The sequence below is a fragment of the Halichoeres trimaculatus genome, unplaced genomic scaffold, assembly GCF_033239565.1.
Source record: "Halichoeres trimaculatus isolate MK-OKI-2021-1 unplaced genomic scaffold, fHalTri1.1 fHalTri1_scaffold_19, whole genome shotgun sequence".
Classification (NCBI taxonomy): Eukaryota; Metazoa; Chordata; class Actinopteri; order Labriformes; family Labridae; genus Halichoeres; species Halichoeres trimaculatus.
This window is the reverse complement of record NW_027437197.1, coordinates 24,618,622-24,762,800: the sequence shown is the minus strand read 5'-3', so window position 1 is coordinate 24,762,800 and position 144,179 is coordinate 24,618,622. Positions and strand designations below refer to the sequence as shown.

The 144,179-nt window shown below is 40.1% G+C and overlaps 4 protein-coding genes across 5 annotated transcripts; 1 reads left to right on the top strand and 3 right to left on the bottom strand.

The window, feature by feature from the left end:
• Nucleotides 1-31,116: 31,116 nt before the first annotated feature.
• cunh3orf38 (chromosome unknown C3orf38 homolog) lies at nucleotides 31,117-34,811 on the bottom strand. The gene is made up of 4 exons (XM_074694922.1): nucleotides 34,570-34,811; nucleotides 34,133-34,308; nucleotides 33,774-33,979; nucleotides 31,117-32,372 (listed from the first exon to the last, which is right to left on the bottom strand). Exons 1-4 carry the CDS (start codon nucleotides 34,694-34,696, stop codon nucleotides 32,009-32,011), a joined length of 873 nt encoding a protein of 290 aa, XP_074551023.1. The 5' UTR covers nucleotides 34,697-34,811; the 3' UTR covers nucleotides 31,117-32,008.
• A 759-nt stretch (nucleotides 34,812-35,570) lies between these two features.
• On the top strand, nucleotides 35,571-49,018 carry LOC141808001 (uncharacterized). 2 transcript variants are annotated; one of them, XM_074694271.1, is made up of 11 exons: nucleotides 35,571-35,782; nucleotides 37,687-37,926; nucleotides 38,049-38,166; nucleotides 40,888-41,040; nucleotides 41,132-41,326; nucleotides 43,416-43,489; nucleotides 43,688-43,885; nucleotides 43,988-44,125; nucleotides 44,215-44,304; nucleotides 44,400-44,543; nucleotides 46,700-49,018. In XM_074694271.1, the coding sequence occupies exons 2-11, from the start codon at nucleotides 37,687-37,689 to the stop codon at nucleotides 46,826-46,828; spliced, it is 1,479 nt and encodes a 492-aa protein (XP_074550372.1). In that variant the 5' UTR covers nucleotides 35,571-35,782; the 3' UTR covers nucleotides 46,829-49,018. The 2 variants fall into 2 exon arrangements, with proteins under 2 accessions (XP_074550372.1, XP_074550373.1); XM_074694272.1 differs by lacking the exons at nucleotides 40,888-41,040; nucleotides 41,132-41,326 and having other exon boundaries at nucleotides 35,572-35,782.
• On the bottom strand, nucleotides 48,983-64,339 carry LOC141808000 (zinc finger protein 654-like). The gene is made up of 12 exons (XM_074694270.1): nucleotides 64,140-64,339; nucleotides 63,246-63,391; nucleotides 62,378-62,459; nucleotides 62,009-62,144; nucleotides 61,578-61,780; nucleotides 61,256-61,392; nucleotides 59,112-59,253; nucleotides 58,141-58,425; nucleotides 56,923-58,059; nucleotides 53,926-54,668; nucleotides 52,757-53,796; nucleotides 48,983-52,671 (listed from the first exon to the last, which is right to left on the bottom strand). Exons 1-12 carry the CDS (start codon nucleotides 64,317-64,319, stop codon nucleotides 52,667-52,669), a joined length of 4,236 nt encoding a protein of 1,411 aa, XP_074550371.1. The 5' UTR covers nucleotides 64,320-64,339; the 3' UTR covers nucleotides 48,983-52,666.
• A 2,148-nt stretch (nucleotides 64,340-66,487) lies between these two features.
• htr1fa (5-hydroxytryptamine (serotonin) receptor 1Fa) lies at nucleotides 66,488-120,823 on the bottom strand. Its single transcript, XM_074694869.1, has 3 exons — nucleotides 120,692-120,823; nucleotides 69,447-69,562; nucleotides 66,488-69,028 (listed from the first exon to the last, which is right to left on the bottom strand). The coding sequence occupies exon 3, from the start codon at nucleotides 69,025-69,027 to the stop codon at nucleotides 67,831-67,833; it is 1,197 nt and encodes a 398-aa protein (XP_074550970.1). The 5' UTR covers nucleotide 69,028; nucleotides 69,447-69,562; nucleotides 120,692-120,823; the 3' UTR covers nucleotides 66,488-67,830.
• Between the last annotated feature and the right edge of the window lie 23,356 nt (nucleotides 120,824-144,179).

Here is a 144,179-nt window from a genome sequence, read left to right as displayed (position 1 = left end):
CACAGACACACCAAGCCAAAAAAAAAGCTGTTTTCACAGCAGAAGTTAACCTATTTACAGCCTGGTTCAAAAAACGTCTCCTGTCTGAATCACAAGCTTTACTGTCAGCACACACTGTATGAAGGGGGAATTTTTTTCTTACTCAGCAGTTAAGAGGATATTAAGATCGCAGCTCAGGGTCACATGACCAACAGGCGCCCTATAGTTGTACACAAACCAGTTGCCACTATCAAAATGGCCACTATAGCCGATGTGCTTCATTTTCCGTTTCAGAAATAGACGGGTGACATCAGGAAGACTACGTCCATGTTTTATACAGTCTATGTATAGTACCTGTTTTATGCCAGGCCACATAACTGATAACATAAGTGGAAAAGAAGAAGATGATGATGGAATTGTAAAAGACTTTGAGCCTGAAGAGACATGATTGTTTATAGTTTTTATACAAATTTACAATGGTATGGTGGAAAAAACAAAAGTGAAACCATAAATGTATTTCAGACAATAAAGATATGGGACATATTGAGACCACTTCAAAAAGAGGATGTGAAAGGAAGCCATGGGACCCAAAATCAGATGAGGAGAGTTACCAGACAAGGCCACAATTGATGAGGTGAGATGAGATTAGATGAGATGAGATGACACAATTCAAAATAACAATAATCCATCCACGAAAAAGTGCAGGGGCCAAGTTTGAAATGAATTGGAGGGACAATAGGATGAGAAGAAATGAGATGAGACAGATGCTCGAGGACTTGTTAAGTGCAAGTGTATAACTGACAAGGCACTGAAAGCCACAAGAAACAACACAAGAAGGGACAAACAGGGCCATAAGATAAATCCATCCCCACACTAAATCAGACAAGACGAGAAAAGACAACTTGAGATCTGTCACGGTGAGATAAAATAGGAGCAGATGAAACAGCAGCAGGACGTCTCTCCTGCAAGTTCACTCCTGCTTTAATGAGATGACTCCTGACAAACCAATGAGACAAAATGAGAAAAGATGAAACAAGATTAAGCTAGGTGAGATAAAAAGAGACAGATGACTCTGCATAAGGAAGTCGCTGCCGTGAGACTGGGTCTTAGCAGTTCTTGAATAACTGCGTGGAGTCTCTAAGAAGCCCTCAGATCGTTATCTGCAAACCGCGTCCTGTCCCCCTAATCACAGCAGATGTGATAACTGAATTATCCGTCTCCTCTGATCTTTCCATCTGATAAAGAAAAAAAAAAAAACACTTCCTTCTCTCCGGGGCACAATTCAACTCCAGTGAACTGCCACTACTTCCCAGGCACACATCTGCAGCCCAGCTCTGATCATATCTCTACGGTTCAGCAGGAGCAAAAGGAGAGATCACACAGAGTCAATTGCCTGTCATGATACATTGGTTAAGCGCCAGCCTTGAAGACCGATGCTTGTAATGTATGTCATGGCTCATAAACAAACGCACATTAGAATCTGAGCTTCACAGTGGGTGATGGTCAAAAGAGATTCAAGCAAAAGAAGAGTGAGAAAGTCATAAACGTTTTTTTTTTTTTTTTTATGTGAATGCCATCATTAGTGGAAGATTTATTCTTCAACAAATAAAAAAAAAAACAGTAGAGGTTTAATAAGAAAGTGCTGAAGTTAGAAGTAGAAGTTTTAATAACTCAGTTATATACTTACACTATAAAACACAACAAGTTGACATAAAAAGAAAACTCACTACTTCAAAAAAAATAAGTTTCATACAACTTAATTATAAAGAGTATGCAAAACTTTCCTTACATGTTTTTTTAAAGTTAATGCACTTAGGTCAATTTTTTGTAATAACATGATTTTCTTGTTTAGTCTGCACTAATTGATTTAATTTTTTGGTGTGACTGCATTTGGGAACAGTCTTAGTGGAGCACAGACAGTCTGTCCGTGCCATGTGGAGCACAGACGGCCTGTGCCTCCCTTCACATCATCCCAATGTACAACGCGGTCTCATATCTACTGCGTTTCCTTCTCACTCACTGTTACCAAATTCTGTTACAACAAAAATGACTTTGTCAAAACACTTTACTGAAAATGTTACAGAGAATTTTTGCCTGCAAATGTTTCAAATGATGGGAATGAAACACCAAGTAGATCTAGAAGCTTATTTGCGTGTGTGTGAACTGATTGAGTGAAATGTCTGTCTAATACAGTTCAATATGTGCATTATCAGTTTCAATCTCAGTACACCAAAGTGCAATACTCTTGTTAAGCACAGCTCATTTAAGTGCAGTATCTGTTTTTATATATCTAATATCCTGTTCTGGAGCTGTTCACTGAGTGCAGAATTCTGTTTAAAGACGACATATCATGCTGATCCGTGACATATAAAATGATAAAGTTGAGAACAAGACCTTACACCCCCTCAATTTTCAAAAAATGAGATATTGTGTTTTTTCTGATATCCTAGAACGAGATTTGATGGCTCTGAAAATAGGTCATTGACATTTGGCCGCGAGATTTCGACCTACGTGATGACACGAGGATCCTTTCTTTTTATTGGAGTAATCTGATAAAGCAGCTCCTCCTCTGTGATGTCAGTTAGTCACACAACCGCCACCGGGGGATACACCCACCAAGAGCCAAGTATAAATAAAGCTCCCTACCAGCTCCGGCTAACTTGACTGAGTGCTAACATAGTGAGGAACTGACGGTAGAGGCGATCTTTAGACTACACTTTCAGCATGATGGATAAAACAGACAGAGAAAAGTGAAGGAGCAGGATGGAGCCCTGTTATAGAAATAGTTTATTGGTGAAGCCTGCCTATATTTCTACGTATAAACTATACATGTTACAGTACCGGTTTGACTCACCACACTGAAGCGTCCTGAGATGATCTGTGTGGAGGTGGACTTTCTTCCTCCTGAGCTGCAGAACCGTCCGGGTCTGACTCAGGGTCCAATACAAAAGGACGTATCCTACACTCTGCCATTTTATTAGTGCTATCAAGCCTTATGGTGAAGTTTTGGCAAACAGCAAACTCGCTCGGTCTGCCCCATCCAATATGGCGATTTTGTAAATACTGCCATGCTGCAAAACTCCCCCTGGCTCTACCCCCTCCGCCCCTCTGATAGAACTGACCAATCAGAGCACAAAGGGCTGTGACGTTGCGAGGTTACTGGAGGTCATTCTGGAAACGGAGCGTTTCAACAAGATCTTCAGAATGGCCTAAAATGAGGATATTGAGAACGCTATTGTGGGGCAATGAAGGAACTAAATGACTTGTACTGAGGGCAGAAATGCTTTACAGGCATCCTAGTCTGGCATAGTGAAAAGGAGAAACAAGCATGATATGTCCTCTTTAAGGTTTCCAGTCCCAAAACCCCCCAAAAACCTAACCCAATATGTGAGTCAAGAGTGTTCTGAATCTTTGTTAGTGAAGTATATTTTAAGTCAGTGATGTACTGTTTTGATTGTGTTGTGATGTTGAAACAATGTCGTTATAAAGCACAGTTCTAGTGTTTGAAGTGAAGCACTTTCACATTCACCTATTTTTACACTGAAGGCAGAGGCTGCTACAGTATGGGACAATCAGTTGATAGATAAATAAGACAATGAAAAATAAATAAATAAAAATTCTGTGTCACTGTGCATCCAAACACTCTAATTCTTCATGTTCCATGTACGATATGGCTGCAGGTTAAATTAGGTTGCCTATTTGTTTTGTTTTTTTACACAAAAATGCTGTGAGGTTCTGAGACACACTCCTTTGTGGCACCCCTCAGTCAGTTTAGGGGAAAGACTTTTCTTACAGCGACAAAAAGACCCACAGAGCCTTTAAGAATGAAGTACTGCAAACATCCCAAACTGTCCTTTACTGCACCATAAAGGGTTTTTCACTACTCTTTATCATTATCATTCTGTGATAAAGAGTGTCCCTCTTTGTCTGACCGTAACCCCATAAAATGAAGACCTCAGGTCCTCAAGTTTGCATACTCACTAAAACTGCCACGTTGGGTATGAGAGGGAAATTGATTTTTGCCACATAGCTCTCCACCTCTCATCCTCTTCCAAAGTGTGATGCAAAATGATAACAGATAGCCCGTTAATGAAGCATGAATGATTAAAGAGCACCGCAGGGAGAGGTTGTCAAACACTGCAGACAGTAAACCTTTTTTATTCGTGTCATCCTCTGTTCACTTTAAACTGCCAGGAGGAGATACAAAGAGAGAACGGAGAAAAGAAGGAGGGAAGCGTTACGCCACAGGGTGAACTTCAAGGAGACTAAACAAATGTGAAAAAAGTAAGATAAACAATGAATAAGGGCCAGGATAAAAGAAGGTGGTTTATCTCCTCATCAAAGGACTCTAATGTAGGAGGATGGAGGTAAAATTAAAGCTTTAATAAATACTCAGGCATATTTAAGTGCCCGGCAAGTGACCTGCGCTAATATGAATTCAGAATGGCATGAAGAACCAAACCATTAAAATCTTCTCATCTCAATACGGGCCATTAGACCCCCCACATTAAACCCCTACACACACTCACACTATTAACCCCACAGCACACACATATAGTGACTCAGCTTTGCAGATCTGCAACTTCCTTTTCATTTCACATCCCTCCCTGCGACCATCCATCTCTCCCTCCTTCCTTTGATTAGGGAGCCTCAGTAAACACAGACAGGATTTACATCAGTGGAGGCAAGCTGTTCTCATCACTTCGCTGTGCCAAAACTTTTTCTATCAGCAGAGCTTTTGAGGCGCCCAACATGGAGGAGGATTACATCAGCTCTTAGGGTGCAGTTTGTCTGTCAGCGAGACCACGGTTGTGTCTCCCAGCTTGTAAATAATCCCTAAGTGCTCCAGATTTGACCTCAGGTTTATTTGCTGAAAGTAAATCTTGTTACTGTGCTCATGAAAAGAAAAACGCTCTAATGAAATTGTGAAAACTTTCATTGCTTGATAATTTAGTCAGCAAATTAAACGTTTGGAAAATAACGATAACATAAAACATGATATATGTGATAGAACAGTAGCGTGTTCCTCATGTTGTAGATCATGGTTCATAGAGCAGCACTGTGTGTGATTAAACAGCCTTTCCACGTCCAAACCATCTTCCTGTTAAACATGGAGATTTCTTCCAAAGGCAAAAGCTCTTTTGTGGAAAAATCTTTATTTTTTATTTCATTTGTTGATTTTTTTTAAGCATTTGTTGCTTATTTTTCCTTTATCTGTTTATCATCAATACTTTACACTGTTACATGTTGTACAAGCAATCTCATATAACGTGACATGAGTTGGGGTAAACTCTGATAGAGTTACTATGAAGTTATTGCATGAGTTCCCAAACTTTTAAGCCTCCAGCCCCCCAAAAAAGTTGGGTTGAGAATGGCTAACTCCTGTCATGGGAATGTGCTAGAAATCTAATGCATGCAACATAAAATGAACAAAGATAAAATCTCTGAGTAACCTAAGTAGATTGATTGAAAAATAACCTTTGTGCAATTATTGCAAGTATTACATTTTAGGAAATTTTCTGTAAAATGTGTATGGAACTTTAGCTTGGGAATGTTGGAAACTTTCTAGATTTTGTGTGCCACCTTTTGGCCTGCGGTCTCACGCACACTGTGGAGACGTGACTTTTAACAAAGTGTGTGTTTGTTTGGAATTAAATGGAGATCAGATCGGAAAAAAATGTCTTTGTTGTAGACAACTTTTTACCAATGTGATAAGGTAAAATATTTATCAGTACGGTTATGTAGCGCTGTTGTTTGAAAGGTGACAACCAGCAACCAGCACTAGCGCTACTAGCAGCCCGGTGCTCTAAGACATGTCTGTAATGTGTAACGTTAGTGAATCCTGGTTATGTCCTGCCAGTCATCTACCAATCAGAGCTAACGTAACCTCACTCTTCATTTTATTGATAGACTCTCAAGTTTGAACAGACCACTGCTGAATAGTTTAGCCCCTCTGTTAGCCTTTAGCTCGTGCTCTATCTCTCTCCTGTTTATCTTTCTTCTGCTCTTCTGTCCTTTTTCTGTCTGACAGTTAGACTGCAGAGAAAAACACAAATCTCTTTTTTCACTACTTAACTTCATCAGCCAAATGTCTTTCCTTTGGAAAATTTCCTACTTTGAAAATTCCCTAAATTTTGCGGTGCTATTTGCTAACTAATACTGTTGTTATGCTGACTCAGACACTTCTCTGTCTTTGTGGTAAGAAAGAAATGGAAAACAGATTAAACATTGTCTGTGTTTGTGACCTACATTGTTGTTTATATGTCTAAAATATTGGATGAAATATATGTGTTAAAATGTTTTTGATTTTGGAAGAAAGTTTTTGGCCCCCTATCAGTGTTGTGATCCCCCCTCCAGGGGCCACATTGGGACTAGGCCGCTCTGTTTGCTTTCCCTCTGTGTGGTTCATGCAAAGGTTTGTGACACTATCATCAACTATAGCAGCAACCACCTTAGTCGTATCTGGATGGAGCATGCATCACTGAACAGCGCAGACAGTCCAGGAGAGAAGCTTATGTCCAATGCTTGTTCTTTATACAGATTTCCACAGATTGATCCAGGTGTTGAGAAAGGATGAATTCTTCGTTGCAGACTGCAGCTCAGTCATCAACTTTGTAGAGCTAACAGAGAGTGCACATTATGGGAATGTTATCAGCAAAATATAAGAACTATGTTTCTTTTTTGAAGACTTTAGAATCAAAGAAAGATCGCAGAGCTTTGGTTTTATCAAGGGAGAATATTAAAGGAATTTAAGAAGGCAAGGCTTCACAGACTGTGGAACTATTCTTTGACAGCAGTAGCTACGTTTGTGTCACTGGTAGCGCTCATGTTTGAAAATAGCGCCAAAAGCACAATAACTTGCTACTTGTTAAAATGCTGAACGGTGCCTTCATCCAATCAAGTACTCCCTCTCATCCAATGAGCAATGACTCATGTCGCCTAACAGCACCTTCCTCTTCCAGTAACTTAATGTTTTTGTGTTTAGTTTTTTGTGGTTGTGTTTTTTAATTTGCAGTTGTGTGTAGTTATTTGCGGTTGTGGTTTGCACTTCAGGGCCACCGTACTCCAGGCAAGCACACCTGGCAGACCCAAAGATCCACACACAAACAGAGCAGTCACACTTACACAGACCCAAAACACACACTCAAACACAACTTTACTCAACAGTTACAAAATTATACATCTTTGATTCACTTTCAGTACTAACTGTAGTCTTTGCCGCGCCGTTGCAGCCCTACATAGTGAGACATTATTGTAAACACTATAAACTTGGCAAGCTGAAGTTTATTAGTCTTTACTACATTCACAGTCAGGCATTTACCAGTAAACCATAGCTCTCTGGCCTACAGCCTTCTCCTACATTTTACAATACATCTTAATGGTCTGTTTACCATCACCTGAAGTTTGAATTCTCAAAGTTTCTCAGGGGTCAGTTCTTTAACAACTCTAAAGCTCACATTATCGATGTAAACATGGTTGTTGTTGTTGTTGTTGGGGTTTTTATGTAGAAACTCATGTTTGAAGACAAACCTGAGTCCCTGGTGGGGTCTTTGTGCCAGACTTTTTGCTTTTTTGAAATATGCAGCAAATTGGCTTAAGTTTCACTTGGCAGCATCAGGATGGAGACCACAATAAAAGCACGGTTAAACAACTTCAAACCCAGTATTAAATCAACAGCCCTCTGTGGTACACTTCAATTTTCTTTATACTTTTTTAGCAATTCATCTGTGTTACTGAACTAAGTGCCTTGAACACAGATGTGCCCCATTAATGTACAAGGTTTAAACAGACTGTCACATAATGGGGGTCTCCTAATATAAATACTGTAAGTGAACTACTGGTGCTATAAAAAGAATGATCAGAATGTGTTCTTAGCAGAGCAGATGGTTGCAATTGTGCCAGAGCTAACTAGCGCCGAGCGATTATGTGTGATGATATGTTGAAAGCCTATCATTAGAGCTTTAATTAAAGCAGTAGCCAGAGCGGGTGACACTGTCTGCCACAGATTCCTTGTACCCATGGGCTGGGTTTGGGGGGGTGCTCTCTTTCTGTCAGAGCCACGTGGTGCATGTGTGTGCCACATGATTTTTTTTTTTCCTTTCGTGTTAGTCGCTCGGTGTACACAGACTCAGCAGCGTGCACACACAGATGGCAGTGTCTAAGGCTGGGGCAACCAGTGTCGCCTTGTGTGGTCGGGTGTCTAGACTAAGTGGATGCCCCATGGCATTCATAAAGGGGATGACTTGGGAGAGGGCGATGGCATGTCATACAAATTAAAGCAGCCTTTCTCTGTTGTTTGGACAGAGGAGCCTGTCATATTCCTGGGTTGTCCAGGGCTGCAGTAACATGTCGAAAGCAGAGACGTTCACGTCCATGTGGAGCATCTGTGCCCCATTCTCTGCTGAGCTCTTTCCTCTTGATAGACAGTTCCAATACAAATATGTCATACATTCTGATCTGTTTGTTTGATGCACAATAAAAATGAAAAAGAGGTAAGAAATCTGAGCCCTGTCTACAGCATGGTGTTTTGGAAATCACATTAATTTACAGAAAATAAATGAGAACAGTCTTAAAACCAAAATCAAGTTAGAGAATCAGAAGCTAAAGCTGCTCTTGCACATTTGTCTCACCAACATCCACTACCGTAGATTTTAAAGTATGAGAGCACTCTAATGTACTATGTTTAAAATCAGATTATCATTGGAAATGCTGTTTGAGTTGATCACATTAGTATTTGATAAGTAGTCTTTGGTATGACCTTTGAACAAGTGCATTTCAGACCTACACTCAAAGAAGCAGCATGGTTGTTTGTTCAATCAGCATCAGTAAAATATGTAGCTTCTACTATATCATTTCATGTTTAGTGGTTAAACATGGTTAAACATATTTTTTAAGTATGATGTGCAAAACTGTTAAAACTGCAAAATTGCTGGGCTTATGCAGGAATCCCATCTGCAACACCTCTCCAGAGCAGGAGGTGGCAGTAATGTGCAATGGGCCCTGTTCATCAGAGCCAGAGGATAACCTGGATAATATATAATAGGCATCACCTTGGGGGGGGCTTATTGAAACCATGAGTGAGGAGGGAAGCACTGCATATGAGACCCTACTGTGCATTGAGATTGTACTTGATAGGCACCAACCAACTGTCTGTGCTTGATGGACTAGGACCTGATGTCTGTGCTTGACAGGCACAGACTGGTGGTCTATGCTCCATGAGCCCATGTGGCTCAATGATTCTCAATAATTTTTACGGTTTCTTTTATGTCATTTAAACAAACTGTAAAATAATTTGAAAAAAAGTGTTGATGGGTTATGCTATGTTGGCACATTTTAAAATGAAATGGTTCAAAGACTACACGGCCTACATGCATTGGTGCACAGACAGCCTACAATTCAACAATTCTGCAACCTAGGGGCCATTTACACGACAACGGTTTTAGGGTAAAAGTTTTGTCGTGTTTCAGCCTTGCGTTTACACGGAAATAGCGTTTCAGCCGACCTAAAAGACAAACTTTTGAAAATGGCCTCCAGAGTGGGATTTTTCTGTGATGCTCCCGACACCATTGCCGTGTAAACAGTAAGCTGGCATTTTCAGTAGAAACGATGACGTCACACTCTGCTTCAGGCTTCATGCATACGACAGGACAACAGTACCATTGTTACAATTGTCGCGAACTACTGTGTTGTGCTTGTGCTGCTCAATCTGCTGGTTATCTTTCAACAAAATGTGCATCTGTTGCTCCACTCTTGAACTCAGTATTCACCAATACACCAGATGATGGACTCAACTCCACTTCGGTGGAGGTCTCTCAAAAGCAGCTTCTGGCCAAGACAGTTATAGCACCACCTACAGGCCGACATGCCTCCTACAGTGTTTTCAGTCTGTGATCGTTTCTGTATAAATGCTGATTTTTTTCACTGCTTTTTAGCATTTTCAGATGAAACGATGTTGTGTAAACCGGGCCTTATTTAGCAGATGCTTTTATCCAATGTCTTACCTTCAGGAATATATTGAAACAACCTTTATAGATTGAGTTGGACCCAAACATTACATATATGTACAAATAATGCCAATACTTTATATTCACAACTTATTTACAATTGGTTGGTTCAAGAAATTTGGTTAAGCTTATTCATATTGTATTGGGGAAGCCTGGCTTTTCTTGGCCTCAGTGAAAAACTGCCACTGGTTGCCACAAAGAAACAAATAAACCACGAGTGGTCTCGATGGGAGCAGGGGTGAAAGTTGTGACATTTGCCTCGCTTGAGTGAAGGAGAGTTGAATGAGGGTTATCAATAAAATGATCTTTAAATCAAAGGTTTTTTTTTAAAGGCATTAGCTGGGTAATAACCAGGATAATGTATGGTTAGTGGGTGGTTATGGGAAATAGAATTCCCATAACCACCCACTGCTAGCCATAAGCTGTCCTTTTGTTATGTGAGAACGCTTTTGATATCTTCAGAGACAGCAAAAGAGAATCTAAAAGCTACTTCTTAATAACAATTGTTCTGGAAAACAGAGCCAGTTAGTAAAAGTTTCACCGCAGTAACATTGTGTTTACTCAGCCCACCCCTAAAAAAAGCCAAGTATCTTAGAATAATTGCTTTGGAGAAAGTGCATCACTTAGTTCTGACCTTCTCTGTGTCTCCATCACTTTCTCTACAACGCGCCGTCTCTTAAAGAGCACTTTGGAAGCACCAGGCATCTGGCAGCACCCTTATTAAAAAAATATACTGTTAAATTGAATGTCATCAATACCACTAAACTGCAGGCGCTGTATAAAATGTCAATCAGCGTCCCGGAGAGGCTGGCCATCGACTGCTGCTGCTGCTGCTGCTGCTGGGAATGAGCTGATTTGAATGCTCCTCTTTGTTGGTGTCTGGAGAGTTATAGACGGTAGAAGGACAGTTGACTGTTTATCAGACAGACTGAGGCAAAAACACTTCAAATAATGCTTCTTCTCCTCTCCAAACAGACGCTCACTCATAAGAGCCATTTTTCATCAAGGAGATGAAAAGAGTTTTGTTACTTTGCAGATGGTTGAGGAGAGGAGCTGTTGTTTTTTGTTTTCACAGCTCCCTTTTTCACGACATGCCTGTTTCCATATTCTTACACAGCTGAGGAATGTGGTCCTTAAAGTTCAGTTACAGAAAATGATTACATGAACTTAACCTGATCCTTTATTGAAACAAAGTTTGACTGATGGGTGTCATGTCAGACAGCTTGGGTGATTTTAGCTCAATGGAGCAAGCTATCCAAACACTTCTGCTGCTTGAATTAATGCTGAACTGCAGAGTAACCACCCAGAGAAAATGAAGATGGATGACCCAGCTATGAAAAACATTCTGTGGTCAAAGGTTACACATCACCATCACATACAGTCTCCTGCATTTCCAGCGCATAACCCTGTCTGCTGAACTCTGTGCAAACACAATCCTCTACAAGGGTGTAGATGTGAGGAATTTGGCCGGTAGTACATCAACGTGTGGAACAATTCAAAGTCAGACATGTCAGGTACAATGCCCATGTGAGGTGTACTTAATCAGAAATGCATGGACAATGTGGACTAGATCTGACCCCAGTGCAGTTAGGGTAACTGTTTGACTCTATGGTGTTTGTTAGTTTGGATGTAGCAGAAGCTTATTTTTACCTTCCCTGAGATTTCTAGTTTAATCAAAATATTGTTCTCTTCTGCAGCAAATGCAAGAGTTATTCATTGACAACAGCAAATATTTTTAGTCTGCCATTGAACACTTAAGCAAACCTTTGTCTTTTTAGATTTCGTTGGAGCACCTCTTGCTTTGATTACAGCATGCATTCGCTGTGGCAATGTTTGGATAAGCTTCTGCAATGTCACAAGATTTATTTCCATCTGGTGTTGCACTAATTTTTCACCAAGATCTTCAGTGATGATGGTAGAGTATTACCTCTGAACAAAGTCTTCTCCAGCACATCCCAAAGATTCTCAATGGGTTAAGGCCTAGACTCTGTGATGGCCAATCCATGTGTGAAAATGATGTCTCATGCTCCCTGAACCACTCCTTCACAATCTGAGCCTGATGAATCCTGGCATTGTCATCTTGGAATATGGCTGTGCCATCAGGGAATAAGAAATCCATTGATGGAATAACCTGGTCATTCAGTATATTCAGGTAGTCAGCTGACCTCATTCTTTGAGCACAGACTGTTGCTGAACCTAGACCTGACCAACTGCAGCAACCCCAGATCATAGCCCTGCCTCCACAGGCTTGGACAATAGGCACAAGGCATGATGGGTGCTCACTTCATCTGCCTCTCTTCTTACCCTGATGGCCCATCACTCTGGTACAGGGTCAATCTGGACTCATCAGACCACATGACCTTCTTCCATTGCTCCAGAGCATAGACTGTATAAAATATGGACGGAGCATCCGCAACGTCACCTGTCTGTTCCTGAAACCGTGAAATGAAGCCACATTCGCTATGACGCCAGCTGTGAGTTTTTCTTCAAGCAGCTACAGGTCACCTGGCGGCCACGTGACCTGAGCTGTGCCTCTGATTGGAAAATCAAACAATCCTAATAGCTTCTAAACTGCAGAGATAGAAAAAAAATCACTCATCGTACAGTGTGTGCCGATAGTGAAAACAGCATTCTAGACCCAAGCTGTATATTGAACCAGGCTGTAAATATGATTTTAATGCCATGAAACTCTGTTTTTATGGCTGGGTGTGTACGTGACTTCCGGTCTTTCTGCAGCCAGCCTCAAGTGGATTCTTGTCAAACAGCGACTTTTAGCACTTACAAATAGGCTTCAGTTTTACTTACCGGGTGTTGCTTCTTGCTCCAGAGTCCAGTCTCTATGCTCCCTAGCAAACTGAAGCCCTTTTTTTCTGGTTAGCCTCACTGATTAGTGGTTTTCTTAAGGCTATGTAGCTGTTCTTACTTTGAGTATTGAACATAGCCCTGAGTTCTGCTGTTGTTTTTCTTCCATTGATTTCATCAAACATTTTAGTAATCCCAGATCACCATCATTCAGGATTTTTTTCCAGCCACATTTCTTCCTGGAAGATGATGGGTCCCCACTTTCCTTCCAGTTTTTCCAGTTCTGAACCCAATTTTAGTAGTTTCTGTGATCTCCTTAGATGCTTTCTTGGCTTGATGCATGCCAATGATTTGACCCTTCTTAAACAGACAAACGTCTTTTCCACAACCATGGGATGTGTCCTTCCACATGGTTGCATTAAGAAATGGAAGCAACTTATCCAATAGGAGACTCGTAACTATTTGCTTCGTTAAATCCGAGTGGAGACTTTTTTTGGCCAGGCAGTTTAATAATATCACTGAGTCTCTAAGCATAGAACTCAAAAGTATGTGTGACATCAAACTTAAAGAGGGGGTATTGTAATCTCACATATACATTTTAAACATGGTTATAAAGTAATGATGCAGGATGTTTATACTAAACCTGCAGATTTTTCAAACTGTTATATATTCATCTGTTTTAGAAAACTACACTGAATCTGTCTGTAATCTGCTTAAAACTGTCAACTCTAAAAACAGCTGTGTGAGATTTCCGCAAGACTTGCTGAAATGATGAAGTCATTGCTGGAGGATCTCCAAATTTGTTAATGACACATTGGAGGGGTGGGTGGGCGTCAAACACCAAGATCTGCCCATATTCCTGCCCCTGAGAGGCCTCCAGAGGGCTGGCCAATCAGAGGGAAGGGTGTGTGTGGATCAGGGAGCCTTAAAGAGACAGCAGCTAATACAAAATTATTTTGCTATTTGTTGTGTTTTTTAATATCTACACTCATTAATTATTTTTATTAACTATTTGTTTTTATTGATAGTGTTGAACAGCACTTTGGTCAACTGGGGTTGTTTGAAAATGTGCTATATAATTAAACTTTGACTTGACTTGACAAAATGTTTCAGACAGAGGCTGAAATAAAGGATTGAAAAAATACTTATAAGTACAAATTAAATTTATTTGTAAAGGGCAGTATTTACTCATTAAAAAAGCACAATACCCCCTCTTTAATATGATGCAATGCTTAAGTATGAAACCTGTGATATAACACCCTGCTGCCTATTTGAGAATTCGTCCAGACTTTTTATGATAAGCACAGTTAAATTTTCTTGCTCCACCAACAGCCTGAGGAGAGATTTTGAGACAACACAGCTGTCCATGAAGAAAGTAGAGAAGGAAGTTAAACACAGTATATAAGTCCATTACAGGCATCTCTGTCTTCTGAAATAATATCTCAGTCACTTTGTCCCCTGATAGCTAAACATTACATTACAGTTCCAGGAAGGTCAAGTTGACATGTGCAGACTTATTCCTCCCTGTCTCTTGACACACAAAATTCATTAACAGCCATGGCTGGGAAGTTGTAATTTCCTGTTATTTATTAGGAAAGTGCATGCTGGGAGGGATTCTGTTGTGACAAAACTGTCGTCGCCCTGGATCCTGTCTTCCCTTATCTACTTCCTTTTCCTCCCCGGTCTCTTCTTCTGTGACCTTCGCTAAAAGCACAACAGACAGTTAGCATCTCCAGCCTGATGATATGAAGCCCAGAACTGTTCCACTGAGAATGGTTCTGTTTTTCAAATGGGCACATTATTGCTGCGGTTCCCTGGCTTTTAGCAAAGTCCATCATATTTACAGTCCACTTTGTGGTCTCAAGGAATAAATATTGGCCAGTCTTATGAGAAGCTATGATGTGCGCTGTTATTGCAAATGGATGAAGGTTGCTGTTCAGGATAGATGGAGACATTGGTGTAAAGATAGTGTAGTCAGAACAGTGTTCAATATGGGGCGCTGATTGTAAAGTTGCACACACTGCAAATAACGTTTCTCCACATTTAGCTCAAAAACATCACTTAATGCAGATTTAGAGAAATATTTTTAAAACATGTCTTTTATATATTATATATAAATGTTGAATGTTTTGTCCAAATGTTGAATGTTTAACATAAATAGCAAATATGAATGTCCTAATTCGAAATATTTAGCAATGCTTAAAAATATTTAGTTTTCACACTAGATATTTAGTTACGACTAAATATCTAAGATTTCTATCAAGCAAAGATCTTGAAACATTTACTCAAAATTTCTAAATATTTAATCTAGGTATTTTGTTTGTTTGCTGTTTTGTTTTGTTTTGTTTTGTTTTGTTTTATTTTTGTTAGTGGAGGTTTATCCTTTATGTCTTCCTTTTGTTTTAAATATTTATGTTTTTATTACGTTTTAGTGTGTCTTCATACTGGTCCTTGCTATTGTTTGTATATTCAACAAAAATGAAAATAAAATATTTTTTATTTTCTATTTGTTAAAAAATATTATATTTATATATATATATATATATATATATATATATATATATATATATATATATATATATATATATAAATATACTTTTTTTATTTTTTATTTTTGTGCAATATACAAACAATATCAATATATCAACAGTTCATCAGTATAAAGACATACTAAACATGATATAGACATACATTTATAACACAAAAGAAAGGCGTGACGGATAAACCTCCATAAAAATAAGTAAACAAAATAAAATAAAATTAAATTAAATTAAAAAAAAACAGAAATCTTGACAAAAGATATAGAAATCTTGAGCAAATATTTCCTAAGATTTCCTAAGATTTAAAAATCTCAGCTAAGTATTCAGAATGTAGACTAAATGTTTAGAAACAGCTAAATATTTAGAAGCAGGACATTTATTTTTAATATGTTTATATAAAAATTTAGATTCAGATAAAACATTCAACATTAATATATATAGTTTTTGACAGATATATTTCACAAATATTTTTTCTAAATCTGCATAAAAAGTTGTGTTTTAGAGCTGAATGCAGAAAAATGTTATTTGGAGAATGTGCAACTTCACAGTGGGGGACCCCATAGTTAAAAGAACACTGGTGACTGAAAGTCAGACTTTCTTAAGAGCTTTTCAGAAATGTTTTCTTTTTTATGGTAAGAAGAACCTCTGTGAAGTATTTCTCCATACTGGAGCCTCAAGTTTCTCCCTGTAGCCCCCTACACATAGCATAAAACTAAATAATTCATGTGCTTCATTTATCCTGGAGGTGTATCATCTCATAAAACAGTTGGTTTCTTCTCCACGTCAGCTCAATTTGTATTGTCAGCACAGGTTGGAGCATAGAAATGCTGATGTCTGCTCATACAGCTCCACCCGTCTGAGTGACCCCCACCTCACTCAAAACAAACGCTCCCTCATGGGTCTGTTCATCGTCACAAATACCTCTCCATCACAGAAATGGGAGGAATATCATGAGCAGCTTGAGTTACGGTCTTCGCCATGTATACAGAGAAGGTTTATGTGCTACGACGGACACTCAGTGGAAAGAAATAATAATAAAATGGAGACTGTTTTTGCTGACACATCTGCTGTGGGTTGCTGCGCTGCCAACTGGCAGCTATGACGATGATGACATATTGACAGAGGCTCCACCGAGATGCTCCGGGCTCCCTGGCTTTGCTGGGCTCGGGGCAGGAGATTCAGCTTGGGGTTTCGTCCTGGGAAATCTAGACGGGGTTGATGATGCCTGCGGGCCTCTCGGATGAGGATGGATGAGGACATTTGGCTGTCAGCAGTGAGGAGGCCTATCTGGCTCTGTCAGAAGTCCACGAGGGAGGGAGGGGGAGAGAAAACACCAGGGGGCTGGGCCTGGTCTCAATAGGCAAATGTAGCCTTTCTCTCAGGCATCCTTCCCCGTCTCCATCTTTCACAGGCTGGAATTTATGGTATTTTTGTCTCTGAGTTGTTTTATAATGCCAAGGTTCTCTTTTCTTGAAAGAGATGTATCTTTCAGCAATCATCGATTGCTGCTTTAGTGCAGAATGTGCTTGCCTTTCTGCCCTGAACTCAAGTGTCTTTAACAAATCATGCTATTTTTTCAGTAGAGGTGCAAGTAAAAGTGCCAAGGGAGCCACTTTAGATGATTGGGAAGAACCCATCAGAGCCCTGTATGAGACCATCATTGATTTCACTGTCTTTCTCTGCCTGTCTGTGTTGTTCAGGGCCTTCAGGCAGCTGTCTGGTATCCCACTACAAAACATACTATGGGGGGTGAGCGATCCACAGGCCAGTCCACAGGGTGCTTTATCAATCAATATGACCTTCTACTGGAGTCTTCCCTTCTTCTTTACTTCTTCCCTCCAGCATCTTCAGCCGCCTGGTAAGTAGTTTAAGCTTTTCTTACCTACAGAGCTGAGGTGATCTGTGCTCATTATATGACTGTTCTTTAAAAAAGATACCAGCAGGTTAACATCCATGAAGTTGAGGCTCATCAGAGATAACAAAAAGGTATCAAAGATAAAATGGAGTCTCCTATAGGGAAACATAAGATCAGTAAGAGTATTTACCACAGATTAAACTAAGTCGTGCCTCTCAGAATGGAAGGGTTGTCCTCAAAAGATGCCCAACCTCTGGTTTCCCAACCTTAATTATCTCATATTTATTTATAAGAGGGTTTAAAGGGACACATATGTTAACTTATCATCTTTTTACATCATAGTTCTGTGGATAAATAAATATAAAAAAGAATAAAGAAAGTAAATTCCAAAACATTAATAACACTTCCCTCACCTCCACCTCGCATACGAACAATCTATTCATTTATTTAATTATTTTCTTTTTTTTATTCTATTTATTTATTTATTTTTAATTATTACTATGATACAACCTTTTTTTAGAATAAATATTGATTGTTGTTTAATAATGTTTCGATATGGTTGTTACTCAACAACCTTTTTTTAAAGAGTATATGTTCAATAATATTATTTTATATATAGGGGTATGTTGTATGTATGTAATTATATACACAATGATGGAATTCATTTTACTTTTTGTTTCCTTTACTCCTTATTCATGTGTATATGTATCAACACAAGCGTATGTGTATGTATAAATTTATATTTCTGTGCGTACGTGTGGATGTATCTTGATGTGTATACATGTGAGTATATCATAATGATAAACTAAGTCAACTTTATTATTATTATTATTATTATTATTATTATTATTATTATTATTATTATTGTATTTGTTCTTAAAATTGATTTTTTTTTTTTTTTTTTATCTATGTTAGCATTTATAACCATTCATTGGTCAAGAGCTGCTTTGGGATCCTATCAAGTCATTATTAAGGTAGGGACAAGGGGAGGTAAGGAAAAAAAAAAGGGGTTGCTAGTAATAACATGTTTGATGATGTTATGTAATACATATTTAGCTATAATAAATAATTGTATGCATAAATAGTTAACTTGCAACACTGGAAAAAAAAAAGAAGAAGTGTGACTTGTCTGGAGCATTCAGCGCAGACAGGATTAGAGTACTTATGACTTGCTGGCATTATTCTGAATTGTTGAGTCATTCCTCTGTGAACCATTAAAACAAGTGTTAGAGCATTTCAGGAAGAGGGTGAAACAAGAAGTAGATTTAATAAATTACAACGACAGTCTTGGGAATTTGAGTCAGGAATGTTTTCATTTTCTCCGACTGAGGACCGCCTCACTAATTGGGTTAGGTGGGCTTGGCGAGGAAGTTGTCAAGCTTCAGAGGTTTTTATTTGTGCCTGGCTGTCAAATCACAGCCCAGAGCCATGACCCTGAGGTCGACGCCCCCGTGAGGCCTTTTAAGGTACAGCTGTCCAATGAGTCAGTCCAGAAGCCCCGCGTTTCCTTCCACTGAAAATCCAGGTTCTGAGGTGATAGGGTGACAGAAGGCGAAAGGCCACACAGCTTGGTAATATGGGAGGGTTTTACTGGCCCTCAGGTCGACTTAGTGGCTGCTGAAGAGAGTTAGCAGCCATACATGGGACTTCTTTATATACTTAAAAAGTAAAAAAGCTGATGATATAAACGGGTACTGATGTAATCTGAACATGAAAGTACAACAAAATAGGCACAAAGAATTATCCTGGATCTAATACTTGTGTTTGTTTTACAAAAACTTTAACCAGCTGGTATTTCCTGGTTTGTTCGGCACATATTTCCTAATGTTTGTTCATAAAGAAAAATATTTTAATCTGGTCCTCTCGTATATTTTGCTGCTGTTGCCTACATTAGCTGTGTCCAGAATTTACTGAACTATGTTTCCTATAATTCAATAAACCCCCTCTGGAGGGGTACTTGAACACAACTTGTCCCCTTTTTTTTCTCACCTTTGTTGGCCACACGTACACACAACTAACTTTTCACCAATGCGTCAGTTGATAGGTCAATTAGTTAACCGCTTGATGCCTGTTGTCGCAAATTTGCGACATACCCTGTATGGTCTTGATGCAGCTCTGATGACCTTTGTATCCCACAAATGCCTTTTGATTCATATTTTACACATATCAAGGAATGTATCAAATGAAATATGTGCCAATATATAGCTCAAAGGGTGAACTCCATATATATCTATATATATATTTCATATAACTTATGCATAACTATTGTTTGTGCTGTATTTAAATTTCCACCCCCACTCAGTTTAGCGTCTGCAAGAATGCAGAAACACAGAAAAAAAAAAAAAAAAATTCTGTATGGTTGTCAGTGAATTCAGACAGTAAGGGGTTAAATAAATAGGTTGTGAACTTGCAACATAAACACACACACACACAAAAAAAAAATCAAAATTAACTTGAATAAATTAATAGTCATCTGTGCAACACGAGACCCTTATTACAGCACTAAAAAAAAGCTTACAAAGTCACTCACTGACAGTGTTCAAGTCCTGATGATGAATCAAAACGAAAATGAAACTTAAGGATTAACAGCCCATTAAGACCACCCACAACATGCACAGCACGTGATCGGGGAATCTTAATTAATCAAACATCAAAGTAAAATCACAGTAACACAAAGTGCATTATTTACAGTGATCTGGCCTGACAGATTATAAAAGTTATACACGCTGATTATGCTGAATCTGTGTTTGCTTATTAGCTTGGAAATGCATTGAGTCAAAGGTAATAATCTGCCTCGACGTTGATTTTTCCGAGTAATTTTGAGTCTGCAGCACTACAGTCATTACAAAGGCCACCCTGCCGGCCCAGATGTTGGTGCTTTACCAGATGTGGTCCACCTGCTGGGAGGAGGACACTGAGTCATGGCCAGCAGGTCAGGCTACTTTCTTCTTGTCCCCTGTCCTGCAGAGAGAGCAGCTGAAGAAGAAAGCAGACGCAGATCACAGCTGCTGATGACAGACAAATGGGCGGCAAGTGATGAAACCGAGGGAGGGCTCGCATCACTGCGAATGATCACAGGAAGCTGGAAACATGAAACTAGTGATAAACAACATGTGTATTTTCTCATGTTTCTCACACCCATGTTGGAGTCTTTTATTTAACTTGTTTTTTACCCACTGAACCACAGTTGCTGCATCATGTGGGGGTGTGAAATCTATAAAATAATCTTGCGTTTAGTGCACATAATGCAATATAAGTATGCATTTATGCATGTACATGCAAGTATGTGGGAATGAGAGCATGTCTGTGTTAAAGTGTGCGCCTACGCCTGTCTAAATGTAGCTACGGTGGTGGTGGCTTCCTGGGGAATTGAAATTAATGAGTGTAATCAGAAGCAAACAGCGAGCCAGGCAAGGGCAATTAATACAAGCAAGGCGAGCAGAGCTGCTGGTTTGCGCGGCCAGGCATGGCTGGAGCCGAAGAGATGGAGGATTAAGATGCAACCACAGACAAACTCCACAGCTTTTTCCACACGCAGCAGATGTCCACAGGGGGAAGGCGCTGGGAGCCTGGCACCGACACGCATCCGCCAAACGGCCACTCGGTCAGCCCGGCCCAATAAGAGCTGACAACCTCCTGGCAGCATCCTGATAACACCATCCTCTCTGTTTAGTTGGAGAGCCAAGGGAAGGCCCTCACCGGGGCCCCTGCACTGCATACGAAAGGGACTGAGAGCAGAGCTGCACAGTGGAGCCTCTATGTGTGAAAGAGGGGGAGAGACAGAGGGACATAAAGAGATAAAGAGACGAGAAGAGGGGAGAGCATTGTGTGAAACTCAAGTACATCTCAATGTGAGGGACATTTTTCTAACCCTTGTTCCCTCTCCATGTTTTTGTGATTCAAACAGCCTTGGATGCAGTCAGTCCTTCAGTCATCCATATTTGCCTCAGTATAAATAAACACATTGAACCCGGCTCCCTTCACGAGCCTCTCTGCTTGTTGTTTTCTGTAATTGATGCTAAACGAGAGCGACACCGCCCAGGATCTTTTCACTCAGCCCCTTTGCTTTGTTGCCTTGAATGTCGTTTGTTCCCCCGGCGGTCTTGTATTTCCACTGTTTATGTGAGATAATGATGCATGTGTAAGGATACACCGCCAGGCCAACAGAGAGGCTGATATGAACTGTGACTGCTGCCTCGTCGGTCCAAACTAATTTGTGTCGAAACGGAACAATGATGTCAGCTCAGACAATGGGCGATGCACCGAGGAGAGATGCTGCAGCGCTAATCTGCATTCCATACAGAAAAGAAATGTTGGAACTCACCGCTAAGGGCCAGGAGGTCATGGAAGATATTGAAAAAGAGAACATGTTGTCAAACCAGATTTTAGAGACTCCACAATGTTGTTATACCCTTTAATGTAACATTTGGTTGAATCTGAGGTAGACTTTTACAGAGAGTTTCTGCTACTTTTCAGTTAGACCTTTAAGACGTGTGTGACGTTAGAGCCCCTGAGAGAGACAGACAGCTGTCTTCTGATGTAGCCCCCAGTTAAGGTGGGTACACACCACAGGATAATCAGGCTGTTTTTTTGTCCAAATCTCCCCCTTGTGATCAAAGGCCTGATTGTCTGGTGTTTGCAAATGACATTGCAAGTGATTGTCCTGTGGTGTGGGATGTGTTCAGAGTGATTTTGTCCAGTCAGAGCCACTTGGAAGGCCTTCAGCTGAAAGATCATAGATGATGAACTAGGGATGCAAATTTACAGTAATTCCTGTATTAAAATTTTCTAAATATCTAATAAACGAATATTCCACAGATTATTTTTTTTTCAACTCCTGACAAAAATAGGGTCTGTTGGACAAATACCCCCTAGATCGTAATGAAAGACTCACCTTCCACAAAGCTTAATGGGAACACACCTCCAGTTATTAGCAAGCTGATCTTCTTTACTCTGGTTTTATCACACCAACATGCTAACAGGGCTAGCAATTGTGGAAATGCAAGATTGCCTATCTCAGCTGTTTTCTCTTGTGCTTGTAGTTAAGCATCAAACTAGTTATTCTATCACATGTACTGCACTGCACATTGACGTAATCATTTTTGTCAAAGTTCTTCCAGACGTCACTTTTCTTGACTGGCATGTCTCAGGTGTTGCAGACAGTTCAGTATTTGTTATGCTTTTGCTTTTGTTGAAAAACCTTGTTTCTAGAGACTTGCCATAGCTGCCGCAAAACAATTCTCTTTGCTGAAATCTGGTGTGCTAAAGCCATGGCCGGAGAAGTCATAAGTTCATATCCATCCACATCGAATCATTTTCCTACCTAGTATGTCACATATGTAACGCTGTGTGTGTTCAAGTTATGTTGCCAAAAGCAGCCTCTGCACAGGCATACAATGTGTAATGTTGTGTGTACCGGAGCAAAGCCATTTAAGACAATAGCTGACTCAGCTGACAGATTGAAGAAGAAGTACGAAATCTATCTGTAATACTTCTGACAACTTTACTCACCTCCACCTCAGACTGTAATGCATACAGCCCATATCACTGTTGTCTCCACAACTTTTTCCATCATCGTTTTTCTTTTTTTGTGTTTTTTTTTTGCAAAATTTAAGAGGCCGAAAACAAACCATCATTGCTTCCTCTGGTTCGTCTGTTGTGGATTTTTTTTACACCGGAGTCACGTTTTACTACCCGAGATTTGGAATAATGAAGAAGCTGATCCTCTGCAGTAGAATTGGTTAGTGTGTGGTTTGCTACCAAGTGCAGACCACACACTATAAGATCAGAAGACAGGGATCTTGTGCGATCTGTCTTTTATTATCATCAAGTGTGTTCTCTCTAAATGTGTTAAGATTTGAAGAATCCCGTAATGCCTGTCAGCCTTCAGCAATAAAGACACTCACAATTTCTGTTTTCCCATTGTTAAGGCAATTTGAGATGCACCAACAGAGTCGGTGTAAAAAAAAATAAAATAAAATAATAAAAAATAAAAAAACAACTCATGAGTCTCGGCCCCTAGTTATGTAAAGTTATTATATACAGGTGTATCTCAATTAATAATAATAATATTGTAGAAAAGTCAATCATTTCTGTGGTTCAATTCAGAAAAGTCATGTTTTTCTGTACATTCAAAGTGAAAAACTTCAATCACTTATTTATTTGACTTGTGAGGATAATGGCTTACAGCTGGTGAAACCCAAATTCAGCATCTCCTAAAACTAAAATAGTGTGTCAAAGTTGAATTTTGGAAACTTATGATGTCACACCAACTAGCTCATTACCTGCTAACATCTTTCCTAAGCTTTCAGATTGACCCTCCATAAGTAGACTAAGCCACTTAAGGTTATTGCTAAAGAGGCTGGCTTTACAAGGAGTGCTACATCCAAGCAGATTATCAGAAAGTTAAGTTGAAGGGAAAGTTTGGTAGTAAGAGATGCAGAAGCAGCAGGGATAACTGTGGCCTTGAGAGGATTGTCAGGCGAAAACCCGTTCAAGAATCTGGGGAACTTCTTAATGAGTCGACTGAGGACGAATCAAGGAATTTGGCTACAGTGTTGCATTCCTCATGTCAAGCCAACCAGAGACCAGGCTAAGGAGAAAAATTGATTTGATGCTGCTGGTCCACTGCGTATTCTGAAGTCCAGAGTGAATGCAGCTGCCTAACCAGGGAACTTTATAGCAGGTTTAGAGCTTTATGGAAATGCTGATTTCATTTTTCCAGCAAGACTTGGCACCTGCCGACACTGCCAAAAAGCACCAAAATTGGGTTAAATGACCTGATAGGTTGACTGGCCGGCAAACTCGCCAAACGTGAACCACATGGAAAATCAATGGGGTATTGTCAAAAGGAAAATGGGAAACACCAGATTTTACTTTTCTGAGACACTGAATTTGGGGTTTTCATTAACTGAAAGCCATGACCACCACAAATGAAGGAAATATGGAAATGTTCTATTTGATGCTGAATCTATATAAAACACACTAAAATAAATCATCAATAACGTACTAAATTTTGAGACCCACCTTTTCTCCATCTTAGTAATTTTATTTTCTTAATAGACATAAAATAAAAGAAATTCAACCCCTGCACAGTGTGTAGAAATTAAGAAATTAGCCATATAGACTGAACTCTGTTTGAACCAGGCTTTAAGCATAATGGGACCTAATGGGGATAACTTAACTTTTGCTGCAAGCCAAAAATGGGAAACTGTAAAATCCCAGTTTTGTGTACTTCCCAATAAACTTCATTTAGGCTGCAATGGATACTCTTCATGAGAAGAAACCACAACAGACCCTTTACCAAAATCAGCTCCCTTGGTTTAAATCTTTAAGTAACGGTTTGGTGTGGCTGAAATGGCTCATGCTCGTATTATTTTTTAAGACTACATTAAGATTTATGGATAACTAGCTGGAGTAGAACAGCCTGGCATCGACATGCATCCACCAAACGGCCACAGAACGGTTTAAATCTTAATAATAACCCTGAAAAGTCCACAGCTGTGTGTCATACCTCTGTAACCCAAACAAAAAAAGTCAAAAACATAAACCCCCCTTCAGCCAGAGTACAAGTTTTGGGAAATGGGGATTGTGGCTTCAACACAGATGCCAAACACAGTTGACCTCATTCCATACACCTAGTTATGTGGCTGTTTCCGTGCCGTTTTAGTGTGTACTAGTTTATGAAACACTGCCGGGTTGGAGGGCAAGTCCAACAAAACAACACCATCAAACTCTGATTGAATTCTTCTCAAACATGTTTCGTCAGCAGGAGGAGTATCATTGCCTATTGATTGATTCTCTTCCTGTTCGTAAATTCTGTCCTTTATCGTGCACTGAGTGCAGCCTGTGCAGAGTATTGTGTTAAAGCTTTCTCTGACACCTTCACTGCTACCAATAAATTACTGACACTTCAATAACTTGTGAAATACGTGCTCTTGTGCCTGTGAAAGGCAACAGTTTAACATGTCTCTCTTTTAGAACCCCATTACTTTAATGGAGGACAATTCAAACTTGAAAAATTTACAGTTTTCCTTGTGGCTGTGGTTGTGATAGAAATTGCCTGGTAACATCAGCTTGCTCGGATTGCTCTTAGCAATTGATGAGTTTCCTCACGTAATAGTGTTAAAAGGATTTTTCCCCTCTCTTTTCTTGGCTGGGGATCAAAGGCTTCCTGCTTCTGTCTGGTGTGGCTTGTCTGCCCTCTTCTGGCCTCATGCTGTCATGAGGTCGAGTAAAATTGACTTGTCACTGTCAGGAAGAGAAGAAATGTTACATAAGAAAGGATTTCTATAGAGAAATCAAGGTATAAAAAAGGACAGAAGAGTTTCATACAATTCTATTACAAATCAGGGATTTTATGACAGTAAAGCTGACATTTCAGGTTAAGAAATGGGAGTTAACTGTAACAATAAAACCTGCATGTCTAAGGGTAATAACTATGGACTATAGCCACAATCACAATTCCATTTATTCTTCATTTTTCATAAAACGCTGAGAACCACTTTAAGGGCTCTCTGAAGTCCCAGAGAAAGCGCTGGGTGTCCCCAGGCACCACTTAAAGAATTACAGCTGAAGGCAGTTTTTAAAAATACACTTAGGCATTAATGGATCTGTAAAACCTTCATAATGCCAGAGCGTGAAAAATGGCCGTAGCATGAAGCATTTCATGATGTAATCTTTGATAACTGATGTGGCTGTTCCTACAACCAGTTCTAACATGCCGTCAGCTCAAATCAAAACATCAAATATCGTCATTCTTTTGAAATAATGGCACAAGTCATTTTTCAAGTTTTTGGGAAAACACAACAAAAAATTTACTAAATACAGAGCATATGATTTTTAATTAATCATTTCAATCAAAAAAAGCCTTCATAGTGGCTGACTGTTGACATGCAGAGAACATTGTGTGTCAATCATGTAACATTAAAGAATAAAGTCGCTTAGGCCAATTTTTCTGACATTCTAGTGTGACTTAGGCAACTTTAAACCTGGCTTAAACTGTCCTTAAACAAATGTCAGATAAATCAAATTGGTCAGGAGCAGAGCCGGCCTTAACCAATTTGGTGCCCTGGGCAAGATTTCATCTGGTGCCCCTTGTATTCCAGCACCAATAACAATTTTTACATATTTAAATTAAACTATACAGCGCTACATTTTAGTGACTTTATTTTTATAAAAGAAAAACCTGAAAATAAACACTTTATTTAAAATTAAATAAATTCTATATATATATAAATGGAACTGAAATACAAAGATCTAAAAATACAAGTCGAAGATTTGAAAAATATGTATATCACAGGAACCTATAACAAAGCCAAAAAAAAGAGAAAAGAAATCAAGTTAGTCACATATGTCAGTCCAGTTAGTAGTAGTGAATACTTATTGATAATAAAGCAAACGTTTAAAAAGCTTAATTCCAGAGGTTCCTATGTATGTTTTCTCTTCATCAGAGCAGAAGAGCAAGTTTGCTTCAAACTGTTTATAACCCTATTTGTATTTGAAATCAGCCGAATGTTAGCCTACTAAGTCCACAATGATGTTAATAAGAAGCATGACTCTAACAATATCTGCCTCACAAAAGAAAAACTGTAATTTTATATCTGGTTATTTTATCTACACATATAAAAATGTTTGTTTACCTGATTAAAAAGTAGTGAAAATCAGTGACGTAAACTTTATTATAAGTTAGGACTTGCAGTCAAACGTATACCAACCGATAACAAGCTAGCATGACTGCGAGTATAAAACTTCTAAGTAACATTAGGCATATACCTCTATCTTTTTGACTTTTCTATTCATCCTCTCTTCTTATCTTTCACCCCTTAAGCTGCATAAACTGTCTTTCCACCTTTTCCATAAATGAGCAGGTGAGGAGGAGCAATGTTGATGATGTTATCATGCACCCTTCAGGGTCAAGCAGAGTGCAGGAAAATAGGGCCTTTTTTAGGTTATTGTCATGTTTTGCATGATTCTTTTGTAACTCTACTGAATTTAAGTCTGGGAATTCTTTTATACAAAAAATATAACCTTAACTCATTGCCTGCGCACTTAGCATTTCCCTATAGGCTACTGCCTATGCCACGGGTCGGAACTGATCAGGAGACTGTTCCTGTCCTCACTTCTCAAGGTCTTCTTTGCTGGGTTTTTATTGAACTTAACCTATTTCCAACATCCAGTTTAGACACGTTTTTGAAACCTGACCATTACCTGTCCTTTAATTCCATAAAACAAACTCAAAACGTAAATAACTCCAACCTAAACTGATCAAATGTTGGGTCAATCATACGCTGAGTAAGCATACTCATACATCCCCTACCAAAAAGCAAAAACTTTTTTTTTTTTTTTTAATTTTAAAACTAAGGGGTATTATTGCCTTGTGCTCATTCATGTTTGCCAGGAATAGGTAACTAGCTAGAAGTAGCTAAATTTGTCTTTAAACTAAAACTTGTGAAATTTAGACTAAATGACTACACAGCATTATACCCTGGCCTTTATGATAGTGACCCTAATCACTCACCAGTGAAAACTGACTCAAGAATCATGTTTACAGCTTCTTCTGCACTTAAGTTTCTGTTTCGTCTTGAAGCAGCCGCCATCATGAAAGCTCGTTATATTGCCAAAGTCACACATTTTATCCTAAATAATCCAAAATGTTGACTAAGGCTAGAAATAAAATGGCCTAAGTCAGCCTCTTGACTTAAACCATTGTCCTGTAGGGCATAAAGACCATGATCCTTTTAGCTAAAGATTTAGATTTTTTGACTTTATCAGAGCTGGTTGTTCAAATCAAGAGATGATTCAAGCCAAAAACTCATTTTTATAATAATAATAATAATAATAATACTAATAATGACGTAGGCCATTATTTTAATAGGGTAACAAAATATGTGAAGAAATACAGACAGCTAAAGCAGCAGTCCATGGTTTGCCACCCATAGGTAATTTCAAAGAGCTGTGGAGCTAAGTTTTAGCATGTTTCTTTATGAGAACACACTTCCCTCTTAGAGGAGGGAAAGGAAAAGGGAGGGAAAAAAACTCACCAGAGTCAAAACCATCACCAGACGCCACTGCAACGGTATTTTTGAGCGTGTGCGTCAGAGCTGCAACCGTGGCCAAACCGCTTATTAAAACGCAGAGAAGCCAAGTGCCATAAAGACAGCAGGCGAGCAGCTTGTTATTATTCTTTCTGAGAGGTGAACAGCCCGAGATCAATGGCTGCAGTGGTTTCCTCCTCACCACAACTATGGCCCAGTAAAGCACAAAGGGCCACGCGGCTCCGACCCGTACAGGCCCAGATATTAACTATTCCAGGAGCCTTTGAAAACAGCTGCCAAGAATAATTTCCCACATGTAGCATTTGCCACCAAAGCCACAGAGTCACACTGGCAGAGTCTGTGCAGCGGCAGACCCTGAATGTCCCGAGGAGGATGACGCAGTAGAATCAGTGGAAAACCAGATTTGCTCAAGAAATAACGAGTCAATTTAGAGCATGTGAAACAGACTGTGGGTTAATTTTTGACTCTATCTAATGAGGGCATCATGACATCAGGAACGCTGCACTGATCAGATCATACGTGACTAAAAAAAAGAATTAATGAGGGAGAAAAAGTTAGTCAGAGGATAAATCCTGCTGGCCTATTTTCAAAACTGGCCAAGACCATGACGACCCTCCTTCGTTGTCTGTGTTCCAGATAAAGAGGTCAGATTATTTCCTGCCTTCTGACCCTTAATGTCTTGTGGAGCAAAGATTTGATCCATCATATTACGAATGCTCTGATGATTTCTGTAAACAATAGGTCAGGAATATTTGCAGGCTTCAGCAGACTGGACTCTAACATCTGCATGCCACGTGTGATTTTGGCCAATGAAATTATAAAAATTACAAATATGGTTGAGGTTTCATCCAGACTGCTGCTGGTGAATGGATCTTTTTATATCAGTCTGACCACCCAAGAGAATCAGTGTGCCGTGATGTGGGGGGCTCTCAGTGTGTAAATGACAACTAGACTCAACACAGCCAAAACAGATTGGAAACAAAAAATCGTACAAATGATTCAGCTCGTCAGTGTAAGAAATACCAGTAATTTAGGGGTTTGATGCTGTGATCTCACTCATTTTGAGCTAGCAGAGCTGCCAGGCAGACATTTGCAAATGCTTGCTCTCTACTGACTGAGGATTTGAAATTAAAACAAAAATGCAACAAATCCGCACCCAGGCTTTAGACTGTGACATTAAAATCCAGAATTATATCACTCCTTAGAATAAAATCCTTCAGTTAACACAAATCAACATGTCTGAAGAAGCTTAAACTTGTTGGCCTGAAAATCAAATTTATCAAAGAAATGACAACAAAAACTTACAATGCAGTACCACCTCTTTACATACTGACCAGTGTGTGAGACATGAAACTAAACTAAACAAATAAGAGACGGAAGGCAGGAAGTTTGATTATTTTTGTCATGAGTTCTCTATTAGTTGGTTGTTATTAGAGATATTGAACCTAAATATAATGTTTTGTTTTGTTTTTTTTTTCACAAAAAAGAGTGTAATGTTGTGATATCACCAAAAGATGATGTGGACAGCGTCCCTAAATGTGGCTAATAGGTCAAAGTGTTTTTTTAAAAAGTGGAGTATCATGGGTCTGAGAGGCAGAAATACAATGTCCACATATGTGGATGCTGGGTCTGAAGGGGTTAATGTTGTTGAAGGGTGAACAATATCGTTGCAGCGACTTTTAATCAGGGACACATTATTGTACATAAAAACAAAACAAAACCAAAAATTGGCACTTCTTCTTACACTAGATGGCAGCACCTGCAGCCAAACAACTTGAAACAAATTCACGCACCCATTAAGGTTTTCCCTTTTTTCTAACTTTTTGCTTGTGTTGTTGGTCCCTTTGAAGAAAAGCATCTACTAAAAGAAATGTAAAACTGCTGTACAATCCGAAAATACAGTGGCCGGTGGGTGTCAGATGATTTACAAAAGCTACAACACTAATGTAAAAGCGAAAACACAAATGCCAATACCACAACACAAAGGAAGTACAGCCGCAACAGAAGTTAAAAGAAGTTAGTTATCCTTAATGTTTTTTTGTTTTTTTTAACTTCAGCTATGATACATAAAGCTTCGTAGGGGTCTGCCCTTGTACTATCCTTCATGTATTTATTTACTGGTAATAGACCATCTTATATTTAGCTTTATGAATAAGTCGTGTCATAAACATTGACTGTATATAGAGTGGACAGCGTGGCTCTGCCATTTGTCATTGTACAGTTTTGAAGACAAAATTCCCCCGTCACAGGCGCAGACATTGCAGCAGTTGCAGCCAGAGTCTGCGCAGTAGAGACGATGAGGGATTCTGGGAGAATCTGAGAGGAGCTGGGTGACAAAAATAATTATTATTTTTTCTTATTTTTTCATTTCTGTTGTTGCTTTTGCAACTCAGCCGACACCTACCAGCCACCGTACTAAAACCCCTGGATGCAGTTTTTCATTCCATTCTTATATTTATTCCTGGTGATCATTACACCACCAGTTGCTGTATCCTGTCTCAAAATGTTTGATGGATCCTTGTTACTGTGAGGTGTGATAAGCACATGCATTTGCTTATTTTCATAGCACCCACAATGGTATGATACTTTTTTTATTTTTTCTCCGTTGGTCTTGTCCACTCAAGAACATCACAGTGGGTCTAATAATCAAGGCGTCAAGAGTTCCTTTTAAATTTTAAAGTGAATACATTATGTGTTTATCAGTTTATTTTGCATTAACAATTATCTTATATGATTAATATAATTGTGAATGAGGGCTGTACTTTCAGTTATATACTTTTTAATCAAAAATCCAAATCAAGACCTTTATTATTCAGCTCATGTGGATGCATGATGTAAATATTGAGACAAACTCCTTGGAATAGAAAACTCAGGTGATCCTTTCCTTTAATCATATTTTGCATTTTCATCTTTATTGAACAGGAGCGCTGCTTAAAGACAAGAAATATGAGGAGCAGAAAGTGATGGAAGACATGCAGCAAGTGCTTTATGCTGGGAGTTAACCAGCAGCAACTTTAATAAAAGCTACAGCCTCTATGTATATAGTGTGAGGTTAACATATTGTCATAGTGTCTGTAAAGAGTTGTCATTTTTAGGGATAGATGTGTACCATGTGTCAAAGCCATTTAAAGCAGGTAAACATTTAGCGCCAGCACCCAATGAATAAACCAAACCATAAACTACTGCTAGAGTTCCAAACATAATGTGAGATATTTTGATATAAATTAGCTGGAAACAACCATAAAAGAGGTCTGCATCATTGGCAAATGTGCGTCAGGTCCAGAACATTTCAATCAAACCACAACCAGCTTGTCTTATTTAATAATTCACAGAAACATATTAAAAATACCCTTTAACAATCTCAGCTCCTCTTACAAGCCACATAAAAATCTCTATATCTGATATAATACATATTTACAATGGTAAATCCATGTCTGTGTTTATATGTTTTTGTCTTATCAAGGCACAGGACACAGAAACTTACTTACTTACTTGTAAACAAAGTACAGAATCTCAATTGAAAAAAAAATCCATAAAAAAGGAGCAGAGCATGTCATCTCCCCAAAAGAAGAAAACAAGGAGTGACTTCAGTCACATTGGGGATCTACCCTCTGGGTAGCATCAAGTGCAACAGTTTCTCCCATCCTCTTAAAACTGAAATGCTAAAAGGAATACTGAGTAACACATATTTTCCTTTCAGATCCCTAAAACCCAAGCCTGCAAACAATATGTCAGGGTAAGTGATTTAAAATAAAAGGTACAGGATCACTATCAACTGCATAGAAGCTGCAGGTCAGTTGAGTTATATGTCAATGCCGGTGCTGCTATCTCTGTCCCTTCCAGCGCATCCTGCACTTTGATCTTCATGTGCATAACCTTGATCTTCCAGTTGTTATCCTGTAGTGGGGGGCGGATCAGTCCAAATACTTGCTCAAAGATACCCAGACAGGTTGAACTTCTGTGGATGGTTCCAGCGACTGCCACCCTCACCAAACCGTGTGGGGAAGCCAGCACCTTGAGGCCACGAGGCTCCAGGTTGGGGCAGAGGAGGAGCTGCTCTTCTTTGGTCAAGGCCTGAAGACGCAGACTGACCATTTCAGCCCCGAGGAACTCTTCCATCTGTTCACTGCTACCTCTGAGACAAGGACAGAGAAAGAGCTCTGACATCACAGGTGATACTTGGATTTTCTTCATTGAAATCAAATCCAACAAACTAAACCTCATCAAAGTCTCTCATGAGTGTACATCTTTGGCATCCAAATACAATTAATTTAGCGTATCTATTCTATCTATTCTAGCTATTCTAGCGTATCTATTCTAGCGTATCTCTTTTTTTCCGTTGCTAGGCGCTACCCAAGTAGCTGCCTGTTGCAGCAGCTCTCTCGTCTTTGTCCGTTTCTTGTAATTTCTTCGTCTCTTTTTCGTAATCTTTGTATTTGGAGTGGATCATCACTTTGTATGGTTCATTGTCGGTCACGGACACCAAACTTTTTGTGGCTTCGGCGATATTTTTTACTACTTTTCTCCTGTGTTTGTCTGGAGATCCTACATGTAACCATGGCTGCATTGTTTACATGCGAAATTAGCTGTTAGCAGCCTGTAGCATGTCAATGCTAACTAGTGTAGGGCTTGATGATTTCCCTCGAGCTGAAGAGGAGGAGGTGAGGACGACGTGCTGGTTCTCGGATGTGAGCTGGGAGGTGACGACGTGGACCTGTCCTTCCATCCATCGTTGTTGGGAACGTGGGATCTCGCTCCGGGGGATGGATGAGCTAGCTGTGCTAACCCAGCGGCATCGTGCTGTTCACGGACGTGGCTGACAGAGCTGACATCGGACGCCGCGACACATCGGGGGAGCTTCGCCTGCTGTGAGCAGACAGGATCCAGGAGACAGAGACTGAACAGACTGCTGGGGAGGCTCAGTCCTGGACCCTGTGGAGGTGGAGACTGGCTGGGCTGGAGAGTGGTGGACGAGTGGTGGACGGGATGTCGTCATCTAATTTCTTATGGACATTTTTGCACTTTCTATTCTCTTTCTTACTTTTGTTTTCTTAAATGCTGCGGTGACTCCTGAATTTCCCCTCGGGGATAAATAAAGTATTTTCTATTTCTATTTCTATTCTTCAATATATCACCTTATAACACTGTGTTCATTTCCAGCATGGAAAATCTCATACTCTTCCACTCCCTCACAGTCACAATGATGTATTTAGGTACCTAAACATGGTACCTTTTAATTTTTGTGAACGGTACCTGGTACTTTTGACAGAATTAATTCAGTATTTTGGTATTTTCTTTTTTAATCTGTCATAAAGAAGCTTAAATTAATATATCAGAATGAAATTCAAAATGAAAAGTAACACTCACAAAGGCATACATAGGGATCTTGATCCTTGACATTTACTCAACAATCACTGGAGACATATGATGCTACAAAAATGTCCCAAAGCAGTCTTTTTAAGATTTTCAGTTATGGGAAATAGTTGATCCAGCTCAGACAACAGCTGAATTCCCCAAATGTAAGTGGCATTTTTACCTGACAAGTAGATTAAGCTTCACATCTGGCCAGAAGTGCTGTGGTCCCCATTCTTGAGGCTGCTGTCCCAGCGAGGGGTTCTGACTGTTCAGAAGCTTATAGAACCACTGGCAGAAGTGCTGTCCAAGCACCTGGGGGTCAAAGTCTTCTTTAGCCTTGAGCTCCGTTATGTCAGACGCTGTGGGTGGACTCCTTCCAACCATTTCCTTCAAAAACATGTATTCATTAGTTATCTCCAATCATTGCTACCATGGGGCTAGCCATGTTGAGACATATTTAGCTGCCACTCAAGACCATTTGTTCTAACCTGACCTTGTAAAAACTTATGATGGAATTATTACTCAACACAAACATCCTACCTTCCCAGGGGACCAGAGCTCCAGCGCCCTTTTCACCAGCTGGTGTTTCTCGCTGTTGGGAGGCATCGACACACCTTCTTTGGCCAGGTACTTAAAAATGAGTTCGCGATAAACCTTTTTCCTTTTCAGAAACTCCTCGGCGTTTTGTGTGAAGGACAGAACAGTTTTAATAGCCTCTGTAAGAAAAGAAGAGAATCTGAACATCTTTTAACCGAGCAGAGTACACTTAAATGCACCTTTGAGATACTGACAGCTTGTTATGGTGCGGCAAGAAGAAACTAGCTAGTTTGCTGTTCAGCAACAAATTGATGATTCACAAAATAGCTGAATGTTTTTATGCTGAGTTGATTGTCTCAGTCATCAAAGTCAATTCAATGCTAGTTATTATAACCTCAGTTTTTTATGATATGTAGCAAACGCAGAGTCTGGAGGCATACCTGTTTCATCTTCCACGACTATCATTTTACCCGTGACGGTGTCACAAAGTGACAGTAAATCGCCTTTTGACATTAAATTCAGTATTTTCGTACATCCCGCTTGCTCTGTTTCTGACAGCCCCGGCATTTCTGTTTAAAAATAAAAACAAACTTTGAGGCTCTTCCTGCTTTGGTCGGGTCCTTCAGTCAAATAGTCCGGAGTGAAACACATGGCACTCAGCGTTCTACAACGTTTCTTCCGGCAAGGATGTGTTGCCTTCAGTGCTATGGGAATTAAATGTGTTATTCAGAAGAGGCCAGTCTTGTCGGATGTATCATATTGTTTTCCCCCTGCCTCACTTGTTATGTCTACCAAATGCATAATTTGATGATTTTAAAGGTTTTTTTTTTTTTTTTTTTTTTTTTTTGTTTTTTTTATTCACCTTCCCTCACCATTTTCACGATAGTGCCATTTGTTGTAGTGGTAGTAGAAAGCAAAGTTATCCTGTTTCGTTATGTTTTTTTTTTTTTTAACCAGATGATATTGATGTGTGCCATCATTGGGACAAGCCATCAACTGGATCTTGCACTTAATAGTTAGTTTTATATATTACATTGGATGTGCCAAATCGTTTCTTTCTACCTTACTAGTTGTTGTTGGTTCAAATATCTTTCTTAATTTAAGCATGTATTAAAAAAAACTAAGCAATCTCTCAAATAATAAGCAAACACTGTTGTTGTTGTTGTTGTTGTTGTTGTTGTTATTATTATTATTATTATTATTATTATTATTATCCTTAGTATTATTAGTATTATTAGTATTATTATTATCAAATTTTAAATTTTCTTGATAGTGTCAAGCTAATCTTGTCTACAGAAACAACTCAAGGTGATTCTTTTCTTTGTCAGATAACATCCTTTACAGAAAGCGGGATGTATAAAACACAAGCAATAATCTTCTGACTATAATTTTCCAAACTGCTGAAGATTTTTTCGTTAACGAGGATCACCTGAAGGCATCGTGGTACAGGATAGCGAAAGCAGCTATTATGGGCTAGCCTGCGCAGGAGAGCAGGGATGGTGTACTGTGAGCGCACCTGGGTTATTTCCCTGAAAGACAACCGACTGGTCAGCAGGCGCTGCACATAGCAAATGTCTTAACTAATTTACTTTAATGAAGAGGACAGCGGGGGTTGACTGAGCGAGCTAAAATTGTGCTGTAAATCGCTGCAAGGTAACGCACTCTTATTATTTGCTAATATGTCAACATTAGCAAGTTAACGCTACCCCTTAGTTTAGCCGTGACCGTGTAATGTTACAGCGCACACTATACTCCATACCACCCTAAATTTGAGCTTCATCTTAATCATTGTCGCTTTTTGTGTAACGCTACATTATTTATAGATATAACTCCATCAAAAATGGCAACTAAAATTGCATTTTTATGTTATTTCACCCCCACAAAATGGTTAAATGTGATCTATTTAATGATTTGTTGACAACCCCAGCACCCTGAGAGTTTGCTGTGCAAAATGCTGATAAATTGATTTTTAAAAAATGATGTTTGGAATTTTTCAAAAGCTTATATATAACAGAAAAAGGTACTGAAACAGAACACCAAGTGGAAAAACTGGGAAAATGGTATTATCATCTTATCTTTATTTTATTTTATTTTTTCAGCACGTTTAAAACAGTTTGTACGGGAGCATATTCGTATACCATTGTGTTGCATCACCTCTTCTTTTAACAACCCTGTAAAAGTTTGGGAACAGAAGTTGAAGTTGAATTTTGGTTTCAGCTGCTCAATAGTTTGGGATTTCCTTGTCTTCACCTTTTTGTTGTTGTTGTTTTATGGAGCAGGTAAGGGTAGTTTGACACCTAAACTCTTATAAAAATTCATAGTGCAAAATCAAATCAAAGTATGCAAAAATGAAGTTAAAACACCTTTTTGCTGCATAGAAAAAATGAAAAAGTCAGTATCCAGATCACAAATGCGGTTCAGCCTTTTGATTTTTCAGCTCACAGATAAGTTTTTCACTTGACATCAGATTAATTCTAATCGAGTTGAGCCCAGAGTTAACATTAATGTTGCTGCATCATACGTGTCTCCCTCTCTAGATGATGAGATTTTAATCCTGTGCAGTGATTTCTACTACAGAGTCATGTCTGTTTTTAATATTTTGCCACCAAAGGGTCTTAAGATCACAGTCAGCCACTACTGGTTTCAGGCCTTGTCCCTTTTGTGTAGATTTCTCCAGATTCTCGTATGTTTAATTTTTCTTCATCTGGTCTCTCACTTAGTGATTTCATTTACACTGCTGAGCGACTCTGGTCCTGTTGCTAATGAACCGCATCAACTGGGGATGAATCTTCGTGTGTTTTGTTGGCATTACAAAACTCATCAGTATTTCGCTGTTCTCAGCCCAACTGTTTAGAAACATGTTGCTATCATTAAAAAAATAGTTTCATACCAATAAACTTATCTTAGCTGAAGAAAACAAAGATTCAATACTCAGTCAATCACACTGGCATTGCAGGCACTTCTTACAAACTACAGCCAGCTAACACAATGTTGTAAAGTTTATTTCTTGTTTTGGAAATATGCCATTGTCCTATTTACTGACATCTTCAGTGAAAGAACTTTGGACCTTGACCTGTTTTTCAAATAAAACTTGACCCGAGGTGTGGTAAGACCCTGAACTAATATTAGTTTATGCCTTACCCAAAGTTTTATCAGATTAAATGAAGGAATGATTAATATTCACAGACATTTCAAACGATGAAATACAGACCACAGTTAGCCTGCTTTCAACACAAGGAAATGTTAAGAAATGAGCCAGAAGGAAGTTGAGCCATTATCCATTTCTCAAGAACATTTCCTTAACTCCTCTAATCACATTTAAAGGACTGTGAGATTACTGGCTTTAATCCCTCCACTGGCTATAAGAACAAGGCTGCAGTCCCCCCACTTTGAATGCAGAGTGTGGGTTTTGGAGCCATATTTTCAACATGCTTTGTTCAACTCTGTCTAAATACAACACCCATTGTGCAATCACCACCTGCTTTGTAGCCTGTCGCATAAAAAGTAGATGAAGTATGAGCAGTTTAAGACCTTTTTTTTTTTGCTTCTTCCTGCAGATGGGAGAGTTTGAGAAAAACGCTCTCGGCCGGGTCACTGTGTACTCCATCCAGGGCTGTCCGCACTGTGTGCAAGCAAAGGCCACTCTGGGACGTTTGGGAGTTCCAGTGTGTGATGTTGACGTGGGGAAACATCCGGAGCTGAGATCCAGGGTGAAGGAGCTGACAGGACGCAGCTCAGTGCCTCAGATCTTCTTCAACAACATCCATATCGGGGGCAACGATGACCTTCAAAGATTGGTGAGGAACAGACACAACTGACAACTGAGGATGCTCCTCATTGTTTCACTGTGGAGAAATCCAAACATGCACTGATTTGTTTCACAAACTTGTGTTGAAGCTTGTGTTTCCTTTCCTGACAGGCTCCTGAGGAGCTTCAGAGGTTAGTTAATCTCGTGAAGGAAGAGCCTCTTCCAGCAGATGCTCCCCCACTACCAGGGGAGGTTCAACAAGAGGGCACGGCTGGAGAGAATGATGGAGGTGAGGGATTACTCAATCTGAGTGAAAGAATGAAGTTTTACCTTCTCTTTATTTTTCTGATCCTTTTTCCACCTCATCATCACAGATGAAGGCAGTGAAAGATTTATTGCTTAGGTGGTGTTAATCTCTCGGCTCTAACAGTCCGTCATTTATCCACAGTCTCTGCTGTTTAAGCTGTTAATGCACGGTGCTTTTAGTCATTTGTTTGCTCTGCTCAGATATTGATTTATTTCATCCAAAAAAAGGAAGCACTCTAATGGAAAAGCCTCTCTACTGGCTCTAATGAACTATAGCTTACGTCTGGTTCTGGCTTATGTGGGCATTGTGGTATTTTTGGGTAACAGCAGATGTGTGTGGGTGTGTGTGTGTGTGTGTGTGTGCTCTTGTCCAGTCACTTGTGCCAGCACAGATAGATGATACAGGAAACTTGATGCTCCACATGAGCCCTGCGGCCCGACCTGCCTCCCAGTTCCCCATTAAACCTGATTAGAGCCCTACAGTGTAAACAAAGTTCATACAACAGGGAGCTTACACGGCCTTTTGTGGAGCGATAATCTAATTCACTGTAGTTAGAAAAAAAAAAGAGAAAAGGTTAGCGGTTGACTTGCAGAACAGGATTGAGGATTGGAAGTGAACCATGAGAAACATACGAGCAGTGTTTGTACACACAGTCGTGCTGCACCAGGTTGGAATCAGGGGCAAGAAGCTACAAAGCTGCAAAGTCATTTTTTTCCCTGTCCAGCTTGTCCTTTGTGTGATTTTAATTCAGTTTTGATTTAACCTTACCACACGTATCATTAAACATGGACGTCTTCTGTCATATTTTTTCTAACTCACAGGGCTGATGTTTAAGGGGCTGTGAGGAGTTTCTAAGTGATCTTGAAAAAGTCTCCCTTCTAGATATATGCCTGATCCTAATCCACACTTTAAAATGAGATTATCCGCACCAATATTACAGGTTATTTCAAAATGCTACTTTTTAGCTTCCTGATTGTGTTGAGCAGGACCAGATTGATTTACGGCATGTCCAAGTCTCTATGACAGCACCACGCCGGCTGATGAAGTTTAGCAGTGAGAAGAGATAAAACACAGAGATCTGTGTTTTTCTCTGCCGAAAACGATTTCTGTGATTAATTTTGTAGTGGTGGTGGACACTGGAGCCTAACTGTCCGACAGAAAAGGGACAGAAGAGCAGAAGAAAGATAAACAGGAGAGAGATAGAGCACGAGCTAAAGGCTAACAGACGAGCCAAAGGTTAAAACATGAGCCAAAGGCTAAAAAGGCTAAACTGTTTGCGCTAATGTTGACTCCAACCCACAGTCAGCAGTTATTCTGCAGTGGTCTGTTCAAACTTGAGAGTCTATCAGTAAAATGAAGAGTGAGGTTACATTAGCTCTGATTGGTAGATGACTGGCAGGACATAACCAGGATTCACTAATGTTACACATTACAGACATGTCTTAGAGCACCGGGCTGCCAGCTGCGCTACATATAGACAGATATTAAACTACATACAAACTGACAGTGTTTACTTGTTGTCACGTTGACCTACAGATACGTCAGAGTAACGTGCCGACGATAGTGCTACATCTAGCTGGCTGCTACGTTTGCTTGATGGCACATTTCAAACAGTATCACTATGGAACTGTACTGATAAGTATCATGCCTTGGCGTGTTGTATCCAAAAATAAGATGTCTTGAACAAAGAATTTTTTTCCATCTGATCTCCATTTAACTCCAAAACAAACACTCAAAGTCATCACGACAGTGTGGGTGAGACTCCGGGCCAGAAGGTGGCGAGGCAGCCCAATAAAAACAGATCCTCCTGATGGTATCTTTAAGTTAGACCACAGACCATAGACCAAACATGGATGTAGTCTCCCGTCTGTTCCTGATACTGTGAAATGAAGACACGGCTACGTTGGTTATGACGCGAGCTTTGACTTTCCCTTCTAGCAGCTACAGGGCGCCCATCAGTCATGTAAGCTGAGCTGTGTCACTGATTGGACAATCAAATTAAATACTTAACACTTATTTCATTGTATGGCCCCATTACATCCTAGTTCCAAATATTGTATTATGTAAAGAGCAATGATAATACCAAAGTTCCCCCTGGGATTAATAAAGTATTCCTGATTCCTTGTCCTAAGAACTTCTAAACCACTGAGTTAGAAAAAAATTCACTCACCGTACAGCGTGTGCTGACGGTGAAGTCAGCGTACTTCCACATAGGCTTCATTTTTCTCAACCAGACATTGCCCTTTTGTTTAGACACATAATCCACTAACTATAATCAACAAAGCTGTGTTTGCTAAAATGAAGAAAAATTAAGCAGACAAGACAAAAACTGTGAGAGATAATGAGCAAATCATGCCTCATTGTGTCACTTTCACATCATTAGTGCTTGATGGATCTGACTACAGTGACTCCTGTTTGTTCCCTCAAAAAGTGATTTGTCACCCTGATTGAATATTGTTTAAACCCTAATAATTAAGATAAGATAAAATTAGATAACGTTTTTAACACAGTTATTTTACTCTCTGTTGAAGTATGATGTCAGGAAACATGCAGTAACTTTCATTCATTTATCTAAGGGAAGAATCACAGAGGAAGTGGTTCAACCAGTTCTCTTTTTTGCACATGTGCTGAAAAGCAAAGAAGCACTTTTTCTTGGTGTTTTTGTATGTGTGTTTTTGGTTTAGCATTTTCCTACTCTCCCAGACTTTCAGTGTGAAAGAGATGAGTTTGCGGACCTGGTAGAGGACCTCAAACATGGCAGTGTGATTGGCAATCATAGGAGAGGACTGACATTGTACAAAAAGAGCTTCTCAGGTGATCAACTGGTTGACTGGCTGCAGAAAGAGAAGGGCATGGGTAAGTAAGGCTGCACACCTGCAGGAAAACAGGCTTTCAATGTCTCAAATCCAGATCTTTCATCGTCTGACTTTGGCCCTGTGTGTGCTAGCCAAAGCTGAGGCCGTTAAAACTGGCCAAGCACTGTTGCAGAAGAAGTACATGGTGAGTGTTCGTGGCTGTGGGCAGCAGGATGGCGGTTTTGGAGAAGGGAAGGACGCCATGGATACACTTTACAGGCTGCTGGAGGATGACCCTCATTCAGCTCTCAACACAGGACAGACAGCAGCTTGCAGTCCCATCGAGGGTAGGTCAGGAGGATCCAGACACAGGATGTCTCAGGTTCACCAGCGCTGGTGTCCTTCAGAGCTCTGGTTCTGCTTACCTCTTCTTGCTGTTGGCTGGGTGTCTGATGCTTTGGGGTTTGCTTGGGTTGGTGTGTTATGGCGGTGAGCTTTTGGGGCTTGCAAAAAAGAGACTAAGGTTTTTTGATACATCTTGAAATGGCAGTACAGAAAAAAAAAACAAAAACAAACTAACAGCTTTTAAATCAATTTTAAGATCCCCTGACTTATTGAACAAAAAAAAAGCAAAAGCCATGTTTCCACCAAGCAGTCCGGTTAAGGTCAGTACAGTTTGGTATGGGCTGGCTCAGTTTAACCTGATTCCGTTAGCATTTTCATAGCCAACGTGCCCCCTCATGGTAGGTACTAGGCAACTAGGCTACTAAATCCAATGAAGAAGGAAAACCTGACACAGTAAACAAATAGCAAAAATGGAAGACGTCCTGCAATTTGTCTTCTCTGTGATTGGCATGTGGCACTTTGTTACAAAGCACAATCAAGCTTTGTCTCTGAGAATTCTGCGAGCCCTGAGGATTAATACAGCAGCCACTATCGCACAGTAAGTGACGATTCGTCAATGTTTTCTGAAAACTCCGGCCAAAGTGGAAAACTTGTTTCATGGTTTTGCGAAGACGCCGGAAAAACAGAGTTTTTGGTTCTGGAATGTCACAGCTGAATGATGCGAGCTCATTGTGATTGGCTGGCAAGGGTTTTAGGTCTGAAAGACAGCGCCTATTATGGGTTTGAAAAGCCTCGAGCTGAACTCATCGGTGGATTTGCCCGCTGCATGTGGACAAAAGTATTTCTAAAAATGAATGAGGGGGATATTCGTTTTTGAAAATTACTGGCTAAGTGTGTACAAGTGTGTACAGCACATCTTGGTTATTTGGGGATCTGTCCAGGGATTAGTCAGTGGGAAGTCGTACCGAGTAGGGATGGGTACCGAATTGGGTACTTAGGTACCGACCAAATTCTATCTGTAGTGCCAAGTAGCAATTCACATAAAATCAAATGGTACCATGATTAAGTATCTAAACACATTCTTATGACTGTGAGGGAGTGGATGAGTAGGTGATTATATATTGATAAATATATCAGTATATGTCAAATTGATAAACTTTGAGATGTTATTATTACACCATTTATTATCTATTACCAAATAAACAAACAAAAGTACCGAAAATTAGTACAGTTGGTTACCAATACTGACTGCCAGGTACCAGGCATTGGTACTGTATCATGTCAAACATGAAAGGTAACCATCCCTAGTACCAAGATGAACCGAACTGAACCGCTTGGTGGAAACAGGGCTAGAGACATGTTCGTGCTCAATTTAGGATTACATATGCTGTAAAATCAAAGATATAACACGAGAAAACAACCAGTACATTAAGATATATAACATGTCTTAGTATAAGAATTTAAATCTTTGTTAGTATCAAATAATTTATATTGTGCAAAAGCTTTACAGGATTTACAGCTCAAATAAAAAAACAACAACCTTTTTTTTTCAATGTTTTGTTAAAGTAATGTTTGGAGCAGTGTACAGACAGATTTAGGGATTTCTACAACAAATACATGAAGAAGTGCTTTGCAAATGAGTACACACTGAGCATGAACATCAAGCATTCTTAGTTTCTATCCATTTTTTTAAAATATAGGAGTGCAAAAGAAATCCCTCTCTAACAGTTTAACCAGCACATAGATTGATCTGCTTGGTTTGTGCAGTCTCTGTACTTGGCAGAGGCTTTTTCCTGATATTTTTAAAACATGTTTGCTGTTCTCATAGCAGCTTCCAGTGATACTCTGGGGTTTAGAGCCGGCTTGTTGTTTACATTTCAGAACCTAGTGATAAAACCAGCTTTGTGTTCATTTTACATTACAGCAAAAACATAGAAACTATCGTTCATAACATCCAAATGAGGTTGTCTTTGGCTTGGCTGACATTAATGCTTGGTTGTTTTTCTCCTCCTCACCAGAAATGTGGTTCAGTGTATGAAGCATTAAGAATTTATGTGTCTCTCTCTGTTTCTCTGTCTCTTTCTCTCTCAGCCTCTGAGCTCTCTTTGCTTTTACGGGAAATGATTCTGAAATTGTTCTCCGAGCATCTTTCTGCTGACGGCAAGGTAATGTTCCATTAACTCTGGGCTGTATACCCAGAGTATAGGCCTGTTATGTCTGGTTGCTTATGTCTGGATGCTTTGGATAATGGTTCATGTACTCCAGGATTATTTTGTGTGCTTTAGTTTTGAGGCTGTCTCTAGCTGTGATTCTGTGATTTTCATTTATTTGTTTTGTTTTTCTGTTGCTCTTTCTTCGATCAGTCAGTGGACTACAAAGGCATGTCATTGAGCCCGGCCTTTGAGCGTTACTGTGAGCTCGCCATTCAGCTGCAGAGAGTTGAGCTGCTTTCACTCAACCGAGAGGAGAAGCTGGCGTTCTTCATCAACATCTACAATGCCTTGGTCATCCATGGGTACCTACGCTTAGGGGCTCCCTCTAACATGTGGCAAAGATACAGAGTAGGTTACTTCCAAACAGTATTTATGTCACAGTGAAATGTAAGAGCAAACCTATTACAAAAGCACAGGATATAGAAATTATTTATTCTTCTTCTTCTGCAGTTTTTTAATTATGTGAGCTACCTCATTGGAGGAGAGGTGTACACGTTACAGGATATTGAGAACGGAGTCCTGAGAGGGAACAGAAAAGGTGTCGCACAGCTTCTGAAGCCTTTCTCCAAAACGGACCCAAGACTACAAGTAACCTCAAACTCCTCTCAGCTGGTCTCTTCACTGATTGTGTTTGATATGAAGCAGTGTTTAACCTTATATCCCATGTGGTCAACTAGGTGGCCCTTCCTGATGCTGAACCTCTCATCCACTTTGCCTTGAACTGTGGTGCAAAGGGCTGCCCACCAATCAAAACATACACTCCACAGGCAAGAGATAGAAAACACTTCTTGTTTACTGAACAATATGTATCTTTATTTTAGATTTGATCCATTTCCCTTTTTCTTCTACTCCATCCCATCAGGACATCGACAGCCAGCTCCGAACAGCTGCTGAAGCCTTCCTCGAGAACGACGACGCCTGCATGGTGGATTCTGGGAAAAAAGAAGTGCGACTCAGCCAGATTTTCAAGTGGTACAAAGCTGACTTTGGAGGCACCGACGAAAAGGTTTGTCAGACTTGGAACCATGTACTCTACTTACTGTGCATTTATAGTAACCAGTGCTGGGGTAGTTACTCCAAAAATAACACTAAGTTAAAAGTTAGTATTTACTTCTGTAAACTGCAATAAAATTACTAGTTACTGCATTTGACAAGTAACTTCACTACTAGTTAATTTACTTTCCTGTTTTTTAATGCCCAAATTTACCAAGTAGGTACAAGAAAAAACATCTGTCTTTAGCTTTCCCACAAGGTGTATTATCGTACAAATGTAAACAAAGTGGCAGATAACACTCAGCCATTCACTTGAAGGAGCAGTAACCCTGTTTGCACATAGAAATATGCCTTTAACATCCACCAACAGCAGAATAAAAGAGGTGATGAATGGTGGATGAACCAAATGTGGACCAACTAATGGTAACAAACCAGCTTGCTATAGGTTTCATGGCAAAAATTGAAGTGGTTTAAGAAAAATACATTTGAATTTATCTAATAAAAAAGTTATGGAAATGCTATTCAATGAACAGAAAGTGCACTTTATTGCTTTGAGTTAATAATTTTTCTTTATTCTTAAAAATAGCATTTGTACCACTAGCAATAGTGTTCAGTCAAACACTCGTGTGGGATGTATGCAGGCGCTACTGTGTGGCAAAAATGGCTTAAGTAACATAGGAAAGTGTGTCCCTAAAGTCTTGTAAAGTAGTGAAGTTACTATTACTTTTAGTACATTGCCGTTGTCCATAATGGTAATATCCTTACTGTAATCCATTGCTTTAACTTGTTACCCCCAACACTGATAGTGACAAACATAAGGACACTACATTGTATAGTGCTTCACACAGAGGGGACTCAGACACTACAAAAACTTAAATCAAAGCAAGTGTTTATTACTTTTTTTTAAGTTAAAAAATATATAAATTTTACTTGATATGAGCCTAACCTCACCTAACAAGCTCAGGAAATTTCTTATTTCAAGATTTTTCAAAAAAAAAAAAAAATACTCGAAAATCTGCCAGTGGGGCTAGAAAAAAATGCTGAATTTAATGAGAAATTTCCGAATACAGAAAATAGACCAGAAAATATTTCTCACTTTAGTGGGAGATTATTTTTTCACTCTTTGGAAGCTGTTCATGTGTCATTTTTACTTTTAAAGTTCCCATATTCCGCTCCTTTTTGCAGTTTAATATGGATCATTGATGTCTTCATGGAATGGTAGCAACATGTTTTGGTCCAAAAAGCCAATAAATCAAGCACAGCAGCATTGTTTCCAGGCTCTCATAGCCCCTCTGTTCAGAACGCCCTGATTTAGTGGGCGTGGCCTTCATATGTAAATGAGCCACCGCTAATACCGCCCTGCTCTTCTTGTCACTGAGAGCGGCACCATGAGCTCCGAGTGCACAATGTTTAGAAAACAGTGAAGCTTGTTTACCTTAACACTACAGGCTAAAACAACAGGCTAACCACAGCTACAGTTAGCATCCTGAAGCTAACACAGAGACAGGGGGGACACTGAGTAAAAGCTCTTCCATCTGCTCCACAGCACACAGCATTTAAAATACTCACATCCCAGGGTCCCAGGTTTGTTGGTGGATGGTTGGTAATGTGCCTGGATTCAGGACCAGTCTATTCGCCCTCTGTTGTACTGTCCAAAGTTGGAAAAGCAGTCGGCCGTGAAGTGACTAGAACACACATGCACAGTTTTACTGAGTGTAGCTGGCACGTTTCCTTTCCACTTAGTCTTGTCTTCTTCCGAGATGGGAAGCTTGTGCAGCCAAAAACAGCCATACTCCTCTCCATCTCTCTAGCAGCGGGGAGAGGAGTGGACCGGGAGGGGGTACAGGGGTATCTGCTCCCACAAATTTCACTAAAAGACTTGATAAAGTGATTTTTGCATAATATGGGACCTTTAAATATCTAAAAACAATTCATTCTTCTGGACTTGTCAGATGAATACGGCTCGTATTTAGACCAATAAATTATTTTTCTGCTAAAATAAAACAAACACTGGATTGTATATATATATATATATATATATTTTTTGCAGTGTTGTACTCTCAAATCAAGTACTTCTCTTAGTACACAGAGCATGTATTTTAACAGGATAGTGTTGTCTTAAATCAAATGCTGCCATGTGTCTCATCTGCCCCCTCATCCCTCCCAAAGCTCCTGAAGTGGGTGCTGGAGCACATGGGTGACTCTCCAAAGAAGACCAGCTTGCAGGGCGTCCTTTCTGCTGGGAAGACTAAAGTCAGCTTCCTCCCTTACGACTGGAGCACCAACAGCTCCCACTGAGCGCGTACACACTGATGGACGTATGCTCTGTCTTCTTTGCATCTCTCCGCAGCTTGGAGGTCGGTGATGACATGTTGCACAATGCTCTGGTCCTAAACAATGCAAATATTTTATGCAAAAAAATGAATAATAATTGTAAACTAAGAGGTGAGGGGGTGTTTGCACTGTACCACAAAATCTCTTGTAGGAATATCATAGCTTTAAGGTTAAATTGTAAGATCTTTCACTCTTTGTTTGTATGTTGTGCTCCATTTAAGTTCTGAAGATTCACAGAGAAACTAAACCAGGAACAGAAGTTATAGGAGATGTTTTCTGCTCAGAGAAAGCTAACGCTAAGAGGTTTTAGCATAGTGATGTAACAATATGGCTTTCAGGTCCTCCAGTTCTAGCTTAATAACATCATGTCAGAAACTCAGGCGACAGAAATGCTCAAAATCTTCATGTTTTTACTCAACACTTGTTGGGTTTTACGAGCATTCATTGGAAGTAGATGGAGGTAACGCTCTACCGTGATAAGCCATATCAAACTATTTCCAATTCTGAATCAATCTCAAGCTACTTCATTATTTTGGTGCCATTTTTCACAGTCAGATGGCAACAAGTGGCTTTTTTCTTGAGGATGAAGGACTGATGTAAATCCAGAAAAAGAAACTGTCAGCGATTATAAGTTAGATAGTTGCTGGTAAAATTTTTCGTGAGAAATTTAACTTTTTCTATTCACTTCGACCCGAGTAATGCAATGTGGTTTTTTACCAATGGGTGTTGCTGCATCATTTATCTTTAATGTGACCGGCCGAGGTTGGGACTGGAATTGTTGTACGGAGGTTGTGTCTGGTTGTTGGCAGCATCCCTTTAGCAGCATTTTCTCTGAATAATAAAAAAAAGTGTTGCAACTGCATGTTTTGTAACCTAAAAAGATACTTAGTACAGTCCTTTCTTCATAGTTTTCATCTTGGTCTTCCATTTCAAACCAGAAAAGTGCAACTTATCTTTTTTATTTGAATATGTAGTTTAAAAGAGGTTGTTGGTATATTATGAATAATGAAAATATTTCTTAAATGTCATGTTTGGAAAAATATTCACATCTGGACTACATCACAAAATCATGTGATTAGCAAGATGTTTGTACCTTGAGAAGAGTAGAAGAGATCTTGAATATAATTTTCTCTATAATGATGTAAACACATTTTAATGTAGCAGTTTAGTTACTATCATTATTTTTATTATTATAATTATTTCATTAAAGCCTACGTAGAGTGCCCCCTCTGAAAGAAAACTACTTCAGTGCTTCACTGAGCCTTACGTGTTCAAGCCTTTTCTTTTAACATATCTATTTTATATTAATGTGTGACGGCTAAATATGAGCTAAATAAAGTTTATGGAGATGATTAATATGTGTTTGCAGAATAAAAATACAATTTTAAGAGGCTTTTAACTTTCCGTAGCTTCACTCAGGTTGAAGGAAAATGAGAAGAAACACTGTTTGGTTTTATGGTAACACAACCCAGTTTGTCACAGTATGCTGCATGCATTTTTATAAAGAGACAAGGTTGTCATGCTCACAAACAGGTCGTCAGTTTCTTTAGCAGCATAAGGACTCAGAAGCATGTGTTTGTACCGTTTCCTGCATGAGGTACTGGAAACCCTCCAACCTTGAATGCTGCCCTGTGACAGGATCGCCCCCCTGCTGCTTTTTAGGTGTAAGGCTGTAAACTCAGCCAGAAAAAACTCCAGACTTTAAATGAAGAATTTTGAGAGAAGAATATACACACTCAGTTAAAAAAAAAAACAAGTGTCATGGAAAGTCTTTTAATGAAACACAGTAGAGCCTGGTCCCACTGAGTTTGGTTAAGACAGCCATATTCAAAATGTCCTTTTCAGGCAGTGGGTTTAAAACTTTACGTTGATAAGGGACCACATTTTCTACACACTAAGGCTGTGATGAGTGTATCCAGGCTTTCTTTTATCTGTAATATAAAGAACATCCTGGTTTTTCCTCCATAAAGTGATCCCTGTCAGTTACCACATGAATCAGGACAATGTGATGCAAAAACTTTTGTAAACAGAAATTCCAGTGTAATCTCTTATTACTGTACTTCCTCTTTCCTAAGGGTACAAAAAAGCAATATGTGGAGTAAATATGCAATGCTGAACTACAAATAAAATGTGTACAATGAATGAGTCTGTCATTTCTTTCACCCTTTGATCTCCTGTAATGACAGACTGCTGCCTGCCTGGCAGGAAGAAACTGCTACAAACAAAATGAACCAAGAGCATGAAAACAGTTTTTCATTTCATTTGTTTATTTAAACAAACTGACTCACCTTTTTTTTTTCATTTTCAGTTTTTCTTGTAAGAAAATATAGAAGGGCAGTCATTACCTTTACAAGTACAAGCTATCAACATTTGTACAGATAAATAAGAAGGTTTAGGAGTGCAATCCAATAAAAACATCAAAGTTATCAAACCGATCATCTGTCTCAAAAGTATGTACATCACCACCGAGCTAAAATATTCTACATACTGAAATACATTTTCATGAAGTGAAACTGAGTAAAAAAATGAAACTTGAGTTGAAATCAAAGCAGTGTGGTACAGTCCAACCCATATCTAAATGTCTGGTTTGTTCAACTGCAGTTTAACACTGTCAATGAGTCTTGGCACAAAGACACTGATTGGTTTTAATGCAGAACCCGCTTTCAGGAAGATCACAATAGCTGCAAAATTTCAAGAAAATATTTGTCATTTTAGGATTGGAAGACCAATCAAAAGGCTGACTGATTAAAGAGGGGGTGTTGTGCTTTCCCTTAATTTAACCCTTAATTTTTCAATTTTTAAATGGAAGTTATATTGAGTCTATGTGTTCTTTAACCCTTCCATCCAAGAAAAAAATGTTTTGACTTATTTTTTCATGTTTACTAATAAAAAGCACTAATACCAGCAACCAAAACAATCATAATAGTTATTTAAAGCTGTAGAAACAACCAAATGAGGTTACTCAACATATTTTCAATCAGGTATAGAGGGATCATTTGTTTATCAACAACAGCGGATGCAACGCAACTTGAGTGCAGAAGCACAGCTTCATCATGACTCTCTTTCTGTGAGTTATGTAGGAAAATGAGATAAAAGAAAGTGCTTTTGATTTATTTAACATTGTGATCACATGATTCAGATATTAGCCTATCGCTGTGACTAAAAACCAATGTCAACAAGAAGCATGGCTGGACATGTGCATCACTTTTAAGTGTCCTATGGAAACACTTCCGTTGTGTGCAGACACGTTCGACTGAGAGTCACCAGTTAGCATAGTCATTATTAACTCCAAAACACTGGCTGCTCTGTAACCGTCCAAACTTGATAGATGTTGTCTCTGTTGTATAGTATCATTTCTGACAAGTGGCAACAGAACAACCATACATTTCTGGATAAACGTAGCCAAATGTTGCTTCTACGCTCAAAATGCATGCGTATCTTTATGACAGCATGGACTGATAATCCCTCTATAGCAAATCAAAAATGCTCTACCAAATAGTTTAGCACCAAGTTGAGGGGTTAAGCAAGGGCTTATAATGCTAAAAGTCTCAACTGAACATGTGCACATGTTGAAACTACATATTCTCTGAATAGTTATACATCAGTTCCATAATAAGCACCAGATCTGCATGAGACTTGTTGAAATGATGAGGTCATCACCTTAGGATCTCCAAACTGGTTTATGATGCATTAGGGTGGCGGGCCTCAAACACCAAGGTCTGCCTATAGCTCTGTCTGATCAATCAGAGGGAAGGGGGCTTGTGAAGCAGGAAGACTTAAAGAGACAGCAGCTAAAATAAAGCTATCAGACTGACATGAGGGTTCAAAGCAGGGATCTTTTTGAGTTGTAAATAGGAATGGGTACCTCTCACATTTGAAATGATATGGTCCGATGCCTGGTACCTGGCAATCGGTACTGCTAATCAATGGTTCCAATTTTCGGTACTTTTGTGTGTGTTAACAAGGTAATAACTATCAAAGGTGCCGTAGGCAGGATTTAGCTAGTCAATGCTATTTTTTGTGTTTTCTTTGGATTAAATGTTAGAGTATCCATTGATAACCCTTTATGAGTGTAGTATAATTGCACTACCGCGAGGTCGCAGCATTTCCATCTGTCTCTGTTATGAGCTGACAAGGATTCTCGACCACTCCAGGTATCTTTGGCCAATCAGAAGAGCCCCTGAGGCTCCTATCCTGATTGATCGTCCTTCATCGCGATTGGTTGTAAAGCTCCTTGTTCTCGTGAACGCGCATGAGGAAGTCCTGGCTCGCATATTTACCTGCCTTGCCAGACTTCCAAACCCCAAAACACCAAGGAGTTAAATGAGGACAGCAAGTAGAAGAAGAGAGGGAAGAAGAAGAAGAAGAGCAAAAAGGAAGAACCATAAATTTGTGTGTAAACTTCTTGTGGGAGGGGCTAAACTTGCGTAAGGGCGTGATGTCAGAGAACACAGTAATCCTGCCTATGGCACCTTTAATTTGTTTCATGCTAAAATCTCAAAGTTTTTCAGTTTAACATATTTGTCCTTCAGTATATAACCTTGCAATGCTGTGTTCATGTCCAGTTAGAAAATCACCTACTCTTCCACTTTATCACAGTCACAAGGATGCGTTTAGGAACCAAAATATGGTACTGTTTGATTGTACGTGAATCAATGTCAGAATTTGGTTGGTTCCCCTCTCTTCTCCGAATGTTGATTTTTTTATATCTATTGCAAAGGGGGGCGCTGGGTAGCTGGCGAGCTCCTAGGTTCATCTCATTTCTAAGTTTCCCCATGTTTGTTTTCTTATATGTCTTGAAAGGAATGTAACTGAAATGAAATTTCCCCTCGGGGATCAATAAAGTATTCTGATTCTGATTCTAAAAAAGTAACTAAATCAGTACGCATCCCTAGTTGTGGATCATGCAAAGCTACCACCGGGGTACCAGAAGGAAAGTATGAAGCCTTGAAAAAATGAACACAATACCCCCTCTTTAACAAAAAAAGCAAAAGCTTTAAAGCTTACTTTAATTGATAATGATTCTAAGAAAATATTTAGATTTTAAGTAATTTTGCCATAAGGGTAATGCCACTTTTTCAGTATTTCTTGTGACATTATTTTAAGAAAAAGTCAAATGAATATGCTTATCGCTGAGGGAAGCTCACACTTCTTATGAAACAAGGCATGTAACACTCTTACTTTAGGTGCAAAGTCAAGAAAGATATTAGAATTTATGAGATGAAGCCGACAGTGATGCGTTAGTTGAAACTTTACACCACATGGGAAAAGGAAAAGGAAAATTACCTCAAAGCCAATCAATTTTCATCCTCAAATGGCAAATAGTGTTAACTACTGCTGTTATTTAAAAAAATTAAATCTTGCAGAAAATCCAGATTTAGTTATATCTATAATAACTGAGGCTTACACCACCTGACTGTTAAAGGTTATAACCCTGTGATGTTAGCAAATCAAACTGGAAGAAATTATAAATTCATCTTACGGTGTAATGCAAATGTTTGCACAGGAAGCAAATTTGTTTGTGGAACCAAGTGTTTGATTTTATGTGACTGATTTGGTTTTTGAGAAAAGGAAGATCTAACAGAGTACTGAAAACCTTAAAGATATCAAAAATATTGCTTGAAAAGGTTCTGTGATTTGAATAAGAATGCAAAAATCCTCCCAATACTCATTTTGGCACGTGTCTCCTCTGTTTCCATACTTTGAGCAAGAATCAAGCAAGCATTCCAGTGTTCCTGTATCTTGAAGTCTTGTCCTGAGCATGGCAGCAGATTCACTCGAGTGAGTCCTTTCCCCTCGACACTAACCTAAAAATGAAAAGACAAAGCAAATTGTATTATAAAAAATCACACAATACTGTTCTTATTCTCTAAGTAGTCAGCACTTTCTTACTTTCATCATCGGAATCGAAGCCAAAGAGAGCGGAGCAGGTGTTGAGCGCCTGGTGTTTCTGTAATTCTTCTAAACTGCTGAATGAAGAAAGACATTTGGCACAGCGATGTCTGATCTTCTGCTCAGGAGCTTCACTTTTCACACTCAAAAGAGTTTCCTCAGCAGAGACCTGCTTTTTCTTAAGCTTCCAGTAGACGATTTTCTTTGGAGCAACTTCTTCTTCAGTCCTCCTCTTGCGCATTGAGGTAACGGATTCGTCCAGGTAGGTGGAGGGGGGTGGCCGAATGAAGGGGGCTTTCACTGGTTTGAAGGTTTTGTGCTCTGTGATGCTGGGCTCTCCAAGTTTCTCCGGCATTCCTGGGTCAGTGATCGACACGCCATCACGGTTTTTGACGTTCAGGGGGTCTGGGACCTCAGGTGGCGGCTTTTTTCGAGCACTCCTGCCTGGGGATGCAACACTGGTACAGGATGGTTCAGTCCTTTCCCCTGGCACTTGACTTCCTCCCTCGTCTACGTATCCATTCACAGCCTTGCACTCATTCACTGGATTTCCCTCTGCAGGGTTTTCTGTCTGTAACAGCTGACTGCTGCACGCTGCACTGACTCCTTCATGGTGACTTACAGTTTTGGTCATTTCTGTGCAATTCTCCGCCTGAGACACCTCGGCGTGATCCATCGTAGGACTCCTCCTCTGCTCGGTTTTACTCTGCAGCCAGATCTCCTCCACCTTCACTCTCTGCTTCCATGGAGCCTCTGCACTTTCCCTCTGCCTGCTGGGTCCCACCTCCAGCTCCTCTCTCTGAGGGGTTGGGATGTAGTGTCTCCACTCGTGATCGTAGAGACACTGAAGGCTTGGGAAAAGCTTCTCGCAGGCTGTGAATGGACACTGAGGCCTGATTGGATTGTGGGTAGAGATGTGTTCCTTTAATTCCTGCTGAGTCAAGAAGCGCTGATTACAGTCCAGGTGGTAACAGAAGTACTGGAGGGGGTCGTCGTGCTGCTTCATGTGGTCCTTGTATTGCTGGAGGAACTGCATTTTCCTGGGGGAGGAAAAAACAACAAAGGATTCAGTTATGATCAACAAATCCATTTGCAATTAAAAAATGTTTTTATAAAAAAGTGTAGATTAAAAAAAGACATGATAAACACAGTGCTCTTTAATAGCTTACCTAAGGCAAAGCGAGCACTTGTGTTTGGCCCAGACGTAAATCTTCTCCAGCACTTCCTCCTCTTTGATATGGCACTTGACAGCATGTCTCATCAGCGTGCTGTTGATCCTCAAAAACACGCGATCACATGACGCCGAGGGGCACAGGTGATACTTCATGTCTACAAAGCAGCCGTTCTCTCCTGCAGGTCGCCCCTCCCCCTCTCCGCCCTCCTCTTTCTCGATCACAGGCTGATCTTTGACGATCACCAGGCCATCTTGAATAATCACCTGCTCGTCTTTGAACTCAATTAGATCGTTCATGCTTACGTTTGAGGTCTTCCCCTTTTTGGAAATGATGGAGGTCTTTTTAATAAGAGTGCGGATGTTCCTGATGATCCGATCCTCTCTCTCCAGCTCGGACACTTTCCTCTTGACTTTTTTGGAGACCTGAGGCTCAGCTGGAGTTTCCTTGATATCTTTGATCCCGTTTTCAGCCGGCGTTTCCTCCGTGTGTGCCTTTCTATCAGGAGGGTTCTGCTTGCACATTTCGTTGATGTGGTCCAGAACGTGCTTTTTGGCAGTGGAGAACTGCATGAAGCGTTTCCCACAGAGGACACACTTCTTCCTCTTAAGGTGTGACAGGGCGTGCCTCATTACATTCAGGCCTTTGTAGTCTTTGCGGCACAGTTTGCAGTGGAACTTTAAATGAGAATACTGTTGAGTGCGGAGCATTCTTTCCCTCCATGTTCTTTTGGCTGCAGCCTGGAGAAAAGAAACAAATGAAGAAAATAATTATTAGACAGGGACTGAAACTTCTGTTTTCGCATATTCACACACACTGTCATGATTTAAAGTTTTTTTTTCTTGATGATTTTTGATGAGGTGGAGACAATTTCAGGTAAGAATGGATATTGATAAGATTTCATTGATACCAATGCCCTTATCATTTCTGCTTATGAATCTGATTCTTTATCAATTCCCTAATTAATTCTTCCTGTGAATTTCCTCTGTACAAAAAATAGCTTTACAGGTTTCTGGGTCAACAACATTAAATTGAGTTTATAAGTGAATAAATATGTAATTGGCCTCTGGATCTAGATATCTCTGGATACAGGAATCAGTAAAAATTGAACATCATGTGACATTAATGTACTCTTTTATTGTATGTTTTTTCGACTCAAGTAGGCTAACTAGTGTCTCGAAGAGGTTACAGCAGTATTTTAAGTTGTTTGGAACCTTGACGTAGTTATTAAGCCAGCAATGAGTCTTTTTCATTTGCCTGTATTTTAACATCAGTATTATTAACAAAGTGATGTGTTTCTGTGATGAAAGTTGAAATTCTATTCTGAAGCTGTATTTATATGATGTATTCTAACCGCTAGCATATCAATGAAATTTCCCATTTACATTAGCATCAAGCTAACATAAAATTTATACCATGTTGAATGTGTTGAATAGGAATCTCCTGATAGAGAGTAATGTTCATTTCTTTGTGTTTTCAGTTCTTCAGAAAAACATTCAAGCTGAAAATCATGAATCTGAGTTTTCTTGGGAAACTGTTATTTATCTGCTCAAGTTAAGATAACTGCGGCAGACCTTACCGACATAAGGTCCGGCAGGTCCAGCATAGCGTAAAGAATCAATAAGGGAATTGTTAAAGGGATAGTTCAGTTTTTTGAAGTGGGGTTGTATGAGCTCTTTGTGACCAGGACATTAGATACAGTAGAAAGTTGTCTCCTCTCCCTCAGTAAGACAGACTGTAATCGATGGTGACGAGGAAATAGACGCTAACAGGGAAATAACAGGATTGTGAGGCAGCGTAGGAAATTCAAAAATGAGTGACTATGACAGCTACGATGAAGTTCCATTCACTTTGGAACCAAAAGGATACCTATATGAACCGGAGCACACAGAAGAAGAGCTGCTACAGATGGCGACTGAAAGGAATACAGAGGAAACATCCGCGGACACTGGACATCAAGATGGAGTCGGAAATACTCAGTGGTGTAAATGTCTGAGCTGTGACTCAATGCCCACGGATGCTGAGTGTTACTGCTGTCACGAGTGGAACTTGGTTACAGACACTCTTCAGGATTTGTCTGACGACACTGCTGGCTCTCAAGCCGTCTGGATAACTCATCGCACAGATTTCACTGCTCTTCTGAATTCTGGAGTGTCCTGTAACAGCAACAACAACAACAGTCGTGGCAGCAGTAACACTCAGCATCTCGATGTCCAGTGTCCGCGGATGTTTCCTCTGTATTCCTTTCAGTCGCCATCTGTAGCAGCTCTTCTTCTGTGTGCTCCGGTTCATACAGGTATCCTTTTGATTCCAAAGTGAATGGAACTTCATCGTCGCTGTCATAGTCACTCATTTTGAATTTCCTACGCTGCCTCACAATCCTTAGAGTACAAACAAAATAATTACAATACTTGATCAAACTTACACGAGGCTACAACCGGCGCCCAAAGCATAGCTTGTTTACATTCCCTACAGCTGAAAGGAGGAGGGGGGACGGAGCGCACTAGTGCTTCGCGGAAGGATACATGACCAGTTAGTTAGGTCCAGATAAATGTTTATATTTCCGAAGACTTAATGCACTTAAAAATATTTTATGTGTCGTACTCTTAAACTGTGGTATTACTTTTTGATTTTAGTTCTTGTAGGCAGAGAAAATAGCCTTTGAATCTGATACTGTGTTTCCTTGTTAGCGCCTATTTCCTCGTCACCATTGATTAAAGTTTGTGTCTTACTGAGGGAGAGGAGACAACTTTCTACTGTATCTAATGTCCTTAGTGGTCACATAGAGCTCATACAACCCCACTTCAAAAAAACTGAACTATCCCTTTAAGCACAAAGGCTAATGATATCAATGGATTGAAACATTTCCTATCGATTCCCAACAGGAACCTGTTTTTGATTCCCATCCCTAGTTCCAAGCAACGCTGCTGACCCATTACTGAAGAAGCAAATACATGTATTTAAGTGCTTTATTTCACTAAAAAGGTAACTCACCTTTTCCTGTATCACCTCTGTTTCTTCTTCCTGTGGGGGTGTCTGTCCTCTGTCTTCATCAGGCTTCTCTAGTGAAGAAGATTCTAGAGGTTCTGTTTTCTCACCGTCTGGCTGTCTGGATTTCAGAGAGTAACTGTGTAACTGCTCTATTGGGCAGTCGACTAACTCTAAGGGTGGACCGTCTAGCTCAGGCTCAGCCTCAACAGCAGCTTGAGGTTCACTTTGAGAACCTTCAACCAGCTCAGCACCAATGTGGGTTTTCTCACACGGCTGTTCGCTGCAGCTGCTGCTGATGTCTGCATGTTCTCTCACTCCATTTTCGATCTTTGGTTCGTTCACCTGCTCAAGCTGCCTCTCTTCACTTTTTACTTTGACTTCACTCTCCTGCTGGGATGTTTCCAACCTCTTCTGAACTCCTGACTCCTCCTCCGTAATGGAGATTTCATTTTCAGGGTAGGACAGCTCCAGTCTTGATAAAGGCTTTCTCCCTCTCTTCTTCCCGGTAACGCTAACCGTCTGCACCTTAGCCTGCATCTTAGCCTGCACCGGCTCAAGTCTTGGGAGACCCTGCAACCATCTCTGTCGCCCTTTCCTCTTCAGAATTTGGCTTTTCACACATCGAGACAGATACTCTCTCTTGCCGTCCAGAGGTAACTTGACTGCTGCAGAGTTTTCCTTGTTTTTGTGGTTCCGTCTCAGTGAGTACATGGTCTTGTGACCTGAAGAGGATTTCAGATTGTATTTAAACTCTGGGTCATCAACAACATCAGCCTCGTCATCAGATATGGGTTGTCTTTTCTTTCGCAGCACCCTCCTCCATTTCCTCCTCTTTAAAAGAGATTTGTGTGATGGAGCAACACGCTTCAGCGCCTTTCTCTCTTTTGTCTGCTCTTCTCGATGGTCGTGGTTCACAGATGGAGCTTCAGAGCGAGAGCAGGAATTAAGACCTTGAGTGTATGAGTCGTATAAAAGACTATCTGTTGAAGGCTCCTCGTTGTATTCCTTCTCCTCTTCCTCCTTCATTTCATTCAAAGCGGTGGCCTTCATGACCTTGTCATTCATCAACTCGAGGCACTGGGTCCTTATAGCCAGAAGGTTCCAGAACTCAGGGTCAAAGCACAGGCGCTCCTTGAGCATCTGAGAAGAAGATGTAGAAATGTTAGATTAAAACAGGAATTCTGATGTAGCGTCATCTAAATATAACTCTGAGAGTCTAACCTGGAGAATATGAAACCGCACACAGGTCCGGACAGGGTTGCTGTGGGGGTGCTGCTCCTGATCAGGGTGTGTGTACAGCAGGCAGACAGTCCGGTACGCCTCCAGGCTGCGCTCCTGGCAGAAGACCAGAAGGGCGCACGCTCGACAGATCTCCAGGTCATGGGGCAGCAGAAAGGCGATGGTCTTGCAGACCAAGGAGCGGGTCACGCTGTCAGCCTGCTTGTCACACAGCTGCAAGGCTCTGGCACAGAGCTCCACAGAGACCTGGACACCTTCACCGCCCAACTGTCCAAAAACACACACAAGGGATCAGACTGAGGTGAAAAGGTTGATAGTCCTGTTCCTGATTTAACCTTAAATTAGCAATATTCCATCTATTTTATAAAAGCTTCCTTCAGTATGCAGGATAGAAAGTCGAACAAGGATCTTTCTCAGATACTGACCTCAGGTTAAATATTTTATTAATCTCATGTAGGCCGATCTGTTCTCAGGCACAATTTGAAACAAACTTTTCTCCGGGCAGCATGATCACGGAAATTCACAGAATGCTCCTTTTTTGTATTTGTTTGAGGGGGGAAAATGGTTGCCAATCTTAATTTTTAGAAGGCATTAGTTTTTCTCAGGGGCATTCTGAATCTTAAGACAAAAACATGTTGGATTGCACAGAGAGGAACTCACCTTACGGTCTGTTTCTTCATTTGGACAATTTTGATGTCACAAAGCTCTGTTCTACTTTCACTGTACGATGGTTAAAATGCTAACAGACCAACTGTCCAAAGCTGGTGCCTCATTTGTTTATTCCAATTTGAGGTCACACTACATAAACTAGGATTACACAGATACCATGTTACATTGAAAAGCAAGCTACAGCTTCTGGTTTGAAAGTGGCGCAGTAGAATTTGTACAGCAGATTTGATCAAAGTGTTAGCTACACCTTTAGTGAAAAGGTGGTGCTGTGATGTTGGCAGTACCTCTGTGGTGACGAGTTTGATGAAGGGGAAGATAGCTCTGACGTTCGTAGCAGAGGACGCCAACTGCAAGCACTCAGCCAGGAAGCCTTGCCTGGAGGGATGAGCTCTGAGATGCAGCCTGCTCCAGATGAAAACCAGGTCCCTGAAAAAAGCAAAGGAAAACTGGTTAACAACTTCAGGTTAAGTTTTGTTATATAAGAAATAACATTCATTCATTTAAACCTTTATTTATTCTTGAAAAAGACATTGAGGTGACCCTCATTTTCACTGTCATTGAGATCACAATGAACAATGAACAAATGAACAACACAAATAAATCAAAAAACAATTGCAAAAGAATCATTTAAAACAGTCACAGTGAAAGAAACAGTGATCATTAATCAAGGTCTAAAACTCTGTAAGAAAGGGAAAGGCTGTTATCTTTAGAGATTGTTGGAGTGTATTCCAAGAGTGAGGGGCATCAAATAAAAATGCAGATTTGACAAATTCATTGTAGACTTGAGGGACTTTAAGATGTAGTAAGTTAGATGAACGAGTCATGTAGGACCCATCATAAGACTCTAACAGGTTTGAGAGGTAAGGTGGTAGTTTGCCAGTAAGGGCTTTACAAATGTACAAAAAAACAGTGTTTGCTTTGTCTCTGATCAAGAGATGGTGAGCCAACTTTCTAATAAGAAACAATAATGCGTTTTGTACCCATCACCAGTTATGAAAGCAGAGTGGTATACTGAGTCCAGTGGCTTAAGAGTTGAAACTGCAGCATGTCTGTATATCATATCACCATATTCCAGAACAGATAGGAACATGGCTTCCGCAATCTTTTTACAAACCCAAATACAACATCAATCAACAGAAAAGATACTGCACCAAAGGAACCTTTCAATATCAAACCTGAGACAAGAACAAAAGTTAACTCACACCAACTACTAACAGTGAAGCCAGTGTAGTTGTAATGTACATAGGCCTGTCACGATAATCAATAAATCAATTAACCGAATGATAAATAAAAACGTCCTCAGTAAGTTTGCCAGCCTCGATAAACTGACACGTGCATGCATGTTTGTTTTCCTCCTCTCTTTCGACCAAAGAGGCTGAATGAGAAGATGGCTCACTACGTCTATCTTTCCTAACATCAGGGTGCATAGGTTCTATAGCAGATTTATGGCGGATTTATAGGGGAGTGAGCATCTGTCAAAAATGTGATCTTCGGGGTGAAGATGGGGCTGCTCACGCGTACACACGGAGAGAGCTGAAGCGTCCTGAGGGGTAAGGAGGAAACACACGCTAATATGAGTGATGGCACCAAAGATACGGTTCTTAAGCTGCCTGCCACAGTCCCAGTGTGGGAATATTTTGTTTTTTATCAGAATGAACAAAGTGTGAGCTCATGAACACCAACGAGCTGATATGTGGCATTTGTTTGAAAATAGTGGCGACTAAGAAGAAGAAGAGGGAGGTGCAGCGGAGCCTTGTTCTTTGACAATCCGCTCTTACTGAGGCTTTTGGTCTGCAAAGTAAATAGAAATGAAAGAGCCAAATGGTGGGCGCTCAAAGACAGCTACATTGCCAAAGAAATGCAGCCCTTCAATACGGTTGAAAGCCAGAAATGTTAAAAATGTTTGACAGACAGTACGGATTGACTGGGAAAAAGTACATGTTACAAACAATTCAGGAACTGTATAAACTCCCTTTTATTTAGGATATAGTTTTTATTGTTGTTGTTTTTTTGAGTTTTGTTCTTTTCTTTAGAGACAGGGTCCATGTTTTATTGTTTTTGATTAGTATTAATTATTTTCATTGACATGTATTTTTTTTCTAAAAGAGAGTCCTTTTCATTTTCATTGTATTTTTTTCTCTTTCTTGTTTGTTAAATTTATTATATTTTTTGTTTAATTTATTTTATTTAAAAGATCCTGACCTTTTAATTACAGTTAAATACTCTTAAGAAATTATAGTTTCTTGCTTTTGATATGGTGTACTCACTTTGTTATCCCATTTATCATAATTACATCAATAAAAAAATGGAAAAAAAAAATCAAAATAATATTGACAATAATATCGTTTATCGGCAATAATATTTTAGAAAATTATCGTCTGGCAAAATTTGTTATCGTGACAGGCCTAAATGTACATGTGCTCCTTACCAGATGTAGTACATGTCTCCATTGTGTAACTGTTGAGTGAGGAAAGCTTTACACAGGGACAGCAGCAGCTCATCCTTTTCAACACTCTCTGTATTGCAGATGATCTCTACAGCATCTCTGCCATCTATCTCTGCCATCTGAAACAAGATGGCAGACAAACACATACGCATTACAAATACAGATTTAATTCAGTCAAACTGTACCTGCTTCACACTTTGGTTAAATAATGTCAGATTCTTGTACAAGTTTTATCTCCTAAAAAATTACTCCACACAGCCAAACAATGTTTCAGGACCCCAGTAAAGACACTTTTTTGTTTTACCTCCTTCTGAAGATGCTCATGTAATGAGGCTTTGTAGAGGCAGGTCAGGTAGGCCTGGTGGAAGAACAAATGCTTTCCAGCCTCTGGATTCTCCAGGCAACTCTTAGCCAAAGCCTTTGCCTCTTGCATTCTTTCACAGGCCTGCAGATAGCGAACCCGCAGCTCAAAGAACACCGGCAGCTCCGAGTTCAAGTAGTCCTCAACTGTAGAAGAGGGGGTTATATAAGTGAGTGTTCATGATTTGGGGATATTTACATACAAATGTTGACTCAAAAGAAAAAACTGAGAGTTTTGCACTTCATTCATATCAAAGAGACAACAGCAGCAGCTAAACTTCATTTAAGTGTCTTTGATGCCATGTGTATACAGGAGATCTGGACATGCGTCCACATTTGACTATCATATCAGCTTTTCCACAATCATGAGCCTACCGTCTGTTGGTGACAAGTCTGCCTCCTTCAGGATCCCCTGCAGCACAGGGTTCTCCCACGGGCCTCCTCCTTTGATGATCATCTTCACATGCTGAAGGTAGATGTTCCTGTGCCTCTGGAGCCGAGTATTACACTCCTATAAAGAATATACAGACACATTTAAAACACTGTGCACATTAAACAGGTCTTTGTTCAGCCTACGAATCATACTAACTTTTCATATAATAAATGTTTACATCATGTAGAAATCGGGATTGCTAGACCCAGAACTCTAGATATTTATGTGGTTGTTGTATAACAAGCAAAGCATTTAAACTAGTAAATTTGTCAAATGAGTCTTTCCACAGCTTGTGTCTGAAGGATCTTTACCTTAAAAGTATTGAGGATGTCTTTTAAGGGCTCCTCCACAAATTCTTCTTTGCTGAAAAACAACATCAGCTCAAAGAAGCTCCTGCAAGTAAAAAAGACAACAGCAGAACATCAGTTTGATGAAAGAAATAAAAGATTCACAAAGAGCCAGTTAAAAACTCATCTCATCAAAGCCTTTGAACTGAACTAAGCACAGAAAGTAACTAAAATTATTTCTTTGTTGTAAAAATACAGGAAATTCGGTTTACTTCACTTTTCAACGAGCAGAGCTGAGTATGTGGGTTGCACCCCATGAATAATTTGCCAAATCGTCTCTACAAACGCCAAACACCATGTCCTGTATGTGGCACCGTTTCAAAGTGAAATAAATAAGCTTTCCAGAACGGAAAGGTTGTATTGCCGAGAACCAGTTCCAACACAGAAATAATCTACCAAACATCTACCAAAATGGCATAAAGCCAATTCTGAACTCAGCACATTACTTTGATTCCAGTAAAACACACTTTATCTGCTCCAATCTTATTTACACTCTGTATGTTATAACTGAGGGACTACTTTTCTGGGAAGCATAGTGAAAAAAAGGTTGCAAGGCTAATAAGGCTGTGTTTGCAGATATTAAAGAGATAAGGATTCCTTACAAAAAATTCATTGGACTAAAGGTGGAGAGGTGTTTTTAAACCCAAACCCCAACATTATGAGAAATGATTTCACTTTTCTCTACTCGTGATAAACAAAGATTCCAATACCTTGCTCTTCATAGCAAATGTCACCATTTCACATATTCTTGGTTATTCATGTGAATCTATAAGTATACAGTTTTGTCTCTATAATCTGGATTAACTATGCTTCAAAATAACGAAATACTCACAAGGCCAGACTGCTGAGGACATAGTGGATGTGCTGACAATCATCAGGGAAGGCAGCAGTGGCTTTGGTAAAGCTGCAAAGTGCAGTCCGCAGAACCTTTAGCTGAGGGAGGGGGACATGCCACTGCCCTGTGTACTCCTCAACCAGCTGTGTGGGAGCAGAAAAACAGGAAAAAAAAAAAAAAACATGTTAGGTTTTAAGAGATGGGCAGCTGCGTAGAATAAATACTACTATCATGATGCACTCGTTCACTGAGGTTTACGGTGAGAAAAATATACTGCTTTAGCAGGTGACAATCACAGACTTGACCATATGATTTGGTTTTACCGTTTCCTGCAATGAAATTATGCACCGAAAATCTTCCAAAATTATCAATAAAATTGTGAAACATTTGTACTGATTTGGCACACTACACGATCAGGCTCTACATACGTGGTATCATGGGCTATGTGTAAATGTTACGGCTACATACTGTAAATTGATGCTTAAACTTGATGAACAGATCACGCCTGGCTGCGTTGTCCTCACATTACCTGTTACTGATGACCGGTAAAGTTAGAAGAGTGAAACTAAGCCTGTCATGACTTATCACAACCGTACACCTTTAATTAGCTTAGCTTCCCTGACTAGCCACAGAGCTAATCATACTTCACTATCAGACTGTTTTTACCAAAGTATACGTGACTGTATGGGCTTTAGAAGTCAATAACACATATATACATCTCTGTGCCTTTTGTTGACCTTTTACTGCACTGGAAAGTGAGCTATGTCAAAGCTACACAACTGCATTTAAATAGCTACACCAGGGGCTAATGTTAGCTAGTGGGGCTAGTAGCGTTAGCAATAAACAGAGCATAACTGGGCACATCTGAAAACACAAAGGAGTCTAACATACCTCACAGAACTCGGTGCAGTACGATTTGCTCTTTATATTAGACACTTCGCTGCAGTGTCTATTACACAAAGTGTCCAGGGCTAATTCAAGCCCGTCTGTCTCCAAATCACTATCGCTGTCCGCCATACTGTCTGCTGTTTCCAGCGCATAGCCAAAGTTGCCAGGTTTGTGACGTAGCATCCCCCAGTTTCCCACACAAACTTGGCAACTCGATAACCGGTATCATACAAACAATGACTGTTTTTCTTTTATTTTTAATAATTAAGCTGGAAAATATTTATTTTATTTTTAAAGTTGAATAGAGGAGAGCCTTTTCACTGTAATATTTAGCATTTGATTAAAGTATTATATGTTGGCTTACTTACCTCAACTTTATATATATATATATATATATATATATATATATATATATATATATATATATATATATATATATATATATATATATATATATATATATATATATATATATATATATATGTATATATATATATATATATATATATATATATATATATATATGTATATATATATATATATATATATATATATATATATATATATATATATATATATATATATATATATATATATATATATATATATACACATACAATTGTCTAATTTTAAAAAAAGGAAGCAACCACTTGACTTATGACATATTATCATATTATATCAAATGACGCAAAAAAAAAAAAAAAACCTTTCAGAACTTACACGCACAGAATCTGACGCTTATTCACCTAAAAGAATCTTTATCATTATTAATTTAATTATGTTGTTGTTTGTATTTTTCTTCACCTTTGATGTCAGAATTACCCCTGTGATACAGGGAACATCTTTAGCTTCAAAACCAGTCGCCAGAAAGTCAATTTAACCTAACTTGAACCATCTCCCAGATTGGAATACAAACAATAAGTCACAGTGAAATAATTGTCCTGTCTTGAGTACCCATGTACCTTGTAGCTGTTGACATTTTTCGAGAGGAATTCTGGGCAAAAAAATCTGCACTCTAAGAACATCAGCAGTTCTTTCAAAGTTTGGATGATTCAGCTGCAGGCATCCTGTTCTCCTCCCTATGACAGACTTGAGGAGAAGCCTTTGTTGGTGCCTAGTTTCTGATGTTCTCTGGGAAATATACTCTGCCACTGCTGGTGAAGCTGTTTTTGAGCTGTAGGGATGGCTGGTTGGCAAGGTCCTGTCATAAAAGAGTCGGGCTCAGTGTGTTTTTTTGAAACACTTCTCAGCTTGTATGAACATGGGCATTTGCCCTGTGCAATCATAACTCGTAAGTTTTCTTTTACAAAGTCTAAAGCTTTTATTTTGCTCATAATGTGTGCTGCAGAGGTGAAACAGTTGCACAACACTGCAAAGCCCCTGGCTCTTTTTCTGGCAGCGGCAGCTCCTGGTGTTTGTGCAGTTATGCACAGTGCACATAGCTGGCAGGAATCATGAGTGGGAAGCCCCGCTTTCCATAACAGTTGCTTGACGCCCACTGGTTTGAGGTTTTCCTGCATGTGGTGCCTTAATGAAGGAGGGATAGCGTGAACTTCCACCTAGATGGCCATTTCGATGATGATCCTGACTGACAGGTGAACTGAAAAGCCCAAAGAAACCTGTATGTTTGCAAGCACATTGCTGTAGTATGAGCTTAACCACGGAAACTGGAAAGATTGAATAGATTGGAAATGATCATAAAAGGGGTGATCTATTTTCTACTTTTCTTACTTTAGAGAATAAATGTATTATCATCATTATTATTATTATTATTATTATTATTATTATTATTATTATTATTATTATTATTATTATTATTATTATTATTATTACTATTATTATTATTATTATTATCATTATTATTATCAATATTAATATTATAACTCTTATTTATTCATTTATTTACTACTTTTTTAAACATCTGCACTATACAATGTTTAAGATGTAGAGAAAATAAAATGTCTTTGTTTAAGCTATCTTATAAATATGTATTTTTAATAAATATTTTTTGACAGCCATTTGGAGTAAATGTGATGGATTTTAATTACTTTTATGAGTTTTTTTTAGTGTACCTGAACACCATATAGAATATTAATTCAGTGGCTGCAGTCTGTCTACAAGCCACAAGGTGGAGCACTTATATCAGACTGGGTAAAATGCCCTGAACTATGAATTAGCAGACCTGAGCTCTGAGTTGAAATGAAAAAAATAAAATAAAATAAATCAACATTCACAGATATTCACCAGTTACCAATGAGTTGAGGCCTTTAATTCTCCTACCTTCATTCCCATAAACAAAAATGACACACATGACTCATGCCAGTAACTTCCCACACCACGTCCTCTCAGAAAAACTCAGCATCACGATTCATACATGGACGGTTTATTATTGATTATTAAGACAGTGAGAGACAAAGAAAGCAACAGTATACAAATACTGGTCATACTGTCAGTGATGTATGTAAGTATATTACACACAATGTATTATCTCTCTGGGATACAGTACACCCTCACACTTGACTCATCTGCAACATCTCCATCAACATTCTGCGTGCCCTCTTGGAGGCAGTAAAGGAATAGTTGTTCTATTTCAAGTACTGAGTGGGATTAATGTGATGAGGATTTCTCCACCAGTGGTTTTCACATTCATTAACCTAATGCTGGCTATGGCATGGAAGTGAGATGGGACAAGCTGTTAAATGGCTTCACAATATATAAATAATTAAATACAGAGAGAAACAAAAGGAACAGGTTGTGCAAAAAACATCACTGTAAGTGGCAGTGGTATCGAACTTTTATTCATAATACTTTTAGCTGTTAACTGTTACAGTGAAAGCTCAAACAAGCCAAAGATTTACTTTGGTCCATAAGTATATTCTTTCTTTTGGTCGTGACTTTATAAAGTGTTACAAATGGTGTGATTTGGTCCAAGATTTTGAAATATAATCTTCACAGTGGAGGAATTCTTAGCTCTCAATCCTAACATTTTAAAAGTGGTATGTCGTGAAATTTATGGAAGGCAGGCATTAACTCCTCATCAAATCAATATTGTAACCACTCCCTCACAGACAGCTTCGACAATCTACAAATTCATATTTCATTATTTTTCTAGGGGATGTTCAGCATGGCTCAATGCACAACTCCCACAATTCTTTTTTTTTTTTTAATAAACACTGCAAAAGTCAATCAGAGAAAAGTCTGTTCATAACATCAGGGGCACAGACAGTCACATCTTGGTTTTTTTTTTTTTTTTTTACACATATTATGTATTTCAGCTAGCAGTGTGGACTAGATAGAAAGGAGGTCATTAGATGGAAGAGACATAATGGTGAGCTGTTTCAAGACCCTTTAAATTGGGCTGGAAAGGTCAGTGATGGCCCATTTTCTAAAAACCAACATGTCAGTGTTCCTTCAAAACACCTCGGTTAACATCAAGAAAATCATCAGCTGTTTCTACCAATGGCAGGATTTGGATTTCACTGTGGAGCTCTGCTGCAGAGCTCAAAGCAGAGCAGGTGCCATGTAGGCTGTTAGCCTTGTGAAGTATCTGGAAATGGGCGTTGATCCTCTTTGAGTTTATTCTCCATATCCCACACAGAGTCAGGATTCAGTCATTATTCTCTGACTGTCTTCAGTTTCTCCCATCCAGTTACATGAGGCTGTGAATGGGTATGATCATCCCTGATTGAGCCAATCAGAGGTAATTACTGCACCTTACAAGTCTTTGGAAAGCTTTTTTGAAGTCTTCATTGAATATGGTGTAGATGAGAGGATTAATCAGGGAGTTCAGGTAGCCCAACCATGTCAGAAAGTCAGCCATCTCCACAGAGGTGCTGCAAGAGCCGCAGGTGTTAACGATCACCTCTTTGACAAAAAACGGCAGCCAACAGATGACAAAGGCTCCTATTATCAAACCTAACGTGGAGGCCGCTTTGCGCTCCCGTGAGCCTGAGATCCGTGGTCCTTGGTAAAATTGACTCCGACGTGACTCGCTGCGTGACTCTGGCCGGCGTGTCTTGCGCTTGAAGGCCTTCACGGACACCCGTGCCTTCTCGCGTGGGGTTTCCTCAGTTGAAGGTTCTGAATAAGACTTTTCCGGTGGGCTTACGGGCTCTGGACTTCGAGGACCCCCATCAATGTCACCATCTCCAGCAGGAAAGGTCGACGGAATCATGCTTCCATTGGTCATACATGAGTGGCGGCTAGCACGGCTGGCTTCCCTGCGCATGTAGAGGGTCTGAGCTGCCTTGTAGATTTTGTAGTAGAGGATGAGGATGAGCAGAAGAGGGATATAGAATGCTCCAAAGGTGGAGTACAAGGTGAAGGCCAAGTGATGGTGGATGATGATGCACTGGTCTTCCAGCTCACCAGCCTCAGTGTAGTGCCGCCACAGTAAAGGTGGAAGTGACACAAGGATGGACAGGAGCCAAACCACAGCCACCATCGCTCCAGCTCTCGCCCCTGTGCGCTTGCGGGAGTACTCCACTGCATCAGTAATAGCCCTGTAGCGATCGATTGCAATTGCAGCAAGATGCAGGATGGAGCAGGTGCAACAGGTGATATCCACACTCAACCAGATGGTGCACATCACTTTTCCCATGATCCAGGTCTCTATCTGGATATACATGATACTGAAGGGCATGACCAGCACAGCCACCAGCAGGTCAGTCACTGCTAACGAGCAGATGAGGTAGTTAGCCGGGTGGTGCAGCTTGCGGGTGACAGCGATGGCGGTGATCACCAGGCAGTTGAAGAACGTCGTAAGGATGGCCACGATAGAAAGGGTCACTGTGAGCAGGACTTTACTGGATGGGAGTTTAGTGGTCTCCAGTGAGTCATTACCACTAGTGTTTGTGGCAAACACCCCCTCTGTGTAATTGAGGAAATCCATTCTGCAAAGAAAATGGAAAGAGAGTTGTGGATTACACAGAACAGGAGCTTAGGAAAATTGGATTTTGTTTTTCATTCCAGAAGAAGAAAAACCATTTAGACTTAACATCTTTTGTTTAATCTTGTTTTAATTGGGCATAGATTTTATCGGTCCACATAATAGTGCTATAAAATTCACCTGATAAATTCTAGCCTTACTCTCATTGTTCCCCTCCAAACAGTCACAGTCAATTCTTTTTTTTTTTGTTCACTTTTAGGTTTGAACATGTCAAAACGGATGAAAAGAGTCATTCAAAGATAACTGGCTCTAACAACTGCATTCAGTGTCTTCAAACATTTCTACCTTAAGCTCTGAATACTTCATTTAAACTGTCCACAAAAGTTTGCAACACCTCTCTCAGGAAAAATCATCAGTCCTACCTTTCTAAAGTCTACGCTGTGGCATCCAGTTGGTTCAGTGTGCAGAGGATCGTCTGCTCTGATCCATCCTGCCGGCTAGCTCTCCCATCACATCACATTTGTCGCTCAGTGAACACCTGGGAGAAAGAGAGGAAGGGGAGAGACGCCTTGAGTAAAAGAGGAAGAGAGGGAGGGAAGATTGACGACGTAAAAAGGACTTACTTAAAAGCATCAAAGAGCAGCCAAGGACAAGGAGACAACAGAAGAAACCACTACGGAAAAAGGTGTTTTAAAGGGGGAATGTTTGCAGGTCTAACTTTGAATTCACTTAACTCATGTGAACCACATTCTCTGAGCATGTGGAGCTTTTATTTTCAGCTGATCAGACTGTTTTGCCAATGAGACATCTGCTCCTCCAATTACGCTCAGTCTACTGACCTAGATCTTTGGCTCTGCTTTCAGTGTGGTCTTGAAAGTTTCTCACTTGAACCTGACAGTCATGATGCAGTTTCAGACGCTTTCTAAACTTTTCATAATCAATGATGTGATCATATGTTTAAATACCATAAAAACAGGCAGCGCTATCAATACAAAGATGTGACTTCTTTGTTGAAGAGTTTGCATATTTGTCGACTTCCAATTAACACGCAGACACTGTGGGTGAGTTCAAATGCTCAGGTACGTCTGTCATTGCAGTTCCCCTTCACACTCTCCGCATTGCTCAGTATCCTGAAGACATGAGTGAGAACTGTTGCTATAGAAACACAAGAAGTACAGTACTTTTTCTTAATGTGGTGAGGGCAGCCAAACCCTGACTGTCAGGTTTCCTCTGAGACTGTATGATTCCCAGGAGGCCAGCCAGGGGGTAGGCGGGTGGGCAAGGCTGTATGTCAGCTGACGGAGATAAGAGATTCTGCTCACTTAACCCTAACACATGGCAAAGTGACTGCTAATAGAATTTACCAGGAATACTTCCAGGGCTGCTTCTCGGGGATAAAAAAGTGGATTATATGTCCCTGCTCTCTGATGAAGCACAGCAAGCTTTGACTTTTTCAATATATATGAGAAACTATGATGTGTCATTTTCATAATAACTACAACCCTGAGCATCTTATGTTGTATAAATGTAGGTGAAGGTAGAATGAGGAGTGCAGAGGCATATGATGAGTACTGCTTCAACACTTCATTCAAGGTGTGGGCAATGGCCATGGTTCACCTAAACTGAGTCACTTTTTGTGCTTGGTTTGAAGGTTTTACTGAAGACACATGAGTTAAAGCTTTCATTTTTGCGGTTTATAAATCACAGAGAAACCACATCTTGTGTTATTGGAGGGTCCTATCATGCAAACAGATTTTCACAGAAATTGATATTTATCCTATTAAGTGTGCCTCCATACATTGTTGTCATGTAATTTGTTGATTTTGTAATCTAAGCTAAACAAAAAGAATCATATGGGGTTACAATCTGTTGTCTTTAGCATAAATGGGTATGATTAATAATGTGTTAGCGTCAAAATCCCTGTTGAATAATTTACAGTGACGTTCATGTTCTGCAGCCACAATAAGGGGTTGGTCATTATTTTTCAGCAGGGCCTAATGCTTGTTGTGGATAAGTAGAGAGCCATGGTCTATAAATATAAAGCCTTTGCAGAAGAGCTAAAATCTGCAGTTCTTAGAGAGTCTGGGATTTGAGGCTGGCTGCAGAAAAACACACAATAATCACATGAACACCAATGCAAAAAAAAAAAAAAAAGCAGATTTTTACAGTAAAAGTAAAGTTTAAAGCCTGGTACGTAAAAAGGCTTCAGTCTGAATGGCTCATTTCTCTAGCCACACACACCTCACAAGGGTTATTTTTTCATAACTCTTTTTTTTTAAAGTTATTAAACTTACTAGTTGTGTCCATATAAGGGCATGACTGAGTGTACTACTCTGAGGATGATAGGCTTCAAAACTCAGCATCAGAAACAAATGGGTGACATCACAGAGACTACGCCTATATATAATATGGTCAATGGCAGGGGTCTTCAACATTTTTCAGACCAAGGACACCCTAACAAATAGAGAGACAAAGTGGTATTTAGTGTGAAGCTATTCTGGGAACCTGGCAGAGCCAGTATGAAACACGGAGCCACGTGATTGGCGGAGCAGCAATAGAGGTCTTCCTCTGTCTTGAGGAGCTAGGTGTGAACGGCGAGTGAACCTGTGTACAGTTTGAGAGAGCTGCTGTGTCACTGAATGTGTTTATTTCTGACTGGAAGATAAAATCTTTGGCCCCAGTGTTTCCATTGATGTGTGTTCAAAGACAATAACAAGAGGAAAAATTCAAATATCTGGAAATAATGACTTGAAAATACAAAACATTGCCTAATTAACCAAAAATGTCACAGACCCCTGGCAGTACATCCACGGACCCCCTTTTGAAGACTCTGCAATAGATCACAACACATTCCTTCACAAAAAAAGACATAAACTTAATCTTAAATAAAAGATCTGAAGATGAGTTGCAACTTGTGGACATAAATCCCATTGACCTCTTTTTTTCCAAATACTGACAGAACTTTGCCAGTTCTGGTTTTTCCTTCTTTAGCCTGTGTCCCCCAACCATAATACTGTTAGTTGTGTTGTTTTTTTATAAGGGAGACTCTTATTATTGAGGGGTATTACAGTATTAGAAATAATCTTTGGGTTATAGTATCCAGTTTATAAACTTATACTTAATTCAAACATTGATTAAAGATGCTATGAGGCGGATCTGTTTTAGTTGGGCTGCCTCGCCACCTTCTGGCCCCAAGTCTCACACACACTGATGTAAAGATGTGACTTTTAACCAGGCATGTGTTTGTTTTGGAGCTAATTTTCTTTAAGTCAACTTTTTACCGGATACAATGCGATGAGATCAGGTATTTATCAGTACAGTTACGTAGCACTGTTGTTTGAAGCGTGACAACAAGAAAAGTTGTACGTTTGTACCATACCTTAGTAGCCGAGCCGGCTATATGTAGCGCTGTTAGCAACCCTGTGCTACAATGAATCAGTAGGCTAACGTGTCAACAAGCAAACTGTCATTTCAAACAGTAGCTTGGTAGCGGTCCATATGTCTTCACGCACCTGCCCTGCACCTGCCTGCGCCGTGCACACAGGGCGTGACAGGCACACTTTGCAAGTTTCCTGCAGTGCCAAGAGAGGCGCAGTACAGGCGCAGAGGAGCGCCTCCCTCCGCGCAAATGGCAGAGAGGGAGGAGAAAAGCCGTGAGTGGGTTTAACACAGCGAGCGCTGTTTTCACCAATCAAATAAACGCCTCTCCTCGCCTTTAAATGCCCTGCGGCCGTTGTTTCTTTTTTCTTCATCTTTTCTCTCCCTCTTTTCTTTAAATTAAATGAAATGAGAGAACCAGATATATACTCAGTATCAGATGTTAAGGCTGTTTATTGTTTAATTGTAAGATGTGCATCAAACTTCCAGCTGCCGTCAGGTTAACTTTCCATTATGACAAACGGCTTTAATCTGACATCAGATGTGACGGGACAGTTTATATAGATATAAATGTATATGCTGGTTCAGACAGTTACATTAAATAGCAATTGCTGTGATTGTTTACTGCATCAAAATGTGCCTGACACTCTGGAAACCTGCCTCTGAGGCTTTGATGGCATGTGCGCACATGTGCGCCTGTCACCAAATTACAGCTGTGTGGGGTGCGCTGCGCCTTGCGCCGAGGATAGACCAGGTTGGAGCTGGCAAGCTTTCAGCGCACTTTTTTGGCATGAAATTGTCACTGCGCCAACATGAATCTGCTGACACCTCCCCCTGGTGCGCCGTCAACTCCCCCTGGCGCGCCGTCACACCTATCTCATCATGACCTATCAGACAGTCTACCAAATTGTCAAATTGGCAGCGCACGGAGGTGCGCAGCACGACATTAGCACTGCGCAGGCTGCGCCAGGCTTGCGTCCCCTGCGCTGCGCCTCGAAATTAGAGCCCCTTGTGTCCATGAATTCAACTGGAGGGGACTGCATCAGTCATTCATGGAACTTTTTTCATTACAATTCCTTTGTTATGAGCTTTTAAACAAGTGAGCCAACTGAAAAAGTCAAACGTATGATTGAAGGGTGCAGATCAAGTTTGTATTTTTCACTTGTTTGCTTTCTAATGCCCACTTTAACAGTTCAGGACCAGGTTTAGAAAATAAAAAATAACATTTCTGGCTGGTAAGCAAAGGCTTTAAAACCAATTTTTCAGGCTCTGTACAAGCAAATTACTTCCTGACGTGAAGTTTCGCCACACTCTTTAATAACTCTCTTGTCTGGGAGGAGACGGGTACAGTTCATTATGTTGCACCGGCTGCAAGATAATTCAAAACTACACACGTTTCTACAGCTATTCCAGAACAAATTGCCCTCTATTTGTTTTTCTCTACCTGCGATTTGAGTCTTTAGAGACAATAAAATTGCCTCCCTCTGTATACGATGCATTTCGACACTCTTTTTCCATTTAAATGAACTTGGAAGAAAACCTAGTGCTTAATATGCAGATTACATTTTGCAGATAGATGGATGATAATTACCGCTACGCTTCTCTTGTGCTCTGACGCTGCACTGATGTATCCTCAGCTATGCATTTGAATGGTACCTTTCAGTGTTTGTGCATGTAATTAAATGTGCGAACACTGCAGTGCATGCTTTCTAGTTTTGGAGTGCATGCATGCATGTAGGTACTTGGACTGACTGACAGCATGCATTAACAGTGTCAGCCTCTCATTATGTGCAACAAAGAAATCAACCGCTTTTGTCTTGAAATGTTCTAAAACAAACACTTTCTGTTCAAGGCCATCTGAAGATAAGCTCCAGTGAGCTGCTGCAGAGCTGCTCTCTGCTTTTCAGAACAAAACCCAGAGCCCTCACATGAATTCAGCTAACAGGGAAAACAGCTGCATTTACCCACTGATAGCCACATTGTTTTAAAAGTCACACGACGCTCTTTTAGAGTTCTGCTTCATATCCTTCATCATTAATTATCTGTTCGTTATGAAAAGGGTGAGACAAGATAAGAGGCAGAACTCTGCCGATCAGTGACTGGCTCTGAAAGCTGCAACATAAGCAAATAAATTAAAGCAAGAGAAAATATAAAAAGGTTGTGTGGAGAATATGGGCTACGAAAAGGTAGGGATTAATTTATGCCATCCACAGCGTGCCCTTCTTACTCATACTCTACACACTAGGGAACCAGCACATGGATGTAGTAAACATACACACACACCGAGGCAGCCTTGCACTGTGGAGTGTCGACCCTCTGACATCCAACCCCACTCCCTGCCTCTCTGCCTCTTACAAGAACAGCGAATCTGCATCTGTCATGTGGAGCACAATCTCTCAAACACAAACACTCTGGCCCGGGCAGGACTTCAAGCTGCCAAGTGTTGTTGTGAGGGAGGAGAGCTGCGAGAAAGCCGATAGTGTGACTGACAGCTCTGGAAAGATGCAAAATAGATGACTAACTGTCTCACCATGAGAGGGCACAGCAGCTCTCATTCATTTGCGGCTCTATTTGTCTGTTTATCTATTTGCATCTGCTGTATCCATCTAAAATTGCCTGTGGAGGTAAATGACAAAGTTAGACCGAGGAAACGCGGCTAAGAGTTCCATCTGAAGTGGCGAAATGCTGTTTTTGTTACCTCGTGAAATTAAAGTGGAAACAAATGTCATAGGTAGGTGGAAGCAAAGATGAATTGCACCACTCTGGGAAAGGAAAGGTACTTGCATTAAAACATGGTTAGGATACAAGGAAAACAGCAGTGCTGATACAGAATAGTTCAATGCAGGGCTGATCGGTATGAGAAAAAATCCTATCATGATCGTTTTCTTCATATCAGTCAATATTGATATTGATTTATTTTTTATTTTAATATTTTGTCAAGCTTAAAAACTCTGCTTCTTATAAGTGAATTGTGAAGATGTCAGCAGGGTATTTTTGACTTGGTTTATTTTGTTTTTTTTCTCAGAGGTTGAACATGACAGATGAACTGAACAACAGAAGCATCTGCTTTAGTTTATTAGTTGGCGTGTTGCAGGGTTATCTTCTGAGACTGTGTGAACATTTGCTAAAAGGAGGAGCAAACCACCCTCTTTGAATGAGGATCTAGCGCGTGCTGCCTGCTGTCACCATGGAGTGTCTGGTGAGCAGAGTGGCAGTAAATGAAAAATGAAGTTTGAAGCCATGGAGGTGGAGATATCAGACCTATGGGTCTCAGGCTGCGGCGCAGGCGGTAAGAGTTGTGTCCAATGTTGCGCCTGGCCTCCGCCATGACACTAGGGGCATCACTGCGCACACAAAGCAGCTGGTCAGTGCTGTGTTCGGGCTGACATAGATCGTACATGCCCTGGCAACAGTCTTGAGGTCATTCAGTGGCAGTAGTTCTTCAACCGAGCCGCCGGCGAATGAAGAGGGAGGTTCATCTCCTGTGCTCTCCGAAGAGCACAGGAGATGAACCTATTATGCATGATTGGAGGCCAGAGGTGGGAGAAAAAAAACTGAGAAACAATGTCTCGGGATTTTTTGTTTGACAATATCAAAATTGGGATTCTTTGTCAATAAATTGATTTTTCTTTTCAAATTCTTCATTTCAGTCTTTGTTCATAAACTGGATTGGAAAAAAGTTCCCACTTTTCTCCGGTAGAGGGTGAAATTTATCTCTCTGACTCATATCATAAGCATTTTATGGGAAAATATGGCTCCTGATATAGTCAGTAGGCATCGTCATCATCATTTAACTTTTTCACATAGTCTGGTGTTAAAAAGCAAACAAAAAATTGCGAAAATCAGAAATATCTAAGAATGGATATTTAAAACAATTCAGCATCCCCAAAATCGTATAGAAATTACATTGTGAGAATAGCATATCCCCCCAGTCCTAGTGGAGACCAGTGCAGCTGGTGAAAACACAAAGCCTGATTAAAAAAAACCAAAGCTCAGAAATAGTGTTGCTGGATAGACAATATGTCTCCACTTTTTTTATTTCTGACAGCCCAACTGTGATACACACTGTGGGTAATGCTGTGCAAGTTTGCACCTCCCTTTTAAACATGCTAAATATAGATGCAAAAACAGCGACTGCTAACTGTTTCAGGTTTGGTAAATCACTCTGCAAGTGCTAAATGATTATATTTGTATCTCTTCATCCCAGATATGATTGTCTAACCAAATGTCTGTCAAAACATGAACAAACCACATCCCAAAGGTGCTCTATTGGATTGAGATCTAGGGACTGTGGAGGCCATTTGAGCACAGTCAACTAGGGGTGCACAGACCACAATTTTCTGGCCGATCACCGATCTTTAAAAAGCCTGACCTGCTGATACAGATTTGGGCTGATACCCATTTTTATTTTTATGACTGACAGAATATACGTTTGAAGTTCCAATCTTGTTTTCTTGAAAATCAGTGAACAATACCTGTGGAACAATAAAATCTTTATGTTTAAATAAAGTCTAGAGTTTTAGGTCTCAGAGAAAAAGCAACAAAAACTGGCAGTCAGACCTTACCAGAGGTATATAAGATCAGTTCCATATGTAAGGATGGGCCAATCACCATCCCTGATCACCGATCCCCAAAAATTAAGAAAATCAGCACCGATCAATTAGTGCATGTCTACAGTGAACTCATTGTCATGTTGAAGAAACCAGTCTGAAATGATTCCAGCTTTATGACATGGAGCGTTATCCTGCTGGAAGTAGCCATCAGAAGATGGGTACACTGTGCTCATAAAGGGATGGACATGGTCAGCAACAATACTCAGGTAGGCTGTGGACTTTAAACCATGCTCAGTTGGTACTAAGGGGCCCAAAGTGAGCCAAGAAAATATCCCCCACACCATTACACCAGCAGCAGCAGCCTGAACCGTTGATAAAAGGCAGGATGGATCCATGCTTTCATGTTGTTGACGCCAAATTCTGACCCTACCATCTGAATGTGGAGCAGAAATCCAGACTCATCAGACCAGGCAACGTTTTTCCAATCTTCTATTGTCCAATGAGCTCCAACCAGTCTGTCCATTCTCCTCTGACCTCTGGCATCCTCAAAGCATTTTTGCACACAGAACTGCCGCTCGCTGGATATTTTCTCTTTTTGGGACCATTCTCTGTAGACCCTAGAGATGGTTGTGGGTTAAAATCCCAGTAGATCAGCAGTTTCTGAAATACTCAGACCAACAACCATGCCATGTTCAAAGTCACTAAGATCTCCTTTCTTCCCTATTCTGATGCTCGGTTTGAACTGCAGCAGATCGTCTTGACCATGTCTACATGCCTAAATGCATTGAGTTGCTGCCATGTGATTGGCTGATTGGAAATTTGCTTTAACGAGCAGTTGGACAGGTGTGCCTAATTAAGTTGACGGTGAGTGTATATCTATATCACTTCATGGCCCAGGCCTAATCTAAATGTATATTTCAATTTAAAGCTGTAAGTATTCCAATGTCTGCCTTGGTTTAATACTAAAGTCTGTCTAATTTTGGGTGGCTCATACTGCCTGACTTGCATTTCACATGGGTGATATCACCCCCATCGCCCTGAGTGGGCTAAACTGCCGTCATGTCCACTCTGCAGCAGTCACTGTTCTCACTCATTGACCTGTGTCCTCATTTCAAGCTTGACTGAATCACTTCATGCGTGTCACAGCTGGGGTTTCACTGCATGATCAGACACACGCCATGGCACCGTCAGGTCTCTCTACCTGCATCATGCAGATAGCAGCATTAGCTCTCAAGATGCCCCCCTAAGGACAGGATTTGATGGAACTGATTCAAGCCACAACCTCATCCACAGAGGGCAAAGCCAGGGCATCTTTTCTGTGTTTGCTTGTTTTATTTATTTCTGGTCGATAAGATAATCCACTGGTGCTGCAAAGTAGGGCAATCCAGTGTAAGTCAACCCACAGAATACTCAATGTAGTCTCTGTGACTTCACCCATCTGTTTCTGAAAATGAGTTTTGACGTCTTTAGGAAATACTGAACTCCACCAAACTTTGGGTGAGGAAGTGTGAGGAAAAGAGGTGGAGGTTGGGGTGGGCTTTAAAGGTAGAGTCTGCGGGAATTTCACAAAAAAATTAACTGTCAACTTTTGCAGAAATAATCCTTCTCAATCGTCGCTTCTGGGCCTCTATTCATGTGTGTCAGGGTGTGTGTCTACCTCAACCCCCTCCTCTGCCTGTATGTTGATGTTTGGTCCTTTCTGGAAGTTTCTGGATGGAAAGCGAGCGTGGTGACATGAGTCAATCACTCTCTGTTCTGTCAGGTTGCCCCCTGAAGTCCGGGAGGCGCTACAGAGTTCCTCTGGCCAAAGGTCTTTTAAAAAAAAATATTTAATACCAAACATCATCTCCATCCTAAATCCAACTAAGTGACCAACCCACAAAAATGACCTAAACTGTTTTAATACTATGTTTTACTTAAACTAGATCCAGTTTTACTTCCACTTTTACATTGTGTCAAATGTATGTTTTTTTTTTTTATTTTTTTTTTATGTATGCCAATGTTTGTATTTTAGTGCTGTCTATCTTTTGTGCTGGTAAGCCAAAGTCAATTTTTCAAGAATTTTTCTATTCTTTTCTTATTCTAAACAAGGGTGAAGCTTGGCTCAGCTTTCACGAACAGCGACGCGAGTCGGTATGTGTCAAATACCTGTGATTAGCTTGTGCTTACATGCCAAGTTAGGTGCACGACTCTCGAGTCTCTACCACGCAAAAACAGAATGCTACAGGTGGTTAATGGGCTAGTGAGTGTGTTTAAGTAGCTTCTGTCAAAGGCTGTGTGTGTGCGCTGCTGCTGGCACTGATCCGATGAGGAGGAGCCCAGTTTGAATGTTGTGTTACTGACAAGTCGCGAAAAGTCCTGCAGACCAGTTCAGTTACAGCCACAGGGTGTGGGGCTGTCACTTAGGTCAGCTGTGGCTCTGATTGTGATGGTTCATAATCCTATCCCAAAACCGGAAATATTTGTTTTTTTCCTAAGGTGGAGTGGAGTGGAGGGGGATTAATTAAACTGAACTTATACACAACTTAGAAGTGTTTAAGTAGTAACAGAAAGGAAACATAAATAAGGAAAAGATACTAAATAAAACAGAATAAATTGAGTGAGAAGTGGGAAGCTGAGAACAGACTCAGTTAGCCATGTAAAAATGTCTGAAAAATGTCAATGGTAACAGTGTGGTCATGGATTTCCTGACGCAGCAACGTCTGAAACTGCATTCCTGGAACTCCATCGGACTCCTAGCTGGTCCTGTTAGCTCCCCCATCTTATTTAATGAGAGAGGGGAGACTTGAAAAGTCTCTGTTGTCTTGCACCAGCTCTCATACCCCATCCTTTTTTTAATTTTATTTTTCTTATCGCCTCCTCTGCATCCCTGTGTGTCTTAAATAACCAGAGTTCTGCATGAGTCTCCAGCAGCTTGGTTGTGAGCCAGCAGAGCTCCAGTGCTAACAGCTGAGCATGGGTGCAAACTTAGCATTTCAACAACAGCAGCAGGAGCAGCAAATTACTGAAAATCAGCCCACAACTCAAACAAATCCAAGAAAATTATTATTATTATTATTATTATTATTATTATTATTATTATTATTGTTATTATTATTATTATTATTATTATTATTATTATTATTATTATTATTATTATTATTATTAAAACAACAACAACAATAATAATAATAATAATAATAATAATAATAATAATAATAATAATAATAATAATAAATTAACAAATTTATTCAAATGGAAAGAATAAACAGGTAATAGGCTGCATGCATGGTTGCCACATATGCTAACCAATATCTATGAAAATTTTGACTTACAGGAAAACTAACTGTTCATTGTGTATTGTTAGAAAAATGAGCTACTCAGAATAAAAAAAATAAAGCCAAGCTGGAACCTTTTTTAATTTTTGCTCTTTTTTTGTTATAAGTGTGTATAGTTTTCAGTACTTTTGGGGCCATCCTCAAGCAGACGCTCGATGAACTCAAATGTTAGCAATTCACATCAGCATTTTTTTTTTACACAACCAGAGGTTGCTAGCTCTCAAACAGTCCGCAAAAATCCACTGTATAGACTTTTAAGTTTTAGATATCATATTGATGAAAAACCTAATATCCAAAGATATTTTGGAAAAAGATAAATAAAATAACTTTCAACTTTTACATCCATTGAAAACTACATTTGCTCAGTGCTGTATTCACATAATTAACGAAATCATGCTATTCCGTAATGAGCACACATTAGCTCCTAACTTGTGAGTTGATGAAGAAGCACGTTGATCTCTGTGTTTTAAACAGAGAGTTTAGTGTTGTTTGTTGATCAGTCAGACATGAGACCTGTTGTTGCTTGCCTAAATCCCCTGTTACAGAGCAACCTGTAGCATATAACTTCTACTGTCTGCTGTAATCTCTCCAGGAAAAGGCCAGCATTGATTTTGGTGCCTGTGAGCTTGCAGAGAAATGAATAAATGTACAATGAACACTGAATGAATTAACACGCTGGGTATGACAAACTTAGAATAGCACTGAGTGCAAAATTATTAACACAATAAGACTCTAATTTCACTGAAACCAAACGTTTGAGCCCGGCCTTTCTTAAACAGCCAGTTAAAGCCATACAGCACATAGAGAGCTGGATTATCTGTGCCATATTTCAGCGAAAAAAGTTCCACTGGCAATTTACACATGGCTGAGAGGCTGAGCTCAGCAACTGCAAATTGGGTTGTTGTCACTCAAAGTGTCCGTGCCTCATTATATTTAGACTCACTGTGATTCAAAAGGGCGAGTTAATAAAAGAGCTCCACTCCCACACTGTTGTCAGGAAAAATACCTAAACTATGATTTTTGTTCTAGGTTATAAAAATGTTTTATAGCTTTTGTGTTTGCTCTTCTGCAGTGCCTGCTTAGTATAGTGGACGACAAGGCTGAACCATTTGAGACAACCCAAATAGCCTTCATTCTTCATTTGCTTCAAATTCAGAAATGATTAAAATGCAACCCATGCAAAATCTGAAACCAATGCTAAAGCTGAAAAGTGCTCCAAAACAAAAAAAAAAAAAAAAAGAGAGAGAGAGAGAAAGGATAATGGAAGAATGGAAACTACATTAGACCATGCTGGTCCAAACACGGATAACACATGCAAAAGAAAAGCTCTATCAATGTATCTCCCTGGGTGCAAAGTGAAAACACCAGGATCCTAGGTGGCGCTTAGTAAAACAGTTACCATAACATCAAATAAAAGTGAGGAAGATGGGGTAATAAACCTTTTCTCAAACCATATACCAAAGAATATAGGCAGAGAAAAACACATTGGTGTTGCAAAACCTTGAGAGCCATCAGGAATAAGAGAAATAATAAGAAATTCTTAGCTGGAGTGCTAAGAATTGCAGTTTGTCCAAGCTACGACCTCTGGTCATGAAAACATGAGACAATGCAGTTTCTCAAGTGTCCACTTGAGGCTGGCTCAGGAGTACCTACAGTCATATGCACACCAAGTAAAAAAAGCCACAGCAGAAATTAACATATTTACAGTCTGGGCCTGTACGCATGTTCAGCCATTAGCAAGGAAAACAGATTGTTTGTACTAGCGGCAAAAAAAATAACCAAAGAGCGGTATGCTGTTTTTATTAAAACGTAAATTGTACTCTTTGTGCCAGCTTGTTAGCAGCTGGAGCTGCTACGTGAGACTACGACAGGCTGTAAGTGTGAGTGACAGGGGGAGAAGCTCCACAGCTGTAGCTGTAGCTGCTTACTGGTGAGAAGAGAGGGAATCTGTACACACAACGCTCGTCGTTTTTAAGAAAGGTAAAGGAGACAAAGCCTCCGGATCAGTCCAGAACAACTGACTGTAAAACTGGGAAGATACTCCAGTGGAGGGTTATACTTCAAGATCGCTGACTGGCTCATTTCACCGTCAATCAAAAAAGGATTTGGCCTCAAACAGATCATCCAATCATCATGCAGAAGCCTAGCGTCCAGGCCAGCCCACTGCCTTGTAGACCCCCAGAGACGCTGAGCGTCTGATGGGCGGGACAAAGCCCAGCGTTTACCCAATGACCGTCCAGTTTCCACAGTGGAACAACCCACTCTACGCTTCCCTGCTGAAGTCAGAAGACGCCCAGCGTCCAACTATGTAGACGCCCCGAGACGCTGCAGGGATGAATGAGAAGGAGGTGGAGCCAGTTACCTGTGATAGGTAGCTGATTCTGAACAAAAGATGAAGGAATTCTAGCGCAGATTTTGTCAATGAAATGAACACAGCAGAACACATCACCACTTTTTTGGGGGGACATTTTAGGGGAAGCTGAGCTTCCCTTACAGTCTTGGCGCAATCGCCACTGCTATCTATCTATCTATCCAACTCAGCAGTTTTGACGTTTAGATGTAAACAGTTTACCTCACACTATCTTGAGAAGTACTAGGTTGAGTTCAGCATTTTCAATATGTTCCCCAACAGCAATAGGCTTCAAAACTCAGTATCAAAAATAGATGGTTGACATCACGGACATCACAAACACTATGTCAGTCAATGGTGTCTGCACTGAATACTGGGTAAAAGCACAACTCAAATATATAACACTTTGCTTGGGTTAACACTTCTAAGAGTGGCCCAAGTGGTGTTTTTGTATGCATTTTTTTTACACCATTACTGTTTTGGGTTTTTATTTGTTTATGAATTTGCAGAATGTGTCTCCTAATAAAGATCCTTCAGCTGTTGCAGATCAGCGGTAGACTTTAACAGACGAAAGCAGTTTTACACAGTAGCTTCTAATGATTCACTTGAAATAATCCAGAAACAAGCCTTACACATATCTTCACTGTGGCAAATGCTTCAGTATAGATGAAACATGTCTTTGATTGATTCTTTATTGTCCTTTCCACAGTAACTTGTTGTGATTCTCTAAAGAGAGAGCCCTGCACATGTTAATGGTGCATAAACGTGATGCTACAACATAACTCAGAAGCTTCTGTTCACATTTACACACATACTAACAAAGTAGCAGATGACATGTTGGTGTCCCAGCAGGGGCACTTTGACCAGATGGAGGCAGAGTAAGGAAAAACAGGCTTAGGGACTGTCTAGGGCCATGTGCGATGGTGTGTGCTCTGCATCTAATGGCTTTGCTGTTGGGGTCTGAAAGGAATTTGTCCCCATCATGGGCAGTTAACATGTAGAGGAAACAGGTGGAACAGGCAGAAATTGGTTAAATTATGCTTTTATGAAGCAGCAGCATGAGTCTGGGGGCAGATGGCAGAGTGTCTTAAAATATGGGAATGGCATCGCATCTACAGAAAACGGAATCTTGAGTCAGTTCTGTGCTGCTCTCATTCTGCATGCATGAGGAAATACAGATAGTTGAAAGTCATATTTTCAGATCTGTTGGATGATTTGATTAGCCGAAGCCTTTTTACTTTAGTTTTACATCAGACACCCTATGTGTTTAACCAAGCAATGGAGTTAAAGATGGACAGAATGTTCTAGGGCTGGGTACCGAACTTCTTTTATGGCACCGGCTGAAACGCTACAATAGTACCAAGTATCACAACATGCCTTGTCTTTTGGTGGCAAGTTTCAGTCCAACAGATTATGATGTGATCAATATTTGACAATTCCACCAGTGATTGGCTGTAACATTACAGATGGTTGACCCATGCAGGTGTTGCCAACTTAGCGACTGTCGATGTATTTCGCAACTTTTCAGACCCAACCACCCCCCCGGACGCTGATGTGAAAGCATGTGTTGATCTCTAGCACCCTCCATTCTCAATCAGGAGCACTAAGCAGAGCGCAGTGCTGAGCCCCCCCACCCCAATCCAAAACACTCAGGCCATGTCTCCACTTAGCTGGGTATTTAGGAAACCACATATATTTTAAACATATTTAACAAGAAGAGGCATATACATTTGGTATAAAAATGAACGTCTAATAAACGTCTAGGTTTCGACATCTACAAATAGACGTTCATTAGCAGTTATTGGAACGTCTAAGACGAGACAGGGCGTACAGACGTAGATGTCTTTTTGACGTCTTTTGGACATTTATTAGGCATCTAAGCTTAGACAGCTGAAATAACTTTAATTTTTAGACCGCTGGTAGACCTATTGTTGCCTGGACATCTAAGGGCAGTTCGATGTCTTTTAAACTGAAAAATGCTTGGTGGGATGGTTTCATGTAGACCGAGGCAAACTAAGTTTTTGGTTGTCAAACATCACAGCTGAATAATGGGGGTATCTTCTGATTAGACAGCACAGGTTTCATGTCTGAAAAAACAACTGCCAAATATGGGTTTTGCACGCTTCAAGCTGTGCTAATCAGTGAATTTGCCCAGTGGATGTGGACCGGAATAAATTTTAAAACGAATGGGGGGATATTTGCTTTTGAATATACCTGGCTACGCGTGGACAAGGCCTCAGACAGTCAAGTCCTCCTCACTTAACAAACATATCCCCTCAGAGTGCGGTCACAATGGCGATCTGTACTAGGGATGGGTACCTTTCACATTTAAAATGATACGGTTCCAATGCCCAGTACCTGGCAATCAGTACTGATACTCAACGGTACCAATTTCCAGTACTTTTTTGTGTTTATGTGGTTAAAAATATCTATTTGTTTAATAATAGATTATATATATATATATATATATATATATATATATATATATATATATATATATATATATATATATATATATATATATATATATATATATTTTTTTTTTTTCAATTTAACACATTTATACTCCAATATATAACCTTGCAATGCTGTGTTCATGTCCAGCATGGAAAATAGCCTACTCTTCCACTCCCTCACAGCCTCAAGGATGCATTCAGGTACCTAAACATGGTACCTTTTGATTTTACATGAATCAGTACCCGGTACTTTTGACAGATTTCGGTCGGTACCTGTAAAAGTACCTAATTTGGTACCCATCCCTAATCTGTACCGTGCCCAAGTACGTCACAACCCTAAGGTCCAGTTCTTTTGGCCAGTGTGTCCACAAATGTGCCATGCTCAGGCAAAATTAACAAAAAATATTCACATAATTAAGTTCATTAATAGTTATGAACACATTTATCGTGTACTCAATATTGCTGACCTGTCACTTGTTCGCAACTGTTCTTTTGCACAGGAAATTATTTGTTCTTTATTTTTATAAGAAAACTGCTCAATGGAAAAATACTACAGCTAGAAATGATTAATGTAATTTTCTTTTTGTTAAAACTGATATCATAAAGTTAGTATCCAAAAAAGTTTTGTTCAGTAACAGGTATCTAAGTGAGAGTATCGGTATCAGTTCAGGTATTGAACATTATCGATTGATACCCATCCCCAGAACGTACTGAAGAAAACTGTGCAGCATCCTGCCAAAGCGTAAGCAGCTGCAAAGCATAACAGCTCAGTTGAGCTTGTCTGGGGAGAACACCTCAATCCCTGCTTACACAGGCTGAAATTATTTTTTGCTGCAGAAACACAAGGAGATTTGAAAAGGCTTGTATCAGGCTGGAACGAGGAGGTAATATTTCCCCTGCCTGGGGTACAATTGCTTCCTGTCAGACAATTTTGAACAAGACACAAAGGGATGCTCAGAGTTGGCATGATTCCTACAAAGTAAGTAAGTCATAATTAATGGGATTGGTTTCTTCAATAAATAATGAGTACAAGTCTCAGTCTAATTACAACATTATTATAATAGTGGAGTAACTTCCCCAGTGCAGTTCTGACTCTGCTGGATTCACTTACAAGCAAAAGAAAGAGGCTGAAAGATGTGGTTCAGCTCATACATGCAACTGACAGCATTTTTCTTGTAATAGTGGAAGAATTCCCAAGTTTTCTTAGAGCCAGCAATGAATAAAAACATGTTTCTTAAGTGGTGCCAGTATGTGGATCAGTTATCTAGGTTTAAAGCAATAAAAAACACCAAGAATTGAGCTTGAAATTAATGAGTAATCGCTGCCTGGGTCTATTATCATCCATTTCTTTCAGATTCTATGAAGGAGTCTGCAGCATGACTGATTGTATGTGTTATGTGTGGTCTAATTTGAAAGCCTCACGTCAAAGCTATTGTCTTGAAACTCACTGATCCACTGTTTATTTTCATATTAACATCTACAGGGTTTGAGCGTTCTTACAGCAATATAAAAGACAACAGAACAGCCTGAAACTACTTCTGCTTTGTATTCTTCTTGCATTTACACTGCAAACTATCATTTAGGAGATGGTATTATTGTGGGGTGGAAAACTGCAATAAATGACCATATAACAGAATATTATGACTACACAACCACCCCTGTCCCTGAATCATCCCAGTGTCCTCATCCAACAGGGACACTTAGGGGTCCAAAACATTTCAGAGAGCCATGAAAAGTATTTTTCTTCCCTTTAAACTTGCCCTCAGAGATCTGAGACATCTTAAGAGCCGGGGGCTTGAGCAAATGAAGGTGCACTCACCGAACCAACAAATTCTCTATTTTCACACCAATGCTGCCACCTCCCCATTCATTGTGACAAAACTCAGTCATATGCTCTCCTCTTCTTTAAGAAAGTGATATCAGGAAAGTCCAATTTTATGGCAACCAAACAAATTTTCAGTGGGTAAAAGAAGCTGGTTAATTTATTTTCCTATTATAAGGCTATTATGTTATTGATTTAAGGGGAAAGCAATCCAATTTTTTGAGATTCAAAGGTGTATAAAGAACATTTCTGAGCTGCACTGGGAACCAAGCATTAAATAAGTAATGTGAGTTCGGAAACACAAGACTGGGCAATAACTTGGGGTAAATCTCTTTCCTAAGACCTGATTTGAGTCAGGCAGACAAACGCACAGAGCTGGGTTTATCCCTTTCCATGAGAGCATGTGCAGTTCTCAGTGCAATAATCCCAAAGTCCCAAAGCTTGTATGATAAAGACAGAACAAGTAGCTACCATGCCCCGACGTTGTCTGTTTTTAAGTTACTAGTGTACACTCAAAAAAAGCAGCATGGCTGTTTGTTCAATCAGCACAAGTAAAACATGTAGCTTCTATCATTTCATGTTTAGTGGTTAAACAAGATTAAATCATATCGTTTAAGCATGATGTGCAAAATCATTAAAACTGCAAGAATGCTTTACTTAAACTCAACTTAATGGGTTTAGGTAGGAATCCCATCTGCAACACCTCTCCAGAGCAGGAGGGGGCAGTAATGTGCAATAGGCCCTGTTCATCAGAGAGCAGAGCCAGAGGATAACCTGGTTTATGTGTGTATTTTTGGTATAAACTGAATAAGTCATTTTTGTTTAGACAGCTCATTAAAACCGTAAATGAGGAGGGAACACAGTGCACTGCAAGAACTGAAACCTCATCAACTGTTTTTGCCTTATTTTAAGCAAAAAATTAGAGGTAGACCGATATATCGGCGGGCCGATATTTGTCTCTATTGGCCATCGGCCGTATTTTCTTTTAAAAAGCCGATTTTTGATCAGGCAAAAAAAAGATGAGCACCTCAAACTTGTGGAACCACTTGGATACATTACATACTTTTGTTCAAATTATATAAGTAAGTTTAAATGTCTTTTTTGACATTTTAAGAAAAGTGTGAATGTTTACTACTGCTTGTTACATTGTGTGTTTACTATAAATGTTCAGAGGACTGGACACGACTTGTTGTAATAGATTTCTTTTAGTTGCTCAGAAATTGCTGTGTTTCACAAAAATGTGATAAATATATATTTATTTAACAATCGGCCTGAATATCAAATTGGAAAAATCGGCTATGCATATCGGCATCGGCTGCCCAAATTTGGAAAGCATCGGCATTGGCATCGGCCCCCAAAAAACCCATATCGGTCGACCTCAACAAAAAATGTCTTATTATTAAACTGATGCAGGCTACATTCAACCTATCAGTCCAGAAAAATCTCTTGTTACAAGTTATTCAAAGACAAAAATTAGGTCTGAATTGCTTGCCAGTTTAAAAATCTGCCAATGGAACAAGAGAAATCAGCTCAAAAAATTGCTCAAAACTAGAATAATGTCCTATTACAAGTAATTTTCTCTTGTTTCATTGCCAGATTATTATTTTTTTTCAACAAGAAATTCAGACCTCATTTTTGTCTCTAAACAACTTGAAATAAGACATTTTTCTGGACTGGTCAGGTGAATGTGGCTCATGTTAAGTCTACAAAGACATTTTTTACTGAGAATTCAATTTTTTTTACTAGTGTGCATATGAGACTCTGCTGTGCACAATACGTCTGTGCCCTCCATGGCGCGGACAGGCTATGTATGTGCCCTCTGCAGTACGGACAGGCTGACCAGCCCATGTTCCCAATGGTTTTTACAGTTTGTTTTATGTTTATCAGATCAAATGTGTTGACATGCTATGATATGTTGGCCAATTTAGAATAAAGCATAAGAAAGATTACACAGCCGGTCCATGCAGTGGTGTACAGACAGTCTGTTCCCCCACAGCTCAATGTACAGCAGGGTGTTATATCCACTGTGTACCCTCCTCACTCATGGTTCAGATATCTTATCTTGGTGAATATACTGAAACAACCTTTACAAATTAAATTGGATCCAAACATTGCAAATATGTAATATTAACACAACTTTATTTTCACACAATATATTTACATTAAGTTTGTTCAACAAATTTGGGTCTTGTTAAATGACTGCGTTTTCATTAGGTGGAAATTCTTTACGTATTTTATTACATTCAGTCAACAAGTCATTTCTTTGAGTGTACCTCTCTCACCTAGTGTAATAAAGTCATAATTAACTATTACTACAATCACCAGATTAGGGCACATTTAGGTCAAAGAGAAGGGTACAAGGGGAAAAATCCTTTGTAATAAGACACAAGATAAGACTTCACTCATAGAATGAAAATTCAGAACTGTCATCGTGTTCCTTACTCAAGCTTTTTTATGAGTCATTGGCCATTGGTGCTCAGAGGTAGAGCAGGTGTTTCTTTAAACTGGGGTCTGTGGTTGTATCCAAATGTGCTCCACTCTGACACATCACATCAGGTGAAGTAACTTCACCTTTTCTGCTTATCTACATTCTTTTTAAATCAAATAGTTTGTTGATTGTTTATCAAACAAATGGATGTCATCCTGTCTTTTTTGCCCAGCCAGCTGAAAGTTTGAATGATTGTTCTCAAGAACTGTACAGACACTGTCAATGCACCATGAAATGACAAAAAGTAAATAAAAAATAAATAAAAGTGCTGCTGTGTACTGAAAATTACCTCCATTAAAACCCTGTCAAATAAAATACAATCCTTCTATAATGGAAAAGAACAACACATTTCTCATGAATTACTGGAAGCACCCTGAGTTAGAGCAAAAACCTATTTGCAAAATAAATAGATATATAAATAATCCATAACTCGACAGCCTTGTGGCTCTGGGGGAATATGGAGGAGGTAGTGTACCATGCCTTATGACAAAACCCAGCGCTGGATAATATTTTTTATTTCCTGTAACTTTTCTTTTTTTTTTCTTTTTTTTTTAACTGAGGACCCATATTATAAACTTCCTAAATACAAGGCACAAGCCCTTCTATAAAATCAGTACAGTAGAAAACATTTCTAGATACAACATCAGTTAGGCTTTATAAAAAGATTCAGCTTGTAAAAATGTATGACTAGTGAATTGAAATTGAAAATAAAAAACAAAACAAAAAAAAACAAACAAAAAAAAAACTATACTCTCTTTGTAGTTCATAGATGACTGTTAGGTTAAAAGAGTGCCCAGTTATCAGAGTTCACAAAGTGGCAAACTCCAGCTGTGACAATTGTCATGTGGTGGCGCTAAAAACTGCAGTTCATTAAGTGTCCCCTTGAGGCTTGCCCAGAAGTAATGTACCAAAAACTACATACAGGTCAATTAAAAAAGATAGTTTCTTTAAAGAATAATTAACGTGTTTATAGTCTGGTATAAAAAGTGACATCACTCTTAATAGTTGTTTCTTTGAAGGTAGGATCTGCAGGAATTTTCAGTTCTTGTTGATAAACACAACATTTAAACTTGGCTCCTCCTCCTTAGATCAGTGCCAGCAGCAGCACACACCCACAGCCTCCAACCATGACTACATGAAGACACTTACTAGCCCAGCAACCACCTGTAGCATCATGTTTCTATGTGGGAGGGACTCGATGGCCGTGCACCTGACTTAGCATGTTAGCACAAGCTAATCGCAGGTATTTGACACATACCAACTTGCGTTGCTCTTCGTCCCTTGCTGCTCTCCAAGTGCTTGAAAGAGAGTGAAAGTCAAGCCAAGCTTTAACCTTATTTAGAAAAAAACTTAATTTGCTTGGTGTTTTATTTCACTTTGGTTGTGTTTTTCTTCCTCTGTGCTACGTCCAGTATTGTAGCTGCTCTGATCGGCTTCTTCCACTCACGATCATCAACACGCAAAGTCACTTTCGCTCACTGGGCACTGTGATTGGCTGATGTAACCATGCTTACTCTTTTCCTTAAACATCCTGAAACAACCCATCCTGGCAGAGGAGGGGTTTGAGGCAGACACAGACACTGACACACATGTAGTGGCCCAGAAGTGACGTTTGAGCAGGATAATTTCTGTAAAAGTTGACATTTTATTTTCCAGGAAATACCTGCAGACTCTACCTTTAACGGTGCAGACTGTATGGGGGCTGACTTTTCTTACATCTCAGGAGTTTGGAAGATATTATCATGACAAGTTTGCACAATAAGAGGCTCAGCTGAAATTACTGACTGTACTTGTAGCAAAGGTGCTGAAATCCATCTTGACTCCCCCTCTTCACCTCACAGTACCTACAAGTTCAGCCTTCCCAACATGGCACCTGACGACAGTAAGCTTAAACATGATAAGAGCCACTTACTCCCTGAAATACAGTATGTTTGCCAAGAAGTACAGCAGAATTGTTACTTTTCACAAAGAAGAATTTAAAATGTCCTATGGTTTTGGGTTCTTATGGCTATTTATGTATCCTACTCAACATATGGTTGTTTTCTTGGATGTAAATAACATCCTGACACCCAATCGTTACAGCCCAGAGAGTCACAGATTACGCTGTCAAAGGGGAAGAGGTTTGGTCTTGATGAAATAGAATTGCAACTGGCTTTGAGAGGAAGACAGATAAGAAAACTCAGAGGAAAACAGCAGCAGCCAAAAAAAAATGATAATACTATTTGGCTGCTCTAAATTGCATGGCCCCTTAGCACAGAGAAACATCAACACAAGCTGCCAGATACACAGCAGCCACTTATCAGCAGCTGCCTATACTCGATATCAGATAATCATTCATTTAGAGTTGTGTCCATCAGCTGACTGAGGTGTGATACCAGTCTCTTTTCAGCTCTGTTTTTGTCTGGCTGGTTCTTCAGAGAAAATATCTGGGTCTTTGCTTTGCCAGATTGTTGTAATTGCTCACAGGCTAGCTGTTTACTTCATCTCTCTGCAGTCTAGTGCTGAAAGCACAAAGTGGAAGTGAGTTGGTCAGCTCTTAGTAAGAAAAAATGTAGCTATCACTCTGCCTTAAAATGATGTTTATCGAGGGGATTCGCAGGTGGTTGCAGGAAACCTGATGATTTTTTTGTCTTAGTTCAGTATGGTACTCAAACTAAGATGTCCTTTTGGAGAGTTTTGGAGTTTGGAGTTGGCCCTTTTGGCTAATAGCATTGAACTTGACAGTTTTTTAACTTCACCCCCCTGGTTCCTTTCCACTGTAAAACTCTCATCTGATAAACATTAGTAACTCTTTCGGCACTAAACTTGTTGAATCAGTCATGTCAGTCATATCTTCTTCCCATATATAGGACTACAGCCAGGTCAGTAGGGTAATGACGAAACAATATGGTACCAATGCCCGGTACCTGGTACTCAGCGGTACCAGAAGTCACTAAAATTTTTTAAATGACGCCATCACCTAACTTGCATAGTGAGCCATTTGCCTGTAATTTTCCTGGATGCTGTAGGAGAGAGCAATCATGTGGAAGAAATAGAAAACAGGTAAAAAGGCAGGCAGACTGCTGTAAGGGAGGGGGACTTGTCAGTCTGTGTTTTGGATAGGGGAATGGCTCACAGCAGCACCTGTTGCTTACTGAGGAGAGTCAGATCAAAACATGCTTTCATGTTAGAGTCTCCAAAATTGGGAAAAGTCACTAGATTTGTCGCTACACGCTTGAAAAAACTCACCAGAGGAGTCTGAAAAGTCACTTAATTTAACGACAAAGTCACTAAATTGGCAACACTTATTCGTGTTCTTTAGCCACCACTTTCTTACTGCTGTCAACAGCAGAATGATACAATGCCACAGGCACATCCGCTAACTCTGTCTTCTTTTCCCCTTGCCATGTACACAACACATAAACCTCCTTCCACGAGTCTCCTGCTGCAACCCTTCCCTTTGCATTACACTTGTGTTGCGAGGGTGATCAGAACTACACATATGCACCAAACTGAGAAGTAATATAAAATAAAACAAAATAAATAAAAAAAATTGAACCAAATGACACACGCACCCAGAACAAAGCCAGGTAAACTGATCAGTTTAGATGATTTATATAAACTGTTTCATCCCTCACAGAAAGAAATGAACAATTGTTAAATTGGTCACCAAGCGGCTCAGTTCGATTAATCTCTGCGCACGTTTTATGGCGTTTCCACTGACTGATTCTGGGACAGATCAAGAGACAAGCCATCTCATTTTTTGGGACCCTTCAATAAGGGTGCCAGACTAAACCAAGAAGATCTGGAAGGTGGAGCTATAACACAACACTGCAGTCTGTTGATTGGTCGAAAGAATCGTCACTTCCTGTGTGACAGCGGCTGCTGTATTTCTCCTGGCACCCAGCGCCTTCTCTGAAACAAAGCTTGATTGTCCTTTGTAACAAAGAGCCACATGCCAATTACAAAGAAGACAAATTGCTGGATGTCTTCCATCGCTGCTCTTTACTGTGTCGTGTTTTTCTTCTTTGTTGGATTTATTAGTGGGGTACACTGTGTCGCACTGCTATGGCGTCACGCTATTATGTAACTCCTGTTGGCATCCGGCTTACACACCACCTACCATGAGGGAGCATGGTTGGCTGTGGAAACGCAAACAGGACCAGGCTTAACCACGCCAACCTGTACCAAACTGTACTGATCTAAACTGGACTGCTTGGTGGAAACAGGGCTTAGGCAAATAGATTGGTGTATGGGGACAGTTCGTTTAAAAAATGATTGTGCAGTAAATGAAAATGAACCTCCATACTGTCATAATCAAGCTCATAGATTAAGTGCACCTCATGCATAGTTCCCAAACCAGCAGGAGCTAACATCCTCTGCCAGGGCTCACTTCTTTCCACAAGACCTGTAATGAGTGCACCTTTGTGTAAATGGGCTGTGGGGGGAAATGAAGCAGACGGCTAAACTAATGGGGGGTCTGTAAGAAAAATAATTGTTCATGTAGAAGGAGCAATCTTCCTTTAATGGTGTGTCCTCTTTTATGAAACTACAACCTTGATCTGCTTTGACACCAAGCAAACATCATCACTTTGAGAGTGATTATGTGAATTTTGATGTTTCTTTTATTGAAGATTGCAGATCAACACCAAGCTCTGCTTCTTCTAAGTCAGCGTGTCCTTGAACGCATCATGAGGAACACTTAAGAAACACTCCCTGCTCTCAACATCATTGTTATGTGATAACTTTGTCACAGAAATATGGCTGGGTGATTTTTCTCCACGCTGCAGCAGAGTTTGCTTGGAAACAGGCCCATCTTTTCAGCAAGTCTCCTTGAAGTCGGCCGGTGCAGATCAAGGTTATACTGGCAGAAGTCCCAGCCTCAATCTGCTAAGAAATGTTTTAATAACAGTGATGTTGCAAAATGTACTAATGCAGAACAGGAATAAAGCAATAAGAGACTACATACGCTATGGTCGTATGTGTGAGAGAAATGGAAGGAGAGTCTGTGTGAGAGGATTTTTCCTTTGTATGCGCTAGTAACATGTTCTCAGAGGATATTACAAAAGCTTCAGAAAAGGTTAATGAAATAACACAATTTCCTTTTCATACGCTGCTGACTAAAGCTGCATGCTCTCCACTGTTGAAATAGATGAGTGATTAAAACCTGCAAGGTGAGGGAAAAGGCTTTGAGAGCAGCAGCGTGCTGCTTTCAAATATACTTGAGAGTGACTCCAACACAGCTGCAGGGGTTGAATATTTCACAAATTACCAACCAAATTACTTTATCAGGTGTTGAGATTACTGGCTTTCAAATTAAATTATTTCAGCAGGTATTGAGTCCAAGAACAATCCTGAGTCCATTAGCCTCCTGCTCAGCCCAACGGTGAGTGTACCAAACAGACCATGGCAGGCTAATACTCCTAAAATGTTCCTTTTTACATGGATGAAGAGCTGGTGACACACATGGGCTGATTCATAAGCTTTATTATAAACACACAGGATAACACATCATTTCAGTTTCCTTTTGAAAAACATGGTGCTAGCTGTAAATAACTGGGTTCAGAGGGAATGAAAACCTTACACAAGCCTGTCAATGGGAAGAAAAAATAAGCAGCCAACAATTTCCATTCATGACATCCATTACGCTTGAATAGGCTATAGTAAGTTACAGTGGTGGCCAGAGCTATAACAGCACTGGTAAATTTTAGAGGTTGTTTTTATCGAACTGGCCATTAAGATATCCATAAGACAAATTATCATTATGTCGTGATGTTTTATACGAGGGAGGGCTGAAAAGTTCAAAGCCTGACTAGGAAGGAGTTATGGCAAAGTGATGAAACTTGGCGTTCATTAAATTTAACATTTTCTGACACTTAGGGCATGGTTTCTTTTTCAACACAGTCAATGTTTTCTTAGGTTGTTGCAGCCATCCACTTTTTCAGAGTAGATAAAGCTGGAGCATCATCCCCTGAGCAGTGTACCATGTCATGTGAATGCCCTTGGGGGGGTTAGCCCCTTTTTCTGCAGATATTTGATAACACCGTGGTGCCAAATTTTATCCATATTCACAAAATGTCTCTGGTTCTACTTTCAGCATCCCCAAACGTGACATCAGCGTCAGTTGAGCTGAAAATAAACCATGCCATGAGTGCCAGAAAATGTTGAATTTGAGCCTTGAAGATGACCAAAGTAAATCCTTACCGATATGGGATTTTTGGGGCCGATGGCGATACCGATACTGGGGGCAAAAAAAAAAAAAACGATATCCGATTTATCGGCTGATATATATAATAAATTAATTTATATACACAAGATTTATACTGACGTTAAATCGCCGTTCTTTAGTCTCACATTACATAACGGTGGACTGAGGGGGCGGGCACTCGGGCAGTATGCAGCCCAACACACAGATACACAGGAGCAGGAGTGACAGAATCTCCATGGAGCCAAAAATTTTTTATCGGCTATATTTTGGCCGATGTTGATTAATTGGTGACAGGCATAATCAGCACGATTAATCGGTAGGGCTCTAGACCAAAGGTCCGGACATCCTGCCACAGCAACAACCCAAGAAAACATTGATTGTGTTGAAAAATAAACCATGTTGTGAGAGTCAGAAAATGTTGAATTTAATGCATGCCAAGCTTCATCACTATGGCTTAATTCCTTCCTAGTCAAGCTACAAACTTTCAGCCCTCTCTGGTATACCTTAGAGAAAAGCTATTATAAAGAAATTAAGCCCATTTTGTTACAAAAAGGAATACTGAAAATAGACTGCCTCCTCTAGTCTGGACCCCAACCCACATTCAGCAAATTTGGGCAAGCTGGAAAATAAACTGGACAAGTTTATTGTGCATTCAAATAAAAGCCTTTGGCTTAAGTTGCAGAAATCACGAGATTACATCAGTGTTGAAGTTCTCAGGTTCTCAATATATTAACAATTTGCCGCAGACATGAGCTACTGTGACTGCTACAGAAGATGGACACACAAAATAAGAAAGTTAAAAGTAGATTATAAAAAAGTAGGGCCAATTTCACCTGATATTTATTGTACTGATGGTTTTGAGGCCAAAAAGCTCAATACTTAAAGATCTGTCAGATGTGCTGGCAATGTTAACCACCAATATACATCATTACTATTTTTTACAAAAGTCCCTTTTCTTCTCTGTCTGTAGTCTAGTGGTGCATTCCATTTGTACTTAGAAGTTGGAATTTATGAGTTCCTTGTGGGAAATTTCAATCGGAATGCACCCTGAAGTCGGAATTTTCTGCTGGGAAGCCGGGGTATCCGCATCACCCCCGAGTTTACAATCAAAGATGGCTGCCCCAGGTGTAAACAGTAATTAAGCTCCTGTTATAGTCTGTCTATTTTAGAATTTTTGTATCGTGTTTGTCACAATAAATGACAAGTTTTTTCCGACTTGGCAACTGGAACGCTTTTAATTCGAAGATGACATCATGACTTCCTGACTTCCCAGCTCCGATGTGAATTGAACGCAGCATAGGTGCATCTATTAGTTGAACCTTTAAGCCTTAAAAGGTCCCCCAATCGCGGCACTTTAAGGTCAGAATGTTTCATCAGTTCAGGATCTGATGAGGCTAATGAAGCCTTCTGGATGTGAGGTGAAACATCCTCAGACAGTTCAGTTGCCCTGGTTTTGAGTGTTCAGAATACACTTACTGTGAGTGCGCACCAGTTTGGGCTGTTTCGTTTGCATTTGCTTTGTCAACCAGATGCCTCAGTGAGTGTTGACTGTTGGGTAGCGATGGGTACAAAATGAGGTACTTTTACAGGTACCACCAGAATTCTGCCTGTTGTACTGAGTACAGATTCATGTAAAATCAACTGATAACGTGTTTCAGTACCTAAACATATCCTTGTAACTTTGAGAGAGCCGAAGAGTAGGCGATTTTCCAAGCTGGACATGAACACAGCATTGCAAATTTATATATGGAGAAAAAATATGTTAAACTGAAAAACTTCCTGTTTTTATTATTGATCAATTGATATTTATTAGCGCAAAAACACACAAAAAGGTACAGAACATCAGTACTATTAAACACCGATACTGATTGCCAGGTACTGGGCATTGGTACCAAATGTGAAAGGTACCCATCCCTGCTGTTGGGGCGAAAGCTCTGCTGGACAAAACTGGCTTATTTTTTAGGTGGGTATGAAAGATTTTTCGTTCCCTTTTTTATTTCCACCACTTGAGAAAAAACCTGGCTTCTGGCTCGCCCATGTTGATGGGCTCACCTCACACGGCATTTTGCTTTTCAAGCAAATTTTTCCCTCCTAATTTCTATCACGTTAACTTGCATTGCTCCTCATGAGGCTCAGGTTGTTGGTATCCCAAAATCTGTCAAAAAAACTGCTCAAAATGGTCCCTTACACAAGATCTTCATGCCACCTTCACAAGACTTGCTAAAATGATGAAATCATTGCTCAACAATCACTCAACTGTTTTATAACTGGTTGGAGAGAGGGGCCTCAACACCAAGGTCTTCCTGTCTCTGGCCCTAACTGACCTTCAGAGGGCAGCCCAATCAGAGACAAAGGGGGTTTGTAAAGCAGGATGTCTTAAAGAGACAGCGACTAAAATGAAGTCGTTCAGACAGATGATGAAAAGGGGGGTTCCTAAACCACTTGTGTGAGAAAATCTGTTTTTTTTTTTGTTTTGTTTTTTTTAAGAGCAGTAAATCAAGTAAAGCTACAACAGGGACACCAGAGGGACAGCTTATAGTAAAGTCCTTAAATAAGCTCAGTGTGCTTTCTCAATATTCTGAACTCAGAGATTAAATCTGCCAATGCAAAACCGGGATAATCCAGATTTTATCATTTTATATCTTATATCAATTGGGGAATGCTGACATACCACTCACACTACAGCAGAAACTCTCAACCAGAAACAATGAAACAGACAACTTGTTGGATATAACTGGAATGAGGGGTGCCGAGTGAACCCCCCCCCACACACACACCAAGAAAAACAAACTTTGTGTCCCTCGTGTCCTATCACACAATACAAATGAGTGAGTGATGCACATTGTAATGAATCCTTAAAACATCAACCACACTCACACACAAATACTCATGCAGGCAATATCTGGCCTGCATCTCTAACCCTCCTACACATACAAAGTTAACAGCTTCCAAAGGAACAGGATCAAAATGTTAGGATCATTGCAAATTCTCCTCGGATGAGTAATGGACAAGTGCATAACAATGAAGTCCAGTTTCATGAAACGCTCTTACGTGTGGGAATCAATCAGGGACCGAAAAGCAGAACGCATCACTTCTGCAGCATCAGATCAAGTGCTGTTCATTTATCAAGCATTCAGAGTTGTTTCAACAGTTTCACCAGCAATGATGGATGAACAGCTCATGAATCAACTTGTGGCAGTCCCCCGGCTGAGAATGAGCCGAACTGAACTCTGAGCAGTGGGAGGAGTGAGATACTGGAAATCGTTTCAAAGCCAAACTTCACAGAGCCGCTGGGGAAAGCCTGTGTGAGCTCTGAATCCAAACCTGTTGGCCTCTTAATAGGAGAGCTCTGAACTCCATTTTTGGCTGGTTAGCGTATCCATTGGACCTGCTGCAATGTGCCCCTGAGTCCTTTCTGGATCCCAGATCCACAAAGCAATAACCTGACATATTGGTTCTGATCCTTGACTTTTTCCCCATATCTGTAAAGTAAGCGTTGAGGGCTTGTTTGTGAAAGTGGAGATGGTACTGCTTGCACAAATATCCAGAGAAACGTTTACGTTGTCAAAGTCGGTTAAGTAAATATCTGTCTCCTCCACTTACAGTTTTAACTTCACGGGTTGGTGAAGGAGCTGGAAGTTTAGGCATCTGCTTTCACAGATCTACAGAAGTTAATGAATAACTTTGCCCAGCAGCTCTGAGATAAGCCCTCTGTGCAACCTGTAGTTTAATGGATCTTGTACATAAAGATATGAGCTGTATGTAGGTCCAGTTTCAGGATGATTATGTCTATTGGTCAGTTTTTCCATGTACCTAAATGAAAAGAAAGATGTTCATACTTCTGTATGTCACAGCTGTTACCTGCTCTGACCTGGATGGAAAACAGTGACAACCTAATGCATTCCTTACATCTGGACATTAGTTTTCGACTCATTTTAGCAAACTCCTGGGCTCAACTTTTTGGTATAACATCCATCCATTTTCTATACCGCTTATCCTCTTCAGGGTCGCGGGTGGCTGGAGCCTATCCCAGCTGTCATTGGGCTAGAGGCGGGGTACAACCTTGACTGGTCACCAGTCAACCGCAGGGCTGACACATAGAGACAGACAACCATTCACTCACACACACTCACACCCACAGACAATTTAGAGTGCACATTAACCTGGTGAGAATGTTTTTGGATTGTGGGAGAAAGCCAGAGTACCCAGAGAGAACCCACACATGCATGGGGAGAACAAGCAAACTCCACACAGAAAGGCCCACCTGCCGAGGTGAGTATTTGAACCGCTAACAGCAGCGCTAACCATTGCGCCACCGTGCAGCCCCTTGGTATAACACATAACAAAAATAAGGTACATGTCAAGGTTATCAAAAGAGAATCCATCAAAACCCTTTTCATCAGCCATGCTTCTTCAATCCCCAAAGAGACACAATGTAAACATAAACTTTCTTTGTACATTGTCATTCATTTATATGAGTGGTGTAACATATAGAATAGAATAGAATAGAAAATACTTTATTTATCCCCGAGGGGAAATTCAGGAGTCACCGCAGCATTAAAGAAAACAAAAGTAAGAAAGAGTATAGAATGTAGAAGCAGAATGTAGAATATGTGAAGCTAAATGAAGATTTAAATGTAAACAGCATCAATGAAAATGTACAATGGTATATATTTGAATAGTAACAAAAGAAGATGCACAAAATTCTACATATGAGTAAATATAAAAGACTGGGGAAGGAGTTTGTATAAGAAATGTCTAATTATATATTAATGAAGATATCAAAAGACAATAAAGAATTTAATTTAAAAAAAAAAAAACTTTTTGGAGTGTTGTTGTCAGCACATATTTGCTGTTTTTTTCCATGTGATCCAGGACCATTGGTTAGGGGTCACTGACTTCAGCCCCATGGGATGAGTTTCACCTAGGAACCTCTGATAATTTTAAGTAACTGCAGAGGCGTCTATGATTTTTAATGTGTAAATCGACCATGTCCATAATTTGTAAAGTAAAACCCCCCCAGAGCAGATAACTGACCATCACGCAGTTGCTGCAGAACATCCATGATGAGAATCTCCCGTTCCACCACATCCCAAAGGAGCTCTATTTGATTGAGATCTGGGGACTGTGGAGGACATTTGAGTACAGGGAACTCATTGTCATGTTGAAGAAACCAGTCTGAGATGATTCCAGCTTTATGACATGGAGCGTTATCCTGCTGGAAGTAGCCATCAGAAGATGGGTACACTGTGCTCATAAAGGGATGGACATGGTCAGCAACAATACCTAGGTAGGCTGTGGACTTTAAACCATGCTCAGTTGGTACTAAGGGGCCCAAAGTGAGCCAAGAAAATATCCCCCACACCATTACACCAGCAGCAGCAGCCTGAACCGTTGATACAAGGCAGGATGGATCCATGCTTTCATGTTGTTAAATGTATTGATTTGCTACCATGTGATTGGCTGATTAGAAACTTGTGTTAATGAGCAGTTGGACAAGTGTGCCTCATAAAGTGGCCGGTGAGTGTAGATCCTCTGACAACACTTATCCGTTTGAAACGTGCATTTCTATACTTTGATTGAAAAGATTTTTTCAAGGCAGTCTCTCCAGCTTTTTCAGATCATTTCCAGATCAAAAATAATACAGGCAGTATTGGGCATTCAAAAAAAGGTTTTAACAGCACTTTGGATAGACACAAGATGGACGGAAACTCGTCACGTGCCCCTGTTTCATCAACAAATGGGCTACAAATGGTCTCATATATGAACATAAATACATCAATGAGAAAAACGCTTGTCCTTGGTTTAATGTTTATTCTGAATGTCCAGAAGTTTTCAGTACACATTGTTTGGCTGAAGCTGGATGTAGATCTTCCTCCCTTATTAGAATGTACAGCTGTGTGCTGCAGAGTGACGTGCTGCTGCTGAAGCACGGTGAGTCTTTGCAGCATTTTCAATCAGAAACACAAGAAACCCCAAATTATTTTTAGGCTTTGCTCATCAGGTCTAAATGTTACATCCAAACACTGACGTCAGGGGTTAGATTCACACGTAATACTAATCCTGTGCAAACAGTTCTTCATACCCCATCATCTACCTTACCATCTACCTACCTACCTTTGACACCCACATAAAACATATCCACAAGACTTTTTACTATCTAAGGAATGTTGGAAAACTCTGACCCATACTCAGTGCCAAAAAAACTCATCCATGCCTTTGTGTCCTCAAGGCTGGACTACTGCAACACACTCCTCATCGGGACTCTTGGCAAGAGCCTTTAAAAGTTTCAATATATCCAAAACAGGGCCGCTGGGGTCCTGATGAGGGTGCGGAAGTACGACCATATCACACCCATCTTTCACTCCCTCCACTGGCTTCCTGTCTCATTCAGGATTCAAAGGAAAATCTCTCATCTGACTCATCACTGCATCCACGGAAATCCCCCTCCTTACCTAAAAGAACTCCTCACACCACAAACTTCATCACGCCTCTTCTCGGGTAACAACTACCTCCTTCTTCCCTAAGGACTACGCTCTGTACAATGGCTGATCGGGCCATTAGCTCAGCCACTCCTCGCCAGTTGAATATCCTCCCCGACCACATGAGGGCTCCACAAGCAACAGACTTCTTTAAGACGGGCCTGAAAACCTTTCTTCTTAAAAAAGCTTTCTCTGAAATAATTTAACTTGTTTTTATTCTTGTTTTACTCTGTTCCACTTTGAGATCGTTTGATAAAAAAGTGCTTTACAAATAAAATGTATTATCATTATTATTACTTAAGATCATGTTTGACTCTAGTGATCTTTCATCAGTACACATCATAGCTGGATGGATACTTTGTGCAGATAAACTGAGCTGTTAATCGTGACAGTTGCTTAAAACTCAACTGCGCTGAGGCACGCTATGCCAGGGGTGACGACAGTGCTTGAAAAGTTTTGTTTGTCTTAAAAAATGTGTTTATATTGAATGAATAACTTTGCCCTATTTTTCATTTAACCATTTAAGTATTTTTCAAGCATTACATTTGGGGTGAGGGAAAACATCTGCGACTTTGGTGTAAGCTGCAGTATATCTCTACATACCAATAAATACATCTTTATCAGACCAAAGCAGAGTTTTTACAGGACTGCATTTTTACAGTGTTTTGTCTTCTTTCCATTTAGACTCAAGGTTGTGGAATGGTTATGGAGGTCATGTTCAAGTCAATGCAGAGAGAAGGACAGTCAGAGTTGGACAAAATAAGCCCAAAGACAACACTGTGAATCTTGATATTCTAATTAAAAATAAAACAAGAGTTTTCACTGAAATAACACGCATAGTGAAATGACACCCAGCAATGCTGCAGATGACTTCAAGGACAATGACAGAAACAGCGGCAGAAAGGCAAGTTAATTGGTTGAAGAAGAGGTTGATGGCAGCAAATGAGCAGAGGAAGACAAAGGCAAACACAATCCAGAGCTACATTAGCCCCTCATGCTGAGAGGAAAGGTAGATGATGCACTCAAGTCTGCCAAGAGTTTCACTCATCTGTGATGGGTTAATTTTCCTAAGTGACAATTACTGCCCTTGCATTTCAACAAGGAAATGCATTCCCACACGCTACAAATGAGAGTAACAAACACAACGTACACACTGTGCACACACACACAGACACTTCACTGAAGGCTTGTAGGAATGGAAGCTGGCTGAAGCAGACACAGCTGGAGTTACTGATTCTTTGATAAATACAGCTGCTACGAGAAGAGTTGTGTCACATTGTCTTTCAATAAAACAATTATCTCAGTACTGGAAATAATGATAATATTTTGGCAATATCAAGGGAAGAGTTTCTGTTACCACACTTTGAGAGTATTGACGTGATACTCCGGGATGGAACAAGTTGGGTCCTATCACAAGGTTTAGGGCAGAAATGACCCCTACAGCAGTGTTTTTGTGCAGCAGAAGCCCAGAGTGCTCGCACCAAACACCCCCTCCCTGCTCCTCTACCGGTTTCCTCTGCACTCAGAGGGGGCCATATTTTACTTGACCAAAAACACAAATAAACGGACTCCCACCAAAAAAATCCGATATCGGTCTGCACTCACGCTTTATTCAGAGAATTTTCAGCGCGTTACTTTCACACAAAAACACCGCTAAATAAGGCTCTAGTTCTCATCGTGTCGTAAAACGGCGCTACCTCCGCTGCAGAGACACAGCTGGCTACAAGGCGCTTGCCGCTTAGTGTCTCTGTCCGCGCGCGGTGTGCCAGATATAAACAAACGCAGGTAGTCTGCCAGGACGAAGAACGGAACAGACGGAATATCACTTTAAGGGAGTGGTACAATGAACCCAGATCTGCTATCTTTTATTAACTGCTATTTTTATTATCTTTATAGTTAAATGGTTGTTTTATCTTATTGCTGTATCAATATGTATTTATCTTTATTTATTCTATTCCTTTAGTTTTTTTTTTGATTATTATACTTTAATTATTTGAATAAACCTAATATTATTCTTATTTATTTATTTATTTATTCGTTTCTTACTGTTTTTTTTACATCCTGTCTTCACTTCCTTCTTCTTACCTCCGGTCCTCGTGGACTCAGTCTAAAGGCCTGTTTATACGACAACGGTTTTAGAGTGAAACGCAAAAGTTTCGTTGCGTTTCAGCCTCATGTTTACATGGAAACGGTGTTTCAGCTGGCCTAAAATGCAAACTTTGAAAACGGCCCCCAGAGTGGGATTTTTTTAAATGCTGCCGACACCGTTGCCGTGTAAACAGTAAGCCGGCGTTTTCAGTGGAAACATTGGCGTCACACTCTGCCCCGGGCAAGCGCATACAACAGGACTACAGTATTGTTGATTCGATCATCGTGAACTGCCATGTTGTGCTTGTGCTGCTCAATCTGCGGAGTGTGATGACTGTTTTCAAACAAAATGTGCATCTGTTGATCCACTTCTGCTCTTTGTATTCCCCAACACACCAGATGACCGGCTCAACTCTACTTTGGTGGAGATCTCCCAAAAGCTGCGTCTGGACAAGACAGCTACAGCACCACCTGCAGGCCTGCATGCTTGCTACAGCCTTTTCAGTCCCTCTGCGTTTCCGTGTAAATGCAGATTTTTTCACTGCGTTTTTAGTGTTTTCAGATGAAATGTTGTCGTGTAAACAGGACCAAAGCAGTTTTGTTCTTGTGCTGCCTGGGTTCTTCTCTACTACTGCAGTTTTTTTTTCATTTTTTTATTAAGGTAATTGCAGTTTCACTTAGGAGATGCTTTTATCCAAAGTGATGTACAACACTGACCCACCAGTTATGAACCCAAGTCCCTATGGACTTATGCGAGTGCTGCTACCCCTTTTTGCACACTGCTTCACAATTTCCCTCAGAGTTGAGTTTATTACCAATGACTGTCCCAAGGTATTTGTATGATTGCTCTCAGATGTCATTTTACTGTTCTGTTTGACTCCTGTGTGTGCTCATGGCTCTGAAGTCTTGTGCCCTTGTATCAAACTTGGCATTCATTGATTGAAAAATCACAGGTGCAAGCAATTCTGCAGTTAGGGACCAGGGTCATGTCTATGACTCAAACTTACACGAGTCCAGATTTTAGAGAAACTCAGTGTAAACATGAGAATTACCCTGCTTCACTAAGTTTACTGCAGGTCAGACAGCTTTTAAATTTGGATTTTGATGAATCTATTGAGTGTGTACAAAAATTACAGGGTAAAATGTGAACATTGCACTTCAACTTGCAAATAGAGAAAATTGCTGTTTGTATTTAAAACACAAGACGTGCAAATTATGTGTATTTCAAGAACACATCAGGACTAGATTATTCAAAATTTCTCAACCATCCAGATTTTGCAGACAAGAAGGAGATGGTGAGAGCAGCTGAAAGCACCGTTGGCATCTCTCTCCCACCCTGAAGTGAAATTTATAACAACAGATGCATCAGGAAGGCAGAAAAAAAATCACAGCTCAACCCCCACATCACATCTGCCACCAGGAGGAGGCTGAGGTGCACGAGGGCAAAAATAAACAGACTGAGCAGCAGCTTCTTTCCAAAAGCCTTCAGCTTCAGTGTGCTCAGAGGAGACAATAAACTGATCCTGATTGGTCATGACAGCTGTTTGAGTTTATTTACAGTTCTCTGAATTCACTTTACGGCCGTATACTACTTTAGCTCCAGCATGGTGAACAGTGGACGAGGTGATCAGCTGTAGTTCAGTCTGCCTCTCTCTTTTTCCTATTTTCTGTTTCCCTGCTTCCTACCATGCCAATCACATCCCTGCGTTGTGATTCTGCACCGTCTGTAACTTGTTTTCTTATTGTTATCCGCTCTCCAGGCTTTAACAGTAGGGTAGAGAGGTGTTACAATTTTTTTATGGTCTTCCAAAATGGAAACTTGACAAAAACTCTCTTAGCAACTGATCTAAACTGTTTCCCTCTGAAGAAACCAAAAGTTTTATCTCAGCCTTTTGTTCAGTAAAACTAGGGAGGGTACTGAATTGGGTAATGTTATAGTTACCTAACAATGAATAAATGATAAAGGGTACCTAAACACATCCTTGTGACTTTGAGGGAGTGGAAGAGTAGTCGATTTTCCATGCTGAACATGAACACAACATTACAAGTTTATATATTGAGAAATAAATATGTTCAACTGAAAAACTTTGAGATTTTATTATTAAACAAATTCATGTTTATGACCACATAAACACACACAAAAGTACTGAAAATTGGTACCGTTGAGTACAGATACAGGTTGCCAGGTACCAGGCATCAATACCATATCCTTTCAAATGTGAAAGGTACCCATCCCTCACTAAAGGCCAGTTTCCACTGAGCAGTCCGGTTTAGATCAGTTCAGTTTGGTGCGGGTTAGATCTGTTAAGCCTGATCCTGAATGAGTTTCCACAGCTAGCCGTGCCCACTCATGGTAGGCAGTGTGTAAGCCAGATGCCGATAGTCGCATCAGTTAAATGATGGCATGACGCCATAGCAGCGCGACCATAGACTGTATAAAACATGGACGAAGCATCAACGACATCACATGTCTGTACCTGAAATCCTGAAATGAAGCCAATCCGTGGACGCAGCCACATTTTCTATGATACCTGCTGTTAGTTTTTCTTTGAGCAGCTACAAGGCACCCAGCAGTCACGTGACCTGAGCTGTGCCTCTGATTGGAAAATCAAACATCCCTAATATCTTCTAAACTGCAGATAGAAAAAAAATTCACTCACCGTACAGTGAGACCCAAGCTGTTTTCTGAACCAAGCTGTAAATATGTTTTCAATGCTGTTGAAGTCAGTTTTTATGGCTGGGTGTGTACTTGAGTTATTGTCTTTCTGCAGCCAGACTCAAGCAGATTCTCAACTAACAGCGACTTTTAGCACTTCTGCATAGGCTTCAAAAACCCGATGCTGCCCCTTGCGCGACACAGTGTGCCCAGGTAATAAATCTAACAGAAAAGAAAAACACAACACTGTAAACAAAGAGCAACGATAGAAAACATCCAGTAATTTGTCTTCTTTGTGTTTGGCATGTGGCTCTTTGATACAAATAACAACCAAGCTTTGTTTCAGAGAAGACTATGTGCCACCAGGGGAAATACAGCAGCCATTGTCGCACGGTAAGTGACAAATCTTTCGACCAATCAATGGACTGCTCTAGCTCCACCCTCTGAGGTTGGAACTTTACGTCTGCTACCCCAACAGAAAGATACCTGGTCACAGTTTTATGCAGGATGCTGGGGCTGTTGCGCGTCAATTTCACAAAAAAACAGGCAAAGCGGGACAAGAAGTTGTGCACAGAAACAATTTAAAACACCCAGTGACTTTCAAAATCCAAAATTATTTCACGATATTTTAAGAAAGTGTGCAATAACGATATTTATGACAATATGGGGGAAAAAAAACTAACATCTCATTAATAGTGGTTGCTGCTTCTAACAGCATTTTTATTGCACACACAGTTTGGAAGCCACTTTTCCAATCATTCACTACTACTACAAGGTTGAAATTTAAACACAGTAAGTAGGTCAGATCCAAAAGAAATCTGAGGCTTTTGAGGAGGAAAAGTTAATCTTGCAGGTGAAAAACTTAATAATCACATCTGACACATTCTTTCTATATGGACACAGACAGAAAGGAGAAGGCATGGACTGAAGGTGCTGAAGTTTTGGGAGGACCAGATAAGCTTAACATACTAATTAATTACCATAAAAGTATGTTGTCATTGGTGAGATTCCTGCAGGAACATGCGGTCCTCCTGTGATCTTATGATCTCATGTAACCAGCTGCTATTGGCGCTGCCCTGTGCTGTGCTGTGCGGTGCTCCAGAGACGCATCCAGTATGAATTGGCACCCAAACCATGTGAAACTTTGCTGCGTGGTGCTCACACTTCATTTGTGAATTAGCAGTAATGTTGATATCGGGTTCGTATGTTCAGCTTGACCATACGTCTGTCGTAGAGCCCAAAAAACTCCACCAATAATAACGTAGCTTTCATGTCCTCCTCACGTGTCTTCACAGCCTGGTTGTTTTCAACCGTGTGTCAGCTTTAGGTAGTGGAACATGTTTGTGGTGTTGCCAACCTTCACAGTAATAGTTCTCCTGCACATTTTGCATTTCATGTGTTTTCTGCTTGTCTGATCTTTGGTCAGACCTCCACATCAATGAGGTAGCTCCTCTTTTAGGCTCTAAATCCTTATGTGTCTCTGCACTGTAAATATCACGAAATGACAAATTTACATCATCAAAAAATTATATATATATATATATATATATATATATATATATATATATATATATATATTTATTTATTTATTTATATATATATATATTTATTTATTTATATATATATATACTATTGTAGACGGTCTGATATGGCACACCCCTGGTGCAAACCAGATCTTGTATAACTTGACTACGGCAACAAACTGACACAATTAACAGAGTCAGACCAGGAGTCAAAAGGCCGGAAGATTTACAGCCAAAACAAAAATGAGGAAACGTTCAGATATGAATTGGGAAGTGTTGGAAGTATGAACAACAATGTGGTGCAGTGCAAACTCTGCAAGGTTAGTCTACCATATCCCAAGTTGTCGACAACTATGCACAGCCATGTGAGAACAAGGCATGCAGCCAGAATATTGAATAGCTTGAAATGCCCATAAATGGAACCAAACTGAACCCCTTGGTAGAAACAAGGCTTAAAAGACAATCACCCATCATTCAGTCAGAGCACACACCTGGTCATGCTTTTCCAATGCATGGAGGGGAAAGCCCAAACAGTGCCAAAGCTAAAGCATTGTGTTTGATACGTCCTGGACACTGCAGCCTCAGGGCCCTGATAGTGGAAGCTCAGGATTTTACGCTTCTTCCATTAAAAATCAATTTCTAGTAACGCACCGTGAGGAGTGATCATATCAGACACAAACCACTCTGACAAATGCGTCTGGCTGATGGATGGTCTCTTCATGTGCACGCCCTCAGCATTTCATTCTCAGCTCGCTGGCTGTTCCTCTTCACAAAGTTGAATTAACTGATAGGTTCTAGTCAATGTATTCACTTCCACCGGCTCTGCTCCATCTGCAATCTGAAGCCCAGTCCAGCAGGTAAACACAGCTTCTATATTCACCAGATGTCACAGCACAGCGTCGCTTCAGCACAGGCCAGAAAGAGAAAGAGCAGGGACAGGAAATCAGAAACAACAAAGAAGAAACTAGAGGATGGTGTTTCACTTAACTAAGCGTCAGCATGTGCAGAGCCAGGCCTGGAGCAGGCAACAGGTCAGAGGTTTTCAGAGGCAGCTGATGGCGACATGGACGAGAAGAAGCTCATCGTTAAAGAGGAAACCTCTGATTCTGTTTTTAAAGAAGGAAGTCCATGTTCTCTTTGCTGGAATTTGAAAATGCAGATGGTGGGTGTTAACAAGGGAGGGCGAGGGAGCACTGAGCAAAACTGCAGCAAAGCTGTCACACAGCGTGGTGGTGGAAGTACTCGGCAAATCTCAGCAAAAACAGAAACAATGCAAATACAGCCTCCCTTATTCTGTTACTGCAAGTGTGTGTGTTCCATGTCACACAGACTCATCATCACGCTCCAGTCTCTGCAGCGGTGTTGGTATGTTTGTTCTATCCTATTGGTTTTGAAGACCTCTCAAATATCTTCAAAGATCCGTGAAGAAAACAATGAAAGCTTCCTCACATTTGCATACTTTTGGCAGCTCGTGATGGCAGGAGAATGTATAATTTGAATTCTCATCTGTCATGGGTTGGTGACAAATAATTAAACATTAATTCCTGAAGTCTTTGGGCCTTTCAAGGTAGCTGACAACCGTTTGTGCTATTAATTTCAGAAATGGAAGGGCTTACAGACACATGAGGTAAATGGAGGAAGTTCAAAGGCTTTGTTTCAGTCACTGACATGACCAGGTGAGATTTGTAGAGACATATTCTGGTGGATGCTCCAGTGCAGACATTGCCCTAGATATTTGACAGACAAGGTTGTTAAAATTCTGTCAAAAGGAGCAATGATCCTTCAATTAAAAAATCAATGATGAGACCTATTAGATATGAATTCTGTATTTTAGCATGTCATCACAAACGTAACTCAGATACAACTTGCATCATTAATATGCAGGGCAATTATATTGCTTATTGGGCAGAAAGAGAAATTATTGAATAAAAAAAATAAAATAGACAAATAGTTGAAAACAAGAATAATGACACTGACCCTGCTGTCTAGAAGTTTGTAAAAAAAAAAAATAATAAAAAAAAAAAAAAACCCTCTCCCAGCAGGCCAAATGTGCTAATTCCAATTAAAGATGCTCTGAGGAGGATCTGTTTTAATTGGACTGCCTCACCACCACGATGACTTTTGGCGAGGCATGCGTTTGTTTTGGAATTAAATGGAGATCTGATGAATACAAACTTTCTTTATTCAAGTCAACTTTTTACTAGATAAGATGCACTTAGGTAAGGGTAGGGATGGGTACCGAATTAGGTACTTTTATAGGTACCGACCGAATTCAGTCAAAAGTACCGGGTACCGAGTCATGTTAAATCAAAAGGTACCATGTTTAGGTACCTAAATGCAAACTTGTGACTGTAAGGAAGTGGAGGAGTAGGTGATTTCCCATATTGGACATAAGCACAGCATTACAGGGTTATATATTAAATAATAAATATGTTAAATAAAAATAATTTACATTTTATTATTAAACAATTTTTTTTTTCCATTTATGCACACAAAAGTACCAAAAATTGGTACCGTATTGATACCGACTGCCAGGTACCGGGAATTGGTACCGTATCGTTTCAAATGTGAAAGGTACCCATCCCTAGGTTAGGGATTTATCAGTGCAGTTTCATAGCCATGCGGTTTGAAACGTGATAACAAGCAAACGTTATAGTAGCCGGCTATATGTAGTGCTATCGTCAGCCCGGTACTTCAACATATCTATAGGCTTTGTAGGCAAAATTAATCACAGAAATCATTTTCAGCAGAGAAGAACACCGATGTCTCTTCTCACTTCTTAACTGCGTCAGTCGGCGTGATGTTGTCATAGAGACCTAGATGTGCCGTAAACCAATCTGGTCTTGCTCAACCTGATCTGAAAGCCAAGAAATTACCTGTAACCTGTAATATTGATGCTGATAATCTCATTTTAAAGTGTGGATTACAATCAGGCATATTTAAAAAAAGTAGACTTTTTCAAGATCAATGAAACTTCCCCCAGCCCCTTGAAACTGAAAAAAAAAACTCAGAACTGTTTTCAAGATAAGTTTAGAATCAAGTGTTTTGCCATCCCTTTTTTGTATTCCATTCACCTGAGTTTAAAATTTTCTCCTGGGGTGCGTAGGCTTAAAGTGGATGCTTGTTTTGGGAGTAATCAAGCAAAAAAGCAGCAGAGGAGATCAGCATCAAGTTATGTGACTTTGCCTCAGCCGGCTTTTTCAGTCAGTCCCCCCGCCCCGTTCTGCTGCCACACTACAGACTGGAATGACCACTGCTGCTTCAGTGAGCGTTTTAGAGTCAGGAAACATTTTCCCCAGGGAAGTGATAAATAGTCGGCGTGACTCTTAGAAAGACGGGTTTCCAGATCCTGCTAGAACCTGCTTCACTGGGAGGAAATCCTTAAGCATGTGGTTCATATGTATTAGAGAGGCGGTCTCAGAGTCGTAGTGGTTACAGATGCGCCCCAATGCATCAACTCCATAGATTTTTAAATGTGCCGTCAGCAACATCTGTGACAACGTGACAACATTATACCTACTTCATTATGCTCACCAACTGGACAATGGGTGGACTGTATGAGCTGCATGTGATTAATGTAAGCATGTGATGGACTCCATCACTCTCGAGGTTCCTAATCCATCAAAATGATGAACAACCTTCAGATTTTTCCATCATGGCTCCTAAACTTCATCAAAGATGAAGAAAAATTGGTTAACACGACCTCTGCTCCTATGTCTGTGACATATCAGCAAAATGATGGATGCCACTTATCAATTAGGGCTGTGCTGGTTTCCAGGTGCAAACACAAAAGCACCAAGAGCCATGCAGCAAGACCTCAAGGAAATCCACGGCAGAAGCTGAAGGAGCCAAAATTTCCAGAAAGAAATGTTTGTCTTGTCAATCTAATTTATGGGGTAGGATCATAAAAGCCTCAGAAAGTGCTTTTGGCCTAATGAAATTATGTTATATGGTAAAGACAGGTCTGTCACTGGAAAGGACAAACTGTAATTTAGGAGCAAGTACGGGCAAACAAACTCTCTCATTCACTCAAAGGACATGAGGTCCTCCTCTACTTGGAGGTTGTTTTTTTAGGATTATCATAAGTGCAAACACCTTCCGGTGGCACGAGCAGAAGCAGACTAAAAACAAAAACAGCAGGTCTAATTAAATATATCGAGCTGTGTTGGTGGCTCATGTAGCAGCTATATAAAACGGCAGATATTATACGCTTTTAACATTTGAACAAAGTGTTCTTCCAGATCAATAAAGCCTCACTTCCCCGCTGAGATCAACACGGCTAAACAAAACAAATTCAGCTGAGCAAACTGCTCCTGCACATTAAAGCAGTGGTTAAATATCACTGTTAAACCAAGCAACAGTTTATGTTTGCTACCTGCATGCTGGCTTTTCAACAAGTTCCTCTGTGCTGCTTTGCTGCCACTGGTTATAATTCAGCTGTCAAATTCACTTTGTGATCCCCTAATACCCTGTTAACAGATGATTCAGCAGAGGCATAAAGCTCCCCTCTCTCCAGCCTCTTTAGAGCTTAATGCTAAAAAGTTGCCAACAAACTGTCTTTTGAGATTTCTTTCCTCTAATGAGAGACTTTTTGGTGTTCTGGGGAGGATATTATTGTCATTTTCCAAAACACTTTTTAAATACTAAATTTGCAGTTTCAGCTACCTTGGGGCTACCTGGGTCAAATATGGTCCAATTTTAATCAAGTTGCTTGGATACATGTGAAGTTATTTCTGGGAATTGTTCTTTCATATAAGACACAAACAACAGGAGATACCAACTCTTAATCTATCAAAAATAATAATCACACCTTACCTGTGGCGGGTAGCAAGTGGAACAATCAGATGTGGCTGCAGTCAGACATGGGATGGGTGGGGGGGCTGAGACTATGATAAAACTCTTAACTCTTTTGTACTTTTTACCGGATACAATGCAATGAGTTAAGGTATTTAAAAACCCCTTTGTAGTACAACAGTTTGAAACGTGACAACAAGTAAACACTGTCAGTTTGTATGTAGTTTAGTAGCTGTTTATACTTAGCTCAGCTGTCAGCCCAGTGCTCTAAGACATGTCTGTAATCTGTAACGTTAGTGAATCCTGGTTATGTCCTGCCAGTCATCTACCAATCAGAGCTAAAGTAACCTCACTCTTCATTTTATTGATAGACTCTCAAGTTTGAACAGACCACTGCAGAATAACTGCTGACTGTGGGTTGGAATCAACATGAGCACAAACAGTCTAGCTCCTGTGTTAGCCTTTAGCTCATGCTTTATCTCTTAGGGGTGGAAGAAAAAAAAAAAAAACCAAAATCAATATATCGGGATTATTATGTTTGACATTATCGAAATTGGGATTCTTTGTCGCAAAAAAACTTTTTTCTTTTTCCAAACCCAATTTCTTAATTTCAGTCTTTGTTTATAAAGTGGATTGGAAAAAATTTCCACTTTTCTCCAGCAGAGGGTGAAATGTTGCTCATTTACTCATGTGATAAGCATTTTATGGGAAAATATGGCTCATGACATACTGTAACCTATAGAGTATATCATCAACATTTAAAGGGCAACTCCGTTTTTTTGACACCTGGACCTTATTTATAGATGTGTGCATGCTCATATACTCACTCAGACAAACATCGTGCAGCTTGGAGTCCTTCAGGAGTTATTTAGATCCAGCTGATTTTAGCCGCACTTAGTGGGGGCCACGGCAAGGGAGCTTCAGCGCGGGACATAATCTCTGCAAAATCGCTCATTTCGGCAATATTTTTCATCCATTGCTATCCATCGTTGTCACAAACACACTCCTCTTCTGTTGCCATAGGCGAACACTGTCCACAAGCGCACCACCAGTTGGCATTGAGTCGTGGACGTGCTCCTGTTAGTTGTTCTCGAGCCAGCTCTTCGTCTCTCTTCCTCTGCATCCTTCTTTCATGAAGCTCCTCGTCCGTGTACTCAGGCTCAAACCGGTAAGGACAACCGTCAAACTCGAAGTCGTAGTCTGATGATGGTAGACGAGCTGACTTTATGATAACACTGGCGATGGATGAAGAAATATAGCCGAAATGAGCGATTTTGCAGAGATTATGTCCCGCGCTGAAGCTCCCTTGCCGTGGCCCCCGCTAAGTGCGGCTAAAATTGGTTGGATCTAAATAACTTCTGAAGGACTCCAAGCTGCACGATGTTTGTCTGAGTGAGTATATGAGCATGCACACACCTATACATAAGGTCCAGGCGTCAGACCCAGTGGTAAAAAAGTGAACTAAAAATCGCAAAAATCTGGAACATAGAAAAATTGCAGTTTAAATTTAAAAAAAAAAAACAAAACAAAAAAAAAACGCACGAGAATAGCTTATCGTCCTAACCCTACTATCTCTCTCCTGTTTATCTCTCTTCTGCTCTTCTGTCCTTTTTCTGTCTGACAGTTAGGCTCCAGTGTCCACCATCACTACACAATTAATCACAGAAATCGTTTTCAGCAGAGAATAACACAGATTTCTCTTCTCTCTACTAAACTTCATCAGGTGTTGTCATAGAGACTTTGACGTATCGTAAATCAATCCGGTCCTGATGAAACCAGAGCAGTGAAGGTCAGCCTACTAATAATCAAAATGGTGGCTGGAGATATTCTCCCGTTCTGTTTTATGGTGGGGATGAAGAAAGCTGATGGCGTTTGTCTAGCTGGAGTACAAGCCACCGCCATAGAGAACGACATCTATGAGAGTTGAAAAGATTAATGACTATAATTATGGTCTAGGGGTCCATGTCCCGTGATCCTATTTTTATTTATGGTTCAAGAAAATGATAACAATAATCTGCAAGTGCCTTTTTATTTGATATTTAGAGTAATGAAATTAAGGAATTAGATCATATTCCTATCCCTAATTTTGATGCAGTATGAAGGTCAAGCTAGCTATAAGCTAACCAGTGTATTTTATTTGTTTATTTATTTTTCTGTTTAATTTCCATCAAATAAAATACAATAATTCAATTTCTTTGTGTGTGCCCCTTTTTATAAATGTCAGTGGGGCCAGCCGTACCACAGCACATAATGATATTTTGTAAAAACAAACATAGAAACTCCAAGTAGTAGCTCATTTGCAATTATATTAACATTTATATACCTCACATCACGTCATTGTTATGCAGACTCTATTATGATTGTATAAATAACTAAAGCCATATATCCCATCCCATCCATGACTGGAGGGTGGAGCCTACCCCAGCAGTCAGTGAGTAGACGGATGGGTGTACCCTGGAAAAATCACTGTTCTATCACTGGACTGTTACGTGGATGCACGTAACACCTGAGGGGGATTTAGAGTCATTAATTTACCTGATGTGAACATCTTTGGGCTGTGAGGACACCAACCTGCCTGGGCAGAGATTTATAGAAAGGAATCGCTTTGCTGTAAGGCTACAGCGCTAATTCCCAAACCTTCTTATGGGTACTGGTTAATTAAGATAACTAAGCCAAGTAAAGACACTCTGGGCTCAGTTTAACTGATATGGTAACAGCCATAATGCTGCATATGAGGCCTCAGAGTAGCTGTTAACTTTCACATGGTGACTCGTCAGCCCGTTGGCTGCAACAACTTCTAAACAATCTGAGTGCAAGAAGTCTTCACTTTAACTCCAACAGATAATTTGAGTTTGGTTTCAGGTTTGTTTTGTGTATTTCTGGAGTTTGGATTTTCTTGTGTATTTTGACTATCTTGGTTATACTTTGGTTTCTTGTGTAAGTTTTCTGGAGTTTTTGGTTTTGAATTTTTGGACTTTGAGTTCTTTGGGTCCTCCTCTCTTATTTTCCCATGGATACTCCTGACAGCGTTGATCTTTAATATAAAGGAAAGGGTAATTCACACATATCTGAGTTTAATTTAAGTGTAAAGCCGATCCACTCTGTTCCTCGTTTTCCACGTTTTAACAGTCCCACTCCCTTTGAGTAAATGCTCTGGACTGTTTCCTGCCCTGCTCCTACATTGTTTTAATAACTGGTTCAAATGATTTGGACATTTTTGTTGTTGCCTGCAGCTCTTCCAGATAATGTCCAAATAAGTTCAGAAGTGCATATTGAAAAAGGGCTCTGCACTCCTGAAAAGCACTCTGGGACAATATGTGGAGTGGAGAGCTTTTATAAATGCTTGACATGTGTTTTACCATGGCACCCTTGCTTTTTTTGTTTTGTTTTCCATTTGTTAATGATAAGAGGTTCTGTATAATCTGGTTAATGTTGTGGTCGTTGTAATTGCTTGTTTTCTGCTTTACTCTCAGTTCATATTGATTGTTCTGTGCATTTTTTTCCCATTTTACAGGAAACAGCTTACATTTCATGAATATGTAAATACACATACACGAAAGTAGCAAAGAAGCAAGATTCAAACTTACAGTGTCCTTCTCAGAAAAAAGGACAATTATAGTTATTGGTAATTGACTAATATCTAATGTGCCATTTTAAGAGCTATGAATGTTTAATGACCCCCTAAAGCAGGGGTGTCAAACATACGGCCCGAGGGCCAAAACCGGCCAACCAGGTGGTCTTCTCTGGCCCATGTAATGAATTCAGAGATGAAATGGGAAACGTGTGTGCTTAGTGTGTATGCAGTAGTGCTGTCAGGCGATCAAAAAATTAATCCAATTAATTACATGATTTGTAATTAATCACATTTTAATCTCATATCTGCTTAAGGTCCCCAAATAAAGAATTAGAATTCTAGGACATTACAAAATTATAGTCCATGACTAATCAAATGAATACACGAAGAAGAGAAGATTTGTAAATCCACTTTTTTTTTTTTTAACTGGCCAATATTAAAATGTCCGAGTTTGCTGCCATTGACGTCTATAGAGGTAAATTGTGTTTTTCAGCAGGGCGAGGCGGAGTCTGGAGGAGCTTGACAATCAAAATCATGCTCGTAAACTACCGTGGGTGAGAGCAGTGTGCTCTTTGGATGAGAGCTCAGCATGGATATGAGGAGAAGATGTGAGATGACAGAGACATAGCAGACGCTGCAAGTTGGAAAAGTTCAGGCAGCTCAAGCTCCAACTGAGGATGTGTTGCAGTCGTTCAGAGAGAAGGAGCGGCGCCATCGTGAGAAAAGACGACAGAGATCATGGAGAGGATCAAAGGATGGAGCGTTTGAGATGAACGCAATCAAAAAAAGTGTGTTTTGTCTGTTTTTTTTTTTTTTTTTTTAAATCAAAAACAGGAAGAGAGACATGGAAGAGGAGGGTCCACTCTTCTTAGGTAGTTTTGGTGTTTACATAGTCAGAGACAATATCATTTGTGTCTTGAAAGATTGTTCAAGATGCGCTTGTAGCCAATGGTTTAATTGCATGTAGGGATGCACAATATTATCGGCACAATATCGGTATCGGCTGATAAAAGCTTAAAATCACGTTTATCGGTATCGGCAGATATGAACATTTCTGTCGATAAGCACAACCGATAAGGTGCTATTCAGTTAGGATTATTATTATTTTCCATCTGAAAAATAAGCTCCTTAAATAAAATGTAGCACTTCATTTATTTGCACAGCAGAGCTCTGTGTCTGTCACCAGGTTGTTACAGTAGCTCTAAAATAATCAAATGCAACTTGGTTATGTTTAAAAATGCATTGTACATTTAAAGTTCATGTGATCTAACGAAATTATTTTTCTGTATTTCAATACTGAATGTCTTGAGTTTGAAAAAATAATACATTTCTTATTTATGGTAAAATCATTTATTTTTGTCTTGTTTTACGTGTGTTTCTTAAACAAATAAGACTGTCATAATAAGAGTAACATATAAATTCCAGTACAGGATAGACTTAGCTTTCTTTACAGTGAAAAAAACAAACAAAACTTGTGATTATCAGTATTGGTATTGGTATCTGCCAAAAGGGGTTTCTATATATCGGCATATCGGATATTGGCAAAAATCCAATATCGTGCATCCCTAATTGCATTAATTTTTATAATGCATTAATTTGCAGTGTACTCAATTAATCTAATTAACGCGTTAAAGTGGCAGCCAAGTATGCAGCAATGAAAGTCAGCTACCTAAATGCTAACATTAGCATCAGAGCGTACCATGAAGAGGAGTTTATAAAAACATGTGCGCTGAAGGCTGTAAGTCGTGTACACGAGGAAGTGACAAACTTTAGCCAACATTAGCCTGACAAGGATTATTGTGTGATAGAATACTTCATTAATTATAAAGAATTTATATACGTGTTGCTCTTTAAATAAAAGGGAAAACCTTGGATTTGTTGTTATTTATGGGTGCAATGATTTTACTGGTCTGGCCCTCTTGAGATCAAATTAAGCTGTTTGTGGCCCTCAAATTAAAATCAGTTTGATACCTCTGCCCTAAAAGAAATAAGCTGCTTGTAGAGTCAGGTAAGAGCACAGAGAGAAAAGGATTATCAGGAAATTTAAATACAAATAGGGAGATTAGATACATGTGACACAGTAGAGACCAACAGCTTCTAGTATGTTAAGTATGTCCTCTACAACTGTCCCCTAATGTGGCTTGAATATCAATGACAGATTAGTATTGGCACTGAATCTCCAATCTTCACTTAGAGGTCATGTGTCGATCCTGTCTGGTGTTAAAAATCAAAAAAATTATCCTTCACTGTTGGACCTGCGCTGAATAAAACCTCCTGGAATCAGATCAGGACCCTGCACAGGTCAGAGCCAGGGTTTCAGTTTCAGCATCATTAGAGGAAGCATGTGATTGGTTCATTCCCACATTAGAGTCCTCTTGGCAGGGTGCTAAAGGATGGCCTCATATCATCAGCGGCCACTACATGTCCTTGGTTTGACTCTGCTACTCCTCTCTGGTGTCCATTATATTTCCCTCCAAGATAACGCCCTCACTGTAATTAACTACCATGAGTAAATGTGTTTCCTAGCGTGGACCCATCTTCAATAATTCAAAACATTAAATGACTTGTGCTCCCAGCAGGAAAAATGTTGGCTTGATTAGACATAAATTAAATTCAGTCCGCTATCTGCTGTGTGGTCATGTATGGATCGGAATGGCAGCCTTGTCCACATATATTACCAGGGTTAAGTCCAAGAATCACTGATTCCTTGAATGTGTGGGGGTTGGAGCAATGGTGCTTCATGCAGAAAATCAGAGTTTGTATTCTGACACCAGCACCTTTTTTTTTTTTTTTGTAACCTTTCTGAATCTGGATTTGAATATTTCTGCTATGTGCCAAGAACAAGAATTGCAGACATTTGCTATTTTACTTTTAAAAAGCCAAATTATTTAAATAAATCTAATCCAGAAAATGCAAAATGATCCCGTTTTAATGCTTTCATCTGGTAGTAGGATTTGTAAACACACACACACTGAGACAGATGTTTTGCAGCCTCTTAAATGTTCATAAAATTCTGCAAGTCACTCACCGGTGAATCCTTCACAGTCACACTATCTCACCAACCCACTCTTGAAAAATAAAAAAAAAGAAAAGAAAATTCAGTGTGATCTGACTTCCACAGCACATGCTCTCCTGATTTACTACACTTCATGTTCAGTTGAGGCTTTCATTGTCCATAAATTGATCCTAAAGGGACCCACTGGTCAAAAAAAATCATTTCATTGCAGCAGTCAGTCCCAGGTGCATACAGGAGGTCTTCAGAGTGCATTTTCCTTACTTTTACAGAAGTCTTCACCAAACGCTTACCACTTATTGTGTAGATACTGCATGTGGAAAATACTAGATGCTCACAAGCACACACACACACAACCACTAGAGAGCATTTGCTTTCAGATCAACCCTCCAGAGAGAAATCTTCTCATCATTACTCCGTCCCTCTGAACCAGGCTTGGAAATATCCTGGCAGTAGTCAGTCAATACAATTTACTCTATACCCCTGGCAAGGAAATTGTTTTCCTCTCTTTTTTCTCCCCTCTGTTTGTTTCTCTTACATAATTTAATTCAGCCTGGATCAGCCTGGATCATTATGTTCAGGAATCAGTGTTTTTAATTCCTTAGACAAAACAACTGTGATTGGCTCTCATCAACTCTACAAGGAATTAAAAATAGTCGTATACAACTGGCACGATGCACTAAGTCAACAGGAACGTCCAGCTCAGACTTTATTATAATATTCATGAAAATAGTTTGCTCAGTGTGAAGGCAAAGTCAGCACAAAAAGGTTATGCAATACGCACAGACTGCCATGATGAGAGCAATTTGTAAAAGCCAATTAGGATGAACAAACAAATTATGTCATATCAATTAAACCCAGTGTGCACATACCACATGAATCGCAGGTCTGCAAACTACTTCTCAATTTCGCTCCATGAATTCACAAACTGCATGACAAGCCCGTCCCTCAACAACAAACACACAATCTCTTGAATTGTAACTCACCCCGGCTTCCGTTGCGGAGATTAAATGACAGAAGAAAGCAGGCGGTGGCAGAAGAATATTACATTCCCTATTAGTGTCCATTCAGAGCTCAGCGACGTTCACGCCGACACCCGCCGACTGTGTCGACCGACCGAGGGGGAGGCGCGCGCGGGGACGGGAGCGCGCGCTCCTCAGCCATAGACAGAGCTCAGAGAGGTGCGTCAGTAAGGAGGAGGAGGAGGTGTGAAGACAAGATAAGAGTAATAACAGCCCTCCAGTAACCAGGGCTAATAAGGAGACAAACGGTTTCTGCAACAAAGTGGCATTTTCCCTAATACCTGATCAGTTAAAGGTGGTTCACATGTCTGTGGTTCAATATGAGTTTCATCTGTTCTTCCTGGGGCCTCATAAAAGATGTCTTTAAAGGGGCGAAATATCTCTGTTGTCATTATTGTCGAGCCTTAAAAAAACAAAAACAAAAAAAAAAAAACACTTGAAAGGGGCTGGGAGGAGTTTTTAAGTGGTCTTGTTTAAGTTTCCCTTTTAGATACATGCCTGATCCTAATCCACACTTAAAAATGAGATTATCAGCAACAATATGACAGATTACAGGTTGTTTTAAATTGCTACTTCTTAATTTCGCGATTGGGTCAAGCAGGACTGGATTTATCTAAAGCCCCGTTTCCACCAAGCAGACCAGTTTGGTTTGGTTCGTCTCGGTACGGCACACATTTTGTGGCGTTTCCACTGACTTATCCCGAGACAGATCCCCAAATAACCGAGACGAGCTGTCCACTTTTTGGGACTTTTTTGTATGGGTGTGAGACTGAACTGAGCCGCTCTCCGAAGGTGGAGCTACAACACTGCAGACTGTTGATTGGTCAAAAGAATCATCACTTACCCCCCCCAAGAGCGGCTGCATTTCTCCTGGCAGCACACAGACTTCTCTGAAAAAAAAGATTGATTGCACTTTGAAACAGAGAGCTACATTCCAATCACAGAGAGGACGAAATGCTGCATGTCTTCCATCTGTGCTCTTTGTTTACTGTGTTGCGTTTTTCTTCTTCGTTGGATTTATTAGCAGGCCGCGCTGCTACGGTTTCACGCTATTGTTTAACAGCTGTGGCTTTCGGCATCTGGCATACACGCCGCCCACCATGAGAGGGCACAGTTTGCTGTGGAAACGCAACCAGGATCAGGCTTTACTGTATCAAACCGTGTCAAACCATACTGAACTGGACTACTTGGTGGAAACGCGGCTTAAGTCTCCATGACAACACCATGCTGGTTAAAAAGAGGTCTGTGTTTTTGTCTGCTGAAAACGATTTCTGTGATTAATTTTGTAGTGATGGTGGACACTGGAGCTTCACTGTGAGACAGGAAAAGGACAGAAGAGCAGAAGAAAGCTAAACAGAGAGTGATAGAGCATGAGCTAAAAGCAATGATGCAGTGGTCTGTTCAAACTTGAGAGTCAGTAAATGAGAAAAAAAAAGAGCCAGGTTACGGTTACAGGGTATCTGGTACAGGGTTCCTGCAGATTTTTAAAAAAAATCTTTAAAGGCACTGAATTCAAAACAAGGTCTTAGATGTTATTAGAATGTCTTATATCAATTTTTGAAAATCTTAAAAAAATGTTAAAATATGTTAGTATGATTGTAAATAGTCCCAAAATTAAAAAAAAAAAAAAAAGAAAGAAAAAAGCTTTTAAAGAAATTTACCAAGTGACTCTCATGGAAATAGCACACATTCACAATAGCAAAACCAGCAAACATTGATATGGTTGCATTATTAATTGTCCCTAACCCTATGTAATTGATGTGGTGTTTTTCCATTTGCGTTTACTGTGAAGTTGGTCTTAAATTTAGTTTCAAATGGCTTTAAAAAGTCTTAAAAAGTCTTGAATTTAACTTTCCTGAAGCTGTAGGAGCCCTATGGTAGATGAATGGCAGGACATAACCTGGATTCACTAACGTTACACATTACAGACATGTCTTAGAGCACCAGGCTGTCAGTTGAGCTAAATATAAACAGCTACTAAACTACAAACTGACAGTGTTTACTTGTTGTTACATTAGCCTACAGATAGGTCGGAGCACCAGGCTGCCGATAGCACTACATGTAGCCGGCTACTACAAATTTTCGCCTGATGTCACGTTTCAGACCATAGGGCTAGTGTAACTGTACTGAGGTGTAACTGTGAGGTATTTACCTTACCTCCACGCGTTGTATCCAGTAAAAGTTATCTTGAATAAAGAAAACAAACACACACCTCGCTACAAGTCAGTACAATAGTGTGCGTGAGACTCCGGGCCAGAAGGTGGCGAGGGAGTCCAATTAAAACAGATCCTCCTCACAGCATCTTTAAAAAGTACTGACATATTATACAAAAACTGTTGTTATTTCCTTCAACTCTCTGCCATCACCTGTAAACAAATATTTATTTGATATAACATGTAAAAATGATAAATGACAACTACAGGACTCTTTCAGTAGGCTACTTCTTCTGCAGTGTCTCTTTGTGAGCTTTTTGACAAACTGATTCAGGATTTTCCAAAAACATTTCTAAGGACAAGCTCAGCATCTTGTTACCATGGAGAGGGGAATTAAATACTCCAAACCTTCCCCACGTGTTCCACTCCACTTGTTAAGATCCATTGACAACCCCCTCCCCCTGCATGCTCCCAGCTGATGCTGCAGGTCAGGTGGGCGTTGGACCAACGTTTGTGTCAAACATAAAAAGAAATGCATAGAAAATGAAAAAGTAGAGGAGGCTGTGTGAATTTATAGCTCAAGTACACAATGTCTACAATGTGCAACTTGCTCACATTAACAAGTTATTTCACAATAACACATCCACTTATTTTACAGAGAATGTGTGAAATCTTTGCAGGTTTCATGCAGAGGCGATAAAAAGGTTGCAATAATAAGTGGGTACGAGAAAATCCTTTAACATTAAAAGAACATGTTGACGGTGTTGTGGACGTATCAGGGGTTTAGATTATACTCATGATCAGGGACTTGGAGAACAGCGGTTATAAAATGAGCTGGCTCAGAGTCGGAGGTGTTGTGTTGCATTCTCTATCAATCTCTCAGCTCACCTCCCTCAGAGCGCTGCTGCTCTCTGCTGTTTCTGGAGCTGGCTGTTATGTAAATGTGCAGTCACTTTGTTTTCTGTGAGAAATCACTGATTGATGTTCAGATTCCCTTGACTGACTGATCAGGATGTAATATAGATTGGTTCTCGTGTGCTTCAGATAGAGAAAAAAAAAAAGAAAAGATGTGGACACTGGTGGATGAGATGTGTGGGCTGATGTGCAGGGGATTGACAAGAGAGGCCAAGGATAATCCATCAGCCAGCGTCTGATTCATAGTGTGTGTAACACATGGATGGTTAATCAGTATCTTTGACAAAATCAGATTTTTTTACTCGACAGTCTCGAAACATGCTGATTTGTGTGTTAAATTTTGGAGATAAATTTCTTTGATTTCACAGAAAAAATCTTCAGCTGGACATTTTCTGCATCACAGCCACTTGTCTTGGCTGCGTTGATGAAGCACTACGATGGCTGCCGTCTACAGCAACACTTCAGCCGAAGCTGAAGCTCACATTAGTCACTAGGAACAAAAAACGTCTGCTGCCAAATGATAAAAAACCTCAATTTAATCAAGTATTGACAGAGTGAAAGAGCATACGGGGAGGATGTGGAGTGACTCTTGGACAAATGTTTAATTTCCTTCGAGAAATGTCTTAAAATGAAACTGTGAAGTGGCTCCACAAGGACGGAGGTGGCACAAGATTAAAAAAAAAAAGAAGAAGAAGAAGTTAGCGGACATCGGAAAAGTCTTTAGCAAACCTCGTGAAATGACAAGGACTTTCTCTCCAGCAGGAAGACAACAGCTTTACAGCAGAGTGAGCTAACAAACCTCAGAAAAAAAAAGAAAAAAAGATGGAGACGTCCTTCCTAAAATACATCTGTTATAGTTCCTCTCGGCTCCGTGGCTGTACAGTGGGCGGTGAGAGCCCTTATGTTCCCTGGGAGGATATTGCTTGAGTAACTGAGAAGTCACTATCATGCTCTATCATGAGTGAAATTTACCTTTTCCAAGTAGAAAGCAATGAATTCAAACCTTATTGATCTGAAAATAAAAATACAACCTTGAGGGAAATTCCCTGATACAGAAGTGTGGCTTTAGGGCCAATCCCAATTCTCGGTAAGATCCAGGGGAAGGGCTGCACAGCGCTTGAAACAAAAGCAGAGACCACACTTAAAACCAAGGGGTATGAGAAATTTCCCATGACATTGTTTCTATTTATTTTTTTTCTTCTTCAGATATCCAATCTTTTGCTAATTCACATTAATTTTAGCCATGTTTGTACTGTTGGTTTTATTTTGAAATTGCTCAGTATAACACTATAACCTAATGCTGCTATAGCAGCGCTACTGAATGTTGCTGAAGGTTGAAGTATACTGTTGCAGCAATCAATTGTGATTTATTGGCTTGTTGATTATTCCACCCCCCAAAAAAATAAATAAATAAATAAATAAATAAATAAATAAATAAATAAATAAAATAAAAATAAATAAATAAATAAATAAATAAATAAATAAATAAATAAATAAATAAATACATGAATAAATAAATATGTACATACATAAATAAATAAATCAAAATCAATAAATACATAATTAAATAGATTTAAATAAATAAATAAAATCCTGCACTTTATATCAGCACCTGTAGCTGAATAACTTGTAGCACTGCACTAATTAGGTTCTCCTCCTGTCTAAATTCTTGCTTGTGTTGTACGTCGCTTTGGACAAAAGTGCTAGCTACAGCTACAGACGGTGGTGACTGTTACGCCGTGGAAGGACTTCACTGTGGTGAGCTGTGTTTTATGAGTGATGGACAGATAAGCTGCATTCAGGAGCTGCATCTGCTGCATAAGCTTTAAAAAGCAAATGTTCCAATATTCAGAAGCTACATCATATAGCTTCTAAATACCGTAACTTTGCTTAATGTTCACTTTTCATGATTTAGCTGTTTCATTACTCATGTGATGTGGTGCATTGTGTCGGTGTCTGTTTGCTGTGAGTTTCTCACTCTTATCTGACATCAGTTTATTGTCACTTTGTAAAAATGTGTTGGCGTGCACAGATGGCCTGGTGGTGTTGGTGGCGCCCCATGAGGTTCGCCCTTGAGCGGGTGGCCACAGGTTGGAGTCCACCCCATGGCCTGTTTCCCGCATGTTGTCCCCCATTCTCACCCCCTTTCCTACTCTGTCCACTGTTATCCCCTCTATCATTAAAGGCATAAAAAGCCCAAAAACTAACTTGGAAGTAAATAAACAGTCTTTCTGCCTACGGCAGCTAGTGAGCATCTAGGGGTGATGTTGTAGTGGAGATTGAGTGGCGTCTGGTTTCTGAGAGATATATTTTATTACCCCTTCCTGTTGGCCGTTTAAACAGAGAGCCAAGTGGAAGGATAGACGAAGGGGTAGGGGTTAACCAAAGGGGTAAGACCAAGGGGTAAGAAGGAGTAAGACCAAGGGGCAAGACAAAGGGGTAAGATGAAAGGGTAAGGCAAAGGGGCAATACGAAGGGGTAAGACGAAGGGGAAAGGGTAAGACAAAGGGGTAGTACGAAAGGTAGGGGGTAAGACAAAGGGGTAAGTTGAAAGGGAAGGGGTAAGATGAAGGAGAAGGGTTAAAACAAAGGGGTAAGACCAAGGGGTAAGACCAAGGGGTAAGACCAAGGGGAAGGGGTAAGAAAGACAATTGGGGCTGGCAAATAGTGGAAGTAAAGGAAATGCTGACTCTGCTTTCTACAGCATGTGTGCAGCCACAGCTACAGAATGAGAAAACACTGGCTCTTGATATGAATTTTGAAGCTCCAGGATTTATATAATCCCAGAACTAATAATCCCCCAAAATGTGCTGCTTTACAAACTTCCTTGTTACAAGTCCATCTTCTCATTTGGAACATTTTTGTTTACTGTGGAAACAATTATTTCACGGATGGTTTAAACATCTTTCTGTTGTATCTGAAATATGATAAACAAGTAAACGCTGGAAATGGCAGTAATTAGAACACTCACAGCTGTAGGTGTTAACTGTAATGACTCATTTATCGTTTAATAAGACTCACTTACTGCGTTGTATGACATATGATGTTGTCGAGACATAATCTTCAAACACATCAACAGATTTAATGGTAGCACAGTCCTCTTCGCTGCAGTCTGCTTATGAGGAGTTTACATTTGAGTGCATGCAGGGGAATGGCTTTGTTCATTAAGTGCTCACAGGGGGTGTGCTATTTTTAAGCCCCCAATGTTTTCCTTATTAAAACTTATTACCAGGGAGAAATACTCAGGTTTTCTTTGTAAATAAAAGTGACAATATTCTGCTTGTGTTCTGGAAATGGTCCTGAAAATATCTGAATGTGGTCATGAAGCTGCTGCTCACTTCTCTAGGATCCTTAATCTCTCTTCACTGGCTTCCAGTGGCAGCTCCAGTCAAATTCAAAGCTCTTCTTCTGGCTTACAAAACATTGACAAGAACAGCTCCTGCCTACCTGGGGTCCCCCATCCAGGTCTACACTCCTTCTGGCCCACCAAGCTCTGCTTGTGAAAGACACCCAGTGCTCCCAGCCCAGCCCGGCTCTAAATCTCTAGCCAGACTCTTCTCCTCTGTTGTGCCCAAATGGTGGAATGGATTACCTAACTCTGTATGATCCACAGAGTCCCTTTCTACTTTAAGAGATTTCTGAAGACTTATCTGTTCAGGGAACACTTCGGCACTGAAGCTGACCCTTTTCCTCTTTGTCCTCGGGGGCAGAATGAGTCAGAAGGTCTCAGACCCAGCTTAGTCAATATCATTGAAAGCTGTTGAACTTTGATTTACATTGTGGTAGCAATTAATTATCGTTTGTCTTAGCTTCATTACTCGACATGGAAAAAAAAAATTCTACTTCAAGCACTTTGTCACACAGAAGGTTTTCCCTTCTGTCAAGATTCCTGCTTGTGTTGTTGGTCGCTTTGGACAAAAACGTCTGCTAAATAAAACAGAACAGTGTTATGAAACTATTTCACAGACAAGCAGTTTGTGTTATGGAGCTTTAAACTCAGGTTTGTGTCATGAGGCAGACACCTGGACCATATCATGGAAGGTAGACTGCGTGAATACCATATGGTTCATGTAGTCTGAAATCACCAGCAAAACTGTGTATTGTGTAGTATGGTGTCATATCTATAGCATTCCCTGACAGATGTAGTGTTTAATCATTAGGACCATAGGAAAGTGTTAATAAAAAAAGTTTATGTAAAAAAAGATTTAACTGTCACACATTACCACGATGTACTTCAGTAACGGTCGCAGTAACATAATGATGTGGGAGTTTTTAATCCCACGCTCAAACCAATTCTTTTTCATATTGATGTGCATTACTGACATTGATTTTCAAGTTGAAATATATTTTGTGGTTGAGACGAAGAGTTATCACAACAACTTCAGTCATCTTTTGTCACATTAACACAGAATAACATGCTAGAATATCAAATTTGCAAAATCACATTTTACAGTGTACACAGTTATAGGGAAGATTGCTTACTTGGCAGTTGTCCAGGTGACAGTCATTGAAACACTCAACAAGGAGAGTAAGCCATAGAAGGTCATTTCTAAAGAAGCTGGCTGCTTACAGAGTGCTGTATCCAAGCACATTATTACAATGTTAGTGGAAGGAAAAAAGTGTGGTTGGGAAAGATGAACAAGCATCAGGGATAACTGCTGCCTAAGAAGATTGAGCATAAACCCATTCAAGAATTTTGGGGAACTTCCCACTGAGCGGACTGAGGCTGGAGTCAGTGCATGGAGCGTCACCACACACTGACATATCAGGGAATTTAGCTGAAACTGTCCACTTTAAAACCAGAGACCATCATAAGTTTCTTCTTTTTTTTTTTTTTTTTTTTTTTTTACCTTAGCTAAGGATAAAAAGAGCTGGAATGCTTTGTAGTCGAAGTCCTTATTTCAGATGACGTGTATTTTTTTTGCCTTTTACCTTGGAATCAAGGACCCAGAGCCAGTTGCTTGAAGTACAGTGTGAAGTTTCTACAGTCAGTGATGGTGTGAAGTGCCGCTGATATTGTGCTTCCATCTGCTGAAAAGCTTAAAAGTTCCATATTGTGCAAAAATCACTTTAAGTCTTTTAGTGAAATTTGTGGGTCTTTGGCTTTCCTTCCAGCCCACAAAATGTGATATTTAATGACCAAACCTGTGCTTTGTAGTGCTTGTGAATGTAAAATCCTGATCTAAAACGAGTTGTTTGAAATTTCTGGGATTTGCTGACGTCAGCTAGTCCCTTTTTTGACCAATCAGGAGCAAGTCTGACCTGATTGGTCTACCGGAGCAGATACCCCCTCCCCGCCCACTCCCCTTCCTGTTGCTGTTTAGAATGCCACAGCTGAAGCGCTGCGCTGTTGTTGGCTGTAAACAGCCCCATAGTTCCATGCACAAGCTTCCCATCTTGGAAGTTCATTTATCAAGGAAATGTGCCAGCTACACTCAGTAAACTGTGCATGTGTGTTCTAGTTACTTCATGTCCAACTGCTTGTCCAACTTTGGACAACAGAGGGTTAGTGAATAGACTGGTCCTGAATCCAGGCGCATTACCAACCATCCACCAACAAACCTCAGACCCTGGAAATGTGAGTATTTTAAATGCTGTGTGCTGTGGAGCAGATGTAAGAGCTTTTCCTCAGTGTCCCCCCTGTCTTTGTGTTAGCTTCAGGATGCTAACTTTAGCCGCAGTTAGCCTGTTGTTTTAGCCTGTAATGTTATGGTAAACAAGCTTTGCTGTTTTCTAAACATTGTGGACGCCGAGCTTGTGGCACCGCTCTAAGTGACGGGGGAAGAAGATCTGGGCTGTATCAGCGGTGGCTAAATCACATATGAAGGCCACGCCCACTAAATCAGAGCGTTCTGAACAGAGGGGCTATGAGAGCCTGGAAACAATGCTGCTGTGCTTGATTTATTGGCCTTTTGGAACAAAACATGTTACTGACATTTCATGACGACATCAATGATCCATATTAATCACAGAAAAGGAACGTAATACGGGACCTTTAATGGAGATGATGATTTAATTTTCTGTTTGGATGTGATACCTGCCCACACTGCAAAAAAAACCCCAAAAGCTGGTTATATGACCATGATATTACTGTGCTTGATTGGCCACCAAACTCTTTCAACCTGAAACTCAATAACCTTTGGAGCAAGAGGAAGATGAGAGACCAGACCCAGAAAAGCCAGTCAGCCAAAGACCACTAGCAAAGCAACCTGGGCTTTTAATAACACCTCAGCAGTGCCACAGGCTTATCACCTTCATGCCACACCACACTGATGCAGTAATTCATGCAAAAGAAGCCCTGACCATGCACTGGGTGTATGAAGGGACATGCTTTCCAGAGGGACCACAGTTTTGTATTCAATTCCCTTTTTTAAATTGTTTTTTTTTTTTATCGGCACAGCTACTGTCTCAAATAAACCTTTCCATGATTCTCTAATATGTAGAAACCTGTACATTGAGATTCTGCCAGAGTCCCACAGTCATTGCACTTTTTTTGTACTGGCACCAGGAACTCCAGCGTGGTGCAATATTGATTTTCCAGTGTGGGATTTCACATAGTAGTACGGTGTTACAGAAGTGCGAGAGGTACGGCATGCAAACACACAGCAGGAGCTCCACACACTCACAAACACACACACACACACACACACCACTGCTCTGCCCTACCGATTTCGATGTTACAAATCGCCACAGTCTTCCCCCCATTACAGCTCCATAACCACCTCGACCAGCGGATCAGGGGTGGAACAACTTTACCCCTCCACTCTGCCCCTGTGCATTACTCATCGCAGATGAGTTGTGACAGGGTGTAAATGTTCTGCCTTGAACTGGCAGTGTGTGGAGCCTTTTGTTTCAGTTTGAATAAGTGTTAAGTTACTCATTGTATGAATAATGGACGAAAGCTGAAAAAAAACTTCTGAAGTAATCAAACTTTACGTTTGTTTTTATCAAACTCCAGCTGAAAAATCAAGGTGAAATATGATGGATAATTACGCTACAATATAATTTTTTTTTTTTCCTACAGCATTAACATGCAGTGACACTCTGGATGGCAATGACCACAAAAAGATTGAATTTAAAAAATCACAATAATAACAGAACGGGGCTTCAGACGTATCTGTTGTGTTTGAGGTGTTTGCCTTATAGCCTCCAACCGGGACTATGTGAACACACTCACTAAGCCAGCAACCACCTGTAACATCACGTTTTTCTGTGGTCTTGAGAGCTGTGCACCTGACTTGGTATGTTAGCACAAGCTAATCACAGGTATTTGACACATACCTGGTTAGCAGAAAGATAACTGGTGACACTCTTCATCCCGTGCTGCTCTTCAAGTTTCTGAAAATGAGTGAAAGTCGAGCTAAACTTCACCTTCGTTTCTGAAAAAGCTGTATCTTTTTGTTGTTTGTCTTTCTTTCTCTGTGATACGTCCACTATCATAGCTGCTCTGAATAGCTTCTTCCACTCATGATCATCAACATGCAAAGTCACTTAATGTAACCCTGCTTACTCTCTGCCCAGAAACATCCCGATACAACCAAAACATCAACAGAGATGATAGAGCAAGATTATTCATAGTTGACTTTTTACTTCTTTAGAAAATCCTGCAGACCCTACCTTTAACAACGTGTGACGTGCTGTTTTGGGCAGGTCAAAGACCAGACATGCTGCTGCATTCTGGGTAATCTGCAGAGGTTTAAATGAACACGCTGGGAGGCCTGCCAGGAGGGAGTTGCAGTAGTAATGTAAAATAATGTTGAACAACAACCTGAAGAAATTAAGTTAACTAAAATATAATTTATATAAACAAAAATGAAAGGTTAAGTTGCATTGAAAACGATTAAATGTTCTCAACATCTACCTTAAGAAATTCAGATACCAAGTCTAAACCGACAAAACAAGACATCTTACTAAATCAAGATAACTTCTGTTGGTGTCAGAACAACAAAGTGTATTCCTTGATCTAATATAGAATTTTAAGTCAGCCCTTTACATCATATTTTTACATCAAAACAAAACACATTTCACAGTGTAGCCTTCTGAAGTAGACTATGAGACCATTTAAAGGCACAGGAAACTTTTTCAGGTGTTTCCAGTTAATTAGGCGATAAGGCTGTGACACCATTAATTTACAATATTGAATTTTTCACAATATTCAAATTGTATGAGCATTAACATTTTCAGTTTTTATTAACTGAGTTTTTAAACTTGATAAGCAGATAAATGCCGTGGTTAAATCCAGTTTTTATCATCTTCTGCTTTTATCTCGTTTAAAACCAGTTTTGTCTTTTAATGATTTGGAGCGAGTGATTCATGCTTTTATCTCTACACGTCTTGACTACTGTAATGCATTGTACACGGGTATTAGCCAAGCGGACCTGGCACGCTTACAGCTAGTCCAAAATTCTGCTGCTCGTCTTTTAACAGGCACACGACGTAGAGAACACATCACACCGATTTTATCTTCACTGCACTGGCTCCCTGTTCATTTTAGAGTTGATTTTAAGATTTTATTGTTTGTTTTTAAGGCCCTGCATGGACTGGCACCCGCGTACATCTCAGACCTCATTGCACCTTACAACCCCGCGCGCTCGCTGAGGTTTGAGAGCCAGCTCCAGCTTGTTGTTCCTAAGACAAGGCTTAAAAGTCAGGGCGACGAGGCATTTTCTGTTGTCGGACCCAAGCTGTGGAATAATCTTCCACCACACATTAGAATGGCGCCCTCTGTTGACGCTTTTAAGTCTCGTTTAAAAACACATTTTTGTTCACTTGCGTTTAACCCGGCATGAAATTGTGTGGTCCTCTGACTGTTTTTATTTCTATTTATCTGTTTTAATTATGTTTTTAATTCTTTTTTTTTAAGTAATGTTTATTTTGTTTTGTTTTGTTTTTGTTTTTTTGTTTTTATAGTAGTATTTATCATTCATTTCTTTTGTATTGCTGTTGGTTGTCTGTTTTTATTAGTGCTATTACTCTGTGCAGCACTTTGGGGACCTTGTGTTGGTAAAATGTGCCATACAAATAAAAATGGATTGGATTGGATTGGAACTGTAAGTCACAGTCATCACAATTATATAAATAAAAATGCATGAAATATTTTCATGTGTGATGTGTAGAAAATATGACTTTTCCTTTTTTAAATGAACTACTGAAATAAATTTACTTTTTCATGATATTCAAATTCATTGAGGTGTTCCTGTTGTTGTCTGACTTAATCTATAAATATTAGGTTCCCAAAATAAAGTTAGGGAGTGTTATGATCTTTTTCATATTATAAACGGAGGATCCTATTCCTCGACACAAGAAACCCAAACCTCTTAACACTGGAGGGAAAATGGTGGAGAGTGACCACCCTCAGCTTTCGAGGCACACACTTCTCCCAGGACCTCACATGAACTGCAAACACAGCATCTCTGCTGAAGAAAGCTCAGCAGCGTCTCCGCGTCCTGAGGGCATTGAGGAGAACCAACCTGTCTCAGCAGCAGCTCCTGTCCTTCTACCACCGCTCCATCAAAAGAATAACCACCTACGGCATCCTGGTGTGGTGTGCTCGCTGCTCTGTGGCTGAGAAAAAGGCTCTGCCAAGAGTCATCCAGTCAGCACAGAGAATAACTGACAAACAGCTCCACTCGCTTTAAGACATTTACAAAACCCCGATATCTACACCGAGCAAAGAAAATAACACAAGACTTATCACATCCTGGGAACAACCTGTTCACTCTGTTACCCTAGGGAAGAAGGTACTGGCCTTAAGACACACACATTCAGCTGTTTGAACAGTTGATGTCATTAAAGAGTTCAACTTGAATCGAAAAGTTTGGAAATTGTGCTAAAGTTTGAATTAAGGCAGTACAACATGTTCAAGAAAAGTGCTTAAAGGAGGGGGTGTTGTGTTTTCTCATATTTTGAAGGGGCTGTGAGGAGTTTCTGAGTGGTCTTAAAAAAGTCTCCCTTCTAGATATATGCCTGATCCTGATCCACACTTTAAAATGAGACTATCATTTTAAAGTTATTTATTTCGAAATGCTATTTTGTAGCTTCAGGTCGAGCAGAACTGGATTGATTTACTGCACGTCAAAGTCTCTATGAATACGATTTCTGTGATTAATTTTGTAGTTTGAAGGTGAACAGTTCTACCTAACCATTGATAAATACCTTCACTCGCTACATTGTATGTGCTAAAAAGTTGTCTTGAAGAAAGAAACATTTATTTAACAGAACAGATCTTCATGCATCTCCAAAACAAACACACCATATTAAAGCTATGGTGTATGATTTGGAAGCTTTTTACATCTTAATAACACCATTTATAGGGCTGTTATGGTCCTATGGTCCAATCTACACAATATAAAGACCAAAAATAACGAAAAAAAATCCATTCAGTATATCCGCTGCAAAGCTGCATACTAGTTGACCAATCCAAACCGTGCATGGCATGCGCGGTTCGGATTGGTCCGTGAGTCCATCCAATCCCCTGACTCTCTCACTTCGCACCGTCATGCCCATGGTCCCACCTCGTCCTTCCCCACTACCACTCTCACGTCAGCTAGCTGCTCAGGTACCAAAGCGTCATGGAGCCAGAGAAGACCGAAACCAGAAAACTGTTACTGTTACCTTCCACAGGGAAGGGAAGAAAACGTAAAAGTTTCAAGGAAAAGGCCAAAGCAAGGAAGAACTATGAGCGATACAGATGCCAACAGAGACTGAATATTGGAGAAATGTACGACCGGTGGAAAAAGCTGCAGAGGAATTTGAGACTGAAGACTCACGCAGAGACAGCTGAGTTTCTGTTGAACAGGTAATGACTTTGTTTACAACAGTGGGAGATGTCAGCTGAATAACTCTGGTTAGTCTGTGCCTGTACTGGCTAATGACTGAATGCTGCTGGTCGGAACGGGTCGGCTCTGTCAATGGATTTTAGCACAAGTTAGCCACACATCTTTTGCATTGTAAACTGAGCTGGTGAAGACATGCAGAGAAAGGTAAAGCCTCGCCCACAGTCGGCTCTGCTCTGATCAGCTGGCAGTGGCAACGCTAGACCTGCTTCGCCGGCTAATTCATGGTTTTAATCGCGCCGGTCTAATTGAAAAAGCTACCACTGTGTGTTACAAGGAGGATGACTGTCTTGTTTGTTACATTTTCTGCCGGCCACTTCTTGTTCTGTTGGAGAGGGCGTGTTGTTAGGAGGCGAAGAAGGCCATACGAGCTGGGGGGCGGGATCTGGGAACATGGAGGGGGGGTGTGAGTGAGGCTGCATTTTTCAAATGTGTCTCATCAGCCAAACTGGGTTTCAGATTGTAGACCATAGCTTTAAGACTCAGGTCTTCAGGATAGTGTGCATGAGACTCCAGGCCAAAAGGTGGCGCTGCAGTCCAATTAAAACAGATCCTCCTAAAAGCCTTTTTAAACATGGATATACAGTAATGACTCAATGTCCACAATACATAATACACTTTTAATGCCCTACATATTCACGTTATAGAAATCTCTGAATTTGTCTGTAAAATACTCAAAACTGGCTGCTCCATAAAAATCACTAAAGATATAAATGGTTCATGACCAGTGTTGGGAATAGCAGCGTTAAAACTAATGGTGTTACTATTCTGTTACTTTTTTCCAGTAACGGGTAGTCTAATTAATTACTATTTCAAACCTTATAACCCTGTTACTGACGGTAAAACGAAGAGTGTTACTGTGTATCCAACCTGGCTCGCTCAGCCAGGAACAAGAGAGGAGCTGCAAATAAAATCTGGGGAAAGCGTCAGACACACAAGTAATGAAAAGAACAATCATGTTGACACATCTTTAACCACGAGCTGATGATAAAGTCAACTTTTCAGCAACAAATATCACACAGCTACCTGTGTGACTGTGTGACCTGCAGTCAGAGAGGATCTCCTGCAGCGTCTTTGGATCAAACCAACTCCATGGAGAGGGGTGGATGCTTTTAGTGGTTTGAATATAAAGGCACAAGTAGCCAACTCATTTTGACTTGAAAAACATTAGAGATGACAGGACCACACTTAGAAATAAGGGGGTTAATCTAGAGAAATTACAAGTCGGAAGTGGTGCAAGAGACAGGGTTAAAAAGCAGGAGAATCCCTACTATATCAGGAATGTTGGCTAGTCTTTCAGATGCAAAACAGGAGCAGGAGTGTATGAGTAATCATGTTACTAATTTAATTACTTTTTGGGAAAGTAACAAGTAACTATAATTACCTACTTTTTTTATTATTAATTAGCCCAACACTGTTCATGAAACGCTGATGGGGTGGGCCTCAAACACCAAAGTCTGCCCCAGAAAGGCCTCAGGCTGGATAACCAAAAGGAAGTGGGTTTGTTGAGCAGGAAGTTGACTACAGGGGATTCAGAGGGGCAGTATAAACCATAAAATGAAAAAAAAGAAGAGTATCACCTCTTTAAGGTCTTTTGTCTTTTGGACAGTTTGTGCTGAATGATGCTGCTGTGTATCATTTGTGTGTGCCACTTGATTCATTGCAGTACTAAGCATTGATACTGTGAAAACAAATGGGCTGAAGAATACAGAGTGGCAGACACAGGCAACTTTTCTGCACTGAGCGGACAGGCTGCGCCGTCAGTGTGATGAGGGAGCTGTGGAGACAGAATTACACTTTCTAACAGAATGTCAAAAGTACAGAAATATTAGACAGGTGTTCTTTCCAAAATTTGAAAGAAAAAAAATCTAATAAAAGAAGAAGCTACATTTTCCCATATCTCTTTTCTGAGTTGACGAGAAGAGTCAGGGAAGAAATGAGAGGCTCTGTGCTCTGGCATCATGAACATATTGCTCGTCTAAAAAACATTGATCTAACAAATAAATAAAGTTACGGTAGAAGAAAAATAAAATGATCTCAGGTTAACCTCTGTTTGGATGCACTGTAAATGTTATCAGGTGGGTGTAGTCAGTTATTTGTTTGATAATGAGATGGAGAAAAGTTGAAAGAGTTTACATATTTATATTTTGAAAAGTTCACATGACTAATAGATATCCAGCAAAGTGTGTGAAACAGAATCATCCACAGTTGCTATGAAAAAGTTCATATAAAGACTGAAAAGTATGAAATATTCATGCTCAGTCTGAGCTGATAAACTGTCAGAATCAGGCTGAAGGTTGAGTCAGATGGTACAAAAAAAAAGAATCCTTGACAAGTGATAAAAGGGTTCCAATTGCACAGGATTTAATGTGAGTGTTTCTGGCTTGTTTTGTACCCTCTTTACCGAGGTCTCAGACGGGCACTTCTCCGAATTCAGGCAATAATATCTTGTTTAATAGATTCCTCCAAACCGAGTGTGAGAAGTTTTGTACATGCAGTGCTTTCGCCCAGCTTGAGCTCCCTGTAAAGGAGCGGGAGCTCAGCTCAATCTGGAGACAGCTCGCGCCTTATCGGGGTATTCATGACAAGTCTTAGTGATTTTCTGTCACCTTCAAAACTGTCCCATCCTTCACTGACAGGCAGAGTCTTCACCTGATTTGTATAATCATTTCCCCATCTCATCATTATTTTGCTGGTAAAATAAACTGATGCTGCTTACTCACACAGAGGATTCATGTTTGTTTGGTGGCTCAAAAAGAAACAATTAGGATCGCTAAACGGAGAAATTACAGTCAACCTTTTTTTTGCTGATTAGTTTTTGTCTTATCTTGAAAGTTTTAAAGATAACAGCACACAATGAATAATCTTTAATCACAGTTCGATCATGTGTGTTACTAACTTGCGTGTGTTTGTTTTGGAACTCATTTTCTTTGTTCAAGACAACTTTTTACCTGATTCAACGCCACAAGGTAAGGTATTTCTCTGTACAGTTGTGTAGTGCTGTTGTTTGAAGCATGACAACAAGCAAACGTTGTAAGTTGGCACTGTACGTAAGCAGCCAGCTATAGATAGAAAGATAGAAAATACTTTATTTATCCCCGAGGGGAAATTCAGGAAATATATGTATATCTATATGTAGCGCTACTAGCAGCCCGGCGTTAGCCTATGGATACGTCATAGCAACAGTTGGCAATAATGGTAGTAATAATAATGGTAGCTGTTCCTTGTCTGTTCCTTGTCCGTTTCTTGTAATTTTTTTGTCTCTTACATCATCTTTGTATTTGGAGTGGGTCATTACTTTGTATGGTTCAATTGTTGGTGGACACATCTCCAATAAGATGGACGAGCTAGCTGTGCTAACCCAGCAACAGAGGGAATATCATAAGGCATCGTAGCATCATGCTGTTCACAGTTATGGCTAAAGGAGCTAACATCAGACACCAACACCACGTTGGAAGAACTTCACCTGCTGTGAGCAGACAGGATCCAGGAGACAGAGACTGAACAGACTGCTGAAGAAGCTCAGTCCTGGACCCTGTGGAGGTGGAGACTGACTGATCTGGACAATGATGGACAAGCTGTCAGCATCTATTTTCTTGTGGACCTTTTTGCACTTTCTATACACTTTCTTACTTTTGTTTTCTTGATTGCTGCTTTGACTCCTCCTAATTTTCCCCTTAGGGATAAATAAAGTATTTTCTATTCTATTCTATTCTATTCTATTCTATTCTATTCTATTCTATTCTATTCTATTCCATGCTATTCTATTCTATTCTATTCTATTCTATTCTATTCTAATATGACATATCTGTAGGCTAACTTGACAACAAGTAAACACTGTCAGTTTGTATGTAGTTTAGTAGCTGTCTATATTTAGTGCATCTGACAGCCCAGTGCTCTAAGACATGTCTGTAATGTGTAACGTTAGTGAATCCTGGTTATGTCCTGACAGTCATCTACCAATCAGAGCTAACATAACCTCACTCTTCATTTTATTGATAGACCACTGCAGAATAACTGCTGACTGTGGGTTGGAATGAACATTAGCACAAACAGTTTAGCCCTTTTAGCTTTTAGCTTGTGCTCTATCTCTCTCCTGTTTATCTTTCTTCTGCTCTTCTGTCCTTTTTCTGTCTGACAGTTAGGCTCCAGTGTCCACCATCACTACAAAATTAATCACAGAAATCGTGCAGTAAATTAATTCAGTCTTGCTTAACCCACTACTGAGAAGCGATGAGGTAGCATTTCAAAATAACCTACATTGGTGTTGATAATCTCGTTTTAAAGTGTGGATTCAATCAGGCATATATCCAGAAGGGAGACTTTTTCAAGATCACTTTCAAACTCCTCATGGCCTCTTTAACAATTATCCATTACATCTCAAACACATCTTTATCTGAACTCTTAAAATTGAGTTATGGCATTAAAAAATATTAACTGCTTTTGTATTTTCTTTTCATACATTAACGTGTTTCCATCAACACGATAATGACTGATAGAAGCTGCATGTCTTATTATTCTCTGTGTGCACCAGAGAAATAAAAATAGTGTAAATCTAATTATACGTTCCACCTTGTCACCATGCAAGTTATGCAAAAATGCCAGCTGATTTGCCACACACACTCAGCAGGTCTCCTGCAAGACTATGAAACTGCTCTGTTGTTTGCCATCTTTTAGCCGAGTTAGAATTTTTTACATAGTTCAGAAAAAAAAACAGAGGGTTATGTCAGGAAGGCCTTCTCACTAAGAATCTCATGTTTTATTCAGTGTTATTTTGTGGATACACAATGTGTTTGTCTTGTTGAAGACATTTGAATCTAGCAGAGACTGAAAAAATCAGGAATATTCTCAAGCTGCTCATGTTTGAGAGTGATTTAATTAAATAACTATTTGTTTTCCCTTATTAATAAGAGATAATTGAGAAAATGTGGGGTTGTTAAGACAGAATCAGAGATGACTTTGCGAGAGATCACAAATGCTTGCCTTGGCCAGTTTTCCTGTATGCTCAAAAAAAAAACAAAGCCCTATCAACTCACCCTTCAGTGGGGAGAGATAATTTTTTATTCCTGTGAAGGTTGACACCAGGCTCACAGGATAAGCCTATAAATGGTGTCATACAGCCCATCCATAATATAGCTGCCCTGAGATCTTGGCATCCAGTTCCACCATGGGGAGTCTGGGTGTTCTCTGTGACCAGGACGTCCTGTCACTCTGAGGTTAAACTAATTTCAAGGTGGACTTCACATTGCACCACTCAGGTACATCCTGTCTCAGGGTGGTGCAGAAAAACTTGCTGAAGCATCAATTACCTGTAGATGGGATTATAATGGTGTCAGCACCATCATATCTCAAAGTGCTCATGGTGCCCTATCCGGCCCCTGCTCGAGCACCAAAGTCTAAAAAGTCTGGACACACCCCTGTTTGCCACCAGGTGCTTACGCTATACTGTTCTGCTCATTAACAATGGATTTATGCTAAACAGAGGGTTCAGCTCATGGAATAGAGGGAGTTACAGTGAAACACGGGACTTACCTTTCCCCCATGTAAAAGTCAAACAACTTCTCAAGCATTTATGGCTGCAGTGCACTGATCTCTCTCTGATTGATTCCTAAATGATTCAGTAAAATATCTAACGCAAACTGCCAGCACAGAGTGAACAACAAATCTTAACACTGTTGTCTTTAGCTGACAAACTCAAAACAGTGACTGTGTTTCCAGCTAGAAAACTAAACATCTCTCTCTCCTTCCATTGTTGTTTACTGTGTCTCTGGCTGCACGTGAGTTGTCCTCATGCTGAAAATGTGACTTGTAGAATACGTAATTCCTGTCACTCCCCGAGATGCAAGAAAAAAAAAAAATAACTAAGAAAAATGAGAAAAAAAAATAGTAATGCACAGTGACTTAATACCTTAATATGATGACTCGTTTGGAAAGTGTAACACGTTACATAAGTGAAAAAAAGAGCTCAAATTAGCATCACTGTCAAGACCATTGCCCCCCCCCCCCCCAAAAAAAAAAAAAAAAAAGAAACAGAAATAAATAAACAATCACTTCTAGGCCTCTACATGTGTCAGTGTCAGTGTCTGCCACAATCCCCTCCTCAGCCTGAATGTTAATGTTTTGATTGTAGTGAGCGTGGTTACATCAGCCAATCACAGAGCACCCAGTGCGCAAGTGACTTTGTGTGTTGATGATCGTGAATGGAAGGAGCTGTCCCAAGCAGCAACACTAGTGGACATAGCATGTAGAAAAAAAACACAACCAAAGTAAAACAAAACCCCAAACACATAAAGCTTTTTTCTTAAATGAGGCTGAAGCTTGGCTCGACTTTCACTCGCTTTCAGGAACTTGGAGAGCAGCATGGGACAAAGAGCGAAGTGAATTGGTATATGTCAAATACCTGTGATTAGCTTGTGCTTACATTCCAAGTCAGGCGTATGGTTTAGGAGTACATAAAAAAGGGATGCTACAGGTGGTTACTGGGCTAGTGAGCTTGCTCATGTAGCTTCAGTTGGAGGCAGTGGGTGTATGCTGCCACTGACACTAATCCAAGGAGGAGGAGCCCACTATGAGGCCTTGTTTACATGACAATGATTCATCTGAAAACTCTAAAATGCAGTGAAAAAACTTGAAACGCTGCAGTAAGCATGCAAGGCCTATAGTTGGCACTATAACTGTCTTGTCCAGAAGCCGCTTTTAGGAGATCTCCACTGAAGGAGCGTTGAGCCGATCATCTGGTGTATTGGTGAATGCTAAGCGCAGAAGTGGAGCAACAGATGCATATTTTGCTGAAAGACAGTCAGCAGATTCAGCAGCTCAAGCACAACATGGTAGTTTGCGGTGATTGTAACAACGGTACTGTTGTCCTATTGTATACGTTTGCATGAAGCAGAGCATGATGACAGCGTTTCTACTGAAAATGCTGGCTTAGTTTTTACACTGCATCAGTGTCGGCAGCGTTTCAGAAAAATCCCCACTCTGAGGGCCGTTTTCAAAAGTTGTGTTTTAGGTTGGCTAAAACGCCGTTACCCTGTAACACAAGGCCAGATTGCAACAATACTTTTGCGTTTTCCTGTAAATGGCCCCTGAATGTTGTGTTTATTAACAAGTAACGAGAGTTCCTGCAGACCCTACCTTTCAGAGTAGTATAGGAGGCAGAGTAATCAATAATCAGGCTCTTCCTCACTGAAGTCATCTTACATTTTGGGTTGAGAGGTGAACATTCTCTGAGCTTTAGACTTTAGATTTTCCTTTTTGATTAGGATTATAGTTAGGGCTCACATTTCTTGTTTTATTTCAAATAGCAAAACCTCCAAAGGATTACCAAGCCTTTATGTGGTAAGTGATGAGATGACTTTTGATGTAGGATGCTGCTCCTGTTTCACAAGCATGACCAGCAGATCTTTGGACTATGGACAATTAACCCCAGAAACTTGTTGCACTACCTCCAACGAGTGAACATCATGTTGAAAGTGTTTTGCCTTTTCTTTTATCAGACTGTTAGCATCCCTTTCATTCTTCTGGCTTTGCATGCATTCGATGTCAAGTCGTAGTTGGATGTGTGCATAGTATCAGATCATTCAAATGTGCTTGAGTTGTGATGACACCCCTGCAGAGATGCCAGCCCCTCATGTGTCAAAACACAGCTCTGGTAGTTACTAAGGCCCGTTTGAATCATCAGAGCATGTGTGCAAGTCTGAGCCTCATGTCAAATCTGATCTACATGTTGATTTTCTAAGTAAAGCCTGAGGGGCGTTTTTTTCCCTGGACTTGCAGTTGTTTCTCTCCCTGCCTTTTCTTTTTACACACACATGCACACACACACACATACTTCCACTCCTACAACAGAGCTTCAATGACTTGAACTGCAATAGAAGAACTATACTTTGAGGCTTGAGGTTGATGGATCATCCATGAGAGCACTGAAATAATCATTTTTCTGTTTCGCTGAACCGCAGTCCACTATTTCCAAAACAAATCAGCTCTTTCACCACCTACACAATTGCATATCAAGAGCAACAAAAATAATTTGTTCCATCCAGAGTGTGGGAACAGTAGTAAAGGTAGACAGCACTCAGCACTTTGGGTCATACTTGTATAACGTGAGTAGTGTGTTCTCCACCAACAGCAATGAGTCATTAGGAGAGACAGATGGATGGCTTTTTTAATGCCATCACGATGTTATCATTGTCTAATTATATTCAGCGCAGTGAAAAAGCAGAAACAGGCTTTGTTAGTGCCATGGCAGCAAAGATTTAGATCCTTTACTGAAGGAAAACACAACCTTCGCTGTCAGAGCTTCTTAGAGCAGATAACGACTCACCATAAGCCCCACAGGCTCGGTTAAAGGGCGCCTAGGAGGACTACTTTTTGTCAGACTACACTGATATGTAACTGCCTTATTTCTGAATAGGTTCCTAATGATTTCATAACGTCTTCTTAATCAATCTGACTGTTTCAGTGTGATTAATACCACATTGCAGCAGCATAGCAGCCCTCACAAAAGCAAGCTTTATCTAAGTTTTATATATGGAGCTGTTGTTTTGCCATTGTCCCAGTTAGACACAGTTAGACAAGTAATCCAGCATGTTACCAAGATTACGTGTGACTTTCTCCTGATCTATTGAAAAAGAGATATGTAACTCAAACTCTTGACTTTATTTCAAAGATTGCAGCACTGATGAAAAAAAGGCTCTATTTAAATATCACTGCATGGGCAGCCTTGATTTTCTGGAACATCTTACACAACACTACCACAATCACAAACTACAGCTTCAAACAAGTGACCAATAGCTGAATCATCACCACTACTGCTCAGTCCCAATACAAATGAGACCGTGAAAGATTTGTAGTGCAGGGCAGTAGCATTTTGACTGTACTATACTGTGCAGGCGTTCAGATATTCAACATTTTAAACAGTACTGTGTGTCTTGTGGTGTTCTGCGTTATCTTTGTATTGCAATCCATTGTTTTTGTCATCTTACCTTAGGTCTGAATGGTTAAAAGCTGTCTCTCATGTCTTGTTTATAAGTGTTTTGTGTCTCGTGTTGTGTTCCATTTTCACTTGTTTTCTGTTTTATTTTCACTTCTTCGTTCCTGTACCTAGTTAAGTTTTCCCTCTTGCCTGTGTTTCTCCTTTTTGATAGCATTCATTAGTGTTAAGTGTGTCTTGTCACACCTGTGTAAATTTACCTTGGATGTATCTGGCTGTTTCACAAACCTACAACGGCAGTTACACTGGGATACTGGAAATTTAGTATAAAATCTATGACAGAGTGTCATAAAGAGCAAAACCTGCAATATTCCAAAAATTCCCAGATGTCCTTCTGATTCGAGGAAATTTCGCAGTAGCAAGAAGCAGCAGTCAATGTCATGTTATGTTTTTTCCACAATGCACAGTGCTAAAACTATTTGTCTTCTCTTTCTGTTTATTGCAGGAGGCACTCAGGTTTGGGTGTATTAATGCCACTTACATGAATATGTCAGCATTTCAACTACAGTACAACAACACTTACATTAGACCAGTGGTCTTAACCCTTATAATGTGTG

Bases quoted from the DNA above. Each gene is read 5' to 3' on its own strand.
- cunh3orf38 (XM_074694922.1), bottom strand. From the start codon at position 34,696: ATGCCGGGGCTGTCAGAAACAGAGCAAGCGGGATGTACGAAAATACTG. The intron at 34,309-34,569 runs GTATGCCTCCAG...CTTTTCTTACAG, and splicing joins AGTCGTGGAAGATGAAACAG to AGGCTATTAAAACTGTTCTG. The intron at 32,373-33,773 runs GTAAAAATGCCA...TCCTTGTCTCAG, and splicing joins AAGCTTAATCTACTTGTCAG to AGGTAGCAGTGAACAGATGG.
- LOC141808001 (XM_074694271.1), top strand. From the start codon at position 37,687: ATGGGAGAGTTTGAGAAAAACGCTCTCGGCCGGGTCACTGTGTACTCC. The intron at 41,041-41,131 runs GTAAGTAAGGCT...TGTGTGTGCTAG, and splicing joins GCAGAAAGAGAAGGGCATGG to CCAAAGCTGAGGCCGTTAAA. The intron at 44,126-44,214 runs GTAACCTCAAAC...GTGGTCAACTAG, and splicing joins AAACGGACCCAAGACTACAA to GTGGCCCTTCCTGATGCTGA.
- LOC141808000 (XM_074694270.1), bottom strand. From the start codon at position 64,319: ATGCTACGTCACAAACCTGGCAACTTTGGCTATGCGCTGGAAACAGCA. The intron at 62,145-62,377 runs GTAAAGATCCTT...TATTCTTTATAG, and splicing joins ACATCCTCAATACTTTTAAG to GAGTGTAATACTCGGCTCCA. The intron at 58,060-58,140 runs GTTAGACTCTCA...TCTTCTTCTCAG, and splicing joins TGCGGTTTCATATTCTCCAG to ATGCTCAAGGAGCGCCTGTG.
- htr1fa (XM_074694869.1), bottom strand. From the start codon at position 69,027: ATGGATTTCCTCAATTACACAGAGGGGGTGTTTGCCACAAACACTAGT.